Raw genomic sequence first — 131,398 nt, 5'->3', positions numbered from 1 at the left:
CAGGCCAGCATCCTCGAGCCAGCCTGGAGGGTGAGGGCATCCCCACTGGGGGCCCAGCAGCTGCCCTCCCCAAACCCTCCCTATGCCATCGTGCCTCCTGGGCCCTCCCGCTTCCACCACTGGGGTGGGGCCTCAGCCCTGCGTGTGGGCAGAGATGGGAGGCACCTTGCTGTCCTGTCCGTCCTCTGATTACATGCAAGGGGCTGGTGGGTGTCCTGCCTACTCCAGCGGGGCTGGGCTGGGGTGAGGGGTGCAGTGGGGCAGTAGAGTGGGGTGGGGGGTTGCTGGGTAGACATGGGCCGCCAGCTCCACAGGAAGGGCCAGGGAGGCCGAGCAGAGAATCTTATTACCTAGCAGAATTCCTAGCAGCCTCCCTGAGCTCCTGAGGACCTTCCTGTTCCAGTGCCCACCCTGTGCGTGCCCTGCCTATGGGGCTGGGTCTCCCAGCAGGTGGGACCAGGGCCTCCAACAGGCCCCCAGGGGTCTCACAGCTGAGAAGGATGCTGCTCTGGGTCTGTTCCTGCCCAGAGGGAGCGGGAGGGGCAGGCAGGAGTCCTGGGACAGCGCCCCAGACTCTGGGAGCCCTGGGATGGAGCTGGGTTCAGCTGTAAGCAAGGGCTCCTCCCATTGCTGCGGAGCTGGCCTTCCCTGGGCAGTGTGGTCCAGACCCTCTGCCAATCACGTCCCTGACACACTAGTCTGCTGCAGGCCCCTGCTCCGAGACCCGGGCTGCCCACCCCAGGGAGCCCCCTGTCTGGAAGGACCCCCTGGGCCAGGGTGCCAATTCTGCCCTCAGGCAGTGCAGTCCAGTAGCCCTGAGCCTCAGTTTCCCCATCTGTAAAATGGAAGTCACCAGCAGTAAGAGAGAGCTCCTCGCCTCTGGGCAGTGAGCCCTGAGCCACAGCAGCCACTGTCACCCTGGAGGGGCCCAGCCCATCCTCCCTTCTCCCCCAACCCCGGGCCAAGCACAGAGCAGCCATCATTCGGGTCCCCATCTGGAAACGATTGTGCTCATGGCCCTCAAAGATATAATTAAAATATATTGGGTTTTTATGCTCTTTTCTCGGCTGGGGTGGAATCCAGGCTGGTTATGAAACAGGATTGCGCTGACTTTGGGCACGGGAGCTGCCCGTCTCCATGGCCTCCTGTGTCTAGGCACCAGCAGGCAGGCAGGCTCTGAGGCCTGTGCCCGCTGCCCCTTGTCTCTGACCTGTTTTGGAGGAGGCATCTCCAGCCTGACTTCCACTGGGAGGTGGTGAGACCGCCCAGCCTCATCCTGCTCCTCCTCTTTGGGAGCTCCTCCCTTCCTGCTCCCAGGTCCTTATCCTCCAGGCCTTGACTCCCCCAGGAAGCCTCCCTAGCTGGCAGCCATGTTGTGGAATGGCCCCCCCTTTCCCCACAAGGTCCTGTCCATGAGATGGGAGGGTCATCCTGGCCACAAGTGCCTACGAAGGGTTTGGGGCTTGACAGGGACGAGGATGGGTGCCTGCCTGGTGGAGGCCAGCCCCTCCCCCCAGCCCAGCCCCTCCGCCAAACCGCTGGTTCCCTGAACTGATGAGAACCGCCAGCTGAAGCCTCTGAAACTGGCTGCCAAGGGGCAGGGCACTGGGGGGGCCACCGCCTACTTCAGAAAGCCCTCAGGCTGCTGCTCGGGGCCACTCACCCCTCCCCGGGCTCAGGTTCCCCCGAGGGACCCAGTGTAGCCACAGGCCCTGTCCCCCTCCTACCTCCGGCCTGCCAGCTTTTTCTGGACTGAGGGCATGGCCGGGGGCTGCCTGGGAACGCCAGGAGGGTCCTGCTCAAAGCGACGGCTGTCCAGTTGCTGTGCTGGGCTCTGGCCTCCCAGCTCCTCTGGGACCGGGTGTCCTCAGAGAGGGCCCTACAGAGACAGCAGCCAGGCCCTGGCCGCCAGCCTGCCTCTCCAACCTCAGAATGGGTGACCAGCCGACCTGGTCACGCACCCCCGCTGCCCCCGCAGCCTGCCTCCAGCAGGTTTGGGGTGGGGGCACCTGGCCAGCTCTGCTGTGGCCACATGGCCCCATACCCTGCCTCAGAGCCCTGGCCACTTGGAAAATCCCTCCCTCATGGCCCCAGTGGCTGCTGGCCCTTGGGGCCCCCACCAGGTCTCCCCCAGGTGTCCCCACTTCCTCCCCACAGGTCACCATCTGGGCCATCCACCCTCTGAAAACCCCTCTCCCTCGCTGGGCCCTCCCCGTGGCCTGCCACTCCTAGCTCCCTGAGGCCAGGGCACCAGCCTCCATGCTCCACACTCCCTGCCCAAGTCCCTGCACTGTGGGACACCGTCCCTGAGCCTCTGGGCTGCTGGGGGAGCCCAGGGTCTGTGAGCAGAAGTTCTTAGGGGGTACGTTAGCATTCTGGGAGATTTTCTTGGGAGGGGCTCCTTTGAGAAGCCCCCCAGTCCCCCGCAGGTGAGGCCCTGGCCAAGTTTGCCAAGTGGGGCTCCATGACAGAGTGGCTCCAAGTGGACAGGCGGGAGGCAGACGGTGCCACACTGGCATGACCAGCAGAATGGCATGGCCTCACTGCTTACTGTCCCCATCCCCTCCTGCAGGGGTAGCACAGTGGCCCAGGTCTTAGAATCTGGGGACCCTAGTGTGAAGAGAGTGTTCACAGCCTGCCCTGGTCTGGATCCCCTTCTGCTTCCTCCTTCGCCTGACCTAAGCCCCTGTCCAGAGTCCTTGCCTACCAGCCTCCCCCTGGGCTGGTGTCCAGCAAGGCCCAGGGCACCTCTTCCAGGAAGCTGACCTTCCTCAGCTGTCCCTGGCAGGAGGGAGGGGCACCTTGGGCTAGACAAGCCTGGGCTCAGGGCAAGAGCTTTCTGAGAATGTGGGGAGGGGGTTCCCAGAAGCGTCCAGAAGGCCTGGCCTGTGGCCCACAGGAGAGCCCCAGCATTTCCTGCTTGGTGGGAGGAGCCTGGGGGAAACGGGAGAGAAATGTGTCAACAGCAACAACCATGCCTGCCTGCCCTCCCCTTCCAGGGATCCGGACCAGACAGCGCCCAGCCCTGGGTGTCTCGAGCCTGGGGGTTCCTGAGCCACTCTCCAGCCAGCGCTCCTGTCCACAAGGCCTGCCAGGTGCCAGGCTGTCCTGGGCTCCGTCTGGGCCCTTGCTCATAGCGGTTATGGTCCCTGTGAGAGCAAAGAGACCTGGGAACCCCCGGGCTATTCCAGGAAGCCACTGTTGGGGCAGGGTGGGGAGTGGCCATGATGGCTGTGGGACCTCGGGCAAGTCACGTGGCCTGTGGGGTGGGGTAAGGCCCGCCCTGCCGAGGGAGAGTGGAGTGAGCTCATGCTCCTGGCAGGCGAGCCAGCACCTGGTGTGTAGGGTGCGCTCCCGGAGGGAAGCAGTACATGGTGGGCACGTCAGGGCGGGCATAGATCCGGCTGGTGCCTGCCTGGCCCGGGTGGCCCTGGGGCTGGGTGGGGCCTCCCCAGGGTGACACGGTGACCCCCTGGGCAGCAGAGAGGATGGCTGTGTCGGGCACTGACCAACATTCAGCCTTTTCTTGGAGAGAGGCCCTCTGCTGGCCATGCCCACCCCCCGTCCAGAGCCCCTTCCTCCAGGTAGCCCCTCAGTGCTGCGCTGGCCCATAGTGCTGCACCCCACGAAGAGAAACAGGGAGCAGCATGGCAGGGTCCCCAGTCCTGGGCCTTGTCAGCAGCATGAAGTGCCCAGGGCCTGGATGCCAAGCCCATGGCTCTCAGCTTCCTTTGCCATCCTCCACAGTGACAGTAGCCCCAGAGCCCCCTACCCCACTGCGACTCCCCCCAGGCGGTCTGCTGCCTCATTCAGGTCTGGATGCTCACCAGGATCTGGGGAAGCCTGGAGGCCCAGGCCACGGGGGCGGGAGGGCCTCTCCCCTGGGAACAAGCCTGGTCTACAGCTTTGAGGGCCCACCTCATGCGGTCAAGGCCAGGCTGGAGGCATGAGCCTCGGAGTGGAGCAGACCTGCACACCGAGCTGGGCAATGGAGGGGCTGAGCTGGTGCAGCCTGTCCTGTTGCTGAAAGGGGGGTGGGGGCAGGAAGGCGCGTGGTGGGGGCAGGGGGAATCCCGGCCTCAACTCTGCTCTGTGGGTGAGCTGCCTGAGGCCTGGATGCTGGGACATGGGGACACTGGGCCGGCCTGGCCATGTGTTTCTGATTCCTTGAGGCCTCCCCAGTGTGGGGCTTGTGCAAGAGGAGCCCCCCATCTCGGGCCTGCCCCATGTCTGGATGGCTTTTGCTGCTGGGCCTAGTGCAGAGTGACACCCCCCAGGCCCAGCCCAGCTGAGGAGGGTTGGGCCTGCACCCTGGTGGGCGGCTACCTTCCAAGTTTGGAGGACCCCAAGGGTTGCTGGCCCATGACCTCTGCAGCCCAGAGAGGATGAGGGAGGGCGCTGCCTGGGGTCCCAAGAGCCAGCTCAGCCCAATCTTCAGCTGCCCCACCCACCTGTCCACTGGTGAGCAGCAGGGGATGGGGGTCACCTGCATGGTGTGGGAATCTGAGGTCTTGGCAGGACACGGGGGCCAGCCCACGCTGGTCCCCCTCCCATGCTCCCTGCTGCTCTGGGTCGCTGGAGCTCCTGCCTGGCTGGTGTGGAGGTAGTGAGGCCCCTGCCCAGGAAGCTCCATGGAAGTGGCTCAGTATCTGTGGTGTGTGGGGGGTGGGGCAGAAGAGGCCGTGAAGCAGCCTTGGGATTTTCCTGGCTAGAGGGGGTGCTTGGGAGCCCCCCAGGGGCACTTCTGCCTCTCAGGCCCCTGCTCTCTGCCCCCTTACCCACAGTGCTGCCACCTTCCTCCCACCCTGTTCTTGCTTATTCCTGCACTCTCTGCCCCTCACCCTGCCAGAAGGTGGACTCCATCAGGGCCGGGGCTGGACCCCGAAGGCTGGGCATGGTGCTTGGAACTGAGAAAGCCCTTTGTTCATGTTTGTGTGTGCGGACGACGTGTAGGGCTCCAGAGCTCTGTGCCCTGGTCTGGATCCCCCTCTGCTTCCTGTAACTTAGGGTATGAGGTCCCACACCCTAAGGGCGTTGTTGGGGTTGTTAGGGGTCCACCCGCAGCTGCCAGCCCTCCCCCCATCCTCAGCATCAACTTCTGGTCAGCCCTGCCGTCAGAGCTTATAGCCATGGGCCCCCAAGAGGGCCATGTGTAGCTTCAGCAACTAGCTCTGAGCCAGGGCAAGGGGCAGGCAGGCTCTGGGCAGTCCTGAGGTTGGGGGACACCCCAGGCAGAAGCGCTAGGGCCTGTCAGGCTCCCCGGCATGCCATGGGGCAGGGACACTGCCTGTGTGGGACACCCGTGGTTCAGCCCCAGGCCCGGGCCTTGGCAGCTCTCCAGGCCCCACCCGCTAACCGCCCTGCCAGCCTGGCACGCCAGGGGAAGACCGCCCTCTGGTGGGACCCCTTGGGCTGGCTTTAACACCAGCTCTCCCCCGCCTGTATAGCTTCCAAAGCCATTCCACAGGGCCCAGGGATGCTGCCTGTGCAGCCAGTCCTGCTGGAGACGGCCCCCAAGGTGGGCCCAGTCCCATCCCATGAGTGGACGGACACTATGCCTTTGGAAACCCACGGGTAGACCGCAGGTCTAGGCCGGAATCGCACAGGCCACTCACCCCTCTGCTGCCCAGCAGAACCCCCTCCTCCTCAGAAGCTGAGTGTCACAGGCTACCTGGTCAAGAGAAGCATGTTCCCTCCCCCACAGCCCTGCCCACCCCATCTTTGCCCCTGCAGAGTAGACACCTGGGTCAGAGGATGCCAGCCCATCCTCTGATGGCGTGTGTCTGTAGGGGGTATGGGGGGACACCTGGGAGGGGGAAACAGGCCAGGACTCCGAGGTTAGAGGTCCCCGCCTCTGGGAACCTGGCCCCCAGTGGGCTGGGTATAGCCCCTCACTCTGTCCCTCTGTTCCCACCTGTTGTCTGCAGGAGGTATGGTCCCCTCACCTCAAGCCCTGTTCCAGAGCAGGGGGTGCTGGGGGAGCGCTCACTCCCTCACCTCACTCTGCCCTCGTGAGGTCTGTCTACAGACACCTGTGAGCCGGACAGCCTGGAGCCCAGGGCCAGGTGGGGGCTGGGCGTGTTTCTCTGAGTCCGGCCTACTACTAAAAGACTGAGGAGGGGGCCAAGAGCCCAGCACACCCTGGGGCCTGGCTGGTGGTGCCAGGGGGCAGGGGACCTTTGCCTCGGCCCCTGGAGCCCCGCTGGACAAGGACGGGGCCAGGGAGGGAAGGGCCAAGTCCCCACCACAAGCCTCTGCTGGCAGGCCCATTTCAGGCTCATCCAGACCCTCAGTGGTTGGTGATGGGCCCCCCAGCTGCTCTGGGCCCAGGTGTGCCTCCTAAGTACCCCCACTGTGGCTGGGCCTGCTCTGCAGTTTGTGGGGGCCTAGGTTGGTACCTGGGGGTCTGCAGGGCAGAGGGTACGTGCAGGGGGCAGGACTGGTGCCCCTGATGGCTGGACAGGGACGACAGGGAGATAACCCCTTGATGCCCCAGGGTAGGGGTCTGGGAGACCCAGCGTGGAGGCCCCGGCCCCTGGGACCCGTCGCAGCTCAGCTGCCGGACGCTGAGGCCAGCCCAATGGCACCCCCTGCAGGCCGCTGGGCACAATGGCTCTCTCGCAACCTTAACAGGGGTGGGTGGAAAGGGTGAGGGCAGCCCAGGGCTCCTGGGGTCTGGGGTCCTGGGAAGGGAGGCCTCTAGGAACCAGGGCCAGGGTGCGTGGGGCTGTCCCCCACGTGCAGCCCTACAGGCAGGTTCTCCACCTCAGGGACACGCCCCACACCCCAGCAGGGCCCCCAAGGCAGCCTCCGCTGAGTCAGGACTCCCTTCTCTGGCCTCAGGCAGCCCTGCTGGCCCTGGGGAGAGCCGTCTACTCTCCAGCGTGTGGTGGCTTGCTGACCTCCACCCTGCCAGGACCTCTCTGAGAGGCCGCAGGCGACAGGGGCCTGGGTGTGCACACCCCGATCCTACGGGCCCAGGCAGCATCTACACTATCTGGCTTTCTCAGAGTGCAGAGCGGCACAGTGGGGAGGGGGTCAGCCCAAGAAAGGACCTTCTGAGCACCCGCTTGGCCATGTGGAAATCCTCCTTCCCACTGAGGGGCCAAGGAGAGTTTGGGGTTTAGCCTGGGCTGGGGGTAGCTGGGAGTGGAGGCAGCACCTGACTCCAGGGGGAGGCCATGGCTGAAGAGAGCTACAGTGGCCTGCCAGTGTGGAGGTAGGGGGGACATCGAGGAAGGCCGGTCCCCCTGCACCCCCATTCTGCTCCTCCCCCATGGGCCCTCTCAGTGCGGTGTGGATGGCCACAGCTCTAGGGAGGACAGGTGGGGCGGGGGGCGGGCCTCCTGCCCGGCAGTCCTGGTCACGGTGAGGGTCGCAGTCCTTGGGCTGCCCTCACAAGATCCTGCGGGCCTGCCTTCGGCGACAGGTCATTAGGTCTCTTGGTTCTGGAGGCTGAAGTTGAGCTGCGGTGGCAGCCCGCAGACCTTCTCGCAGTGGCCTCACTTGGAGGCAAGGTCTCTCCCCTCTACTCCCCACCCTCATGACCACCCTTACCTCACCCCTCACCTGAGGTCCCTCCTCCTGATGACATCTCACTGGGGGTAAAAGAGGGAGTCTCTGCAGACTTGGGGGGCCCTCCTCTCCTGTGCTCTAAGAAGGTAGGGGCAGCCATGGATCTGGGAGGCAGCCATGGGGTGCCCCATCCACGAGGCCTCAGTGGGCATGCTGCCAGCCTGTGGACACTACTTCCCTCCTGCTCAGCACTAGGGATCCGAGGCAGCGTCCCAGGCCAGCCCCCGGGTCCTCATGCCCCCATCCTGGCAGGAGGCCCCAGGATACTGCTGGTGTCCCAAGCAGGGAAGGCAAGGGTGTGGAAGTTCAGTCCTGCGGCTGTGTGCCTGGCTTGGCCATGTTTACCCGGGGAAGCCCAGTGCCAGGCCTACCCAGCCTTGCCGCCCTGAGTTAGCTCGGGCTCCAGTATAAACACCCATTCAGCTGCACAAGGCCCCTTTGTCCCGAAGAGAGGCTCCTGGCCCAGGATGCTGACCAGCGGCCCGTGTCCTCAGCACGGCCGGCTGCCCCCAGTGGCCTTCTCTGGGCAGACTCCTGGCCAGGCTCCGAGAGGCTCCGTGGGGGACAGGGCCTTGGTGGCCAGCAGGCCAGTTGAGCCTGGTGAGGAGCTAGCTACAACAGAGCCTTCGGGGCAGCCCTGACCCTACGAGGAGGAGTGGGAGCCCTGCGGCTGCACGGCCCCTTGCCCCGCGGCTGGAAGGGCCTGTACGTGGGTGAGGCCCCAGATGAGCTGCAGTCCTGAGCCCCAGGTGCCGCGGAGCCTGGAGCAGTGGCAGGAACTCTAGCCCAGGACAGCCAGGCATGCTCTTGAGGACATGCCTTCCAGGCCCAAGTGCCCCAGCCTGAACCTTGAGCTGCGGAGCCAGATTGGGGGGTGGCGGCAAGCTGCTTGGAGGCATCACAGGCTCTGAGGGGAGGAAGCTGCTGGCCGGTGTGGCGGGTCAGGCCTGCCTGCCAGGGGCAGCGACGGGTGGCCTCTGCGTGGAAGGGACACTTCTGTGTGAGCATTGTTTCTAGGGTCCCTGGGTAGAGCTAGTGAGGGTGGTTCCCAGATGCCAGGGCCCCCAGACACACCAGGTTTGGGACTGTGTGGGGGGAAAGCCGTTAGAAGTGGTTTTAGAGCAGAGAGCTGGTGGCTGGACAGTGGTATCCTGGGGGCCCGCCCCAGGGCCTGGGCTCCAGCTCAAGGGCCCAGAGCAGGTTCTTGAGCCCAGGAACACCCTGGTGGCCATCTAGAGAAGAGGCCCTATGAGAGGTCCTCAGGGTTGGGAGACATCGTGGGACAGGAGACAGGAGAGTGGTGCAGGCAGCAGGGGGGCTCCCCAGTTCCTGCTCCCAGCACTGGGCACTTTCCTTCAGACACTCTGAGAGCAAACATATCTTCCACCTGTGGGGTCCTGGGTGCCCTGGTGGCTGGCCCCATAGTCCCCTCCCACTCTACACTGAATTGTGGCTTTGGGCCAGCAGCGCCCCCTGGTGGTGGCTGGGAGGGCCCACTGCCCACCCTGAGGTCCTTCTTGGGGAGGCCAGCTGACAGCAGGAGTCCCAGTGTGGGGTGGTGGCACTGGGGAACTCAGAGGCCTCCTACCTGGGCAGGCCTTGGCTTGGGTCTCTGTGCCAGGTCCCCTGCTCCCTTTTGCTAGCTGTTCCTCCTCAGACCTTGGTGCCAGCCACTCCTAACCCCTGTCCAGGTACTATTTCCCTCACCTGTGCCTTTTGCCTGCTCCTTGAGGAGGTTCTGCCTGGTTCGGAAACCACCTGTCCCAGAGGTTCACCTTCACCCAGCCATGCCCTTAGTCCCATCCCCAGTGCCATGCCATATCCTCTGGATATGGTCCTGACAGCCACCGAGGGGTCACCAACTCAGACATCCACCTTGACACCTGGCTCAGGAGATGCTGGGCCTTTGTGCCGAGTCACAAATGCCCACTGTGGTTGGCAGGATCTATAGCCCAATGGTCAGTAGAGGCATCCAAGTCCACTTCTGGGAACTCCATCTCAGACTCGGCCCAGGAGGCGTGGGGCCCAGCTGGAGAACCCCGCCTTCCAGATCGTGTCAGGCTCACCCTGGCATCAAGCTGGGCGCCCAAAATGATTGCAGTTGTTCATTCACCACGACCACAAAGGACCTGAGAGCAATGGATGCGGGAACCACAGCCCTGTCGAGGGCCAACCACCCCAGGCCAGTGGCAGCACGGCCGTGCAAAGGCAGGGCTGGTGCCCCTTGGGCAACCACGAGGGGCACGGGCCAACAGCTGCAGTGGCCAGGTCAGCCTCTGGCCCAAGCCAGAAACCCACACCGGAGTCAAAATGAGAGCACCTTCAACACTTGAACCAAAGGCAATCTTTATTTACTCTTCTTTTTAAAGCAGTCTAGTTTAAAAACGAGAGATCAAGAGAGAAGAACAGGAAAACTTCCATAGACAGACAGGCATGCGCGCGCGCGCACACACACACACACACACACACACACACACACACACAGACAGATAGATGGGGCGGGGGTGTGTCAGATCTTCTCCATCTTGGAGATGAGGTCATCACAGATCCGGGTCAGTTCCTCATTTTCCTTAGTCTGAAGGAGAAAAATAAAATCCTCATTTGTTTTTCTGAAGATTTTATTTTGAATCCTCCCTACATCTCACGTGGGGCTTGAACTCACAACCCCAAGTTGTTCAAAGAGTTGCATGCTCTTTTGACTGTGTCAGCTGGGGCGCAGAATCCCTGGGTCTGGAGCAATTCTCAGAAGTGGCAGCCCTGGAGTGGGCCATGGGCTGCCTACAAGTTATTGGCTGAAGCCCCTGCCCCAGGGTGGATCCCCAAGCCGGTCCCGAGCAGGCAGGGCTCCTCCCCTCCCCCCAGCACCAGGGGTCCCATGTGCTCACCTTTTGCTCCACTGTCTTCTCCAGTGAGTGGATGCGCATCTGCTCCTTCCTCAGGCTGGCCTGGAAGGCCAAGGACTCTGCTTGGGCCTTGCTGCGCACCTGGGCAATCTCCTCGCTAGCCCTGGGGATGCCAAGGAGGGGGCTGATCTGTCAAGGCCAGGGGGGTCCCTGACCCGAGGGTTGCTAGGTCTTGCCCCGCCCACTCCCAAACTCACAGTTGGAGCTTCTCCTCCGCATGGGCCTTCAGGGCCTGGTACCGCTGGCCCTCCTTTTCTATCCTTGCAATGTAACCCTCCACACACTTCTTCAGCGACTCTTCATTCTTTAGAGATGCAGATGTGAACTGTGCGGTATGTCCTCTGTTGGAGCCCCCCAGGCCTCGCTTTTTGGACAGGTGTGGACGGCCCACCATCAAGGGTTTCTGGGGGTGTTAAGCAGCAGCTCCGACAAGGAGGGCCACGGGGACATAGCTGGACACCTACCTGCCCCCCCCCCATGCCAGATGTGAGAACGGACCCCTGGCCCCTCACAGCTTCTGGCAGGTACTGCTGACCACAGGAGGGCATATCTGGACATGGGGCTGGGGCCATCCACCTCAGGGCTGTGTGGCCCCAGCTTTGCAGCTGAGTCTGGGTCTGGTTTCAGACCATGACAAAGCCAATAGTTGAGGGGCAGGGAGAAGGCTGGAGATTGAGGCCCCGATGCGGCACCCCCACCACCCCTGGGCCTTCCAGGGCCCCCTGAGCCCTCTTCCTTCATGGCAACAGGCCCCACCTTTGAGCTTTGCCCCTGTGCTTTCTTCTTTCACACATCAGGTGACACTTTCTAGGCCCCCTGCCCCCACCCCTAACATAGGCCTGTCTCAGCAGCTGTGCGTGTGGTCACCACATGCCATGCATGCATGTCTCGATGCTCTCTGGAAGGGGACCAGCTCCTTCAGGTGACTCCTCTTGCACAGGAAGAAAGGGTCGGCCATGGGGGAGCCCTGCCCAGCTGTGTGCCCAGAATGCCGGGCAGCCCGCAGGCCTCATGCAGTGGGGCCACGGAGGTCCAAGGGGCCCAGGCCCTCCTCCAGGGCATCCTAGGCACCCAGAGCCTGCCAGGGCTCTGTCTCCAGCCCAGGCCCCATGGCCCCTCTGCTCAAGTCCCTGGACAAATAGTAACCTCCGCCAACACTGGGTCCACTGGCAAGGGAAGGGCACAGCCAGGGGCTGCCCGGGTGGTCTGCCTGGCGAGTGAGCAGCTTCTGCCCTCAGCAAGGTGAGGTCATGGGGCAGGCTGGCCCCAGGTACTCGTGTGGGAGACAGGCACAGGCCCACCTGGTACCACCTACCTTGCGGTAACCCTCAATCACCTCCTTCTGTTTCTCAAACCGTTTGAAGAGGTCAGAGAAAGACTTTTCCATGGAGCTCAGGTCTGCAGTCAGCTGCTCTTTTTCCTTTAGGATCTTCTGGATCTCTGCTTTTGCAAGTTCCTTCTGCTTCTGAGCCTCCTCTTGAGCAAAGAGAAACAAGCACCAGGGTGAGAGCAGCCCTCACATGCTGGTACCACAGGTGAGGGCCCGGGATGTGGGACACATGCGGCAGGGGAGGGGTGGGCAGCCGGCTGTGGTCCCACTGAGGGCCAGGCGAAAGATACCCCCTCCAATGTGATCTTCCAGAGCAGAGCCTAGGGGGCCCACAAGCCAGCCCTGGAGGGGTGGGTGGACAGGAACCTAGGGCCCCAAGGGATACCGGGCCAGGTCCCCAAGCCAGGAGCCTCCGGGAGCTTGAGGCTTTGCCCAGGGTGAGGACTGGTACTCACTCCAAGCCCCACCTGACACGTCCAGAGCCTGACACCCTGGGATTCCCCTGGGGACGTGGGGGGCACACCATGGCTACAGTGACCATGGAAGGGACTCCAGATGCCCACCTGGGGCCTGGCCAGCTTTGGGGCCAGCAAGTACCAGTCCCCCAGCACCACCCAGCTCTGACCACCAGACGTTCCCTCACTGGCCTTGGTGGCTCCACCACAGTTGAGACCTGGGGCTGCCAGCACTCACCCATCGCCTGGTACACGATTCCCTCAAAGCCATCCATGATCTTCCTGTGGGGAGAATGGAGGTGCCCATGGCCGCCTGTGCCGCCCGCGGCAGATGCACCCAAGCCGCCCGGTGAGCACTGCAAGCCTTACCCCATCTCCAGGTTCCTGGCGCGCAGCGTCTCACACTGGCTCCTCAGCAGCACGTTCTCCTCGCGTGTGGTCTCCACCTGCACACGGCACATAGCACGTAGCTGCTGGGCACCCCTCACACCCAGGGTCCAGGGGACAATGTGTCAGAGTCGGGGGAGTGGCTGTGAGGAGCCCCAGTCAGCCCAAGGACCTTGTGGCTCCCAGGTGGTAGCAGGGCCAGCCAGTGTCCAGGGAGAGAACTGCCTGTTGGACACGAAGGGGTCCCATCAGCCCCCAGGAATTGTGTCTGTGTGCGGGTGGAGAGGGGGGACACCTCCTGCCATGGACAAGGCTGGGAGAGCAGCTGCAGAGGGGGAGGGGCCCAACCACGGGAGCTCCTGGCCAGCTCTGGGCAGGACAGGGGGCCACAGGCACTGAGGCTGGGAAAGGACTTAGCAGCTAGCAGACGTGGCCAGCCTGTGCCTGTGGGGGATGCCTGAGCCCTTCTGTATGTAAGCAGCTACTCTGGGAGATGCTGGGGGAAGACACTGGGGTGCGAAACCAGTGAGTGGACATCTTTGGAGGAGAGCTGGTGCTCAGGGCTATGTACTGCAGCACCTGATGGGAACCCAGCTGCCCTCCACCCTGGTCTCACCGCTGCGTCCAGGTCCTTCTGGCTGTACTGCAACACGTCCACGATGGAGCCCATGGACAGTGGTGGCCCCCCAGGCCCAAAGACACAGGGAGGGGGATCCAGCATCTGTGGGGGGGGACGACAAGCTGGGCCATATGTTCTTTTGGGAGCCACCCCCACCTCTACCCTACTGTCGGGAGGACAGGTCCTCAGAGGCCATGGGCTCCCAGGGCAGCAGGGAGTCCCCCACCCCATGCCAAGGAGGGGTGCTGCACCCACTCGTGTCATCAGGCCCGTAACCAGAGTCTTCTCTCTGCATCACAAGGGGGAAGAGCACTTACGGGAGCATCTGGGGGTCCCAGGAAGTCAAGTTCCACGAGCTTCGCCTCTGGCAAGTTTCCTGAGGAAGGCACGGCCACATCCTGTGCACTGAGACCCCGGAATAGAAGGTAAATGTGCCCATTTCCCCCAAAGGCCAGAGAACAGCCTCTGTTACATCCCTTCAACTCCACTTCGAGTCTCCGCTCCTGTGGCATGAGCTATCACCCAGCCACAGGGGTCCACTCATGAGGACAGGCAAGTGTGGGATTGGACCCACAATCCCTTCTCCCGTACCCGAGGGGTCCAGAGAGCCCTGAAGTCTACCTTTCCAAGGCAGAGTCATGAATGTCCCCATTTAGTCTAGAAATCTTGGGTAGATGCCTGCCCATCTGCCCGCCCTAAGCCCCAGGGGATAGAGGGGAGGTATACCTGCTGGTCTCTGGAGCCACAGGCCCTGGTCTCTGAGGGCTGTCCTTTAGGAGTGGGTCAAACTTGAGGTACAAAGACTGTTTTCTCAGGGCTGACTCCTTAAACTGGAGGAATGGGCGAGTATGCAGGTTCACCAGCCTCCCTCATGGAGGATGGCCCCAAGGCAGACCCCAGCATGCAGCAGCGTGTGCTCAAGCTCCCCTCTCCATGAGAGCTCCAGAAAGGCACCACGAGGCCCCGGGTGCAGCTTGGGAGGGGGTCCCGGGGAGCTGCTGATGCCCATCACGGAGCAGACACCATTGGCATGTGTGAGCCAGCCCATCGTGATTTTGGAGGTGGGTCAGTGGCTCAGGGTTGTTCTAGAAAGCACCCTCTTTGCAGAGGTATACTCTGGAAAAGGCTGTCATGACGGTGCGGTACTCACCGAGGAACCCCCAAACTGCTCCAGATAATCCACCTCAGCTCCAGAGCCTAGAACTGAGGAGGGGGGAGGCATTAGTGCTGCTGTCACCCACCACACAGGCACTGTGAATAGCAGTCCCCTGCTTCTGGCCCTGTGGCCCTCAGGCGGGGCTGCCCAGAGCTGTGATTTGCTCCCTCCACCCCTCTCCCCTGGGGGCCACCAATCCTGGCTCACACTAAGGACCCCTGGGGCCAAGACACCTGGTGGGATTGTCCCGTGTGTTGCCGGGAGCCAAGCAGCATCTCTCCAGGTACGACAACCGAAACTGTTCCAAGGGACCCAAGTGCCAGGGCTAAGAGCTATTATTTAAAACTACTCTAGGGGTGCCTGGGTGGCTCAGTTGGTTAAGTTACTGCCTTCAGCTCATGTTATGGTCCTGGAGTCCCGGGAACGAATCCTGCATCGGGCACTCAGCTCTGCAGGGAATCTGCTTCTCCCTCTGACCTTCTTCCCTCTTGTGCTCTCGCTCTCACACTCTCAAATAAATAAAATCTTAAAAAAAAAAAAAAAAAAAAAAAAAAAGTAAAACTTCCCCTAAAACCATTTTTGAATTCTGGACAATGGAACTTTCACTTAAAAAAACCTGAGGATGGCCCCCATCATACACAAAAATTTACTCAAAATGAATAAAAATCCCAAATATAAGAGCTACAACGGTAATGTTTTTAGAAAATGTAAGGGCAGACCCTTGCAGTATCACATCTGGCATGGATTCCTTAGATTTCATACTAAAAGCACAAAGAGCAAAAGAAAAAGAGGGAAACAAGACTTCGGGGTTAACATCTGTGCTTCAAAGGACGCCACTGGGAGACAGAAAGCCCATAGAACAGGAAACGATTCCTTCCATGTCACCTATATGGTAAAAAAATCCTTACCTAGGATAGATAGGAAATCATTACAACTCAATAATAAAAAGCCAATCTGAGGGGCACCTGGGTGGCTCAGTTAAAGCGTCTGCCTTCGGCTCAGGTCATGATCCCAGGGTTCTGGGATTAAGCCCCACAACAGGCTCCCTGCTCAGTGGGGAGCCTGCTTCTCCCTCTTCCACTTCCTCTGCTTGTATTCCTTTCTCGATGTGTCTCTATCAAATAAATAAAATCTTTAAAAAAAAAAAATGCCAATTTGAATCCAACAGCAGGGCAAAGTACACAAGCAGACATTCCAAGAAGGTGTGAAAGGCACATGAAGACTCTTATCAGCAGGGGGATGCAGATCAGATCCTCGGAGGGGGCGCTCCCCATGGCTGTAGGCTGGAACTGAAGTCCCAGAGGCCCCCAGGGGGCTGCTGAGGCCAAGGAGAGTTGGGGACCTTAAACACAGCTGCTGCTTTGGAAAGTTAAGCTGGTGTCTCCTCAGTGTCACCCAGAGCTACCACATGACCCGGAGTTCCCCTCCAGGGTTCGTGCCCAAGACCAACAGACACTCACGTCCAACACACATGCATGCGAAAGTTTGCGGCAGTCTCACTGAGCAGACAACCCAGACGACCCTCAACTGGTGAACAGAAATGCTAGTTGTGGTCCCTCCGCACGGCGGCACACCCTTTGGCTGGGACAGGAAACAAGCAGTGACACAGAGGACCCTTGAACACCTGATGCTCAGGGAGAGAAACCAGACCCAAGAACTCCCTTGGGACTCAGGGGTCCCTGGGATCGTCCGGTCACGGACCAACCCTGCAATCCGGTCTCCTCTCTACCTGTAAGTTAAGCCTCATCAAGACCCCTGCCTTCTCTCTCGTGAGATAAGTCCATCCTAGATTCTCACCTCAAGAGTCCAGACCCGCCCTCCACCCCCATGGAAGGGCAGTTCTCTGTGTGGACTTGCCATTCCAACAGGATTTCTCCACCAACAATGCGCCCGCCGCCTGTGTGTGTGCACAGAGCCTCTTTCCGGATCTGATTTCCAGTCCTGAAATCCCTTACGGCAGGGGTATGTCCTGGAAGGATCCAGAGCATCTGTACACATCGCTTCAAGTCAGGGAATAGCTGCCTGTAGGGCGATCTCTGGAAAAATGTCCCTGAACTCGGGCATTTCTGGAACAGCAACCGCCGGCAGGAACAGACAAGTGACCTGGGGACAACGTACCCTCAGTGGGGTCTCGGAACTGCTCCTCAGCCAGCTCTGCGGTGGGCTCCAGGTCCTGTGGAGTGGGGGGTGCTGGCTCACCGCCCAGGCCACCCCTGGAGGTTGGTGCACCTGCAGGGTCCGCAGCTCCCTCCTGGAAGAAGGGCAGCTTGGTCTGGGCATCTCATGAGGCCCAAGGTCCTGTGCGCAGCTGTACCTCCCCCAGTCTCGTCAGGATGGGAGCGCTGGGGGGGGGGGGTGATTGGGGTGCCACGCCATGTCCCACCTGGTCTCTCCCCACCGCCCTCTGCCCACATGCACGGAGGAGGACGGATGGCCTGGGCTGAGCTCATGTCCCTACCTTGACTGCTGCACCTGGGGTCCTGGCTGCGGTCTGCACCCCAGGCGTGTCATCCGAGAATGAAGGCACCTGCCTGAAGAGATGGTGTCAACAGGGCATGTGCCCCGGGATTGAGCTGCCTCCCACCCTGTGAACCCTCACCTTGAAGGCCAAGGGCTATGCAGAAGTTCCCAGCAGAGCCGTCCCCACCCACCTCAACTGCCCAAGAAGCATGGGCTTCCCAGGGGGACCCGGCTCATAGAGCAAATCCCAAGGGTTTACTTGTCTGATTTCACCAGGAAGCTGGCAAATGTGCCAGAGTAAGGGTCCCAGGGGGCCGGGCCGGTGCAAGGAGATGGCCTACAGGACTGTCAGGGTGCACTCCTGGCTGGGGGGAAGCCGGCATGCATCCCACCAGAATGCTGCCTGGATGAGTGCTGGGGGGCCAGGCCCTGGCTAAGTGCTGGGAGAGCACAGTGGGAGAGCCGGAGGCAAGGGGGCAAGCACGGGGAGCTGCTCCACCGGCCCTGGACTGGCAGACAAGGTCCCCTCAAGCTCCAGGGTGCTTCCAGATCATGCTCTTAGAAAGCATAAGCTGCGTGGAGGGGACAGAACCAGGCACTACTGTGTGTTCTCCCGCACAATCTCTCAGGAGTCCCCTGCAGTGGAGGAGCACACCCTCTGTGGTCTCGGGATCCAGGCTGGGTAGCTGCCTCCCACAACCCATGTGTGACCAAGCCCCTTCTCTGGCCTGGGTCCTCCAGCACGCACACTGCTGGGCACGCACTATCCCCCCACCACCAAGTACTCACAGGCTTGGAGAGGAGGGCCCCGTGGCCTCGGGACTAGCAGACACCTCCTTGGCCACAGGCCCGGCTGGCCTGCTCTGTGGGCATTCTGAGGGCTGGGCCTCTCCTCCTTCAAATGGGTTAAAGATTGGGTCATCCAGATTGTTCCAGTCCAGGCTGGAAGACCTCCGGGGCAGGGGAAGGGGCCCCTCACTGGCCTCCTCAGGGGCCTTTTCTTGCCGTGGTTCTGACATCCTAGGGGAAGGTTTAGGGCTAGGTCTCGTCCCCAATTCCCTCAGTGCAGGCAATGTTTTGCTGGTAGTATTGTCAGATAAATCAAATTCTAGCTCTATGGGCCTGCCATTCCACGAGGTGGCTCTCTGGCCATCAGCTTCTTTCTTCTGAGGACTTGGGGGTGTGGCCCCTCCAGCCTTCAGATGGCTGGCCAGTGTGGCATCTCCAGGACCTGAGGGCTCTTCAGGGCCGGCCGGGGCCTCACCAGGCAGGTCTACAGGGGACCCTTCTCCACCTGCTCCTGCAGGGTGAGTCATAGGGGACAAAGCAGCCACCCAGTTTGGGCTTTCTCTGGTGGCTTCAGGAGGGTCTTCTGTTTGGTCTGGGGTAGCCATCTGGGAAGGGTCTTCTGTGATTTCCAAGGTGGAGGGAATACTCTTTTCTGAGAAATAAGAATGAACACTTTCCTCCAAGGCTTGCTCGGGGCTCACAGTCATTTGTCCTAGAGAAGCCACTTGATTTTCAAGACGTTTTGGCATCTGGGGAGAGCTTGAGGGATCCAGACTGGCCAGGTGAGCTGAGGTGGGCCCACTGGAATGCTGCCAATCTTCAGGGGTTGCTCTCACATCTGCTGGAGCGGGGATGGCATTGGCCATCATTGGTTTGTGGAGAATTCCATTGGTCATTTTGGTGTCCACTTCCTTGGTGAACTGTTGGCTTTTTAGAAACAAGCTTAGTTAACACTAAAGAATCTGTTAATTTTTAAATTAGAACTTAATCCATGAGAAAACATTAGCTAAAAACAGTAAAAAAAGAACATTCAGTTAATTCTCTTCTTAGGATTAACTTTCACAAGTATAACCTCATAAATCAAAGCTCGTGGACCAACGAGAGCACGCAGGTTTCTGGGAGACCCGAAACGGGAGAAGTCACAGTCAAGGTTTTCTCTGCTTGCCTATCTCCCCCTTTCATTTGGTGACCACCAGCTACACAGATTTTCACTGAAGAGAAAGAGAAGATCGAGAGCTCTTGACAACATCCAAGGCTGACTCGCAAACAGAAAGGAGAACCCAGTGGGTATAAAAAGAAAGAAACCTATCCACATAGCACTGGAGATGTGCGCAGACATTCCATGAAATGAGACAAACCAAAGCCAGGCTGGTGTGCTGGTAAAGGCACAGTAAAGGAGTACGACATAAAACTTTTCTTTCTTTTTTTTAAAAAAGATTTTATTTATTTGACAGACAAATCACAAGTAGGCAGAGAGGCAGGCAGAGAGAGATGAGGAAGCAGGCTCCTCGCTGAGCAGAGAGCCCAATGCGGGGCTCGATCCCAGGACCCTGGAATCATGACCCAAGCCGAAGGCAGAGAGTTTAACCCACTGAGCCACCCAGGCACCCCACACAACATAAAACCTAAACTTATTTGGGGCACCTGGGTGGCTCAGTTAGTTGGGCGTCTGACTTGGTTTTGGCGCAGGTCATGATCTTAGGGTCATGAGATCAAGATTCTTGCTCTTTCTCTCTGCCCCTCCCTATTTGTGCTCTCTCTTTACAAATAAACCAAAAAAAGCTTAAACAAAAAAACCTTGAACTTCTACAAATTTCATCATCCACTTTTCTTTTCTTTTAAAATTTTATTTATTTATTTGACAGACCGAGATCACAAGTAGGCAGAGAGGCAGGCAGAGAGAAAGAGGAGGAAGCAGGCTCCATGCCAAGCAGAGAGCCCGATGTGGGGCTCGATCCCAGGACCCCGGGATCACGACTTGAGCCGAAGGCAGAGGCTTTAACCCACTGAGGCACCCAGGTGCCCCCATCATCCACTTTTCTACTAACAAGTGGCTTCTAGTGTGAGCCACTTATCATGCTGGGCAATGCCCTGCACAAGTTCACAGCAGAAACCACGAGGAACTTGACCAGATGCAACTAACGACAAAGTTGAATTTTCCTGCACTGTCTGCTGGAAAGATTAGGAATTGCAGTACATTAAGCAGCATCAACACTTACTTCTCTTTCTGGGTCTGGTTTTGAGGAGAATTTTCTAAGCCAACAGTATCCTCCAGAGCAAAAGGAGCCTCGAGCTTGCTGCTCATGCTAGGACTCAATATCCGGTGTGTCTGTGGGTCCCGCAGAGGAGTCTGGAAAGTCACCTATTGGGGGAGGAGGAGATCTGTTCAAGAATTCCAGTTTTCACCCACTATTGTGGCAGTGCCCTGCCCTCTTCCACAAGTCCCCAGGTAAGCAAGTCCCAGAGGGACCTAATGCATGACACACAGTATATTTACACAGGCGAAATGTGCTTACTTTCATAGTTTTGAGTACGCTCTTGGGTGGCACATTTTCTTTCTGTGACAGACGAAGAACAGATAGTCTTCCGGTAAGTTCCGGCGGTGAAAACAGGAACTCACAGTTCTCTGCACTTTTGTCACCAGTGACGTTTTCATCATTGTAGATCTGCAGACTCATTCTGGGAAAGCAGACAATTGGCGTCAGCATGAGGGCTGTATAGGCAGGGCAAGGAGTTGGCCCGGCAGGGCAGATGTCCCCATCCTGCACTGGTGGGTCCCATCTCAGCATGTCTTCTGCCAGGCAGTCCTTGTTTTAGGGCAGCTGCCGCCGCCCAGGACAAAGAGCCACAAAGGCCTTCAGCCCACAGAACAAGGAAGGAGAATCGGGTCCTCAAAACAATTTGGACTTAGTGAGGAAAGGTCAGGAGACCTGGGTGTGGGCCTGTTAGAAAGCCTGGGTCTCCCCTCAGGCCTCTACTGCAGGCGCTGAGGTCACAGCAACAGCTGAGCTGGCTGCCATGTTAGCTGAGAGCAAGAAAGCAGGCTTGCTCTTTCGTCACAGGCTGGGAGATGGGGGGCACACTGTGGCACCATGAGGGTCCAGGCCCAGAAGAGAGCGGGGCAAGGTGGAGACCAATAAAATGGAGGATTACTTTGGTGGGGACTGGAGGAATTTCAACACTGAGGCTTGGAGTCTAGAAATATACACCAGCGACCTCCACAGAGGCCCAGAAGTCCTCACTCCCCCTTCCCAAGGTCCTCATGACAGTCACTAGCATGACATTCCCAACCCAGGAGTCGCTAGAGGGCCTGTCCATGGGAATGTCTCAGGTATTTGCTGGTGGCGGGGGTGCTGGAGGCTGCAGCTTGAAGAGCAAGGCTGGGCTTGGCAGGGGCAGAGGGAGCAAAGCTGCCCTGAAAAGAGGGGAGTCAAGGTTACAAGATGCCCTGGAAGGTATGGGGGTGGGGCCCTGTGTGTGAGCCCAGGAAAGGGCAGGAGGGAAGTGGGGGGTCAGAGGTTCCTGCGTCCAGACGGGGTGGTGTGAGCAGCCCCAGCTTGGCCAGCAGGCCCACATCTGGGAGTGGGATGGCTGTGGGATACTCCAGGGAGGGGGCCTAGAGGACACTTTCCGACAGTGCCTCGCCTGAGGAAGGTGGGAGAACAGCCGGGGCATTCTCTGTCAGGCCTAGCTTTCTTTTTTTTTTTTTTTTTAAAGATTTTATTTATTCATTTGACAGAGAGAGATCACAAGCAGGCAGAGAGGCAGGCAGAGAGAGAGGAGGAAGCAGGCTCCCCGCTGAGCAGAGAGCCCGACGCGGGACTCGATCCCAGCACCCTGAGATCATGACCTGAGCTGAAGGCAGCGGCCCAACCCACTGAGCCACCCAGGCACCCAGGCCTAGCTTTCACTGACAAAGAGGAGAAGGCTCCCAGCAGAGCCGGCCAGGCCAGACCTCCCATTGAACCGAGGTCCAGGTCCGTGGGCGGAACCCAGAGGAGCTGCGCGCAGCAGCTGGGAACAATCAGCAGGAACCGGAGGACCGGTGCAGCTGTTGTCCGCGAGGGCTCACAGATGGGAGCTCGCAGGTGGGGCGTGGATAAAGCAGCACGAAGGTGCCCCCAGAGGTGGGAGGGGCGGAGGATCGGGTCCAAGAGGGGAGGGCGTTGAGCCGGGGGCGCAGAGGATAGGAAGTGTACACTCGCAAGGCGCGGATACAGGTAGGGTTCGAGGCTGGAAGAGGTCAAAAGGTGACGGCGAGGGGAGGCCGACTTAGGAGACCGAGGGGGAACCGTAAGGCAGGAAACCCTCAGGCGTCTCCGCCCAAGGGCTGCAGACGGAAACCAGCGGACCCGCGGGGTGCCGGGGACTCTGGCAGGAGGGCGCCCCTGGGAGGGCGGCTGCAAACACCGGCGGGGTGGGTCCCAGGGGGCGGGGGTGCCGAGCGGACGGCGCACCCCGAAAGCGCGGGAGGAGCCGCGGACGGAGGAGGGCCCGTTGGGGGTGGGCGCCGCCCAGCTGCCGCGGGCGTCAGGGTGCGGGGACCGGAGGCTGGGGGGGACGAGGTGGGGATTGAACCCCGAGCCGGGGACTCCGCCGCCGCCATCGCCTACCTGCTGGCGGCCACACGAAACCGAGGGAGCGGGAGGCGCGGAATCCGGGAGCCCGTTCGCCCGCCACGGATTCAAATACCGACGGTTGGCGCGCGCGGCCAATCAGCTCGCGACGGGGGCGGGACGCACGCCGCGCCGCGGCCACGCCTCCCGGACGCCGGCAGTCCGCTTCCGGGGGAGGGGCGTGTTGGGCGTGGCGGCGCCGGAAGGCGTCGGGAACCCGGCTCGCTGCGCCTGCGGAGGGGCGGGGCCGCTGGCGGGCTGAGGGTGGCTGCGGGGGGCCGGGGTGAGATCTGCCGCGGACGCGACAGGGCTGCGCGGAAGGGCCAGGGCCTAAGAGCCACTGGCCCGGGTCTCGGCTTCCCCAGTTGTGAAATGGGACCGGCTGCAGCTCCGCCCCAAAGCGGATTGTGAGATGGAGCCGAACTCTCACGAGGACCGTCGCGGTCCCAACGCTTCTGGCTGAGCCAGACGCGGCAACTCCGTTTCCCAGGGTGCCCCGCGTAGATGTGACGTCTCCCAGCGCTCCTCACGCCAGCCTGCAGACGGGACCCCATCTCCCAGAATGCCCCGCGGGCGGCGACACAGTCTCCCAGAGCGCCCCGCGCCGGTGGCGCTCGCCTGCTGCGGCCCACCGGCTCGGAGTTCTCGGGGCTGTTTCCAGTCGCGGGCTGCGGGGCTCTCCCTGACGGCTTCCTGGGGGCCGCGGCAGCGCGATGGACAGCCCGGAGGTCACCTTCACGCTGGCCTACCTGGTGTTCGCCGTGTGTTTCGTGTTCACGCCCACCGAGTTCCACTCGGCCGGGCTCACGGTGCAGAACCTGCTGTCGGGCTGGCTGGGCAGCGAGGACGCCGCCTTTGTATCCTACCACCTGCGCCGCACCTCCGCCACGCTGCTGTGCCACTCGCTGCTGCCGCTCGGTGAGCAGGCCGGACCCTCCCCAGAGGGTCCTCGGGGCGGGGCACCGGCCTGTGTCCTCCTTGGTGGGCGGAAGTGGCCCCTCGGGCTGCGGCCGAGTTCCGGGACCCCAGAGGTCGGGGAGAGTCGGGGGAAGGCGAGCGGGTCCCGGGTCGCTCGGAGCAGAGGAGAGACGCTGATCCTGAGAACCGCGGCGGTGAACTAACAGCCCGTGCGCTCTGAGTTGGGCTTCTCGGGTCCCCGGCTCCCGAGAGCGGAGAGGAAGGTGCTCGCTGGCGGCAGGTGGCTGTTTGCAGGTGGTGGAAATGAAGGCTTAGAATATTGAGGGGCGGGCAAAGGGGATGATGCTTCGCCCAGCTGGGGCAGGTCCGGAGTCATTTTGTGGAGGCAGTTCCCAGGAGAGGGACACGAGTTAACTGATCGTAACAGGAAGGTGGAGAGACCTGGGAGAGCAGGTGGTCTTTTCCCAGGCTTTGGAAGGTGGGTGTGGGAAAGGAGGCAGAGATGGGTAACCCCATAGGGGCGTCACAGGTGCAGAGGATGGCGGGGCGTGTTTGTGTGGCTGGCGCAGGATGCCCACAGGTGGTACAGGGGTTGGCCCTGGGCGGAGACTCAGGTGCTCTCTGGCCTCTGAGAGGCTGGTTTGTCAGCTGGTTGGACAGGGGACTGGCTGGAAGGCGCGGTACTAGATATGTGTATGTGGTTCTCTGGAGCATACAGAGCAGAAGCAGGTCTGGAAGGGCAGGTAGCTGCTGGGGGCCGTGTCTATGGCTCCGTGGGCACAGGAGTTTCCAGCTGTCAGCAGGGCGCAGCAGCCTGGGCCAGGTGTGGAGAGCCTCCTGGAGGGGACTGGGTTGAGGCCAGACATGAGCAGGAGGGCTGCCTGCCCACGCCAAGGACACAGGGCCTTGGTGGCAGTCTGGTGGTCTCCTTTGCCACTGGTTCTGTCTGCCTGCTGTTGGGGTAACTGTGTGGCTTTCTCAACCTGAGGCCCCAGCAGCTCTGTGAGGCAGGGATGAGGAATGTGTGGCTCGGAACCTGGGCCCCCAAGAGGGTCGTGGGTTGGGTTTCTGTCCTGGGAACTAAGGGTTCCCACAGCTTTCTGAAGTCCCTTTAGCCACACCCTTTCTGTAAGCCTGTGTGTGGCAGGGCTGTCCGCAGGCTGCACCAGGACTGAGAAGCCGGAGCTTAGGGAGCTCAGTGACTCATGCAGGTGGGAAGAATTTAGCCTTGTGGCCAGTCTCAGGGTCTTTTTTTTTCCTTTTGACCTTGTTTTGTAAAAGCTTTGAAACTTTGTATGCATGTTTTCTACTGCTGCAGGATAAATTACCTTAAATGAAGTAACTTGATAGACAGCAAATGTTTACTATTATTTTGTGCTCTTAAAAGTGCTCTGGCGGGTACCCATTATCTACTTCGTTATCTACTTCAGTCAGTAGAATATGCAAATCGGCCCAGAACTAACCAGCAGGGGCCTGGGAGCTGTGGTGTTCCCCCGTTGTTTTCTGCTTTCTGTTTGGAGCACAAATCTGAGTTCTTGGGAAGGGCCACACACTGATTTGCCTTTTCAGTGGGGTTGGGGTTGAGAGGCCAAGATCCCGCCCCTGGGAGGCCAATGTGCAGCTTGGCTTTGGGTGACACCAGATCTTTGTGTTTGTTTTTGCGTTTTTCAGGCTTTCCTATTTCTGTAATCATGTATTACTCTTGTATGGCTAAAGTAGTACATTAGAAATGTCTTTTTCTCCTTTATTATATTACTGTCGTGGGCAAGGGTTGAGCTGGGCCAGTGTGGAGGCAGGTAAGGTGCACCTGCCCTGGGGTACCATGGCCTAGCCCTGAGAGCTGACCAAGACGGCCTTTGGTAGGCACTTTGGAGGGATAACAATGGCCTGGCAGCCCCAATTCCTGCTGAGGCCCTTCTTATCCTTGTAGGTTACTACGTGGGCATGTGCTTTGCGGCCTCAGAAAAGCAGCTCTACTCCCTCGGCCAGGCCCCAGAGGCCTGGCGGCTCTTCCTTCTGCTGGCAGTGACCTTGCCCACCATCGCCAGCACCCTAATCTACTACTGGTCCTGTGATCAGTGGGCCCGCCACCCGCTGGCCCGCACCTTGGCCCTCTATGCCCTCCCACAGTCAGGCTGGAGGGCCGTGGCCTCCTCAGTCAACACGGAATTCCGGCGGATCGATAAGTTTGCCACGGGGGCACCAGGGGCACGTGTGATTGTGACAGACACGTGGGTGATGAAGGTGACCACATACCGTGTGCACGTGGCTCAGCAGCAGGATGTGCACCTGACCGTGACAGAGTCCCAGCAGCATGAGCTCTCCCCAGACTCGAACCTGCCTGTGCAGCTCCTTACCATCCACGTGGCCAGTGCCAGCCCTGGCGTGCAGGCCTTCGACATCCGGTAGGTGTGTGTGTGGCCAGGGCAAGAGTAAGGCTGGGGCATGTCAGAGGCAGCCAGCCACCAGGTTCTAGTCTTGGGCTCCTCTGGGAGGCAATGATGCATTGGAGCAGGCTCCTCTGTCCACCCCACCAGTGGAACTCTCCCTCAAGGCCTGTTGTCCCCTCATGCCCCTGTAGGTACTCCCTGCTGCTGCTCTTTCCATGGCAGCTCTTTTCAGGGGAGCACGTTAGGCATGTTTGGGGGGATGGTACAGGACTGAGGCTTGATGGCTGCTTTGGCTCTGGGGCCCAACCAATGTCTTCCCACCCCATTCAAACTTTGGACAGTGCATTGTTCCTCTCCTGTGACCCTCTTTGTGCCTGAACTTGTTGAGAGCCAGGCATTCTGTGTCCCACCTGCAATCCACCCACTTTTTTTGCCCCTCTCTGCATCCCTTGGGGGCAGGGAGTTGGTGCTGATTCTGTGGGCTCTGGTCTCAGGGTTATCTTTACTGGCTGGTCTACTTCAGGTGACTGGGCTGTGCCTGGGCTCCCATGTTGTGTGTGGTTGTGGGTGTCTGTCACTGTAGAGGCACCTTGGCATCCCCAGCAGGAATGATGGCCCTGCCCTGCAGAGGGGCCTTGGTTCAGTGGCCCCAGCCCAGCAGACCTCACCTTGTGCAGGCTGAATTCCACGGAGTATGGTGAGCTGTGTGAGAAGCTCCGCGCACCCATCCGCAGTGCGGCCAATGTGGTCATCCATCAGAGCCTGGGCGACCTGTTCCTGGAGACGTTTGCTTCTCTGGTGGAGGTCAACCCAGCCTACTCAGTCCCCAGCAGCCAGGTGAGGGCTGGGTGGGGGCAGGTGGGTTCCCACAGGCCAAGCCCCCTGGGTAGAATGGAGGGGCACAGGGGTATCTGGCCAGGCTCCCTATGACACCCTTGGCCCACCCGCAGGAGCTGGAGGCATGCATTGGCTGCATGCAGACACGTGCCAGTGTGAAGCTGGTGAAGACCTGCCAAGAGACAGCTGAAGGCGAGTGCCAGCAGTGCTACTGTCGCCCCATGTGGTGTCTCACCTGCATGGGCAAGTGGTTCGCCAGCCGCCAGGACCCACAGCGCCCTGACACCTGGCTCGCCAGCCGTGTGCCCTGCCCCACCTGCCGTGCACGCTTCTGCATCCTGGATGTGTGTGCTGTGCGCTGAGCCTGCTGGCCGGAGCAAAAAGTGGCCTTGGTGGCCCCGGCGAGCCCTGCTAAGGACCCCACAGTTACCATGAGGAGCAGCCAGGGCTCCAGGCCCTCACTTGTGTTGTCAGCCAGGGGCTCTTTCCCCAGCATGATGAAGGACAGCAGTTTTTGTTTAAAAAGGAAGTTTTCTTCTGTAGCAGTGGCAGTGGGATGGGACTTCAGTGCCTCCGCTTCCTTTCTTCTTGTTTCTCCAGGTGGGGGTAGGTGCTGGACTCGGAATATGGTATGGTGTGGGGCCTGTTTCCAGAGCATTCTGAGGCTGCCTGAACTGTCTTCTGGAGACCAGGGTTCTGCCCGCAAGGCCCTACCCTGAACCACTTGCCTTAATTTTATGTAGCATACCTGCCTTTCAGTTACATACCAAACCCAGGTTCATCCAAACTGGTTGCAGTTTGTCCTCCAGACTCCTGTCTCCAAGCTGGCTGGTGGCCCTGTGTGCCCTCTGCATCCCTCCAGGCTTCTTAGCGTCTGGGGAGAGTCCGGCGGTGCAGAGAGACTGGGGTGCCACTCCAGGGTGAGAGCACTACCTGGGACTTCCTGGGTGGGGTGGCCGCTACCTGCCATCTGCCCCAGGGAGATCCCGGACTTCCTTTTAGAGGCTGGCTTCTCTCAATTCCTGTTCTAAAGCTGCATGCTTGTGGAGGTTGCTTGTCTCCTGGAGGTCATGCACCTTCATGCCTACTGCCGCCCCATGAGTCCAGAGGAAGGCCAAGCCTGACTCCCAGCCAGACGGGATACTGAGCCGAAGACAACAGCGCTGTCCTTACAGACAAGCTTGTTGGGACACAGCACAGGGCTGGCCACAGCTCTGTAAGGCCACCTGGATCAGAAAGTGCCCTGCCTCTTCCCAACTCCTGGTGGCACACCTAGGAGGGCAGGAGCAGCCAGGCCATCAGGCCCAGCTCTGACTGATGCGGTTGCTGGAGGGAGCCCTCGTGTTTGTAGCCCTAAGCCTCCTAAACCTGGATGTTTGAAGCGGGGGTGATGGACCAAGCCGGCTTGCCTTGGCTAAGGCCACACTGAAGCCCAGGGATTTGGGAGCGGAGGTGGCTTATCCTCGTGGGTCGCCGGGGTACCCGGCCAACTGAGGCTATAAGAGGGGACGATGAGCCTAGTGTCAGCCGAGGGTTTCAGATGCTGTCGAAGGACTGGGTCGGGTTATTTTTATTACAAAATAAAGTTACTTAGTTTTATAAATTTACTGTTAGCTGAGCAATACAGTATCTAATAAAGCGTTAGTCCGATGTACATACTGGAATATTGTGCTTTTCCTGATACTCGAACTGGTAACCCGCGAAGCCGACTGGGAAGTGGTAGTGCTTTGCCCATTTCTGTCTAAAATGAGGCGGGAGGCGGGAGGCGGGAGGCGGGCGCTGTAGGAGCCGCAGCCTCCGTTTTCCCAGCTGCCCGTTCCCGGGGCTCCAGCCGGGCTGGGCCAGGGGTTCCACAGAAGGGGTGGCGGCCCTCATGGCGCTTGGGTCAGAGGGGCGTGGAGGATTCGCGAAGCGTAGCCACGAGCCACGGGCCAGGGGCGGGAGGGCGGCGGAAGTGAGCACCCCGCAGCGGGGAGAACCGGCGAAGGCTGGCGGCCCAGACTGCGGCCTCCCCTTCCGGGTTCCCGATTCCCGCCTGCCCAGAGGCCGCCCCCGTGGGGTCGACCAATCAGAGGCCGCCTTGCCGGGCCAGCCAATCAGAGGCGCGTCTTCTCCCAGGTCCTGGCCACTCCGAGCTCCTGGGCCGTGCGCGCGTCCGAATCTCCCGCCAAAAGCCCCCCTCGCCCCGCCCCGCCCGCTGCGCGGAGGCTTGGTAGCCCAGGCCGTCCCAAGCTGGGACGTGGGGCAGCGTTTTCTCGGGCCTGTCCCCGTCTGGCCGCACGGCGTCGGTCCGTCGCCTCCCGGAAGGCGGCGTCAGGGTTGCGGTCCCGCGTTCCCTCGCCCAGGCCCGGGACGCCTGCGAAGCGCGAGCAGCCGCCGGGGCTCCCCCGCCGGCCTGGGCGCAATGGTCTCTCCCGCCGCGGCGCGCGCGCGGGAGCTCCGGGGGCGGGGCCGGCGCCACATAAAGGCGGTTGGGGGCGGGGCGCGCGCAGAACCTGTCAGCGCCGGAGCGGGTGAGGCTGCGGTCTCCGCCTCCATCCTCGGACCCCTGCAGCGGACCCCGCCGCCGCCGCCGCCGCGCTTGCCATGGCCTGCCGGCCGCGCAGCCCCTCCGCTTATGGGAGCCGCCGCGACGGCGGCAGCAGGTGAGGCGGGCCGCGCGCCCTGGGCATTCTGGGCCGGCCGGGCGGGGGTCCGCGGCGGGCGCCCGGGGCCTCCCCTTGACGCAGTGTGTTACCTGCAGTCCGCCGCCCCCCGCGAGATGGAGCCTCGGGCGGAAGCGCAGAGCCGACGGGAGGCGCAGGAGGCCCGACGACGCCGAGGGCCCCGCGAAGCCGGCGGGCGAGGGCCGCCCGGACAGGTGGGCCCGGAGTGCGGCGCGGGCGTGGGGCGCCCGGGGGTCCCGGCCGGCTGGGGGGGTCCCGCGCGCTGGCGGTGCCCGTGCCCCAGCTCAGCCGGCCGGAGGGGGCCGTGCCGCCGGCGGGTTGTGTCGCGTGTGTCCTGCTCTGGCGGTGGCGCAGCCTGGGCGGGGGCCTGCGGGGCAGGTGCGCTTCGTGCAGAGCCTTTCCGCCGCACTCTCGCCGCGGGTGGTTCCGGGCCCCGGAGAGGCCGCTGGGAGCCGGGGGGCAGCGGGGAGGCCGGGAGCTCCTGGGGCGTGGGCGGGTCAGGCCCTGTGGGCGGCCCTTGTGTGGGGAGCTGCTGACCGGGACGCGGGCACTGTGGGGGGAACGTGCGGGCACTGGACTTCCCGCGGTTCTGCACTCGTTGGCGGGCCCTGGGTTCGGACGGGAGTCTGGGGAGACTCAAGGCGCAGGGGTGGCTTCGAACACCCTTGCTGTCCGCGGAGCCGTTTGCTGTGAAGGAGAGGGTGGGGGTAGAGCTGACCCGGCCGGGGAGGGAGGCGGCGACTGGAGCGGGCAGTGTGGACGCTCAGAGCGCCGGGTACTGCCGAGTGTGGCCTGTGCGGAGTGGAGCCTTTTAAAGACGCGCTGCTGGGAAAGCTGCTCGGGCAGAGACGCTGATGTGCGGGCGCCTGGACGCTGCTGCAGCCGGACGTGAAGAGAAGCGATGGAACCCCGTGGGGATCAAGATCTGATCTTGACGGTCTCCCGTTTAGCGGAGGAGACGTTAGGTCCTTATACGCTGCCTCCAAAGTCCTCTGTATCCCCGTGGGTGGGCCTCTGGCTCGGGAGTCAGCCACCCGGGCCTTACTCCTCTAACACGGCGGCGGGAGTGCCCTTGGCTCCTCTTGGCTCTGTGGGGGCTGCTTGTCCGCTGTCTGCTGTGGTGATGCCTGGGGGGCGCACACGGTGCCTGTAGTAGGGCCCGTAGTTCATGGTACAAGGTAGGCTTTGTTTTCCATTGGAGCACTTTCCCCTAAAAGTACTTTTGTCCTAGAATAGGATAGGTTGAATACTCTCCCTTGATCTAGAAAGGTGGCCTTAGTTCTACCAAAGGTATTTTCTATTTTACCAAACTATGCAATGTAGTGGATGATCGTTTGTAAGTGCCTTTTAAGTGTTCAGCAGTCTGTCATGGCCCAGACCTGAGCCTCTTGGTCCACCAGTACGGACACTGAGGTCCAGCTGTCGACAACCTTCCACGTGGTTCCTTTCTGTGTCTGGATGCAGTTACTGAGTCACTTTAAGTTTTGATTCTTTAAGTTGACTTCAGACCCTGCCAACCATTTTTAGGCTCTGGAAACTTAGTTTTAGAAATCTTAGTTTTTCTGGGTGAGATAGCTGTAAGAAAAGAAATGGTAATTGCACACAGGGATCATTCATCTATTGCTGCAGTGGCATGTGGTTTGCAGCTAGGATGCATCTGGTCTCTTAGAGTGGCACCTGGAGTTGTGTCTTTCTTTGTTGTGTCAGTGGTGGCTAATAGAAAATTGAGGAAAAATAAAGATGTCGGTTTGCATCTAATCTACAAATAATAGATATACCAACAATTCTGACTGCCAGAATTCTTGGTATTAAGCCTTTTTCAAATTGCTCTTTTTTTTTTTTTTTTTAACAATTTTTTATTTGAGAGAGCATGCGTGCAGAGGCTGAGGGACAAGCAAGACTCCCCACTGCTCAGGGAGCCTGATGTGGGGCTCAATCCCAGGATCCCAGGATTATGACCTGAGCTAAAGGCAGGCACTTAATGGACTGAGCCACCCAGGCACCTCTCCTCCTTTTTTTTTTTTTTTTTTTTTTTAAGATTTTATCTATTTAACAGATCACAGGCAGGCAGAGAGGCAGGGGTGGGGGGGGAGGCAGGCTCCCTGCTGAGGCGAGAGCCCTATGTGGGGCTCAATCGCAGGACCCTGATATCATGACCTGAGCTGAAGGCAGAGGCTCAATGAGTCACCGAGTCGCCCCATAAGTTGGTCTTTTTTTTTCTTTTTTTCTTTTAAGATTTTATTTATTTATTTGACAGAGAGGAAGAGATCACAAGTAGGCAGAGAGTTAGGCAGAAAGAGCCAGGGAAGGGGGTTCTCCACTGAGCAGAGAGCCCAGTGCTCCCTGAGATCAAGACCTGAGCTCAAGGCAGAGGCTTAAAACCCAATTAGCCACCCAGATGCCCCTTGATGAAAGGTTTCCTTGATCTCTGGATTGAACTGAGCTCCTCGTTTACACTTGACCAACTCTAAGGGGTGCTGTTTCCGGTACGCTAAGTCCTAATTTGGCAGGGACTCCTATGTATATTCCTATCCTGCTATTCTAATTAGGTGATACATTTTGAATAGTTAATTAGGTACATTTAAAAGTAAACAGTATGCACCATTTATTTAATTTTTTTTTTTTTTTTTTTAGATTTTATTTATTTATTTGACAGAGAGAGATTACAAGTAGACAGAGAGGCAGGCAGAGAGAGAGAGAGGGAAGCAGGCTCCCTGCTAAGCAGAGAGCCTGATACGGGACTCGATCCCAGGACCCTGAGATCATGACTTGAGCCGAAGGCAGCGGCTTAACCCACTGAGCCACCCAGGCGCCCCAGTATGCACCATTTATTAAGTGCCTTTTATGTGGTGGTCACTTTTCGTAGTATGAAGTGTTATCTAGTTCCTTTTTAAAATACTGAAAAGTAGTTTCTCATTTTGTAAATGAAAGAACAGGTTGTGTTCTTTTTTTTTTTTTTTTAAGATTTTATTTAACAGACAGAGATCACAGGTAGGCAGAGAGGCAGGCAGAGAGAAAGGAGAAAGCAGGCTCCCTGAAGAGCAGAGAGCCCAATGTGGGGCTCGATCCCAAGACCCTGGGATCACAACCTGAGCTGAAGGCAGAGGCTTTAACCCACTGAGCCACCCAGGTGCCCCGAACAGGTTGTGTTCTTGCCTGTGCTGAAGGTGGCTTGTTCATGTGGCCTTCCCCCCAGTGGACTGTTTCCTCATGATCCAGCCAACACCAGTAGACGATGGGTGCCCGCATGTTCAACAGATAAACCTCCGAGAGGCTTGAAGTGAATTGCCCAAACTCAGTGAGCTAATAAGCGATGGAGCAGAGAGTATCCTGGAGCCCATTCCCTCGACACTCTGCAGACAGCATGGGAGCATCTCCTAGTGTGCTGTTTGAAAGGATACTGAACAGAGGTGTCCTGGTTCAAACGTGCATTTTCGTTGTATTGCAGTTTTACCACTCCTGAAGGCCCGAAGCCCCGTTCTAGATGTTCAGACTGGGCAAGTGCAGTTGAAGAGGATGAAATGAGGACCAGAGTTAACAAAGAAATTGCAAGGTATACCTCCCAGACCCTTGTGAAGTGTGATCCGTGGGGTTGCTGATTATATGTTAGTTTTTTTTTTTTTAAAGATTTTATTTATTATTTATTTGAGAGAGAGAGACAGTGAGAGAGAGCATGAGCGAGGAGAAGGTCAGAGGGAGAAGCAGACTCCCCATGGAGCTGGGAGCCCGATGCGGGACTCGATCCCGGGACTCCGGGATCGTGACCTGAGCCGAAGGCAGTCGTCCAACCAACTGAGCCACCCAGGCGTCCCTTATATGTTAGTTTTGAGGTGTGTGTTAGAAGAATAATTCTTCAGAGGCTGGTTCCCATTCCAGCAGCATTAGCAGTGCCTGACCACTTGTTGGAAGAGCCCATTCTCAGACTTCACCTGGCCTGCTGGATGGGAAACTCGGGTGGGGTCCAGCCGTGCCTTAATTGAGTGGTGCAGATGCATCTGCTCACTGAAGGACTGTTGTCTTAGTGGCTGTCCTTCCACCGTGGCAGTAGGTGGGAGGTGGTGCTACCATGATGTCTCTAACCTACCATGATGCCTCTAACCTACCACATTGAGTTCCGCCACCCCAGCCAACTGTGTGGCTCTCTATTTATTTATTTTTAATTTACTTTATTTTATTATCTCTTTTTAAGATTTTATTTATTTATTTCACAGAGATCACAAGCAGGCAGAGAGGCAGACAGAGAGAGGAGAAGCAGGCTCCCCGCAGAGCAGAGAGCCCATTGTGGGGGTCGATCCCAGAACCCGGGATCATGACCTGAGCCGAAGGCAGGGGCTTTGACCCACTGAGCCACCCAGGTGCCCCTATTTATTTATTTTTTTTAAAGATTATTATTATTTATTTGACAGGTTACAAGTAGGTGGAGAGGCAGGCAGAGAGAGAGGAGGAAGCAGGCTCCCCGCCGAGCAGAGAGCCCAATTCGGGGTTTGATCCCAGTATCCTGGAATCATGACCTGAGCCGAAGGCAGAGTTTTTAACCCACTGAGCCCCCAGGCGCCCCTGGCTCTCTCTTTAGGTAGGGAGTGCACTTTTGTCTGACACCTGGTTCAGGTAACAGCTCGGAAGTGGGAGAGCACAGGAAGGGGTCTCTGGCTTGGGGCCTAGGAGCCCCTTGCAGTTGTACCCCAAATTGTTGTGTATATCCAAGTTCTCACAAACTCCAAGCCTTTGCCTCAACTCATTATGGTTCAGACGATGCATCCTAATGCACTGCTTCTCTCTCAATTATAGTTTGGTATTTTTGGGTCTTCCCTTTTGTTTGAAATATGCCATCCAACCCAGCTGATTGAGCTTTGAATTGAAATGCTGTGGCTCATAATCAGTTCTAGTATTGAACTGAGTCTCTTGGCCCTTAAATCTTCGGAGAATATGCATCGTCTGAGCAGGGAAGTTGGGCCAGCCTGCCTGTGCCACCTCTGCAGTGCTTGATGGTGCTTACAGCTATGTCAGGAAAGGCCCAGGCCACACGCGCGTTAGTTAGGGCCTCTCAGAGGGCTGCTTGAATTTCTTTTAGGTATCAAAATGTATGTGTGTGGGTGGGCGGTATGCATGGTTAGAAATGGGCTCCAGCGTTTGGAATTAGTTGTTTTATTTATATAGATCTCATTTTTCCCAACTGTAAATCTAGGATGTTTGATTTGGTCTCTTGTAGTTTCTGTGTTCCACTCCCAAGTCTCGTAACAGCTTTCTGCACATAGCCTATCTCTCCTGACCCTTGCCAGGGACTATTAGCGGCTCTTGTTGATGAAGACCCCTGTCTCTTTTGACCCTCCTTTGGTGGGCCCCGCTTTGTTCTGCAGTTGTCTCATAGGCCTGTCTCCAAAGATTGTTCTACTTTGCAAAATAGGCCTGCTCTATTTTGGGCCATCTTGGTCGATCACACCCTTCCTGATGGAAAGCTGCTGCTCTAGTAGTACCCTGGTGGTTTGACCTACTGCTGATGGTAGTCTGCCTTTTTTACCAGAATTTAGTTCACTGTACTTCAAGAAGGATAATATGCACTACACACCACCTGTCTGGAAATTGGAAAATGGGTTTTAGTCATATTTCAAGACAGTCTGTTTTATCTGGAGTCCCTGAGAGAATGAATCACATAAAGTGATACCGAGGACATGTTTTCTCAGTTCTCACAGGCTGGTATAGAATCAGAGCTTTTTTAGGTACACAGGAAGTAAACTCGTTCGTTACTTCCTGGTTTCCAAACTGTACTTGGTGTCTCAGCAAACTGGGGGGCCTGGCACTTTTGGAAAAGGAGACAGTAAGATATGACATATTTCAGACATACGAACTTCAGAGCTTGAGGTGGTTCTTGGCTTTAGTGTTAGATTGAGCTACACTCCTTTGGCTGACATACCTTGGCAAAGCGGGGTTCCGGTAGTTGCAGTGATAGAAATCAAATGCCTCCTGAAATCCATGAGGAACAAGACTGGGGTATGTTCAGTCTCTTTCGCAGATGGGAGAAGGCGAGCAGAACCCAGTAGGCATACATGTAAGGACTTGTGGTATTAGAAATAAAAAAGTGTTTATCTCAATTTGGGTTTTGTTTGTTTGTTTTTGTTTTTGTTTTTTCTTCCCCAAAAGGTGGATCTCACTACTTAACCTGAAGCTGTTAGGGGCTTTTTTTGGCTTAGGGAATCTCTCTATTACATATGGTGGTGCCCAGGGTTATTGAGGTAAGTCGTTTGCTCCCAGAGCCTGGCTGCTCTAAGCTCTTCGTGCGAGCTTGGTCTATAACTGACCTTATGAGAGAAGGTGACTGAGGGAGATTGAAATAAAATGGAACCACTGTGCCGTTACCCTGATTTACTTACCAGACCACACTGCTCAAGGAAATGCCTGACCTCTGGGGACTCCCTGAAAAGCACTGTGTTAACTTGTATACCTTTCTAAAAGAGTAATGTTTATTTTGTTCTCAGATATAAAAGAAAACTACTCATAAATGACTTTGGGAGAGAGAGAAAATCCTCATCGGGAAGGTAAATGCCATGTAAATGTTTCTTCTCTTAATTCAATAGGCCTGTCACTTGCTGGTGGGAAGAACTGCACATGGGATGCTGGTTTCCCAGCAGCTTGTTCTGCTTAGTCCTTTTCTCCCTGCTTTGGAATTTGTGCCTGTTATGTACTACATTCCCATGGAGACAGTTCTGGACTGTTCTGGGATTAACGTGGTTTAGAATCCAGAGGACAGATGTTCTTTCATTGTTTTGTTTTAGCATTGTCTTATGTCTTAATCTTTTTTTTTTTTTTAAAGATTTTATTTATTTATTTGACAGACAGAGATCGCGAGTAGGCAGAGAGGCAGGCAGAGAGAGAGAGGGAAGCAGGCTCCCTGTGGAGCAGAGAGCCCGATGCGGGGCTCGATCCCAGGACCCTGGGATCATGACCTGAGCCGAAGGCAGCGGCTTAACCCACTGAGCCACCCAGGTGCCCCTGTAATGGTCTTAATCTTGAGGCTCGTTTTGTCCATCTCATCTTTAGTTCTGACTCCAAGGAGGCGGGGTCCACGGTGCCAGCTGACTTAGAGACAGACGAGAGCGTCCTGATGAGAAGGCAGAAGCAGATCAACTACGGGAAGAACACCATCGCCTACGACCGCTATATTAAAGAAGTCCCCAGGTAGTCTTGTCACTGGCATCTCCTGATGGGACTGTGGGGCACTGCAGTCTAGTCTCTGCTCTGCTTCTGTGGCAAATCTTATTTGGTGTACTTCATGGCTGCTGAGGACCACTGAACCACTTTGAGGCGCTATGTGACAGATGAGGAAGGGAGGGGACTGAAAACCCAGGGATAGGAAGCTAAGAAACTAACATGGTACAGTTCAGAGTGTTAGGTAACATTTCAAGTCCCAGGAATGCTGGGTTTCAGACACGTAAAGCCATTAACATTCGTGATAGAAGAGTAAAGTTCAGGTTGTAGGTTGTAAAGATGGTGTTGGAGAAAAACATGAACTTTGTCCCCTCTTTCCCGGCAGCATGCTCTTCCTACCCTGCTCCTCATGCACAGGTTTGCAAAGAAAGCTCAGAGAGGGTATCCATTTCATGGTAGGACTAGGGGTCATATATGCTTTTCTGGAGCACAGATGGCAAAGGGAGAGTAGAGTCAAAGGGGTAGTGCTTTTTCGTACACAACTTTTACTCATTTTATGATCTCAGTTGATCTACAATTTTTGATAACTCTAATCTCAAGAGTTTTGTTAATCTTAGAGCTGACGTACAGAGGTGAATGGTATGTTCTAGAACAACCTCCCTCTTTCCTGTAGACACCTCCGACAGCCTGGCATCCATCCCAAGACCCCCAACAAATTCAAGAAGTATAGTCGACGATCGTGGGACCAGCAGATCAAACTCTGGAAAGTGGCTTTGCATTTTTGGGATCCTCCAGCTGAAGAAGGATGTGATTTACAAGAAATGTATGTCTTCGTTGCATTCTTGTCCTCTGTTTCTGCAATTGGTGCAGTGATTGAAATCACGTGATTGTTTCTGTGCAGGTTATCATGGTATGGAGGGCCCCTGGGAGTTCTGAGAGCAGAGCAGCCAGCGGCCTTGGCTTTGTGTGTGTTTGCCTCATGTGCAAGTGCTGCATATGGGGAGGGTGGTGGAGGGAGGAATCTGCTTCCTGGATTTAATTGCCTTTGCATAGCTAGAGAAAATGGAGATCAGTAAACCTAGTGATATGAGGGCTGTTATTTGTTCTTTAAATTTTAATAATTTAAAAAAAATTTTTTAAAAGATTTTATTTATTTATTTGATAGAGAGAGAGAGAGATCACAAGTAGGCAGAGAGGCAGGCAGAGAGGGAGGGGGAAGCAGGCTCACTGCTGAGCCGAGAGCCCAATGCGGGGCTCGATCCCAGGACCCTGAGATCATGACCTGAGCTGAAGGCAGAGGCTTTAACCCACTGAGCCACTCAGGTGCCCTGAGAATTAAAATTAAAATTAAAATAAACATTCTGAAAGGTATTTGAGTAACCTACTGAAGGTAGCCCCTTCACCGACTTAGCGCCCAGGTGCCCCTCCCTGTTTGTTTTTCAACTCAAGCCCAGTTGGAAAGGTCTTGGGCTGGATTTTTGCCCCAGGGTGAGGACACCTGTTGAATAAGGAGGTGGAAAGGACTGTCTTGCATGTGACCCCTCCTTGGGCACCAATTGTCAGCTCCCTCCTGACCTGGGCCTCTGCCTTCCTCAGAGACAGGTTTATTCATTCAGCAAATACTTGAGTTCCTGCTTTGTGCTGGGGAAATTTATTAGAAACTGTCATTTTTGAAATGAGTTATAACATGGCTTTATAGATTTGGCCTCACAGATGTTGTAACATCGTACCGATTTTTTTTCCCATTATGACACTGTTGTCTGTTCTCTAGGAGTAGAAAATTGGAAAATTAGCAATTGCAGTATTCACTTCCTCCTGCATTGAGCCTGTATTGATGCTTCTGTGTAGAAGGATGCTTGTGGGTGTGTAAACAGCCGCACCACCGTTGAGAATAGGCAGGTGGTGGTATTCTCTGAGCCAGGTGGACGTTTCCCCTTGTGGTCACTGTGCCAACCCTATCTGTGCAGGGCGGGGAGGTGGGAGTTCACCGGAAACTTCGCATTGCTTTGGGAGCAAAGGAGATACTTGGCAGTCGGTGTTTGCACTGGGCAGCTTGCTCATCGTGCTTATATTTTGTGAACGGGCTGGGAGCACCTCCTTTAAGTGGTGGCTGATGTACCTGTTTGCTTTCACTTGGCAGACATCCTGTGGACCTTGGGGAGATGGAGACAGAGTCTGCGGAAAGCAGCTGCGAGTCCCAGACGAGCTCTCAGGATAACTTCGTAAGTGCCTTTTCTTAGTTTCGTCTCTCACCATGGTATTTTGGGTTAGTTGTTGACTGCATCTTCCCCTGGATGAACTGGCATTGAAGATGGAGTTCACTTCTGCTGTTTATGAAGGGGCTCTTTTATCTCTTCTCACATCACTGAGATGTCGACTTGATGGCATTCCTAGGTAGTAGCCTTAATTGAAGTTTTTGGTTCAATCCACCTACTCAGTCCTGCCATTTTCATTTTAAAAGTGAAAGGCCTTTTTTCCTGGATTCCAGTGTCTGTGTAGGTCTTGTCCCTGACATGAATTTTAGGCTGTATGCGGTTTGTGGTGGTGATTTGCTAGTGCAAGATTATTTGTTAGTTACTTCTTTTTTTTTTTTTTTTAAGATTTTATTTATTTACTTAACAGACAGAGATCACAAGTGGCAGAGAGGCAGGCAGAGAGAGAGAGGAGGAAGCAGGCTTCCTGCTGAGCAGAGAGCCCGATGTGGGGCTCGATCCCAGGACCCTGGGATCATGACCTGAGCTGAAGGCAGAGGCCTTAACCCACTGAGCCACCCAGGCACCCTTGTTAGTTACTTCTAAATAAAGGTATGCTTTGAGCCTAAGGGTTTCCCCCACATTTGCCGATTTTTAAAAATTACATGTCTTTGAGGGGGGAATAAAGCTATAAAGATTAAGAACAATATACAAGGGGCGCCTAGGTGGCCCAGTGGGTTAAAGCCTCTGCCTCCGGCTCAGGTCATGATCCCAGGGTTCTGGGATTGAGCCCGCATTGGGCTCTCTGCTCATCGGGGAACCTGCTTCCTCTCTCTCTCTACCTGCCTCTCTGCCTACTTATGATCTCTGTCTGTCAAATAAATAAATAAAATCTTTAAAAAAAAAAAAACAATATACAGAATTAGCTCATCTAACCTGCTGATTGGGTGCATGTTCCTTCAGACTTTTCTGCATGTGTACAAGCAAATATACGGGAGCAGTTTATAATAAGAGCCCTTTATTACCTGAAACTAGGAAAAAGCAAATATTTGTTGTGAGGTACTTGGGCTTTCTGTGGGATCATGCTATACTGTATTTGGACACTTGAGAAGCTGGTAAAATAAAGGTGCATAGTTGCCTTTTTCTTTCTCCTTTTTTTTTTTTGCCTTCCATCTGTGTCCCACCCATGGCAAGCCTGACATGTGTCCTTCTAGTTTTGTGGCCCATCTGCATACCTTGCCCTCTGTGTGACTGTCCCACAGGAGAGGAATAGCAAAGTTAGATCATGAGGCATAGAGCTTAAAGGGTTATTTTTGAAGACTAATGACGTGGAAAAATTTTGGAGATAAATAAAAGTGGAATATTTAGTGATGAAATGATTCCAGTTTTGTGGATATTTATGTGTATGTAGAACTAAAAGGGACCTGTGAAAATCTCAACTGGTCCATCCTTAGTTTGGATCAAGGGTAACTCTTGTCCCTGCTCAAGAAACAGATTCTGGGGGTGCCTGGGTGGCTCAGTGGATTAAGCCTCTGCCTTCAGCTCAGGTCATGGTCTCAGGGTCCTGGGATAGAGCCCCACATCAGGCTCTCTGCTCAGCAGGGAGCCTGTTTCCCCCTCTCTCTCTGACTGCCTCTCTACCTACTTGTGATCTCTGTCAAATAAATAAATAAAATCTTTTAAAAAAAGAAAAAGAAACAGATTCTGAACATCCCACCTGCAGAATCAGGAGTTAGAGGGAGATGCTCAGGCCCAGGGGGCAAGGAGCTGGACAGTGAAGATTAGAGGTAGGAGCCCTGGGGGTCAAGAGGAGATGGTTCAGAGATGGCAGGATATGCTGAAGGGAGGTGAAGCTCGGGACTAAGCCCTTTATTTAGGATTACGCACACCCAGGTAACTGGGTCCGTCAACCATCCCAGTAGACATGGACACAGCCATGATGTCATTGTGCTCCAGAAATGTCATGTTGACAGAGCACTCCTGTCTAATCAGCTGTCCGTGTTCAGGCCTCCTGGTTGCCCTAAAAATGTTCTTTTTACAAGTCTTTTTTTTCTTTTTTGATCCACAGTTAGATCAAGGATAACTTGTTTAAATTGCCATTTCTTACCTCTTAGAATAGTCTTCCTCCCTTTTTCCTCCCATTACATTAGCTTTTTGGGAAGGCTTCAGGCTAGTTTTGTAGTACAGAGTTCCTCATTTGGAAGTTCTATTGTTTCTTGCAGAACCAGATTCAGAGTGAACACTTAAGGCAAGACCATGGTGGGAGTGTATGGCCTGTTGTCCCATTATTGGGGATGTTAAGTTTATAATATGGGGGTGCCTGGGTGGCTCAGTGGGTTAACCCTCTGCCTTTGGCTCAGGTCATGACCTCAGGGTCCTGGGATCGAGCCCCACATCAGGCTCTCTGTGCTCAGCAGGGAGCCTGCTTCCTCCTCTCTGCCTGCTTCTCTGCCTACTTGTGATCTTTGTCTGTCAAAGAAGTAAATAAAATCTTTAAAAAAAAAAAAGTTTATAAAATATGATTCAAGTGGTATCAACCAGATTTCTTCCTTGCAAAAATAACTTTTTTTTTAAAGATTTTATTTATGTACTTGAGAGAGAGAGAGAGCAAGAGAGAGCACAAGCCGGGGACGGGGGCTACAGAGGGAGAGGGAGAAGCAGGCTCCCCACAGAGTGGGGAGCCACATGTGGGATTTGATCCCAGGACCTCAGGATCATGACCTGAGTGGAAGGCAGACATTTAACCTATTGAGCCACCCAGGCGTCCCTAAAAATAACTTTATTTTTAACATTCATTTAAAATTTTGGTTTTAGTTGGTATAAACATTGGGTTTCCCTGGGTCTAAATGTCCTAAATCATAAACTCTCTTAACCTTTGATAGTATGAACTTGTAATTAAGCTTTTGCTTTTTTTAAAAAGATTTTATTTGATGAGAGAGCGAGAACATGAGAGGGGAGGTCAGAGGGAGAAGCAGACTCCCCACAGAGCAGGGATCCCGATGCAGGACTCCATTCTGGGACTCTGGGATCATGACCTGAGCTGAAGGCAGTGCCTTAACCAGCTGAGCCCCCCAGGCGCCCCGTAATTAAGCTTTTTTAATGAAAAAGCAAAACCTCTTTAGTAAGGCACTTTAGTAAGTGCTTAATCAAACACTGCTCTCTCCTGGCCTGAGAGCCACTGTTCAGTTTTGTCCCGTCTTTCAGCAGTATTTTGTGCTCACAGAAGGTGCACATGGGCATGCACATCTGTCTTAGCTGCTTACTTTACACAGTGCTTTGGATCTATCTAGCACCTATGCTCCCTTTGGTAGTGTAGTTATTGGGGATTGTGAGTGAGTGCATACGCTTGACATACGCTGTCACGTGATTCCCACAAGTTGTGGGGTGCAGGATGGGCAGGGGCTCTGTCCTCTGCTCGGTGCTAGAGTAGCTCAGCCAGGTCCTCCTCGGCTGGCAAGCGCATGCTCCGCGGTTTGGGGGGACTCTGCTTCACAAGTCACAGGGAGCCGGTGGTGGTGCCCCCAGTCCCCAATGCAGCCCCCTGAGGGTCAAAGGGCTGGGGCTCAGAAGCTGTGAAGGGTCTGTGAGTTTCTTTTGGGTTGGCTGGTGGGTAGGGATTTGACCTATCCACCGTGTGGAAGTAACTAGGAGATGGATTTGAATTCTCTCTCAGTAGCATTCCAGCACACACAGACCTTTGCTGGCCATGCTCTGTCTGGGTCCTGTAGAGCTGTGGGCGTGGGAGGCGGTGGTCATAGCCTGTGCTTAGTGCCTGCAGCACCAGGCTCCATGTGCCTTGGGAGCTCGCCTTGACTGTGCTCCTGTCTTCTAGGACATGTACTCTGGCACACCCACTAAAGTCAGGCACGTGGACTGCCGAGTGGAGGACGAATTTGATCTGGAAGCTTGTTTAACTGAGCCCTTGAAAGATTTCTCAGCCATGAGCTAACTGATGCCACCTGGAGGCTACTGGGAGCAAGAGTTGCCTCCACCTGGCAGGTTGGGGGCCGGCCAAGCATGTGTCCTGCGTTGGTAACTGGAGGGTTTTTGTTCCTAGTTCATTACTGCATTATCTCATGGTGAATTGTTACTCTTGCCTTATTTTCTTAAGAAACGTTAATTTTATGTATAGTGAGTATATTTTGCATGTTTTAAATTGTAAATGGAACTAAATCCAAGGAAAACTGAACTTGAAGCAGTCTTGGAAACTTAGTTGCTTAATGTGTACCATCCAAGTTAATCTGACAAGCTGATTTTGACTGGTTTTCCCCCAGTATGTTAGACATTAAGTTTTTACTTGTCAGATGGCTGGTTTGGGGTTAGCCACACATTCATGGGGCCAGTTGTGCATCAGCTTTCTTTACTGGTATCTGAGTATTCTCATAATTGGGTAAATTTAATATCTTTATGGAAATTTAATATGGGGCCTTTTGTCAGTATGTCAGGGTGTGGTTTTTTGGTTTTTTTTTTTCCCTCATACAGAGCACTGGATAGTCAAAGATAGTAAATTAAGCTGTTAAGGGATTTTATGTAAGTTATACAGTCTTAATTTGGTACTTGTAAATAGCAGTAGGTAGGCCTTCTACCTGTAATACTCCAAGAGTTAAGGCAGCGGAGGGGTTTAGAAAGAACATTTTTTTTACCGTCCGTTAATTTACCATGTAAAATTGCTGTAAATGATGTGTACAGATTTTCTGTTCAAATATTCAATTGTAAACTTCTTGTTAAGACTGTTATGTTTCTATTGCTTTTGTATGGAATGATACTGCAAAAATAAAAAGAAAAGAACCTTCTCTAGCTGATTTATTATGTTGCCCAAATAGGCTGACTGCCAAGTGAATTCCTGTGTTTGGAGGACCTTACCATGTGGTGCTGGGGAGAACAGTGCATGGTGGTGAAGAAAGCTTGGCCCTGGCTCACTGAATTCTGCCCAGTGAGGAGGACCTTATTTTATGTTTGGAGCTCTGATGGCAGATCTTGGTTTGGGCCAGAGTCCCATCCAGATCTCCTGTCACTTCAGAGCCTGGCCATACTTGGTGGCGTGTGCCCAGTAGACTTAGGGTGGAAGCCAGGGGATCTAGGCTTGATACTCATTCAGCAGCGGAAGTGGGTGGCAGGGCTTTCCCTGTTTCCTGAGACAGACCAGGGCTGTGCAGTCTGCCTTGGAGCAGGGTAAGCATCAGGTTTCGAAGGGCCACCTTGACCACTGCGTATCTTCCATAATTACACCTGTGAACCCTGGAAACTTGGCCCACAGATGGTCTCTCAGACATGATGCAAAGGATGGGTTTTGGCAGCTTTGTTCAAGGTCTTTCAAAAAGGCAGGAGCCCTTCCTTGTTCACTTTGTTGAGCCCATACTGTTGTGTCAGACACAGTTCTGGTAGGTCTCGGAGACCTGCAGGAGACCGGGTGCTCCCTTTAAAGTGTGCACTCACACTCTGCTGGGTACAGAAGACTATAAGTACAGTGTAAGCATAAGGGGTAAGAACAGAGATGGGTAGGGGGATTGGGGAGGACTGGGAAGTGGGAAGTTGTCATTTTTTATAGGTTGATTGAGAGATACCTGATGAGGTGGCCTTTGGACAGACATGATCTCAGGGAGGAACAACCACCTCAGAAGGCAGCAAGTGTAGAGGCCCTGGGGTAGGCAGGTGTATAGACTGCTGGCAAATGGTTCATGTGTAGGAGAGATTTTGTAGCTGGGCAGGAGCTGGCAGGACTTAGAGGAGGAAAGTGCCAGCAGTGCCTCTGTGGCTTTGAGGAGACCTGGGGTCAGGGACTTGGTGGGAAGGTGTGCAAATACTAGGAACTAGAGCAACATGGTCCTGGCCATGTGGCGACGGAGTTGAGCAGCACTGTTGCGTGTAGGGTGGGGGTGGAGGAGGACAGGCTAGATGGGCTGCCCGGGTGTTCCAGGCGGTGCCTTGGGCGCCCCCGCTTCCTGTTGGAGCTCTGGCTGAAAGGCCTGAGGAGAGTGGGAGCCCTGGGAAGGGCTTGTGGGCAAAGGAGCAGTGCTCACTGGTCTCCCGTGCCTTCCGCCTACCTGGGGACAAGCAGGGCTCTTGTTGAGACCCAGGGTCCTGATGGCCAGGAAGGTGTGTGCTGGGATGAAGCCGCAGCTGTGGTCTTGGCTCATTATGACCTTAAAAAATCGGGACCCCTTTCTAGGTTTCCCAGAAACTCTAGGGCCTTCCCCAGTGGAAGCTCAAGACAGAGGGGCTTCTTCCAAGGAGACCTGTACGAAGGCCAGGACATTTCACAGGAGGCTCAGAAAGCTTTGGAGAGAATCCCATTGTCAGAAACACTGCTCATTTGCACTTGAAGGGACAGTCAGGAGGAAGTAGAGAGGGGCCCTGGACCCTCTGGATTCCACTGGCAGGACCCATGGGGAGGAAGCTTCAGGGCTGCAAACACCACCTGCCTTTTTTTCCCTCCCTTTGGAGGTGAGAGCAGGGTGGGGAGAATCTCAGACTCCATGCTTGGTGCATAGCCCAACCTGAGGCCTGACTGGGGCTCGATCTCACAACCCAGAGATGACCTGAGCTGAGATCATAAATCTGCTGCTTTACTGATGGAACCACCCAGGCGCCCCAAACATAGGCTGCCTTTTGTGGAAAAAGAATAATTCAGAGGGTGGACCCAGGAGCCCAGAGGCAGAGCCAGGAAGCCTGGAGGCCCTGATGGAGCAGGACCAGGCCCAGGGGCTCCTGTATGCTGGACCCTCAACTCTGAATAGCAGTGTCTGGAGCAGTTGGCCCAGGTGGGGCCCATTGTGCATTGTGTATATATGTGTGTCGGGGGGGATGGGGTCTGGGGTTAGAGCAGGCACGATGTCTCTAGCTCACAGGTCTTCAGACTGAGACGATGTCCACACCAGAAGAGTCCTTCTTGGGGGATAGATTCTGGTCTTGGGGCTGGTGTTGTAGGATGAGACTTGGAGGCCTTGAGGGGCTTGTCTCTAACCCGTGGCCAAAGGGTGGACTGGAGTGGTCTTAAAGGAGGGTGAGGAGGCAGGGTTGGCTGGAGTGGGGGTGTTTCACACGTAGACAGGCTGAATGAGGTGGGCAGTAGCAAATGTGAGATCTGATTTAGGTTCTAGAGGAATCATTCTGGCTTTTAGCTTCATATTTAAATTCTTGGAATGCTGTTAAACAACAAGGAAATCAATCTTCAGACTTCAGTTCTTGCCTTTTGATGCCGTTAGCATAATCTAGTATTTTCTATATGAGTGTTACAAATAACCAATAGGCTAGGATCCAGTCCTCTTTATTCTTGGCTCTTGTACATCAAATGAAGAAGTGTCAGAACTAAAGTTTGTCCTGCATGATTAATTCTTCACACTTTCAGGCTGATTGCTCTCTCTTCCATTGGTGATTCATTTTCGTATCTCCCCATGTGTAGACATGGTCAGCTTATCAGGATTGTCATCCTGTGTCCCCCAACGTTTTTTCGTGTGTTAGAAAGCTGCTCTTGTTTCTTCCTGCTCTATCAGGAACCTCTCCCTTTGTAGGAAGACATCAGTGGATCCTCAGGTGAGTCAACAGTCTCTGCCTGAACCAAAACCCTGCACTTTTGGCTTTCTGGATCATGTGGGTGGCTTTTCTGTTTAACAGAGGTCTTTTTATTCCGTGTAGGCAAAGTCCCATCACGGTGCTATCGCTTGCATGTTAACAGGTGAGCAGTTGTCTTTGAACCTGGGCTGGCGAGTCGGAGGAAATGTACCTTTTGATCATCAGTTCTGCTTATTTTATTTAAGGGTGGTTCTAATATGTTTTTTCTGTTTGTGTGCATGCGTGTGTGTAGACGTGTGTTCTTTGCTTTACTGTCACTGTTTCCTTTGCTTTCCAGTGTGCAGGCTTTACTTGAATCTTATGCCACTTTGTAAAACTCACATTTCAAAGATGCATGTTGTTTTCCAGAAAAATGATTCCCTCTGTGCAGCATACGAACCCAAGTCTCCAAATATCGGCACTAAGGACCTTGATGACTGGCTTTCCAACAAAGGCACCAACTGTAGGTGTCCTCAGCTCTCTGCCTGGCCGCATGCGCATTAGGGGCCACTGAGTGTGGACAGTGGGATACAGACCTGTCCTGTCTCTAAGAGCAGGATAATAGCATCTAACCCGTAGGATGTCGGGAGTTCAGGGAGACCCTGAGTGCCACGTGAGCAGCCGTGGTTGCCAGGAGACCCATGTACTGCATCACCACAGCCCTGCACAGTGCTACACGGCGCTTCATCCTTCACCACCACTCAGGGCAGGGATGGTCTTCGGGCAGAATAACCGGCCCTTGGGAAGCAGGAAGCCAATGACAGAGGTGTCCTAGCCATTTCATGGAGGCTGAGATGTGGGTGGGTGTGCCTGGGGAGGGATCCCAGGGCTCAGTAAGGTGTAGGTGTGTGCTGCTCCCTCAAGTCTGTGCCAGGCCATGTGTGGGGCATGTGGCATGTCCCCATGTGGCTCTGAAGGTGATTCTGAGAGTGCTTTCCAGTGTGACAGCTTTTCGTGTCCTTGGCATGCACTCTGGGTAAAAGGCAGAATTTTAGTTTCTTTTTCTTTTTTTTAAGATTTCATTTATTTGACAGAGAGATAGCACAAGTAGGCAGAGCAGCAGGCAGAGGGAGAGGGAAATGCAGGCTCTCCACTGAGCAGGGAGTCTGATGTGGGATTTGATCCCAGGACCTTGGGATCATGACCTGAGCTGAAGGCAACCGCTTAACTGACTGAGCCATGCAGGTGCCCCAGAATTTTAGTTTTCAGAGGAACTTTTTTCCTATCCTCGGGCAAAATTGGGCCTCTCCTTGGGCCTGTGGTTGACGCAGGCAGGCGAGATGAGGCTGTACGAGTTCTCTCTTGATGCACAACAGGTTTCCCCCAAACTTAGTGGCTCATAAGAAGGATATTCTCCAAAAAAAAAAAAAAGATATTCTCTCTGTTTCTGTGGCTTAGTGGGGTCCTCTCTTTTGGGCTCTCACACGACTGCAGTGGAGAAGTTGGCTGGGGCTGGGGTCCCATCTGAAGGCTTGACTGGGGAAGGACCCATGTCCAGCCACACTCACGGATATTGGCCATGGATTGCCCTCTGTTCCTCAGTGGGTGGCTTCTCCATATAGCAGCTAGCGTAGAACATGCAAGCAGGGAGGGAGCCAGCCGCATGGAAGGCTGGTGTAGCTCAGTTTCGGAAGGGATGGCCTGTCACTTCTGTTGCTGAACACCTGGTTGCTGGCCAGCTGACACCCAAGGAGGGAATCAGCCAGGAGTGTGAAACTGGGTGGGGATTGCTGGAGCCACTTTAGAAGTTAGCCTATGGCAGGGGCGCTCTTGGATGGTTGGGCATCCATGGCCGTGGGCCGCAACCGCAACCTCAACCTCATTGTTGTACAGAAGTGAACTTAGAATGGGCCACAGACTTAAATGTAAAGTGTAACACTGGTAGAAAATCACTGCACTTCAGAGCTAGGCACAGTTCTTAGTCTTGACCCCAAAAGCATGATCTGTGAAAGGAAGCATTACTGAAACAGACCTTGTCATAGGTAAAAGCTTTTGTTCTGTGAAGGAGCTTGTTAGGAGGATGGAAAGACAAAATGCACAGGAGGAGAAAAACCTTTGTAAACGGCACACCTCACAGGACCTGTATCCAGAATATATCAAAAGTCTCAAAATTCAAAATAACTCCAGTTGAAAAGTGAGTGAAAGAGGGGGTGTCTGGGTGGCTCCATCAATGAAACATCCTTTTGGTAGTGATCTCAGGGTCCTGGGATCGAGCCCTCTGTTGGGCTCCATGCTCAGCGGGGAGTCTGCCTCTCCCTCTCCTCACTCGTTTTCTCTTGAATATATAAATAAAACCTTTAAAAAAAATTAAAGAAAGGGAGCCAGAGGGTGTGAAGGGGGCATGGCAGAGGAGCTGGAGGAGGGGACTGTCCCTGGACGCTCCTGCTTGTCCAAGTGGCTGGCGTACACCAGTGCCGACACTGAGTGCTGCTGAGAACAAGGTCGGGGGTCTGGAGGCCTCCCGCAGCGCTGGTGGGAGGTCCACCACTCTGGAGACAAGCTTGACTACTTCTTAAAAACCGAACATGCAGCCCCCATAAGCCCTGTACTTGTGTTCCAGGCTTTAATCCCAGAGGGAAAACACGCATTCACACAAAAACCCATACCTGAATGTTCACTGGGCTTGTGATCGGAGCTTCCCCAAACTGGAGACAACCCAGATGCCCTTGGACAGGCGAACAGGAAACTGGTGTGCTGCGCAGGCGGGATCCCCACAGGGACGGATGGTGTCGCCGGTGCTGTCGTGGATGTGAGAGTGTACTCTTATTTTGCAAGACCTTATCCTACAGGGAAAGGACCATTCACAGAGACTTCTCTGAAGTACAAAAGATTTGTAACCACACGTTGAAAGCACACCGCATTTCTGAACACATTGACCCAGAATGACCAATGCCAGACATGTTCTAGCAAAATTATTGGACTTGAAAGAAAAAGAAAATTCATTTGGACATTTTTTTTGTTTTTTTTTTAGATTTTACTTATCAGAGAGAGAGGGCGAGAGAGCAAGCACAGGCAGACAGAATGGCAGGCAGAGGCAGAGGGAGAAGCAGGCTCCCTGCCAAGCAAGGAGCCCGATGCAGGACTCAATCCCAGGACGCTGGGATCATGACCTGAGCCGAAGGCAGCTGCTTAACCAACTGAGCCACCCAGGCGTCCCTCATTTGGACATCTTATTAAAAAAATACAACCTACAGAAAAGCAGTAGATTATCAGACTTATTGACGGAAGTATTTTATCCTAGGAGATGGCAAGTGGTAGCATGTTTACAAGATGGGAAGAGTGAAAACGTGCATCGAGGAATTTATGCCCAGAAAACACAACTTGCAAGTATAAAGGGCACAGGGCATTGTTACCCACATGGGAGAACTCCAAACAACCTGCTCCTGGGAGCCCTTCCTGAGGAATCTGCTGGAAAATGAGCTCTGATGGCCAACAAGATCAGGAAACAATTTTTGCAGTGATTGTGGTGGTGCTGCTGCTGGCTCGGGCTGCTGCTGACGTGGAGAGGGGTGTCCCTCTGCCTGCCGCTGCCTCTGTTTGTGTGTGCGTGCCCTCCCTCTCTGACAAAATCATAAAAAAAAAAAGGGGGGGGCAAGGGAGGACAGGCAGACACAAGGCTTGTGTTTGTAGTGATCACATTGTGGGTGCTAGCCTTGGTACCCCGACACTGTATCCTCTGTGTGGGACAAAGGACACATACTTGCACCCGGTGAAGAGCTTCCAGAAGAGCTGTGTGGTCCAGGGTCAGCCAAAGTCAGCGGGTGAGCAGCTGCCAGACCGCAGAGTCTGATTCAGCAGTAGAGAGGGGTGAGCTGTGCAGACGCCCAGCCCCAGCGAGTCTGAAGGAATCCTCCAGTCCAAGAGGCTGTGTACTGCATGGGTCCTTGTACAGAGTGGATGGGAAGGGAGAATGACAGAAGTGGAGGGCAGATCAGCGGCCAGCAGGGATTCTGTGGGTATCGTGCACATCCATCTGTAGCTGAGCATTTGGTCTGAATCTTATCTGTAATCTATACTTTATACTTAATATCTGTATCTAATCTGTATCATCTTTACCTGCCCTCATGCTCTTGCTGCTGAAAAGCTTTAGAAACAGTGACCATCCTTTGCCCTCATATTGTGATCTTTTTTTTTTTTTTTTTTTTTTAAGATTTTTTATTTATTTATTGAGAGAGAGACAGTGAGAGAGAGCATGAGCGAGAAGAAGGTCAGAGAGCGAAGCAGACTCCCCATGAGCTGGGAGCCCGATGTGGGACTCGATCCCGGGACTCCGGGATCATGACCTGAGCCGAAGGCAGTCGTCCAACCAACTGAGCCACCCAGGCGTCCCGCCCTCATATTGTGATCTTGAAATCACGTTAGTCACCTCTCGACAGAATGGCCAGTCCAAGGTGTTGGGATGTTGGTGATGAGCCTGGGCGAGGAATGTCTGGGAGGGTCACACCCAGAGGACTTGGCAGTGACCTGGAGAAGCCTCCTTGCTGGCCAAAGCTGGGACAGTTTGATCTTCAGTGGGGACAAGAAATGTAACAGATGAAAACCCATGAAAATGTTTTACATTCACAACTTGATAATGCTATTTTGGAAAAAGCATGAAATGGGCCACTTTTGGGAGATGTTGAGAGCCACTGGAGAGTGGAGGGGACAGTGTGTTTGGTCTGACCTGAATGAGCTGTGCCATGGGGCCGGCAGGCTTGCTGACAATACCCACTCCCTCTCTGGCCCTCTGCCTTGTCCACTGGAACGATGTGTTCTGGGCCCCTTAGAGACTGACAGATGTACTCAGACGTGCCGCCAAGGCCAAGAGACTTGGAGGCATGCTTCTGCCTCCTGTGAATCTGCCTGAGAGAACAGCCTTACCCCTCCTGCTGCGCAGGTGGGGCTGTGAGATCTGCTTAAAGGTCTGGTGCTGGGTTGATCTGCACTGCTCCTCTGTGTGTCCCTGGTGCTCTACGAAATTGGGGACTTTCAGAGAAGAACCTCAGCGGCTGTGGATCGTCCTCTGCATGGGGTCCTATCTGTTACCCTGCATGAACCTGAGATGGCCTGGACTGACTTGCCTCCTTCTGGTCTTCAAGAGCCTTCTCAGTGTGGGGACGCTTTCCCGTCCCTCCCGCACCAAATCACAGGGTCCCCATGTGGGGCAGTGCCACACCAGGATTTTAGTAGATAAGTGCAGACACAGCTACCTGAATAAGGGCACATCTGCATGCACAGCTCAACTGCACCAGGTGTCAGTGGCCACTTGGACCTCACAGTGAGTGGCAGCGCCTGGCATCCCCGCCGCCCCTGACCTTGTCTGCCAGCATCGGTGGTGTGACTTGTGTGGTCAGAGCGGAGTCGGATCCAGGCCCTGGATCAGTCCGCCACCAGCAGGAAGTCAAGAGGAAGGAGACTGTTGGCTTTGCCAGAGGACACAGCAGCCACATCCAGGCCTTGGGCACCTCTGTGGCTCCGAGTCACTGAGGGGACATCAAGTACAGACACAGGCAGTGTTGGGGCAGTCGCCTCGGGGCTCCAGCAGTTCTTATTTTTATCTTTTTTATTTAAAAAAAAATTTATTGCATGATGTTTTCTCTTTTATTTTCTGTTCCTTTTTAAGATTTTTTTTTCCTTTAATTTGAGAGAGGGTGAGCCAGTGTGAGAGCACCAAGACAAGGGAGGGTCAGAGGGAGGAGCAGGCTCCCCGCTGAGCAGAGAGCCCAGTGTGGGACTCCATCTCGGGACCCGAGGATCATGACCTGAACCGAAGACAGACCAACTGAGCCACCCGGGCGCCCCATCCAGCAATTTTTAAAGGCAAGGAAGTGAGGATTTTCAAGTCAGGCTGACAGCGGCGACCTAGTGAACCAGGGGCATGTCAGGGGGAGTGAGCACTTCCTGGGGAGCCTTGTGATAAATAGCTTTGAGCTATCATGCACATACTATATAGTTTGCTCATTTAAAGTACACAGTTCAGTGGCTTCTAGTACACTCAAAAGAATGGGGCATGCACTGCGCAGGCTGGCTCCTTCCTCGGCCACTATTGCCTGCATCCCCTGTCCCTGCTGCTCAGGACACTGCAGGCTGGTGGCCTCCCCCGCCTGCTTGCTGTCTGCTGAATGCCCGGTCTGGTCCCATGTCAGGCCTGGGGGCACTGGCCGAGCCCTCTGGCTGGCCCACACTGCTTGTTTGCCAGGTACCAGGCCACCAGGAAAAGCCACTGGGTGCAGATAAGGAGAATGGAGGTGATGGAGGTGCCTGCCCTACACGAGGGGTTCAAGTGGGAGTGGTACACGACCCCCGGGGGGTTGGCCAGCCCTCGGAAGCCTCTCATGTGTTATGGATATAAATGTAAACAAAACTTTAGAAGATGATTTTGGAAAAAGTATGTATAACTTTTGGGATGGGAAAAGGAGACCATCCAAAGCAAGGAGAATGAATTTAAATAAAAAGTTTTTGAGGAAGATGGCCTTGGGTCTGGCTGGAGGGGCCACCACCACCCCTTTCCTTCCTCTGCCTTGGCACAGCCGAATCCACCAAACTGGCCCAGCGGAAGGCAAGCAGAGGCAGTGGGTGACTGGAGGACTCTGGAACCCTGAGCCCGAGGCAGAGAAAGGTGAGCTGGTGGAAGTTGAGCTGTGGGATCTAGGACTCACTGCAGACCTTCTTCCTAGGGTCTGATACACATCTGTCCCTGAGGCCAATGCCCTGTGCCTCCTGTTCCTAATTCAGTAATCAGAAAGCAAACAAATAGAAGCCAGAGGTGAAAAAGCTGCATCATTTCTTTACTACGTAAATATCAAAAAATGAGTGAGCGTCCAACTGTGGGACATCCCGGGAAAGGCAGAACCACGGGGGCAGTGACAAGACTTGTGGTTGTGGGGGCTGGGGGGTCGGGGGAGGAGGGCGAACAGGGAGCATGGGGCATGTGGGGGCCGGGAAGCAACTAAGTGATACTGCGGTGGTGGGTTCCTGTCCTGCTGCCCTTGTCCAGACCCACAGAGCATGCCCCATCAGGGGGACCCTAATGTCATCTGTGGACTCTGGGAGATGAAGCTCCAGAGCTGCTCTCATCCTGGGTAGGTGTCCGGGGCAGTGCTCTGAAATTGGCACCATCCTGGTCATCCATTATGTTTGGCATCTGTAGTCGGGTTCTGGAGAAAGAAGCAACAGGAAGCAGAGTGATACATCAATACGTTACAGTACTATGGTACTTGTTCTTTTTCATACAATAAGACAGACACATATCAGACAAGTCCTTCTGTGTCTGGCTTATTTCACCAAGCAAAGTGCCTGCAAGTTTCATCCCTCTTGTAACAGGTGTCAAAACGTCCTTCCTTTTGAAGGGCGTGCCATATTCCACCGGAGTGATGGGCGCCATTTTGTTTTTCCATCAACGGGGCATTTGGGTCACTTTGTCCCTCTGACTTGTGACTAAAGCTACTGTGAATGGCTTACAAATTCCTCTTTAAGACCCAATCTTCAGTTCTTTAGTGTGTATACCCCCAGAGGTGCAGTTGCTGGGTCATATGGTAATTCTGTTTTTAGGGTTTTGAAGAACCTCTGTTCTGTTCCTTGTGGCCACCTCTTTGTTTTAAAAGCAGTGTTTCTTGAAGAGCAAATATTTTCAATGTTGATAAAGTTCAATTTGTCAGTTTTTAAAAACTTTATGATTTGTGCCTTTTGTGTATTTTTTTTAAAGATTTTATTTATTTGACACAGAGAGAGATCATAAGTAGGCAGAGAGGCAGGCAGCCGGCGGGGAAGGATGCTCCCTGCTAAGCACAGAGCCTGATGCGGGGCTCAATCCCAGGACCCTGAGGTCATGACCTGAGCCCAAGGCAGAGGCTTAACCCACTGAGCCACCCAGGCACCCCAACCTTTTGTGTATTTTTGACTATATTTCTGTTACTGAGTAATTGTTTAATTCTGTTGTAGTCATGGGATGTGCTCTGTAGGATTTCTGTCCTTGCAGGTGTGTTCAGCAGATGGTAACTGGGCATGCAGCTGCTCATGGAGAATGTTCCAGGCACGCTGCAGAATGCATTCCACTGTGGATGAGCTGGAACTGGTGGGTAGTGGTGTTCACATTCGAGGCATCCTTCCTGAGTTTCCAGATTCTTCGCTCTGTGAGCCACTGTCTACAGGCCGAGAGGAGAGTTGAAACCTCCACATGTAGTTGTGGGTCTGCCTCTTCCTCCCCTTAGTTCTTTTGGCTTCTTCACGTATTTGTGAACTCAGCTGTTAGGGTCCTTGCATCCTTTTTTTTTTTTTTTTTTTTTAAGATTTTGTTTACTTATTTGACAGACCACAAGTAGGCAGAGAGGCAGACAGAGAGAGATGGGGAAGCAGACTCCCTGCTGAGCAGCGATCCTGATGCGGGGCTCAATTCCAGGACCCTGGGATCATGACCTGAGCTGAAGGCAGGGTTTTTTTTTGTTTTGTTTTGTTTTTTTTTAAAGAGACATATTTTTTTTTAAGATTTTTTATTTATTTGTCAGAGAGAAAGCGAGCGAGAGCGAGCACAGGCAGACAGAGTGGAAGGCAGAGTCAGAGGGAGAAGCAGGCCCCCCGCGGAGCAAGGAGCCCGATGTGGGACTCGATCCCAGGACGCTGGGATCATGACCTGAGCCAAAGGCAGCCGTTTAACCAACTGAGCCACCCAGGCGTCCCATGCAGGGGTTTTAACCCACTGAGCCACTCAGGCGCCCCAGGGTCCTTGCATCTTTCTGAAGAAATGACCCTCTTCTCCTTAGAAAATGTCTTTCTTACTGCCAGGTAACTCTCCCTGATATACCCATGCCAGCCTTTGTCCCCCCATGGTAAACAATTTTTGCTCACAGGGTGAGAAAGTAAGATGTCCTTAGGGAGAAGCACAGACAAGCTATTTACAGAGATGAAGAAAATTCACAATGGCAAGCACGTTTGTGAGGCAGGCAGACTGGGCAAGCTCACCAAAGCTGATGACAGAACAGAATCAAGGCAAGAGCCCTATGGATTTGTTTTTTTAAAAAAAAAAAAAAAAAAAAAAGGCACTTCTGAAAAAGCCTGCAGGAAGATAAAAGGAAACAAACCAGTTACTTCAGGCCTCTTTAATGCGAACAGCAAAACCACCCAGGTTGGGTGTCAAGGACATGGACATTCAAACGACGGCTCTGCTCCCGACACTGGTGAAGTTGGCTGGTTCTGTCCTCTGAGGAACATTTCACGGGGGTGGCATTGGGAGTTCTTGCAGCTGCCTGAGGGGCCTTGGCTCCTGTGTGCCTCTGTGTCTGAGCCCTACGCCCCATGGGCCCCCCAAATCCAAGCCCCACAGTGATCTGAGCAGAGTGGCACCCCCTCCCGCCCGGCTCCTCCCCATCTCCCCGTCTCGCTGTGGAGCGAGGGCCGTGCCTGCAACACTCTTTTGACTGGAGTTAATGTGGGGGTCTCTTTTTCTAGCCTTTTACTTGATGCACATGCATCTGTGTGTGTTCTGGGACGGTTCCCATGTGTGGGTGTGTGACCAGTGAGCCCTCTGGGGCTGTGTGAGGTGAGGGTTGCAGCTGGGCCCCCTCCCCCCAGGGGATCACAGCACCGCCACAGGGCAGTGGGCTCTTTGTCCCTGCCAGGACCCTGCAGTTGTGGGTGTGGGGAGGGGCACAGAGCCCTGTGGGTGTGCTGCTTGCCAATACAATAGCAGTTTGTTTGGAGACCCGATTGCCCTTCACAAAAAGCTGCTCTGCCCCTGCTGCCCCTTCCACTCTGAGCCCCAGAGCCCTGAGCTTTACCTGCCTCAGGGCCTTTGTCTGGCTCTTGTCCTGAGGGCTCCCTGCTGGGCATCCAGACCACATAAGGACTCCTGCTGTTTCCTGGAAGCCCCTGCTTTCATTACCTGTGCCGGGTGATGGTCCTTCTCTCCTGCTCTGGAGAAGAGCCTTTCCCCAGAGGATCATCCCATAGTCCCCATCCCGGTTCCTCAGATACTGTGCCTACTTCCTTCCAGAACACAGGACACATTATGTGAACCAAGGTCATAGAAATGGCCCAGAGCCCAGAACTCTGAGTGTGGCAGGCCCGGGAGTGAGTCCCAGGATCTGCACAGGGCGCGGGGCATGCACGGTGCCCTGGAGTCATGGCTGAGCCCTTGCTCGGTCCAGACATATGTTCTCTTGGCCACCCCAGGGGTTGCCAGGCTGGTGCTGGTTTCTGACCCCTCCTCTGGGCCCCAGTTTTCTCATCCGTAAAATGGGAAACGAGCACACCCAGGACTGACTGGATGCAAGGACACTCTGGCCAGGGGACGTGGCTGCATGCATGGCAGAAGAATTACTGTGGATACTGCCAGCTGCTCCTGTGATTCCTGGGGACAGCAATGGAGCGAGGGCGGGCCAGGGCATCCCAGATTGGCACTCAGCTCCTGAGTCATGAGCTCTCCTGTCAGAAAACTGTTTAGTTTAGTGCACCACCCTCTCCCCACCCTGGTGGCATTTATAAAAAGCTTCCTTCAAAGTCTAGCCTGAGAGATGCTCTAGGATCAGAAGTTCACTCAACTCCGACAAAGCAGCATTCCACATCTCCTTAGAACTGTCCAGTGACAACAATGAAAATACAGAAAAGGAAATTAGAGAATCTATTCCATTTACTATAGCACCATAAGATACCTGGGAATAAACCTAACCAAAGAGGTAAAGATCTGTACTCAAGGAACTGCAAACACTCATGAAAGAAATTGAAGAAGACACAAAAAGATGGAAGACCATTCCATGCTCTTGGATTGGAAGAATAAACATTGTTAAAATGTCTATACTGCCTAGAGCAATCTATACTTTTAATGCCATTCTGATCAAAATTCCACCGGTATTCTTCAAAGAGCTGGAGCAAATAATCCAAAAATTTGTATGGAATCAGAAGAGATCCTGAATCACTAAGGAAATGTTGAAAAACAAAAATAAAACTGGGGGCATCACGTTACCCGACTTCAAGCTTTATTACAAAGCTGTGATCACCAAGACAGCATGGTACTGGCATAAAAACAGACACATAGACCAGTGGAACAGAGTAGAGAGCCCAGATATGGACCCTCAACTCTATGGTCAATTAATCTTCGACAAAACAGGAAAAAATATACAGTGGAAAAAAGACAGTCTCTTCAATAAATGGTGCTGGGAAAACTGGACAGCTATATGTAGAAGAATGAAACTCGACCATTCTCTTACACTGTACACAAAGATAAACTCAAAATGGATAAAAGACCTCAACGTGAGACAGGAATCCATCAGAATCCTAGAGGAGAATATAGGCAGTAATCTCTTCGATATCAGCCACAGCAACTTCTTTCAAGATATGTCTCCAAAGGCAAAGGAAACAAAAGCGAAAATAAACTTTCGGGACTTCATCAAAATTAAAAGCTTTTGCACAGCAAAGGAAACAGTCAAAAAAAAAAAAAAAAACCAAAAAACAAAGAGGCAACCCATGGAATGGGAGAAGATATTTGTAAATGACAGTACAGACAAAAGGTTGATATCCAGGATCTATAATGAATTCCTCAAACTCAACACACATGAAACAGGCAAACATATCAAAAAATGGGCAGAAGATATGAACAGACACTTCTCCAATCAACACATACAAATGGCTATCAGACACATGAAAAAATGTTCATCATCACTAGCCCTCAGGGAGATTCAAATTAAAACCACATTGAGATATCACCTTACACCAGTTAGAATGGCCAAAATTAACAAAACAGGAAACAACATGTGTTGGAGAGGATGTGGAGAAAGGGGAACCCTCTTCCACTGTTGGTGGGAATGCAAGTTGGTGCAGCCTCTTTGGAGAACAGTGTGGAGATTCCTCAAGAAATTAAAAATAGAACTTCCCTATGACCCTGCAATTGCACTCCTGGGTATTTACCCCAAAGATACAGATGTCATGAAAAGAAGGGCCATCTGTATCCCAATGTTTATAGCAGCAATGGCCACGGTCGCCAAACTATGGAAAGAACCAAGATGCCCTTCAATGGACGAATGGATAAGGAAGATGTGGTCCATATACACTATGGAGTATTATGCCTCCATCAGAAAGAATGAATACCCAACTTTTGTAGCAACGTGGACGGAACTGGAAGAGATTATGCTGAGTGAAATAAGTGAAGCAGAGAGAGTCAATTATCATATGGTTTCACTTATTTGTGGAGCATAACAAATATCATGGAGGACAAGGGGTGTTAGAGAGGAGAAGGGAGTTGGGGTAAATTGGAAGGGGGAGTGAATCATGAGAGACTATGGACTCTGAAAAACAATCTGAGGGGTTTGAAGTGGCGGGGGGTGGGAGGTTGGGGTACCAGGTGGTGGGTATTACAGAGGGCACGGATTGCATGGAGCACTGGGTGTGGTGAAAAAATAATGAATACTGTTTTTCTGAAAATAAATAAATTAATTAAAAACAAAACAAAACAAAAGAACTGTCCAGTGACATCAGCACATTAAAGGCTCTGATGTGTCCTGCAAGGAAGCTGGAATAACATGGAGTTGCCAAGTGAACACCTATGGTCAGCACACTGAACGAATGGCTGAAAATACTGTATTGTGGCTCCTTCTGGGATAAGACAGGGCAAGTCACTTGAAAGCATACTCGGCCTCATGTCCCCATTTGCACCTCCCTCTATCCCAGACTTGCCAGTTAGAAGCAAGGTGCAGCAAAGCTAAGTGACCGGACTCTTGCTTCCTGCTGAGTCATGGCCTTGGCAGTTTTGGCCGGTCGTGGAGTCAGATGATGGCCACTGGCAGGCTGGGCCATCTCTCCCTTTGCCTAGTGATGCCTCAGTGGGTCTGCTTGTGTTCCCCAGTGAGGGCTGGTGAGCAGTGGGGGGACCATTTTCCCTGTGGGGGCTGGCAACTGAATGCCAGGACGCATTGAGGGCTGAGGGAAGGGAGCAAGGGGGACTGTAGGAACTGTCCTTGTGGCAGCAGGATGTGCAGGCTGTGTGGAGGGAGCTGCACACAGGGGCTGTGGCCCCACACCATCGTTCTGGGGGCTATGACCCCAGCCTGCAGGGCCCTGGCTTCCTCTTTTCAAATGGGGCTTTTAATTCCTATGTCAAAGGTCAAGCGAGTTGACTCCCTTAAGCATGGAGAGAACTACAAAACCATGTAAAATAAAAACATAAGGATGTTTATCTCCCTGGAGAATGTCAACAGCCTCCCCTCAGTAGGGTCTGTCAGTGACATCTCAGCTTCTCCCCGACCAGGGGCAGAGGCAGGCAGCAAGGAGCTGCAGAGTGCTGAGTGCGGGTTCATTCCTAGAGCCTTGCTCGCTGGGAGCTCGTGGTCCAGATTCTGTCCACTCTGCAAAACTGTAAGCGCTCTAGTTTCTAGGCTGGGTGATGGCTGTAGCCACGGGTCGTGGCAAAAATGTGTTCCAGGAAGCCCCCAGGGGTGAGGGGAGCTGTAGTACCTTGGTCTCCCTGCTTCAGGCCCTCATTATTCAAGGGCCCTTCCTCCAAAAAACAAAACAAAAATCGCATTTTATGGTAGCATTGGTCTAAAGACAGATTAATATTGTGTTCTTTGACCTCAAGTTTCACTTTTTTTTCTGACTTCCCTTTACTCTAAGGACAGTTCCTAATTTGAATCCCTCCCCCTGGCTGAGGCTCAGCATGGGCCTGACAGATGACACTGTGGTAACTGGGCTCCCAGCCAACATGGGCCGAGCCCCTGACACAAAGCCATGGCAGGCTGGAACACATTCCATCGTGCTGGACAAGAAACTTGGGTCTCCTGGTCTGACCTTCCCACATGTGAGCACTGAGCCCCGGTGGTGACCTCTGGTCTATTCTGTCCCTAAAGCTTCACCTCTGGCTGCAGGAGGGTTTGGAATGATCTCACACCATCTCACAACCAGCTTGATCAAAGACGTTACTGAAATGTGGCAGACGGTATCTCTTCCACTGGAAGCCTTCGGGAACTGTCCCAATCAAGGCTGAGAGAGGCAAGTGGATAAAATTTACCAGTCACAAGCCTTTTGATAAGCACAAAGGTGCCCTTGGTGACTTGAGGCTGTCACTGGTTCAGGTAGGCTAGGAAAGAAAACCCAGCTCCCCTTTCCTGGAACAGGTGCTCCCAGGTATCAGGTCCTGCTCCAGCCTGGATCACAGAGCCACTCGTCTTGGCTAGTATGGATGGACTCTTGGAGGGCCTAGAGGGATGGCAGTAAAGACTTCTGTGGCTTTGGGGGCCTGCCTGTGGAAATGACCTGAGCACCTGCCCTCATGCCCATGTGTGGCTGGCTGGGTTCCTGCACCAGACCCGCAGGGACTCCTGCTCATCCAGACTGCCACAGGCTGCATCCTTCCCTCCAGTCCTGGCCACAGCTGGCTTGGCTCCAGAGTCCTCCTCAGACCCTGGGGGGGCCCCGCCTGGTGCCTGGGAAACCTCGCCTTACCCTACCCTGCTGTCCCATCCTCTGGTGTCTTCCTAAGTGCCACTCCCTTTTCTACCTAAAAATAGGCCGCCTCCCCACTTCATGCCCTATCCCCAGGCCGCCGTGAGCACACATCTGACCCCTCTCACTTCCCCCGGCAAAGCTCAGGACCTCCCATTGCAGAGCGCAGGGCCACATAGTCCCCAATGAACTCTCCAGGCCCAGAGTGTAGTGCAGCCAGCCAGGAAAGCGCGTGGTTGAGCCAGCAGGGCGGCGTCTGCGGCAGGGACAGGGACCAATCCCCACCCCGGAGGTCCGGTCACAGCGGGCCAGGACCGCTCAGGAGGGCCAGGGGCAGGCCTCCACTCTCCCTGCCTGGGAGGAGCCCTAGACCACCACGGTCCTCGGGCACCGGCGCGCGCAGCCGGCTCCCACCGCCCTGCCGGACACACCAGGCCAATCTGGAGGGAGACCCGAGAGGACAAGCGCCTTGCCCAAGGTCACACAGCGGGTCGCAGGCCGGCCGCAGCCGCCCCTGCCAAGGTCACCGCCTGCATGCCCGACCAGCCCGGCGTACGGCCCGGAAGTGGGGACCCTAAATGACCCTTCACGCCAGCCGTGGCCAGGCACCCCCACTCCCGCCGCATCCGCAGGTCATGGTCTCTGCCAGCTTTTACCGCGAGGTACCAGGACGTCACTTCCCCTGCAAGCCAGCGTGCGCGGTGGGCGGAGCTCCGACTGGGGGGGGTGGTGGTGGTCAGGCGGCGCACGCGCCCTCCGGTAGCCCGCCGTGGATGCGCGCTCCCGACAGGGCCGACGGTGGGCGGAGTTGCGGGCGGGACGCCGAGAGGCCGCGCCCACGCACCGGCGCAGGGCCCGCCCCCGTGCGCGCGGCGCAGCTGAGGGGAAGGCTCGGCGAGGGCCGGCTGACGGGCGCGGTGGCGGTCGCGGCGGCCGCGGCGGCCAATGAGCGGGGCCGGAGGGGGCGGGGCGCAGGCCGCGGTTGTGTTCTGACGCTGCTGAGGCGCCCGGCTCCTCGCTGGAGGGACGCGGCCTGCGGGGCGCCCGCGCCTCCCGCGCCTCCCGCGCTCCGCCGGTCCAGCCGTGGTCGCGGCCGCTCGGCCGCCCTCAGGTACGCCGCCCGGCGTCGGCCCGTGATGCCCCGACCGGGTGCGCGTGCCCGCGCGCCCCGTGCGCGCCCTGCACGGGGCCGCGCGGGAACTGGGGCCGGACGGTCCCAGCGTCTGTCTGCGCGCGCATGAGCGCTTTCGCGGCTGGACTTGGGGGGCGCGGCGGGCGGGCGCCGCGGAGCTCGGGACTCAGCTTGGGGTGTTCCGGCCATGCCGGCTGCAGGGGCCGTGTCAGCGGGGGCTCCTGTTCTCCGGCGCGCGGCTGTCGTCCCGTGGCGGGAGCGGGCTGCCGGGCGGCCGGGCCGGACAGCCGGCGGGTCCGGGGGAGGCCGGACTTTCGCGGCTTCGGCGGGCGCGGCGCTTCTGCCGGGGTTAGGGCCGGGCTCGCGGGCTCCAGGGTGCCCTTTGTGGCTCATGTGGAGCCGGCTGTAGGGCGGTCTCCGAGCGCTGCGAGCTGCGGACGGGGGTTCATCGGGCCGTGGGCTCCGTGCACGACGCTGGACACGGCGTAGATTCTGCCGTTGCCCCAGCGCTCCCGCGCCGCGCGTGTCCGGCGTGTCCCCAGGGGAGCAAGTCCGGGATTGCGTGTCCGGTCGGTGGAGGAGCAGGAGAGTGGACATATAGACGCCCTGGCTTCTCCCTCAGCTGCGTCCGTGGGTGCGGGGTCCAGACCACGGTTCGCGGAGGCAGCCCCACCTGCAGCCCCTCGTCTGGCTCTTCGTGGCTGGGCCCTGGCACCTGAGCCTGCCCCGCGGTTGTGCGGCTCGGGCCCTCTGTTGGGTTCTGGGGTGACCCCAGGAGGGTGCCACGATGGTGGTGGGAGCGAACGGTGTCAACGGGCCGTCCTAACATTCTGCCCGGGGTTCTCTCGACTGAGGTTGAGTGCGCGGGCCTTAGAAAAGAGAGCCGTTGGGATGGCTCCTGCAAGTATCGGATGGAGGAAACACCAAAGTTATCGTCGTTTTTTTTTCTTATTATTTTTTAAACGTTTACTTATTTGACAGACAAGTAGGCAGAGAGGCATGCAGAGACAGAGAGAGGAGGAAACAGGCTCCCCGCTGAGCAGAGAGCCCCGTGTGGGGCTCCATCTCAGGACCCTGGGATCATGACCTGAGCTGAAGGCAGAGGCTTCAACCCACTGAGCCACCCAGGCACCCCGAAACAAACTTTTAAAAAAGTTATTTTATTTTTGTGAAAGATTTTATTTATTTATTTGAGAGAGAGCCCAGGAGAGAGTAAGCACAAGTTGGGGGGAGCAGCAGCAGGAGAGGGAGAAGCAGACTCCCCACTCAGTAGGGAGCCCCACGCGGAGCTGGATCCCAGGACCCCGGGATCACCACCACCTCCCCCCCAACCCCCGCCTAACGGCAGTTGCCCAACTGACAGAGCCACCCAAGGGCCCTCAAACGATTTTTTTAAAAAAGCAAGTTGAAATTTTTATAGAAATTCCTTTGGCTTTTTCTGCAATAATGTTTCTCGAAGGAAAGTTGACTCACAATCTTTTGAGCCTCTGTTACGAGTGGCCACCATTTTAAACGTGTCCCAGGGACCTGGGCATATTCATGTATGTTATGGTATTTGATTCCTTGTGGCCTCATGAAGTGTGTGAATCTTTACTGTTTTCAGTGTAGGAAGATAGGCCCAGGGAGGTGTGGTCCCCTGCTTGGGGGAGCCCAGCAGGGCTGAAGTCAGGCTTCCTTCCCGCCCACCAGAGCCCGCCATACATCCCTCCTCTCAGAATGAAGTTTGTTTTTCTTCAGTGTGCTATACTTTCCCCATAGTAGTTGGGGGAACAAAGATGATCTAGTTTACAATGTGAGTCTTCTTTGTTGACTTGCGGACGTGGTTTTGTTGCACCTATTTATTTATTTGAGGGGGAGAGAGAGAGAGAGGGAGTGCAAGCAATGGGGAGCGGGCCGGAGAGGGAGAGAGAGAAGCCCAAGCAGACTGCATGCTTGGCGAGGATCCGGAGGCAGGGCTTGACTTCACGACCCTGAGATCCTGACCTGAGCCAAAGCCAGGAGCCCAACACCCAACTGACTGAGCCTCCCAGGTACCCCTTCTTTGCACCTTTAAACCTCACGTGTGGCTCTCCAAACTATCTAGTTGCAGGTGTTAATATTAGCTATTGGTTCATCAGGATGGGTGATGCTGGTCTTTTTGTTTTGAAGTCTCTTCAAAAAGATGTCATGTGTTTCAGTAGCACCAGTTTTGTGGGGCCAGCACAGGGTTTTGCCTTAGGGTTTTCCAGGAGCTACTGAGTATGGCCCCTAAGCGTGCCCTGTTAGGAAAGGTATGGACCCCTCCAGTGGAGCTGGACCCCAGACTCCACCAAAGGAAAACAGTTGAGTGATTTTGGTGGTCTGCTTGTGGCTATCCCTTGTGGCTTGTACCCAGGAGTGTGCATGTAAGGACGTGGCCCCTTCCCCTTGGTCCCCAGCCTCTGTGTGTTGCAGGAATAGTGCTGAGGCCTGCCTCCTGCATGCCAGAGGAGTGTTTGGCCCCGTCTGGCTTTGTTAGTTGTGTGGCAGCATTAATGGAGCCTCCAGAAGTGGTGGCTTCAAACCACAGGAACCACTTACTGTTGCTCACAGGCTCAGAGGTCCAGAATTCTCAACAGCTGGTCTGACTGTCTTTGCTGGGGGAAAGGGGGCTTGTGCAGGTTGGTCCAGTGCTGGCTGGGGCCCGAGCGTCTCCTTGCGGGCATCCCCCTCTTTGCCTCCAGTACCTGGGCTGGGAAGGCTTGAGCAGAGGGGCCCCTGGGGCTCTTGGTCTCCATGAGTGCAGCAGCCTTGGGACGCATCCTGCAAGAGCCGGGAGGTGGGAGGGCTTCTCCCACCCAAATCTCAGAAGTCCCCGTTGAAGGGGAAGTTGAAGTCGGCCTTCTTGTGGGAGCTGTGCCAAAGAATCTGCAGTCTCGTGCTCAGACCCGCACGGTACTGAGGGCTGGTTCATAACGAATGTCCAGCCAGACCATGTGGTTGCCTGGGTGCTCCTTGAGAGCTGTGTGGTGGGGAGTCCACATGGTACTCCTGGAGTCTGGAATGTGCTCTGTCTCACAGTGTTGGTGGGCCTACTTCCTATGGTTTTCTGTGGAAACCACCTTGGGCACTTGGTGGTTCTGGGCTGGGAATAGGGCCCAGCTCTGGCCTTTCATTCCTGGGGACGCTTCCTGTGACTGAGGACACCCACTGAGCGTGTGCTGTGTGGCAAGCTCTGGGCACAGCACACTGACTGGGAACTTAGAGCTGTTCTCCCGGTTCATGCTCCGGAAAGCAGCATGGAGAAGCTGGCCTGTCTTGTCCAGGACCCAGATTTGAGCTCAGGGGTCTGACTCACGGCCAAGGCAGGGCTCCAGGTTGCGGGCCAGCCAGTCCTCTGCCTGGGACTCGGGAGGCTGAGAGGCTGCGTGTGGATCCAGCTGGATCCACACACCAGGCTCCTGGGGCTCTGGCGTCTGTCAATGCAAGCTCCTGGGTTTGCTTATTTTATACATATTGTTAAAGATTTTACTAGATAAATTTATTGGAGGGAGAGAAAGTGTAAACACCAGCGGGCGAGGGGCAGAGGGAGAGTCAAGCTGACTCCCTGCTGAGCACAGACCAGGACTTAGGGTTTGACTTCAAGGCCCTGAGGCCATAACCTGAGCCGAATCCAAGAATTGTTCGCTCATCAGACTAAGCCCCCAGGCGGCCTGTAGATTCCTTTATTCTGCAAGTTTCTGTGTGGGACAGCCTGCTGCTGCTGGCCTTCTGAGGGGGCATGGCCCTGGTCATCCCTCTGCCGTGAGACCAGGTCATGCAGAGCCCCTCTCAGCGTGAGCTGGAAGGCAGAGATGACAGGCATGGAGGAAGCCACCAGCCTGAAAGCAGAAGCCAGGATGGGCAGAGAGGACTGAGGGAGAAAGATGGTCCAGTGCAGGGAGCGGAGAAGCTGGGGCTGGGTAGCCGCAGAGGCCAGGGAGCCAGGGGAGGCTGGCACAGGCAACTCATACAGATGCGGTAGGTCCTTGTGGGTCCTCGGTGGGCACACTCCCAGGGCTTTTGAGATAAAGCATGTCCCCGGAAGGCTTGCAACATGAGGTTGGGGGCCACTCCTGGAAGCCAGTCAGTAGCAGCAGAGCGGCAGAGACTGAAGGCAAGGGAGGGTCAGCCTCGGTGTCCTGCGTCCAACCACCAGCTGGTCTAGAAACAGACCAGGGGATGTGGGTGGGCAGCCCTCCACAGTGACACCAGCAAATCCTATTAGGAAGACCCCGCCCCATGTGCCCCTGCGAGTTTTCTGACCCCTGACTTGGGGAAAAACAAAACCCTGTGAGCCCCGCAGGCATCTAGGGAGGGGGACGGGTTGTGGGCACCCCCCCAGGCAACCCCCCACACCGAAAGCTGCCAGATCAGTGCAGTTCCGGGCTGGGGGGTGGCCCCCCCTCACCTGAGTGGAGGCCGGGGGTATGGAAGGGCTGAGTTGTTTTTTGAGTTTTGTTCTTCTGGGGAGGAGTTTGTATTGGGCAGGGACATGGCATGTGAGAAAAGGCGGGTTGTTAACTTTGGGGAGCGACTCTGTGCAAGCTCATCCAGGAGTGTTATTTATGGGGACATGATAGTGTCCGTGGTGGCTCGATAGAGTGTTCAGACAGCTGTTATGGGAGGTTTGGAGGTGGAAGGTGGGGGGACTCTGGCCCTCACTGTGTTGGTTAGGGGAGGAGGGCATCCTGGGCTTGGGCGGGTCGGGTCACATAGGACTGGGTCGTGTGCAGGAGCTATAGGAAAGGTCTAGTCATTTGTGCTCCCAGAGGTGCCCGTGAGCCCAGACACATGTCCTCTGTCAGACCTCCTGGTGGCTCCTGCGGAGTCCCCATCCCCCACCTTTCACCTCTCTGTCCCTGGGGCTGACCGGTCTTCTCACCTGGTCCCCAGCTTCTGGCCTGCCTGTGTCTGGGATCGGTGCCCAGAGTCCTGGCTTTGCCTGTTTCCTAGCGGCACCTGCTCAGTCTGTCTTGGCTTTCTTCTCTGAGCCCCCACACCGGCTGCCCTACCACTTGCACCTGCCCCCACCTGGCTTTGTTTTGCTTGTCTCTTGCCTTTGCTGCAGGCCGTGCATTCCCTCAGGGCCAGGGCACTGTCCTGAGTGGCTCCATCTCTGGCTCTCTCTGCTGTGACTGTGTGCTAGGCTTTGTGACCATGACGTTCTATCCTGATGGTTCCATGAGGAACTGGCATGGCGTTGTGGATTGAATTGTGTCCCCCAAAAGAAAGATTCAATAGGACCTGTGCATATAACCTTATTTAGAACTAGGTCTTTGCAGATATAACTAAGATATAAATTAAGGTGAGGCCACCTACTACTTTGGAGTTGGGGTGTCCTTAAAAGAAGGGATGTGGGTACAGGACAGACAGGAAGAGGGCCGTGGGAACATGTGGGGCAGCTGCAAGCCGAGGGCACCAGGCATTACTGGCCACAACCAGGAGCTGGGGGAGAGACAGGGAACCCGTCTCCTGTGGGGTGCCCAGAGGAGCCAACCCTGCCCGTATCTCGACTTCCCACCTCTGGCCTCCAGTTCCCGGCAGCCCCAGGAAGCTACTACACTCAGATTTCAGTGAATACCCAGTGGTCCCCCGAGCCGTGGCTTTGTCTTCATGGTTTCAATCGCTCACTGTCAGCGCTGTCCAGAGGGTGGTGATCCTCCTCCTGACTGGCCAGAAGGTCAACGGTAGCCTGACACTAGGTCACGACACCCATGTCATGCTCTTTCTCCATCTCACATGGGCAACTACATTAGTTCTTATTTTTTACATTTTTTAGAGAGTGGGGGGGAAGGGCAGAGAAAGAGACACTGGCGCGGACCCTCGGCTAAGCGTGGAGCCCCATGCAGCTCGATCTCAGACCCTGAGATCATGATCTGAGCTGAAACCAGGAGTCAGCTGCTCAACCGACCGAGCCCCCCAGACGCCCCTCATGATAAAATGTGGGCACTTTATCACCTCACGTTGTCACAAGAAGAAGGGTGAGTGCAGGACATTTTGAGAGAGAGAGAGAGAGAGACCACACTCACACTTGTAGCACAAGGGTATACATTACCCTTGTGCTAGTATATTGTTATTCTTTTTTTAAAAAAATATTTTGTTTATTTATTTGACAGAGAGAGAGATCACAAGTGGGCAGAGAGGCAGGAAGAGAGAGAAGGGGAAGCAGGCTCCCTGCTGAGCAGAGAGCCCAATGTGGGGCTTGATCCCAGGACCCTGAGATCATGACCTGAGCCGAAGGCAGAGGCTCAACTCACTGAGCCACCCAGGCACCCCATATTGTTATTCTTGTTAATCTCTTGCTGTGGCAATGTGTGAATTAACTTCATCACAGGTACACATGCGTAGGAGAAAACATAGTACAATTAGCCCTTGAACAATACAGGGGCTGAGGGGTCGAAAATCCATGTAGAACTTAGGAACCTCCCCAAAACTTGCCTGCTGATGAACTCCTGGTGTCTGCAAGTGTTACTGATGGCATGAACCGTTCGGGAACACCCGTCTGTGTGTTCCCATGTCTCGCGGGCTGTGTTTTTGCAATCAAGTAAGCTGGGGAAAAGGAAATGCTACTAAAATTGTAAGGAAGAGACATTTCCAGTGCTGTCCTGTGTTTATGGATGAAAAGTCCCCCGTAAGTGGGCTTGTGCTGTTCAGACCATATTGTTCAGGGGTTGACGGCATCTGTAGGGTTTGATACCGTCTGTGGTTTCAGGCATCTCAGGGGGGCCTTGGTATCCCCTGTGGGTGCGGGGCACGCCCAAATGGCCACCCGATACTATGCATTTCTTCTCACAGGAAATGAAACTTGCATGCACAGCACTCCTTCCCCATCTCGGTGGCCTCTGGAAGGTGCCGCCAGCTGCCCGGTGCCATCCCTTCCACACGCAGGTGCACCCTGTGCCCCACTTTGGCCTCCACTCGCCAAGGTCATGCTGGCCCGCCCTTGCATTTGGACACCGTGCACTTTGTTTTATTCTGTTCTTTTGAACCTCTGTTGAGAGTTGTGATAGAGCCGTGTTTGCTGCTCCCCTGGCCTGTGCCGGCCGGGGCCCCTGCTCCTGTCTGACAGGTGCCTGAGCATGTATGGGAGCGTGTGCTGGTCTCCCCTCTGTGGGGCTCCTTCACATTGCGGTGTCTGCCCTGGAGTCCGCTCTCTGACCGGGGCAGGAGTTGGGGGAGGTCATTAGGTCCCTTCTGTCCCCTCCAGGCTGGCCCCTGCCCCACACCTGTGTTTCGTGCCCCTGACACTGTGGGAGAACAGTGACCAGTTCTTTCGTGCCCTCTATCTCGTGTGGGTCTGTCGGGCATTTCCTCAGTCCGGGTAGAACCCCTGGGTGTAGGCAGCAGCTGTGTCCCACCTGCATGCCACACGCGGTCACCTCCATGGGACTGCCTGTTCCACTGTTCCAGGTGCCGTCTGCCATCTCTGCAGACACAAGACCAATTCCCTCTGTGTCATTAGTCAGTATCTTGTTGGGGGAGGCTTGGACACCATGTGAGGACACCAGGGTGGCGTTCACGATGACTCTTGCCTGAAGCAGCATGAGGTGTTGGTTATACGCTGACCTGAGTAAAGACAATCCCTCCTTCCCTCTGCACTCCTTGGTCTGCACCCTGCCTGTAGGACCAGCTTCCCTCCCCTACTTACGGATCTTTCCTAGCTGTTCATGTCAGATTCCTGGGCTCTCATTTTATTCTGTAGAGCAGAGCACTCACATCTGGGAGCCCTGGCCCCATTCTCTGCACATATCCTGGCTTCCTGGTGCCCCAAGACCCCCGGGGCCTCTGTCCGTGCCCTAGCCCTGGAAACCAGTGGTCTTCCCAAGGGATGCGCGACCTGGTTTTCCAGTGAAAAGTTGGTCATGTTATAGTTTCTTCAAATTTTGCTGTGGCTGCTGTAGTTTTTCCAGGGTTGCACATGCCTTGTGCTGCTCAGAGGGTCAGATAGGAGGCTGGGAGAGCCCCTGAGTGCTGGGCATGGCGGGCACAGGAGTTGGAGGGTAGGGTCTTGGCCCTTGTGGGTGGGTGTAATTGCAGCAGAGTTGGTCGGCCTGGAGGGCCCCTGGTAGTGCCCCTGTCCTGTGAGGGAGGTTCTGAGTTGGGGCTCCAGGAGAATTTGTGGGGAGAGGTAGAGAGAGCCAGGCCAGCTTGCAGGCTCGGTAGGTCCTGCCCAGGGGACTGTGGGTGAGTGGTGCAGGTGTGAGGATGGGGCAGGATCTGAACTGGCTCCCTGGAGATTACCTTCTGTCACTGTTCTCATTTCTTAATTTCTTTTCATTTTTCATTTTTTAAAAATACTCTTTTCATTTTTCTTTAAATACTTAAAAAAAATTTTTTTTTAAATTTTATTTATTTGACAGAGATCACAAGTAGGCAGAGAGGCAGGCAGAGAGAGGGGGGAAGCAGGCTCTCCACTGAGCAGAGAGCCCTATGCTGGGCTAGATCCCAGGACCCTGGGATCATGACCTGAGCCGAAGGCAGAGGCTTTAACCCACTGAGCCACACAGGCGTCCCTGAATACTTGTTTTTAAGGGCATTCTGATCTTATTCTGTGGACTGGGTGCCTTCTCCCTCTGAGGGCAGGCCTGATGCTGTTTCTCCTGGGTGGCTGGGGCCCTCCTGTTAGGCTGGCGCTCTCCATGGCTTCCAAGGCAGGTGGTCCTACTCACACTAAGCAGCAGGCCGTTGAGAAGGGTGAAAGCTGGGGTTCTCGAGTGGGTGGCAGGCTGCACGGGTGCTCAGGAGTCTCCTCCTGCTGGTGTCTGTGGGCAGCCATGTCCCAGGTGCAAGCTTGAGTGCCCACTCCTGGGCTTGGAGGCCCCCTCAGCTGCCCCTACAGCCTCCTCACTGTGGGCCTGGGGCGGGCCCTGCACCCCCTGTGGCCTCCCACATGGGGCCAGCTGGATGGACTGGGGGAGGACTGTGTAGTCGCTGGGGGGACCGTGGTGTGCAGGGGTTCAGTAGTTAGTTCTCATGTAGCTGGTTCTTGGGGTAGGCTGTGGCTTCCTGCTCCTGCCCAGCTTCCCCATGTCTCCCCTCCATCACCGTCTGCTCTGTCTGATGTGGTGGTTGGGGGAGGTGGGTTGGCCTTCAGGGCTGCTTCCTTGGGGCTTCAGGAGCACTGGACCTCAGCTGTGCATGTAACTTACCGTCCTTCGACCAGAACGGCGCTTTTAGTGGTTTCTGGGCACTTGTATGGTGGTTGTGAAGCAAGAGGGTTTTTATCAACCGGAGATAACAGAAATATTCTGCACACAAAGTACTCAGCGTAGAGTAGGAGCACCGACCCAGTGGTTCTGCACATAATTACTTCTCTTTCTTCCCCACAAACACAGAGTCCTGAAGACTACCTGGAAATGGATCACTCCTCTGTAAAGCGGAAATCCATCTGGAGGGTCAGCTCTGACCCAGCAGTGGCCCAGGCCTCCTGAAGCTTGCTGTTGTGCCCCCCAGGGCCCCGTGGTACCGACACAGGCCCCTGACCATGGTCACACTCATTACTGAGAAGCTGCAGAACCAGAGCCTGGATGACCTTGCCCACAAGAGCTACGATGCCAGCCCGGTAAGCTGGCTGTGACGGCCATAGGCAGGACCCTGTGCCTCGCCAGTGGTCTGGGGGTGACTGGCCGGGCTGGACTGTGCAGCCAAGGTCTATGGGGACGTGGTAGGAGGAGGCTGGAGGGGTCTGTGTCCTGGGGCCATGCTGTGCACATGCAGCCCTACATCTCAGCGCCCTCATGGTGGGTTTTTTAGCCTCATTAAAAATAAATCCCAGCTTTTAGTGAATGTCCACTCAAGTCCTGGAGGTGTACCAGTCCTGAGTGTGCAGCATGCAGCTCTCCGTACCCATCACACATCTCTGAGCACGCGGTGCCCACACCCTGACACTCCTTGTGCCAGTGCCATCCCTTCCGATGTCCTCTCTCTCGATCTGCCCCACAGCTTCCTTACCTGGCTTGAGGTTCGCATAGGTGGAGCCGGTTTTCCAGGGTCGCATGAGCGCGACCTTCAGGACTATCTGGGTTGGGCTGTAGGTGCCGGTGGAGGTGGCTGGGTGTGCAGCCCACACGGTGCTCACAGGCCTTGAACAGTCTTGCTGATGCCAGGTGCCCAGAGTGCTGTTGGTGCGGCTGGGCTGAGAGTCAGGGCTCCCTGTGGTGGCAGGAATCTGGATCTCCAGGCCTCTGCTCATGGCCCACCATCACCATCACCATCACTGTCACTGTGGGTGGTTGTGAGGTTCCGAGTCTCAGTGCTGCAGACGGGACTGCCGGGGCCGGGGGCGTTGGCCTGTGTCTGCAGCCTGGGGGTTTAGGGGCACCCAGGGGCCTTTGTGGGGTGTGACTCTCCTGCCTGGAGCTTGGGGCCCTATGGGATTCTGGCGGCATGCCGTGTGCGTGTTCTCACCCTCCCCTGTGCTCAGTGCAGTGACTGTTTCCTGGACAGTGACTGAAACCCAGGCTATAGCACATCACGCATGGTATCCAATGGCCACGTGTCCTTCAGATGGTGTGGCTGGGAGCTGGCGACCAGGTGCTATGTGGCTTTGCTGGGGAGAAGGGTGACAGATCGGGCCTGCAGGGCCCCCGTGGAGGAGTGGACATGGCTGGTCCTACCACGTTTGGGGAACATGTCACCCCTCTGGGGGAGAGAAGGGCCACTGGGAGCACCCTGCCCAGGAGGAAGGCCCACATGGTCTGCCCGTGGCGCTCCTGGCCCCGTTCTCTGCCCTTGGGGGCGATCTGTGTGTTTCCTCAAGATGTGTGTGTTTATTTTTTTTTAAAGATTTTATTTATTTATTTGACAGACAGAGATCACAGGTAGGCAGAGAGGCAAGCAGAAAGAAAGGAGGAAGCAGGCTCCCAGCTGAGCAGAGAGCCCAATGTGGGGCTCTATCCCAGGACCCTGAGATCATGACCTGAGTCGAAGGCAGAGGCTTTAACCCACTGAGCCACCCAGGTGCCCCAAGACCTGTGGTTTTGATGAGATAGCCTGTTAATTACGTGGTAGGTCTTTCTTCCTGAAACAGGAGCACAGGCCTTTCCTGTCCCCAAGACGAAATCTACAGCAGCCGTTTTGCTGTTGGAAATGGAGGTTTGGTGTGTGTGGAGTGAACTGTGGCCCAGTCAGGGCCACTGTGGGGTTGGGGCTACGAGCTGTGGGTCCCCGGGGCCCGCACGCAGGTGTTCATTTAGAGAGAGGGTGACGGCAAAACAAATTTTACCTGTGAGTCTTCCCATCATGACGCAAATAGATTTACTTGGTGTCAGTTCCCAATGGAAGAGAATTGCCTCATTACCAGTGGGCCTTTGGCCGACCTCCTGGGGAGGCTGGTCCCTGCGTTTGCAGGGTTTCTGCCCACATCTGCTGACGCTTTATTTATAGAAACCTGCTGTTTTAAACTGTTCACTTTTAAAAAACCAGATGTAATTTATAGGCAGGGAAAGGCATGAGTGGTCCTGTCTTTTCGAGCCAGAAGTCTGTTGTCTCTGTCACGTTTGACGTTGGGCTTTAGTAAGGCTGGTGCGGTCAACTCTGCAGAACTTGTCAGGGTCCCTGGAGGTCAGCGACTTACCTGGGGACCATCCCCTCATGCTGCCTGCGTGCATCTCAGTACATGGTACTTCTAACGTTCACGGAAACAAATCGACAGTTTTAAAAGCCAATTTGTTGTCTAGGAATAGAAATCCAAGTTTTTGAAGGTGACTAACGTTCGTATTTTCATGGCAAAATCAGAACACAGGTAAGAGTAGAGCGTTAGAGACCTTGAGGTTGTCACTGTCAGGCCCTGGCCTCTTGTCCTGTCTGTGCCGTCCCCTAATAGCCCACCTGCAGTTGTCTCACAGTGAGTTCTAGACTGTTCTTCTCGGACTGTTTCTGTGTGTGTCTCTATAGACGTCTTTTTGGGTGTCTCCTGTCCCTGGTGTGTTGCACAGATGGCTGGTAAGAGCCAGGCTGCCCCATGTGACAGCCCCTAACCTGTGTGGCTTTTTAAATTGAAATTAAAGCTAATTAAAATTAAACACAACATGCTATTTTTTTTTTTTAAAGATTTTATTTATTTACTTGAGAGAGAGACAGTGAGAGAGAGCATGAATGAGGAGAAGGTCAGAGAGAGAAGCAGACTCCCCATGGAGCTGGGAGCCCGATGCGGGACTCGATCCTGGGACTCCAGGATCATGACTTGAACCGAAGGCAGTCGTCCAACCAACTAAGCCACCCAGGTGTCCCCCCCAACATGCTATTTTTTGTTTGCACTAGACACATGTCAGGTGCCCTGTGTCTTGATGTGGCCAGTGGCTCCCACAGCAGGCAGTGCATTGGCGGCCCCTCCTTCCAGGAGGACCTCCAGGACAGCGCTGCCGGGTGTGGCCAGAGACCTGTTGGATAGACTGCATTCTGTCTGTCCGTTTGTCGGTTGGTGGACATCTGGGTTGCTTCTGCCTGGCAGCAGTTACCAGCACCACTGCCTTAAATGTTTGTGTACAGACGTCTTTGTTTCTCTTGGGCGTACGTCCAGGAGTGGGACTTGTGGGATGTGTTGTGACTCTGTTTACCCTGAGAAACCGAGCTCTTTCCTGCAGTGATCACACCATTGTGCACCAAGAGTCCTCAATCTCCTCATACTCCTTAACACCTGCAGCCATCCCGCTGTCTGACTCCAGCCGCCCTGACAGCTGCTGTCTCCTTGTGGTTTGATCTGCACTTCCCTCCCAAGTAATGATGCTCATCCTTTTCTCATGCCCTCTGGCCATCGGTGGCTCGTCTTTGAAGAAATAGGTCTTCAAGTCTTTTCCCCATTGAAAAACTGGGTTGACTGTTTTTTAATTTTTGAGTTGTTAGGATTCTTTATATATTCTGATCCATAATCAGATATGTGATTTGAAAAAACATTGCTCTGTTCTGTGGATGTCTTTCTTGATAGTGTTCTCTGAAGCACAAAAGCTTTATTTCATCGAAGTCCAACTGATCTCTTTTTCCTTTTGTTGCCTGTGCTTTTCGTGTTGTATCTAAGAATCCTTGGCTAAATCCAAGGTCATGAAGATTTACTCTTCTGTTTTCCTCTCTCAGTTGTATATTTTTAGCTCTTACATTCAGGTGTTTGATCCCTTTGAGCTACTTGTAGTGTGTGGTGTGTGGTGTGAGGTAGGGGTCCAGCTTCGTTCTCTTGTGTGTGGATCCTAGTTGTCCCAGTATCATCTCTTCACAGGACTCTTCCTTCCCCCTGACTGGTCCTTGGCGCCCTTGCCAAAAGTTTACATTTTTAAAAACAAAGTCCCTGAAACCTACTGTGTACTTTACACTTAAAACAGATCTCAGTTTGGACACCAGGTTCTCATTACAGAAATGTCTGATCTGTGTTTAGGTCTCATGGAATTTATCGTTGAAGAAGTAGATTTCACACACTCCAGTTGTTCTAAGGGCACTGAAAAGTTTTCCAAAAGTTGAATCATTTGTTTTAAAACTAAAATTCAAGATACTTGTAAACAAAATTGGAAATCACTAAACACTCGGTGCCTTTGTCTCTCCAGCCATGTGCTGCTCTGGTCACTCACTCATCCCTCCCCAAGTACTGCCATCTGCTGCGTGGTCAGAAGTAGGTAGTGGGAGTGGAAGGCCTAGTGGGGGCACCTTGTCCAGTCTCGAGGGCTTGATCCATTTGAGGGTCTCTGCCCTGTCAGAGAGCTGACATGTATCTCGAGGGTCAGTGCCCCTGTGTAGCATGGTTCATTCAACACAGATGTGCTGAGTGCTCTGTGTGCCTGGCCATGCTCTGCTTAGTGCCTCCTCGTGGGTGTTCTGGTCAACCCCATGGCCACTCTGTCCTCACCCATTCAGTGGGGATAGTTCCTTTGTTTTATATTCCTTTTTCTCTGGCCTCAGATGCATTCCCACTTCCCGCCAAGGCCCCTAGTCTCTTACAAAGCCTTCTGATCATGGGGGTGGGGTCAGCTCTTCTTGCTTTGCCTCTGGGACTCTTGGGGGACAGAGGCTAGTCTAACTGTGACCAAAAAGGCCTAGAAATACATGAGTTTGTGTCCGATTCCCACTGTCCCATCCCTTGCCCAGACAGGACTGTGTCTCAGGTTTCTGGTGTTTTCCGTAGTTGGTGCTCTGGGTCATGTCAGCAAATGCTGTCTGTCCCCATGAGTGTGGATGGGGGGCCTGGGGCAGTCCATCCAGGGCCACAGTCTGTGGTGATAGAATGCTCCCTGCTGGCCCAGTATGTGGCTACTTAAAGCATGGGGTTACTGAGCCCACGATGTGGCTGGGGTAATGGGGAGCTGGGAATGTTTTGTGTAATTGAAGTTCGGATTTCAGTCGCAGCCCGTGGCTGCTGGCTGTTGTGTGGGGCAGCGCAGACAGAGTGCGAACTCCATTCCCTGAGGGTCCACCGCTCTCTCCTGTGGACTCGCTGTGGATACACCTGTTCCCTCCAGCCAGGCTCTTCCACCTCTGTGGCTTGTCGTTCAAGGATGGTCTGCACCAAGTCCATGACCTTTGGGGAGACGCTTGTTTTGCTCCTCATGGTGCCCAGAGTTGTGTCTGGGTGGTTTTGGGGTCCATGGGAATGAGGGGCACTCACATGAGGGTGCAGTTTGCCTGCTGTAGGGTGGTCGCAGCTCTGGTAAAAACCCCATGGTGCTTGTGGAGCCGGACCCTGCGGCTCTTGGGTGAGCTGTAGATTCTGGGCTTCATTCGTGGATGGCCTGTGGCCACGGTGGGGTCTGGGAGTACAGGGTGCTGTGTGAGGCTGCAGGGGCAGCGAGGGGGGTTGGGGGTGTGTGTTGTGGGGGATCGGGGCCAAGGAAGAGGGTCGCAAGCTGGGGTGCTGGGGGGGTGGGCATTCAGCCTTCTAGTACTGCCAGCTGTGGTGTGGGCTGTCCACAAGCCATGTGCCCAGCTGCACAGGTACGGGCTTGGATGGTGGGGAGTTTGGCTTTCAAAAACCTTTCGTGGAAAATTCATTTTTTTAGTGAGGCAGACTTTGCACATGGTGGACCGTGACTCGGGCTCTGCTGTCCTGTTGGGTGAGGTTTGCTGGCTGTGCACACGGGTAATGCCACCTCCACCACCCAGATGGGTTTCGACCTTCTGGGGGCCCATATGGTCTAGCCCGTCCTGGGTTGTCTGGGCTGTGTAGCCTGTCCTTTTGGAGTCCGGCTTCTTTCCCTGGTGGGAACTTGGGAGACTCGTCATGTGGATGGTCGTTGGTGCTTCTGTCCTTCCTCTGCAGTGCGGTCTCTGTCCTGCTGTCAGTGGACCTTTGGGCCTTTCCCAGGCTCTGGACGCTGAGACAGACATTGCTGAACAGCCCACGTGTGGTCCCCAGGGGCTTGTTTTGTCTGCAGTGCCCTGGTCACGCACGGCACCGTGTCCCCAGGCTCTGCCTGCTTTCCCCAGATGACAAGGGAGATCATGCCTCTTGTTCTGCTCAGTGGCCAGTTGTGAGTGACTTAGGTCTTTGGCCATTTTCCTGTTGGGTCGTGTGCCTTTTTTTTAACTGGTCTGTGGGGGGCACCTGGGTGGCTCAGTGGGTTAAGGCCTCTGCCTTCGGCTCAGGTCATGATCCCAGGGTCCTGGGATCGAGCCCCATATCGGGCTCTCTGCTCAGCGGGGAGCCTGCTTCCTCCTCTCTCTCTCTCTGCCTGCCTCTCTGCCTACTTGTGATCTCTGTCTGTCAAATAAAATAAATAAAATCTTTAACTGGTCTGTGGGAAGTCATTGATACATTCTGCTATGAGCCTTTTCTTGGATTCCTGTTTGCAAATATTTTCTCCTGTCTTGTGGTTTGCTTTGTCTGATTTCAGTGTAGATGGAAGCATCCGTTTAAGTTAGTGTGTTTGTATCTCACTTAAGAAATCTTTGCTACCCTGAGGCTTGAAGATATCCTCGTTTTTTTCTAGAAGCATCTGTTTTCCTTTAGCTTGAAAACTGCACTCTCCCTGGAGCTGAGTAGTGTGTGCGATGAGGCCAGGCTAAGGGTGGGTTTTCTTTCTTGCACCCTTTCTGGAAATGGTAGTCCTCTCTCCACCGTCAGCTGGTAGGTTCTGTGCTCTCACATAGCCCAGGAGCTGCCCCATGTGTGCGTCCCACTCTCACCCTGGCCCAGCTGGGGAGACCAAGGCTTACACAGAGGAGCTGTCCTGCCTCTGTCAAGGATGCTCAGGGGAGTGGACTGCAGGCCACGGGCTGCATGGGCCGACCCCGGGCTCTGGTAGATGGTGTCGTGGCAGGTGTGGTGGGGCTGGGCCTGCCTCGGTGCCAGCCTGTGGTCTCGTGGCCCCTGGCGTCCTGGGAACATGTTCGGAGGTGGCCTTGTCTGGTCGAAAACATCATGAAGTAGGGTGTACAGACCCATTCTGGACGTGTAGGCCCATGCTGCTGCAGCTGTCCTGCCACAGAAAGGCCCTAGGCCAGCCCTGCCCCCCTCCCCAGCACACGCGCAACCCACAAAGCCCATGCCCTCTGGCTGCCCCATGTGGTTGCTGCACCTTCACATTGGGCTGGAGCCTGGGCACCTTGTGTGAGAGCCACTGGAATCTTTCCTTGACAGACGGTGCTTCTGTTCAGGTTTCCTGTTTGTGGGGATTACAGCCCTTGGAAAGTGCTTGTGCCTGGTGCTCACCTGGGGGACAGCAGATGGCCAATCCAGCTTGTGTGGGGGTGGCATGGTGGATGGGAGCTCTGGGAGGGCCATGGAGGGTGCTGTAGGGCACAGGGGGATCTAGAATGGCCATGAGGGTAGCTGTGGGGGTGCTGGGGTGCTGGGAGGGCCTTGGAGGTGCTGGGGGACTGGGAAGGCCTTGGGGGCCACTGTGGGGGTGCTGGGGTGCTGGGAGAGCCTTGGGGGACTCTGTGGGGGTACTGGATGCTGGGAGGGCCTTGGGGGTGCTATGGGGGTCTGGGGTGCTGGGAGGGCCTTAGAGGCACTGCGGAGGTGTTGAGGTGCTGGGAGGGCCTTGGGGGATACTTTGGGGGTGCTGGGGTGCTGGGAGGGCCTTGGAGGTGCTGGGGGACTGGGAGGGCCTTGGGGGCCACTGTGGGGTGCTGGGGTGCTGGGAGAGCCTTGGGGGGCACTGTGGGGGTGCTAGGGTGCTGGGAGGGCCTTGGGGTGCTGTGTGGGTGCTGGGGAACTGGGAGGGCCTTGAGGGGCACTGTGGGGGTCCTGGGGGACTGGGAGAGCCTTAGGGGACTCTGGGGATCTGGGGTGCTGGGAGGGCCTTGGAAGCGCTGTGGGGGTGTTGAGGTGCTGGGAGGGCCTTAAGGGGATACTTTGGGGGTGCTGGGAAGGCCTTGGGGGATACTTTGGGGGTGCTGGGTGCTGGGAGAGCCTTGGGGGTACTGTGGGGTTCTGGGGTACTGGGAGGGCCTTGGGAGCACTCTGTGGGGACCGCAGGTCCCTGGGGAGGATTTGTAGTCATAGAGAGGTATGATTCCTGATGGTGTTAATGACTGGCTTCTGTGTTGACCATTTCCTGGAAGTTAGAGAGCTGCTTCCTCCTTGTGTTGCCTGACCTGGGTCTCAGGTCTGTAGAACTGCTGGTCCCCTGGTCCTCCTCTGGTTGGCCAAGTCTCTCCAGGTCTTTAGCCCTGCCGGGTGATGGAGGCCTGGCTCCAGAACAGCCATGTGTCTTTGCCATGGCTGGCTGTTGATGAGCACTTTTTCTGGGTTCTGAATGACCTCTATCCCTTTATGAGAATCAGCAAGGATCTCCTTCTAATTTAGCACCAGTAAAAAGGTCGCAGGGCCTGACCCCTTAGGAAGCTGGCCTCAGGAGAGGTTTCCTGCTCGTGGAGGTGGAAAGGCAGAAACCGTTGAGCAGCTCTGGGACCCCACAGGATGGTTCTGTGTCCCCACAGCACCGGGGGCTTGCCCTGGGGACCCAGCCAGACGATGATGATGCCTCTGGGCCAGGTGGGGAGAGCCCAGAAGAGCAGACAGACCCAGGCGAGCATTACTGACCTGCCAGGCAGCCCCTTGGGTGCCACAGGGAAGATTGCAGCCGAGACACAGAGCTTTGCGGGTTCTAGGGTGACCCCACTGCCTTTAGGGCCTGCCCTGTGGGCTGGTATGCGTGGGAGAGGGCCTGCATGGGGAGGCCTTGAGGATGGCCCTGGCTGTGGGAGGTTGCACTATCTGCTAGAGCACATGGGGGCATGCATGTAGCTTTTGATCTTCCTCCCTCAGCTGAGTGTTGTTCGGCTTTTAAGAATCTTGATTAAGAAAAAAAGGTATTCTGGGATCCATGCTTTTCTTTTTTCTTTCTTTCTTTCTTTTTTTTTTAAAGATTTTATTTATTTATTTGACAGAGAAATCACAAGTAGGCAGAGAGGCAGGCAGAGGGAGGGGGAGGAAGACTCCCCGCTGAGCAGAGAGCCTGATGCGGGGCTTGATCTCAGGACCCTGAGATCATGACCTGATCCAAAGGCCGAGGCCCAACCCACCCAGGCACCCCTGCTTTTCTTTTTCATTGCCCAAAAGAGTGTTGGGGAAAGATAGAAGGGGTTTCCAAGATGAGATCATCACATTAGCTTTGACTTGGTGTTGCTGTGTACTCAGTGTCTGTGTCCACGGTGTTCATACTGGTTTTTCTTGTTATTTTCAGCGTTCTGCTGGGGCACTAAGCAACTGTGGTCATTTGTTCCCTTTTGAGAGCGATGGTAAGTGTTCCAAAGCCCAGACCCGTCTTCCTGGGCTTCTGTGGCCACGGGAGGGGGACGTAGAGGGCCTACACAGGGGGCATGAGACGTGGAGCTGGGGTGTGGTGCTGACTTCCGCAGCAAAAGCCGGAGGTCACCAGCAGCAGGCCTCTCCCCGCTGGGCTGTAGGTCAGGGCGCAGCCGGGTCTCTCCCTCTGCCAGGCCAGGCCCTCCTGGAGAGGCCCGCCCTCTGGGGCCCTGTGGCCACTGAAGGGAGAATAGGGCGGGATCGGGTACACCTCAGAGGGCGTGTGCATCTCCCATGTGGCCCATGCTGGGCCATCAGTGTGCGTTGGGGCTCAGCCCCCTGCAAGTGCATGCGCCCCCCGACCATCTAAAATCCACCCCATGTGACTGTGTAAGTGAGTGTGTGCAGAGCCTGTTGCCCTCTTCTCTCACTAACCTCGGCTCTGGGCTGCAGGCTGTTGCAAAGCCTGTTAGCTGGGCTCTGACTTGAGTGCCTGTCCTCCCTCGGCCGGCCCTGCTCATCATGGGTGCTGGGTGGCACTCAGAGGCCACCAGCAAGGGCGCTGTGTTATGTGGCTCTCTAGACTACTGAAGTGAAGGTTATTTACCAAATTCTTTTGTGATCTGGTAGAGGTAGGAGTGTGAGCCCAGCACCAGGCCCTTGGCTCCGTGTCCTCAGTGGGAGTCCATCCTGCACATGGGGCCAGTCCTCAACAGGCATTCCCGGGGGTCTGACCTTGCCTCTTTGCTGCCAAGGGTCACTCCAGGGCTTTGGCCCCTGCTTTTCCCTGCAAGGGTCCTGGCCTACTCTCTTGGGCCCCACTGCCTCCATGTCCAGGTCCCTAGCTGGTAGTGACTGTGAGTGGACGCAGTAGTGGGGGCTGCCGAACTGACTATTGGTCAGGTCAGTGGGAGTCAGGGTGTTGTGGTGAACCTTGCCTCCGCATGAGGAGTCCCAGGAGACCACTCACCTGACTCTGCCCCCAGTGGGGCTCAGGGAGATGCAAAGCTTGCGACTGCTGCCCTGGTGGGTGCATCTGGGCTCTGGGCCCTCAGGGTGTGTGAAGGAGAGTCTGAAGAAGGGCTGGGGTGGGTGGGCTCCTCCTGGGGCATTGGGGGCGGGTGGGCGGAGGGAGCCCCTGTGCTCGCATGGTGGGTGCTCACTTGTGGGTCTGCCAGGTGTGGCGCGCAGACCGTGGACACTCGTGTCTTGTGGGAGGCTGGTAGCTGTGGGACGTGAGCATGTGGAGGCTAGGGGTGGGGGTCTCTGGCGCCGTACGTGGTCCCTGCTGCTGTGTGCTGTGGCCATGCCTTGAGGTCCTGGAAGCTGAGAGCTGCCTCCCGGAGAGGAGGGGAGGGGCCCGAGCTGCCAGGAAGCAGTGGCCTGGTGGATCTTGCAGGTGAGGTTGCACACAGGAGGAAGATGTTGCTGCAGAAAGGGAAGGTGACACGGGGCAAGTCTTTCCATGAAATGAAAGGACAAAAGCGTGCTCTAGTCATTTTCAGGGAATGACTAGCTGGCCTCATTGACAGGTGTCTTCCTTGGAAAAGTGAGGCCGGCTCCTGGGCTGAGCTGCCTGGGGAATGCAGGTGGGTCTGGGCCCAAGATGCCATGTCCCCTGGCGTCCACATGGCGTGAGGCTTCATGTCTCGCCACGTCCCGAACTGGGCTGGGGCCTCAAGGCCTGGCATAGACCGTGCCTGGTCCCCTGCTCACCCATCTCTTCTCTTTTGTGTTTCCTCAGAAGACAGGTGCCCCTGGAAGGTCTTAGGTGGCAGACAGCCCGTCGGGAGTCAGACGGTCACGGGCACACGGGGCCCCGACGCAGGCCTGGGAGCCGTGAGCACCACAGACCTCAGGGAGAGCACAGGGCCCCCTTTGGCCCCACCAACCAAGCGCCACTGCCGCTCGCTGTCAGAGCCGGATGGGCTGGCCCGCTGCCGCTCCCCCTGGCGCCCTGGAGGCTCCAAGGTCTGGACGCCGGTGTCCAAGAGGCGGTGCCACAGCGGCGGGAGCGCCACCCCGCAGGAAAGCCTGGGGCCTGGCCCCACCGTGCCCCCCGCACCCCAGCTGCCCTGGGCCAGCAGCGGCCACACAAACGGCTGTGAGAGCGGCCCGTGCCCCCCCTGGTGGCGCCGCCTGTCCCTGTCCCAGGAGCACCTGGCGGGACTGGGCACAGCCCTGGCGTCCACCAGCAGCAGCCGCTCGTCCACACCCGAGCTGGGCCGGCAGCTGGGCCTGCTCCGGTGTCGCTCACAGCCATGTGTGCTTGTTGGGAGGAGATGGCGGCGCCGGCGAGAGGAGCGCACTCGCTGGCCGCGCCCGTCCTTGGACTTTCTGAAAATGACCCGGGTGAGGCTCATCTTGTTTCCTGTGTGCTTGGCCGGTGGCACTGGTCCTGTAGTCTCCACCCCTCTGCGGGAGCCCAGCGGCCTGGGGACGCGCTCTGGGCCTGGTAGGGCCTGAGGCTGCTGTGTCCCCTGCATCAGCTCCTGTGGCCATGCCATCTACCTGCCTGTGCTCAACCTGTGTGCATGTGTGTGCTTGTGTGTGCATCTGTGCATGTGTGTGTACGTGTGTGTGTGCTTGTGCGTGTAGCTGTGTCAGGATCCTGGCCTCACCCTGTGTGCATGTGTGTGCTTGTGCGTGCGTGTGTGCATGTGTGTGTACGTGTGTGTGTGCTTGTGTGTGTGCTTGTGCGTGTAGCTGTGTCAGGATCCTGGCCTCACGTGTGCCCATGGCTCTCGGGGCCCCTGCCCTCCCTGGAGCGGGATGGCCATGACCACCTTTCGGTGTGGGGAGCCGCGGAGCAGAGCGGTGAGCTGGGGGGCAGGACGGGGCAGACCTAAGTGGGGTTCAGCAGGCAGGGGGGCAGGGCGGCTAGAAGCAGGAGGGCAGGGTACAGCATCAGGTGGGGAGCTAAATCCAGCAGCCCCAAGGAAACAAAGCCCAGGAGATGTGAAGCCTGCTTGTCTGTCCTTTTTAGAGAGCAAGCAAGATAGCATGAGCACATGAGGGGTATGAGGGCGGGTGTGGGGGGCACAGAGGGAAAAGAAGAGAGATTCTCCAGCAGATGCCCCTGCTGAGCTCAGAGCCTGACTCAGGGCTCAATCTCACACCCTGAGATCCTGACTTGATCCAAAACTGAGAGTCAGACGCTCAACCAATGAGCCCCAGTTGCCCTGCTTGTCTTTCTAAAATATTTTCTGTCATTTTTGGTAGATTGCTGGGTGTCCCCTGCCCCCCGCATCCTCGAGGGCCCCTGTGTTGGCCCCTGGTTTGGAGAGCCCCTCTGCCTGAGTCCCCAGCCTCACCATCCTGTTGCCTTGCTTTACCTGTGTAGCAGCCCTCAAGGAGTCCATACGGCTTCATGCTCAGCGGGGCGGCTCTGTTCTGTCCCCCATTTGCTCTCGCTCCGCGGGGCTGTGTCTCCCGCCGGCTCAACGCGCCAGATGAGCCACTTCCCAGCCATCACATGCTGTTTGCTGGGGGCTCACTGGGACGCCATCTGGGCCTGGGGTGTGTGTGGAGGTGAGCGGACCCGCATATGCCATGTCTCTGGGGCAGTCTGCTGGGGCTTCCTGAATTGATGTGTTTCTGGGAAGTGGCATTGCATTTAAGGTGTCCATTTGGGGCACAAAGTTGCTCATTGTATCTTTTAGGGCTTTTAAAATGTTTGGTGCATTGGTAGCTTTTTTATTTCTGATGTTTTGAATAATTAAACGTAAACAGATAGAGGCGTCGTGAGCTGTTGTGGTAGCTGATGGACATGTCCCATGGTGACCTGGGGGATGGAGGCCAGCTCTGAGCCCAGCCCTCGGTCCTCCTGCAGCCCCATCCCTCCCCAGCTCCTGGCCGCCCCTGGTTATGGTCTCTCAGTGTGCTGTTCATGGTCAGGGCACGCTGTCAGCCCGTGTTTCCACTTACACTGCCTCTGTGCCGGGCATGCAGCCTCCCGCCCATAGGTCTCTGGTCTGCAGATGCTGACAGGGGTCTGACAGTTGGTGCCCCTCTGACACTGGCTGCCATCAGTGCAGACCTTGCAGGCTGAGGGCTCAGCCTCACAAGACCAGCCCTCCTTCAGATGCCTCCTGTACCTCCCACCCACTGTCTACAAATCAGGGTTCCCACGACCTCCTGCTCAAGCTCGCAGAACTGCGGGAAGCACCCGAACTAACTCATGACCCATTTATCATGAAGGACACAGCTCAAGATCATCCAGACCAAAGAGACTCACCCTCAAAGAGGTGAGGGTCAGGAGGTGCAGAGCTCCCACCCGCCCAGTCCCCATACGTGCTCCCCAACCTGGGAGCCCTCCCGTTTCCCCCCATCCCCTGTGCGGGGGTGTTTTATGGAGGCTCCACTGCCCAGATGCGACTTTTGAGATCGCTGGCCTCTGAGATGGACCACCTCTCTATCCCCTCTCTGTCCCTGGGGGTGGGGGTGGGGGACTTGAAGTCCAACCCACTAAGCCTCCCGTGGTCATTCTGTCCACTGCCCCATCCCAAAGATGGCTAGGAGTCCCCAGGGGTTATGTTAGTGTAAACCCAGTGTAGTTGAATGGGGCTCGTTACGAATCACAAAAGACACCGCTCACCCCATCACTCAGGAAGTTCTAAGGGTTTAGGTGGTAGGAACCAGGAATGGCCAAAGGCTAAACCCATACCTCTTGCTGTGTCAGCAGGAATCTGGGAAGGTCAGTTGTCTTAACCGGACAAAGAGGTAGAAGCAGCAGCTGAGCTGTTAAGGGCTAAGTGGCCAGGTTTGGTGATGTTTTGGACGAGACCTATGGGTTTCTCTCGGGTGCAGTGTTCACCTAGATGTCTCTTACAAGTGGGATGGACACTCATTTGTGGTCAACATATAACAGAAGGGAGCAGAAAACTTAAAAACACTTTTGGAAGTGTGAATGTGACCCTTGAGCACTGGAGGACAGGAAGTGTGTAGGTGGCTGGGGGTGGGCTACTGGGGGCTTGCGTGAAGGTGGGTAGGGGCCGCCAGGTTCTGGGGGTGGCTGGGGTTATGTGTGGGAGCAGGTGGGGGCCGCCAGGCTCTGGGGGTGCAAGTGCAGGGCAGGCAGGGGCTGCTGGGGTCTGGGGGCACAGATGGGTGGACAGGGGCCGCCAGGCTCTGTGAGGTGCATGTGGGGCGGACAGGGGCTGCTGGGTTGTGGGGGGCGTGCATGGGAGGTGGGCATAGGCCGCCGGCCTCTAGCTGCTGCTGGGGGTGCAGAGGCCCCAAGCGTTGCCGGGGGCTGCATGTGTGCCCTGACATCTTGTGCACCCTGATGTGCTTTGCTGCTGGGGGCAGGGGTCCCCTCTAAGAAGCATGTTGCCAGTTGTGGGAAGTGGGCACTTCCTGTCAGGTTCGTGGCTGGAGACCCTGAATGTTCCCTTCTCTTGAGGTTTTGCAGGTACACAAGGCTTCTCAGAACCGGCCTGGGCAAAGCGCCATGGGGGAAACTGAGGCAGGACATGGCAGGGTTTGGATGGCTGTCCCCGGGGCCCGCCTTCGGACACGTCTGTTGTCCACATGAAGGTGCGGCTATGAGCAGGGACAGGAGCTTCTCGGTGGCTCTCACATCCTTCCTGTGTGTGTGTGCCATGGTCTGATGCTCCTGACATCAGCAGGCCACTTTTGTGCGCTTGAAGCCGGGGGGCGGAAGGGTTGGGGGCGGGTAAGAACGTGGGACCTTTGACTGCAGGCCGACACTGAGCAGCCCACTGCACTGCCCCCTACAGTGGCCACATGGCAGGGTCACCCAGCAGCCCCTGAGGCTTGGCTCTGGGCCACCCTCCTCTCGGCCCAGCAGGGCCTGAGGCTTGGCTTTGGTCAGCGAGGAGGGGACGCTGGCTAATCCTTGTTCTGGATAAGCGACCGTTTCCACAGGAAAACATAAAGAGTTTTTAATTTTTACCGGCAAAGTTAGGTTTCAAAGTTGAAATTAAAACATCATTATAGAAAATGTGCAGATAGTCATGATTCCAACCGAGTATAGGAACAGGTGCTGTTTTTTTTTGTTTGTTTTTGTTTTTATGAAATTGTGTGTTTTCAGGGTTTTCAGAAGCCTTTTTGATGTGTAGGACATTCTGAGCCATCTATGGCGTGATTGCAGAACTGCTCCAGCCTGTAATTCGGACATGTGGCTCCCTGCCTCTGGGTCAGCGTGGCCTCCATGGCAGACTCAGCCCCCGAGGAGGGCAGGTGTAGTCAGGGTGGGGCAGATGGAAGAATGCACACACTTCTGCTGCCTGGAGCCATGTGCCAGTCTGTGGTACGTGGCATGTGTGGCACGTGCCGTAGCTTATTGGTCACCTGTGGCTTTCTGTTACTTTGTCATCTATGATGTTGGTTCCTGTCTTTATTTTTGTTATACCTAGTACTTTAGGGGTTTTGGCAGGGACTCTAGCTGTGACTTCGTGAGGGTCCCCTCATGAGGACAAGGGAACCAACTCGCGGCCTAAGTGGACAGCTGGGTGGTGACTCATGGCATCTCGTCTTAAAGTCCCTGGATAGGTTGTTGAACGAGACAGCTGTGAAAGAGAAAACAGCTGGCAAGCAGTGGGTGGCCTGGGTTTGAACACGCGGGGGTGTTCCCGAACTTTCCATGCCCGCCTAGACAAGGGTGGGCAGAGACCAGAGCCCCTGCAGGGCGGAGGAGGGACACCCCATCCTCCGGATCAGGCAGTGTAGGGGTGGCTGGTGGGGGGCTGCCCAGGGACACGTGGGTGAGTGGGTCCTGCAGGCGGAGTGACCCCTGGTTCTTCAGGCTGTTGTGGTTACTGGAGACCTGGAACTTATTGAACAGACCGTGGCATCCACGGCCCAAGAGTCAGGGACTCAGTTGCCATCCTGTGGCTGGGGTCACATCTTGTCTGCTCCAGCAGGCTTACTGCGGCACTCCCTGGGGACTCGCAGCAGAAGGGGCGCTGGAGAATGTGCGGGTCTGCAACTGTCACCACTCTCCACGAGGCACAGCCAGCGAGGTGTGTCGGCGCATGTGTGTGCACGGGGGCAGGGGGTCCTTCCTCTGCCACCCACTGGCATTTGGGGTGGGCAGGCCGGGCTGTGTCGGGACGCCTGCAGTGTGGGGCTTGTCTTCCATCTGCTTAGGGGCTGTTCCTGCCCCATGTGCGAGTCTCAGTTTGAAAACTTGATCCTTTCATTTACGCATTAGTATCGGGGTGTCACATCTGCTGTCCTTTAACTTTTCTCCTTTCCTTGCTCCGTTAGCAGGTTATTTTGTTAATTACAGTTAGGTGGGAGGCGAGGCTATGAGCACTGCACCGCTCTATGGGCAGAGGGATGTTGTTACCCTTGTGGTGACAGCAGGCCCAGGGTCACACTCTGGTCCCGACTTTACAGTCAGTGCTGGGGTCAGAGGTGGGCGCCGGGGTTAGGTGTCAGGTGTGGGTACTGGAGTTAGGTGTGGGTGCCGGGGTCAGGTGTGGGCGCCAGGGTCATGTGTCAGGTGTGGGCTGTGGGCTCAAGGGTCAGATGTCAATGGTGGGGTCAGGTGTGGGCACCAGGGTCCAGAGCAGACGCTAGGGTCAGGCATGGGTGCCAGGTCAGGCACAGTGTGGGACACACAGGCCCAATGGCTGGGGCACTGGGAGTGTGCAGCTCCTGGGCATGAGGTGGGGGGAAGGTTGTGGGAGTGGGTGCCCATCAGGCCACTGCAGGCTTCTCCTGTGGGCTCAGCACAGATCTTTGAGTGGTGACGGGAACATCCCCAGAGGCCCCAGGCAGCCCAGTTCGTGCTCTCTTGGTGGTGTGGGTGGGAGGTGTCCAGGTGTGTGTGTCGTCCAGCTCTGCACTGGCCCTCTCCACACATGTGGACACCTTTCCTTGCTGTGGTGTTATTTGGGGAAGCAGCTTCTTGGGTGGAGCCTGCCAGTGGGGGAGGTTTGGGAGACTGAGTGAATCCAAAAGTATTTCTATCCTACTCTCCGTGGAGCAGTTCCTTTGGGCTCAGGGGGCACTGCTGGCTGCCTTCTGGGCCAGTGCTGCTGTGAGGCAGGTGGTGCGGCTTGGACTTCCTCTCTGCCCTTCGCACTCTGGGGCTTCTGGGTGACAGACCTGGTGTGTCTGTTTTATGGACGGTGCCATGTGTGGGGCTGCATCAGTTAGTTTCCTGGATTGTGGGGTGGAGGATTGGGTCGGCGTGCACATTCACCGGCCCTCCCTGCCTTGGTGCCTGCAGCCTCCAGGACCCCAGCTGTCCAGACGTCGGGGCTCCTGCAGGCCATGGGTTCCCTGCTTGTCCCGCTTCAGGGCTAGAGCCCTGTCTCCGGGGATGCTGGCAGTGGACTTGGGTTTGGGGCTGTTTCTCACCCTTGTACTGCCTGCTCCTCCATACTGTCCTCTCTGGTTTCCAGCCTCACTTGTCTTCCCTGTTAGAGGCCATGGATGTTCTGTGACACTTCATGTCAGTTGGGTTTTGGACCACAGTCTCTGTCTTGTGGGTGTGGCCCTCTGGCCTGAGGTTTTTGGGGGTGACCTGAGTCTCCCACATGCTGGGAGCGCCCATGTCCCCATCTCTCTGAGTTTGCTGTGGGGTCAGGTTCCATGGAGAACACATCTGGTCCCCACCAGGGCAGGCTGGGAGCTGAGGGGACCGGGCTCTGTGCTCAGGGTGTAGATGTCCGCCGGGCATCTGTTTGCCCATGTTGTCCCTCCCCCAGGCTGAGACCCACCAGTCCTTGGTGTCCTGGACTGTCCTCACCCCTGTGCTGGCCCGTAAATGGGGGCAGGATCGAGGGATCCCATTGCTTCCCAGCCAGCTTCCTCATTCCAGCCCTCTCATCCAACACACTCAGACACACTCAGCACCCCGCACACACATACACCTGCTGGTGTACACCCCATGTGTGATGTGGACCTTCAAAGCCCTGCAGGCCTCGGTGGCTTGAGCCAGGCCAGCCTCCTCCCTCAGCTGGCCGAGGCCGGCACTCGGGTTTGCCACGTGGGTCCACGTGGGGCGTCTTGTTGCTGGGCGTCTGTATCTCTCTCCACAGCCGGAGCCCTGGTTGGACCAGTGCTCATGGGTGCTGGGCTCCGGGTGCCTGCAGGCAGCTGGGCCCCCCCAACTGGGGCTCTTCTTCAGCCCTGGCCTTCAGGATGGCTGGGGCTCTGTGGGGCTCATGGACAGGGTCTGGTCTGGCTGAGCAGAGGTGCGAGGAGCTCCCACCCGTGGCTGAGGCTGTGCCGTCCAGGAGTGCAGGTCTGCATACTGTGGTTTGGAGATGGCTTGACATCTCAGTGGGTGCCCATGGGGCTGGCTGTTTCCCGGAAAGTCCTTGAAGGGAACTTGGGATGGCTTACGGGCGCCTCTCTGTTCCTCTTCAGAGTCTCACTGCTTAGCGGGTGCTGGGACGTTGGCTTGGGGTGGTGGAGGCACTGGGCGCCGGCTCGTACCCCCAGGAGGTCAGGGCCTGGCTCTGGGGCTGCAGCATCCCTGCAGATGGCACACAAACTGGGGGACCCTTTCAAATAGAGAATCCCTCATTTATTATTAAAGTCTTGACCTTTGACTTTGGAAAAAACATAGTTTATGTTCATCTGCTTCCGTGGGTGACCTGAAACTAGAGTGACGATAGCAGTGGCGGGACTGTCCAGGCAGAGGGTCACATGTGGCCCCAGCCACCCCGAGGGGGCCTTATAGCCTGGCTTCCCGTCGTCCCCAGTTAAGTTATGTGGGGGTGCACCCCGGGCACGCGGCTGATGCCGAATATGGGTCATAGCTCTGCGTGTGTGGCTTCATCAGCGGCCGCTATGTCTTCCAGGCAGCCTGAGTGGTCATGCACAGAGCCTGCCGCTTTCCAGCTGCCACCCGTGGGTGGGCTCCCAGCGCAGCAACAGAGGACCTCTCTGCAGCGGTCCTCCCGCCAATGTCCAGCCACTGCTGGCTCGTGTGTGTGCCATGGGGTTGGGGGCCAGGCAAGGGCCCAGCCAGGCTGCAGAGACAGGCTGTGTCCTCAAGGAGTGACCCTCATGGTCACATCCACCTCAATTTGAATAAAGAAGTTATTTCATGAGCCCTTGTTCTGTGAGCAGAGTGTATGAACAGTTGCATCTTTAAGGATTGAATCGTTAGAATTTTACTTTTCTGTGGCTTAAATATTATAGAACAACAAGGAAAGTCTGACTGTTTCCTAGAGCCAAATAGTTTCCTTTTTTTTCTTAAAGATTTTATTTATTTATTTGACAGACAGAGAGGCAGGCAGAGGGGGAGAGAGGAGGATGCAGGCTCGCCGCTGAGCAGAGAGCCCAATGCGGGGCTTGATCTCAGGACCCTGAGATCATGACCTGAGCTGAAGGCAGAGGCTTTAATCCACTGGGCCACCCAGGAACCCCCAAATAGTTTCCTTAAAAGTGCTGATTTCAAAGAGGATTTCTACTCTCCTAAGGGGAAAGTGTTTATTTACTTGAATTCATGGTGGGACTGTTTCTAGGAAATTTTCTAGCCAAGGAGATGGTCTGTTAGGAGGCAGGTCCCGGCTCTGGAAGGTTTGGGACTTGGCTGCGTGGCATTGTTTCGGCTTCTGCTCTGGGCTCCCAGAAGTAGGTGCCAGGGCCCCGGTGAGAGTGCGGGAACAGCTGTGTCCCCAGGACCCACCCCCCTCTGTGTCCTGAGGTGACCTTCAGGGACCCTGAACCACGTGCTGACCCCTGTGTGGGGGCGGCCCAGAGGGGAGCCTGACTCCAGAGTCGCTGAGGTTACAGCTGGGCAGATGGGAGGCTTCTCCAGCCTAGGGGTTGGCACACGGTAGACCCCATACAGGTTCTGCAGGGCTGGGAGTTCGGGGCGAGGCCAGGGAGTGGTGGTGGTGTTGGGGAGACGGGGGCTTGACTGGACCAAGGGGGCTGCTGTTGTGTGTGGTCTGGAGGTGGGCCGTGGCTAGGTGTGAAGGGGAGGAGGCCAGTACATGCTCCCAGTTCCTGGGTCAGAAACCCTTAGCAGGGCTGGGTGGCCTGCTGGATCTTAGGGCCCTTGTGGAGTAGCTGAGGTGTGTGTGTGGGGTGTGCCACTTGAGTGGCAGGGCTCTATTTGCAGCTGGGGGAGAGTGCTGATGTTGGACAGGATGGCTCTGGGTGCCTCCATCTCTAACAGCATGGGGAAGATTTGGTTGGAGATTCGAGGCAGTGCCGGCCCATCTGGGGAGTGGGTCTCAGTGGTGCAGCTTCCTGGGTCAGCGCTTGAGGCCTGTCACTCTGGGCAGGCTTGAATGTGGTGTGTGGGTGACATGCAGGGAACCCAAGATGCTTTATGTGAATGGGGGGATCTGTTCCTGGGTCACTGGGACACTGCCTCCTGTGTAACCCTGTGGAAATGCTTTTAAGCCTGTATCTTTTCTGTTGCAGACTTTAAAAAATTCAAAAAGCCTTTGCTCCCTTGATTATGAAGATGAAGAGGAGGATGACAGCCAGGGGAAGCTGGCCCCGTATGACCCACATGGCCTCATGGGTGTCGTCACGCCTGGCTCCAGCCCATGGAGCGTGCACCCCAGCCCCCACTGCACTGGCCCTGGCCCTTGGGCCTCTTGGGAGCCCGTGGCCGCTGAGGGTGAGGGCGGCAGCGGCGGGGACCCCAGTGATGGGGATAGCGCGGGGGAGGAGGGCGCCTTTCCTCCTGGCCGCGGTGAGCTGGACCTGGGGCAGATTGAGAGCAACTGACCCCAGGTGGGCGGGCGGGGGTCTGGGCTGGCAACGGACAGGAGCTGGGCTACGCAGAACTTTGAACAATAGGTTTAATTTTTATCTAGTCTTTCCTAAAGAAGTATTTTGGATTTTTATGGCTATTACAGTTCCGGAGAAAGCTGCTCTATTTTGAATGAGTTTTTGGAAGGGCGTTCTATGAAATCGGAGCTGCGGGCTGATGGTAGAGTGGGCGGGTGTCCCTTTTCTGAAACCCCTGCCATGCAGGGCACGGGGGGCCGTGGGTGCTGCCTGGCCCACCACGGCCAGATTCCTGCCGGCTCTTCAGAGCTTGGACGGTAGTCTGATTTCAATAAAAGGAGTTTGCTTCCCCACGTTTGTTTCTGGCTGAAAGCCGTCGGGCCTCGAGCCTGTGGGTCTCACACAGCACAGGGATTTCATTTAATGAAATGGGGGATTTCTGCCCAAGACACTGACCTCAGGAGGTTTGAGTAGGAGGGTATGGTTTGTGGTAGTGAAAGAAAACACTGATAACCTTTGGAGACATTTTCTTGATTTATTCACGCCAAAGAACATTCACAGCGGCCACCATCCCTGGTGCAGATGTAGATGGAAGGTGCCGGTCTGCAGGACGCTGAGCTTTCTGGGGCCTGCCCGCCAGCCCATTTTCTGCAGGATGGGGGGACCTTTGGCCCACTGACCTGGCTGCGTGGATATGTCCCACCGTACCGGGGCTGACACGTGCATTCGCGGAAGTTGGAAGTGGCCATTATGGCTTCTCCAATGACTGTGGAAGAACTCTTTTCCTCCCACCCTGGGTTGCAGTCTGAGGGTCCCTGAGACTCTGGGAGTGCTCAGTTCATCCTGTTTGCTCCCTGGAGGGCCTCCTGAGGGAGCAGGCACTCTGAGTCTCAGCAGTTGTGCTCTGGGTGCAGAAAGCTGCCCGTGTTTTGTTCTAGAACAGTCCACTTGTCCAGTTAGTGGCTCTCAACCATGGGGGAGTTTAGAAAACACTAGCACCTGGGCTCCTCTGGGGTGTTGCCTGCACGGGATGGGGACGGGAGCTGTTGGGAGGTATCCAGGTTTAACCCAAAGAGGAGAGAGATGATGCAGATGTGGCAGAGCTGTCCCCCCTGCCCTGGGACAACGAGTCACCCTTGGTCCTCAGTGGTCTCTGGGGCTGGCAGACCTTTGGCCACGTGTGGTCTGGAGTGGGATCAGAGCCAGCAGGACACCTGCAATGCCAAGTAACTTTTGGGGTCATGCTGGTGCCCACGGGTGTCATTGGCATCCCTAGAGCCAGCACCTCGCCAGGCAGGAGGGGGAGGGGCCCAGAGAGCCCCCGGGACCCGTAGGCAGGCCCTTGGTGGGCATGTGGGCACTGGATTCCCAGCACAGCTGCCAGATTCTACCCTGGGAGGTTGTGTTTGGGTTGAGTTTCTGGAGATGGGCTCTGTGTACTTACCTGCTTAGAGCCAGCAGTCCCCACTCAGAACTTTGCTCCAGGGTTGACCCATGGATCTGGTGGGGCAGGGTCCCTGTGCTGGCAGAGCCTGGCCACAGGGATATGGGGAGCAATGGGTGGGGGGAGATGGGAGGGGGCCTCCGGGGACAGCATGGAAGGGTACTGGGCTGCTAGAGGGGCCTCCCAGATGAGTCCTTGGCTGCTGCTGGCTGGGGGTCCTGGGCTGGGAAAGGACAAGAGAGCATCAGAGACAGAAGGTATGGACTGTGGGTGGGAGCAGGTCCAGGTGGCCCCCAAACTGGGGACTTTTGGGACAGGCAGGGCGGGGGTGGAGGGCTCCTCACATCTAGCAGGCTGGGAGCGTGCCAACCGCTTGTCAGTGTCTAACTCTGTGGAGGGGCAGTTGGGATTGAGTGGGCAGGGGAGGGCTGGATCAGGTAAGGTCCTGCAGTGGCATGAGTGTGGACATGGCAGGGCCATTCATCCCCTGCGCTATGGAGAAAGCTTGCTATCCCTGATGCTGACCCAGAGTACAACTCTGGATCAGCCCAGTGTCCCCTCCTGTGGGGAGGTGGGCTGGCTTGGAGGGGCTCCCCAGCTCATTACCCCTGGAAGCAGCCCCTCATCTGGGGTTGCCCCCACCCCGGGGCTCCTGCTCTTCCCCTGAACCCTGTTCCCTCTCCTGGGCCCTCCCCCACTCCAGGCCTCCTAGGGCAGGGGGTGTTGGCTTCTAATAGGGTGCTAAGGCTGGAAGATGGGAGATGGGGCCTCTTGGCTGAGAAGCTGGACAGCAGCCCCCCTCCACTTGCCCTCACAGCCCAGGCTCCCTGTACCCTCTGTCCAAGGCCTCATCCATCACCCTCCACACTCCCCCAGAGACCCCCCCCCCAACCTTGAGGGTTGGCCTCACTCTTGGGGCCAGTGCCTGCCCCCTCCCATTGGCCTCAGTATGTCCCTGCTGAGCGACCTCCAGAAACCAGGCCAGGGAAGGCAGCCATTGGGGATGGGTGGGCCCTGAGCCCCCTGTCCACAGCCTCAGCCACCTGTCTGCTGGCCTGTGCACGGGGCCCTCATGGCCGTGGTCCTGGCCAACTATGCACCTGCCCACCAGGCATCTCAGGGGGCTCTGAGGGAGGAGGCATGGCCAGGAGCCTTGGCCATGATGGGCAGTGCTGGGGCCAATGGGGGCAGCGCTCTCATCCCTTGTTCTGGGTTTTCCCTGGCCACCTCTGCCTGAGTGCCAGTGCCCAGAACCTGCAGACCTTCTGCCTCCCTGCTGGCTGGAGCCAGGTGACAGAGGGCAGTGGTGGCTGGGGGCGGTGTCTGCAGCACTTGCCTTTCTACCCAGCGGGAGAGATGATGCTTTCACCTTCTGTGAAGGCATGGGTTGTGACCCCTTGCCTGTCTGACCTCTGGGTGGAAGAGGACCCCCCCCAGAGGACCCTACATCCCATGCTGGTCCCAATGGCCTCCTGACACCTGGCCAGGGACACAAATGCAGACCGCTCTGTGGAAACATCAGAGAACCAGGTCTCGGGGCCCCCGTCTTGCTTGTTTGGCAGATGTTGCTAAATGACTGCTGGGCGCCAATACAGGCCTGGGGAGGCAAGGGACAGGTGCTGGTGTGGGCCTGGGGAGGAGGGATGGGTGCTGGCATGGGCCTGGAGAGATGAGGAATGGGCGCTGGCGCGGACCTGGGGAGGCAAAGGACCAGCACTGTCAGGAAGTCGGTTCCACCGCACGCACAGCTCTGGGAGGGGAGCAGCCTCGGGGCTCCAGGGTGGCCAGGGACTTGGGGGGAACAAGGGTCCAGATGCCCTGCCTAATGCACTATCTGAAGGTGGACAAAGACAGCCCATGAGCCGAAGGGAAACCTACAAACTATTTCCAGAAGTTATATGCTACAACAAAACCTGACAAAATTCCAAGCAGAAATCCACAAATCTGACCTAGCTGGAGGGTTTTATTCATCCCCTTGTAGCAATTAAGGGGACCCCAGAGGAAACAGTATGGACATACAGGATTTGATTACCCAGTGGGTGAGCCCCAGCCCATCAGCGGAGCCTCTAGCAAGGAGGTGGGTGCTGCCGGGACTCGGCCCTGGGGAGGCCAGAAAAAAAATATCTGTAGTTCCAGGCACCGGTATCACACAGACTGTGTTTTCTTGCCCCAACAACAAAAAGCAAACAAAACCTTGTGTGTTTGGGAAATTTAAAAATGCACTTTATATAACTCATTGACCAAAGAAGGAATCAACGTATGGGTTAGACAATACTTAGAACTGAATGATCTTGAAAATGGTACACATACCAAAACTTGTTAAATATATCTTAGGTTGTAGAAGGAAGAACATCTAAAGCCTACATGATTATATTAGAAAAAATAAGAGTGGGAAGTGAGCCAGCCTAGCTTCCAACTGAAGAACGAGGCAGAGGTCAGCAAATGTCCTTGAAGGAAGTAAGTATTTTGGATTTTGAGGAGCGCAGGTGGTGTCTGTCCTTACCCCACTCCCTGGTTTCATCCCTGCACTGTCATCTGCTGACCCCCAGTTGTGGGGAATGAAAGAGAAAAGCCAAAGGGAAAAGCGGGAGTGCGATCCTGAGAGCAGGCGATGAGAAGGCAGCTTGAGGAGACTGCTTTGCCAGACCGGATGCGGGGAGCTGCACCAGGAAGGGCTGGGGGCCAGATAGGTAGTCCTCGGTAGGTGGAGGAGCTGCTCAGGCCATGAGGAGAATGGGGCTGGTATGAGTGACGTGGAAGGAATGGACATGTTCCTAGAAGAAGGGCATCAACAGGTGAGTGGAGAAGAGAGGGACGCCAGGGCTGGTCCCGGGCCATGCTGTGTGATGAGAAGCTGTGCTTCAACACCTTCCTGTGTGGAAAAGCACCAGCACAGGCTGACTTTTAAGGCCAGTCTCGAGAAATATGCAAGTGTGACCCTGACATGGAATTGGACACGGGCAGGGATGCGGGTGGTGGGGCTGCTGATGGCTGACCACTGACCACTGTGGCCACAATGGTGGAGAAGCCCCGGGGTGGGCCTCTGAGAGCCTCCTCTCCCTGCTCCCCTGCCGGCCCTTCTAGGTGGCTGGAGGGGACTGGGGCACCAGGAATGGAGCCCACAGGGCCCTGGGGAGCCTCAGCTGGGCCCGCCTAGGTAGTGGGCCCTGAGGGCACCCTTCCCACTTGCTCTCCTGCCGCTGCACAGCCTCCCTTGTGTGTGAAGAAGTTCAGGGCACTCCCACTGTGCCCCAAGTTCAAGGTCATGGGCAAGCAGGGTCTGGCTCCTGCAGCCTTGATCCCCACCCTCCAGACAGTGGGGGAGGAGGCCCTGGTCCACTCACAGGGGTGTCAGCCCGTGGAGCCAAGCTCCTCACTCCCTCTCCCTGTGCCTGTGACCTTGGACCCCAGCAGGGGCCAAGTCCTCTTGATTTCAGCTCTGGCGTCATGTCAGACAGGAAGCCTGACCCAATCCCCCAACGTCCAGTCACATGTTTTTTCTAATTGTCTGCAGCTGTGGATATGGTTTATTTAAGCCTTGTTAAGTTACTTTTGTTAATTTATATTGCCCTAGAAAATGGTCCATTTCATCGAGATCTGACGTGTTGGCTTGTCACTCTGCGCCTCTGCCCCCCTCCCCCTCCCTGTGCGTGGCCCTCGAGGCCCCACTTCTCCCACTCTGTGGCTGTAGGTTGCTTTATTTTGTTTCTTTATTTTGAGGACCGGCTCTTAGATTTACTGATGAGTTCTTCCATTTTTCTTGTTTCCAATTCATTAATTCGCCTTTATCTTTACCCCTCCTGCTCCCGTGGATTTACTTTATTGTTCTGTTTTCCCTCCTCATGTCGAATGTTTACGGTGTTTATTATCAGTCTTGCTTGCTCAGTAGTAAAAGCATTTAGGGTTGTGAATTCTCCACCAGGCCCTCCCGAAGCCAGCTCCACGGGTGTGTGGCCTCTCTCTCCTGGACGGCTGTAAATCCCACCCCAGCGACTTCTACTTACTCTCTGACCTGGGAGTTATTTAGGGGAGTGCTTCTGAATTCCCAGCTCCTCCTGCTTCTTTCTTAGCTCCTTGGATTAATTTTTGGGCTGGTGGCATTGGTTTAGGTAGCGAGGGCTGCAGACCTTCTGATGGTTTGGGTTGTAGTGAGGCACACCCAGGCACGTGCACACACGCCCGGCCTGCTGCTCTGCCCTTGTGACCGCACACACGCGCGTGTGCATGTAGCCTGTAGCGTGTTCTGTGGTTCCCGACCAGGCTGCTGCTCCCCGGTCAAGGGTGTTCATGGGTGGACCGCAGGCCCTTGTCCTCACTCCAGTTTTGCCCTCGCTCCTGGGTCTCCAGTGTGGTCTGGGCCGCGCATGGTGGTCTGGCAGGCCGGCATCCTCATGGTGGAGCTGGGATCTTTGCTGTGCTCACTACAGACACTGCTGACCCCATACAGCAAGCTCGGGGCCGGATGGCCAGGTCCACTGCGGATAGGGCCCTGTGGCATCTGAAAGGCCTGGCACCCGCAGGCCCGTCCGGGGCTCACATCGTCCCTCCCACCTTGAGGAGTGGCCAGAACAGGTGCGAGGAGTGCTGGAGAGGCCCCAGGCAGTTTTCATAAGAAAGTTCCATTTAATTCCTAGTTTGCTAATTACACGAAATTGTGAGTAGATGCTAACTTTATTATTATTATTAAATATATCGTTTTTTTTTTTAAAGATTTTATTTATTTATTTGTCAGAGAGCAAGCGAGAGTGAGCACAGGCAGACAGAGTGGAAGGCAGAGTCAGAGGGAGAAGCAGGCTCCCTGCAGAGCAAGGAGCCCGATGTGGGACTCGATCCCAGGACGCTGGGATCATGACCTGAGCCGAAGGCAGCTGCTTAACCAACTGAGCCACCCAGGCGTCCCTAACTTTATTATTTTTATCCATCTCTTGAGATGATCATATGATAGTTCCTCTTCAGTCTGTATATGAGTTTTCTAGGACTGCTGAAACAATGGCCATGGCCACAGGGGACATGGGTTCTCTCAGAGCCCTGGGGGCTGGGGGGTCTGAGATCCAGGTATGGGTAGATGGGTTCCCTCTGAGGCCTCTCCCTGTGCTGTGGAGACAGCCATCCTCTCCGGTGTCCTTAGGTGGTCATCTTTCTGTGTGTGTGTGTAATCTTTTCTTAAAAGGACAGCAGTCAGATTGGATTAGCGCCCACCCCAGTGTCCTCATTTTACCTGAACCACTGCTTTAAAGACCCTACCTCCAATGTTTACATTGTAGCAACATACACACAATATGAAATTTACCGCTGTGACCTTTTTAAGTGAGCAATTCAGCTGCATCAGGATGTTCACAATGTTGTGAACAGCCTCCCCCACCTCCAGAACTTTTTCCTCTTCCCAAACTGCCCCCAAGAAATACGAGCTCCCCATCTCTTCCCGTCCCCCAGCCTGACATCCACCATCCACACTGTCTCTATCATCTGACTCCTCTGGGGACTCACACAAGTGGGGTCACATAGTGTTGTCCCTTTGTGGTTGCTCATGGCACTGAGCACAAGTGTCCTCGGGGTCTATCCCGGTTGGGGCAGGTGTCAATGTCCCTCTTGTTTAAGGCTGGAGAATGTTCTATTGTGTGGGTTGTGTGTCTGTTTTGTTTATCCATCTGTCCTTCTATCCTTTTATCTGTCCAACTGTCTGTCTTCCATCTGTCCATCTCTCCATCCTTCCATCCATCCATCCATCCTTTTTTTTTTAAAGATTTTAAAAAAGATTTAAAAAAAGATTTTATTCATTTATTTGACAGAGATCACAAGTAGGCAGAGAAGCAGGCAGAGAGAGAGAGAGAGGGAAGCAGGCTCCCTGCTGAGCAGATCCCGATGTGGGGCTCGATCCCAGGACTCTGGGATCATAACCTGAGCCAAAGGCAGAGACTAACCCACTGAGCCGCTCAGGCGCTCCCACCCATCCGTCCTTCTATCTCTCTATCCATCCACCCATCTGTCCATCCACCCATCTGTCCATCCATTTGTCTCTCTATCCATCCTTCCATATGTCCATAATCCATCCATCCATCTACTGTCCATCTGTCTGTCCATCCATCCATCCAGCCATCCTTCTATCTCTCTATCCATCCACCCATCCATCCTTCCATATGTCCATCATTTATCCATCCATCCATCTACTGTCCATCCATCCATCCATCTGCCCGTGGACACTCAGGTGCCTCCCTGTCTCAGCTGTGGGGCCTAACACTGCCATGATCGTGGGGGTGCCAGCATCTCATTGAGACCTGCTCTCCGTTCTCCAGGGAACATGCCCAGATATGGAACAGCTGGACCATGGACTCATCCTGGATCCTCCATACTGTTTTCCATGGCGGCCGCAGCCCACAGTGCACGGGGCTCCTGTCTGCCCACATCCTCGCCACGGCTTGTTGGTGTTTGCTCCTCCGAGAGCAGCCGTCCTGCAGGCTGTGACGTGGGGGTCTGTGGAGTTTTTTTACTGTTTATACTGAACACCTGTGTTATAGTAAGAAATTTATTGAGACTTTGTGTCCTAACGTGACCAATTTTTATAGATATTCCACTTGTGCTCAAAAAGAAAGTATATTCTGGAAATGTGTGCAGCATTGCGCATGTGTCTGTTAGGTCTGGATTTACCATGCAGATCTACACCCTTACAGAATGTTCTGTCTACCGGACGCATCGAGTCCTCATGCCTGGTAGGCTCTGGGGGCTGATTCGTCTGTCTCTCTTGGCGGTTCGTGCTTGCGCTTGAGTTTAGAATTATTACACGTCTCTCCTGCATCGAGCTTTCATAAGTACATGCTGACGCTGTGTGTCTGTAGCTGTACTTCGGCTCACATTCTCCTCGGCCTTGTGGTGTAGATGCCCCACCTATCTTTTGGCCCCTTATTTGCCAGCCCTTCCTTCCTGCCAGTGGCTCTGAGTTTCCTTCAGGCATCATTTGTCTTCAGCCTGGAAATTTTTCTTTTTTTTCCTTTCTTAAAGATGTTTTTAAGTCTTCTCTACACCCAGTATGGGGCTCATACTTAACGACTCTGAGACCATAAGTCTCATGCTCCACCAACTGAGCCAGCCAGGTGCCCCTGAAAATTTTTCTTTACCATTTGTTGTAATCAGGAATGCTGTCTCAGCCTTCACATACCTGAAAATACATTCCTTTCCCCCTAATTTTTGAAGGCTCGTTCTCCCAGATCTAGGATTCTGGCTTGTCTCTTCCTTCCTGTCCTTTGAAGAAACCATCCATTGCCTCCTGGCTTGGCTGGCTTTCCACGAGAAATCAGAGTGGTTTCGCTGTTTTCCCTGTCTGTAACCTGTCCTGTTTTGTTTTGTTTTTCCTGGAATCTTTTGAGATTTTCTCTTTATTTTTGGTTTCCAGCAAGTTGGCCCCGACATATGTAAAAACGACCTTCTTGTGTCAGTTCAGGTAGCTTCTGCCGCAGCCGCTTTTGCCCTCTGAGCTCCAGCTTCACGTGTATCCCTCCGTGGGGTAGTTCATCCCGGGCCCAAGCCTGGTCAGCTCCCCAGTCCCTGCAGGTGGGACCCCTGCTGGAGGAGCTCCCCAACTGCCTCGTCGCACACTCAGGGAGCAGAAAGCCACGATGCTAAGTGGCAGGTGAGACCCCATGGCCCTGTCCCTGACCTGCAGAGGATGTAGTCATGTCGCTGGTGCCTGGGGTGAACTCGAAGGCTTGGGCATCAGGTGTCACCTGTGGGCAGGGATGATGGCCACACTTGCCGTGGGCCGCAGGGGTGTGGCCATGCAGGGAGGCTCCTGCTGCGGGCACATGGGCACCACTGGTCAGCCGGCTGAGGACAGCGGGCCAGGGTGGATGTGGCAGCCTCGGGACACAAGCCATCCTGTCTGTTACATTATTGTGATTTTATTTTATTTTAAATTTTTCTTTTTTTGAAAGATTTTATTTATTTGACAGACAGAGATCACAAGTAGGCAGCAAGGCAGGCAGAGAGAGAGAGTCCGATGTGGGGCTCAATCCCAGGACCCTGGAATCACGACCTGAGCTGAAGACAGAGGCTTTAACCCGCTGAGCCACCCAGGCACCCCCATTATCGTGGTTTTAAAGTGATGCGATCTTTCACTGGAGATGGGTACTTCCAAACTCGTTGTCTTCTTCTAACCTCTGAGGTGCTGCTCTCACAGTAAGAGCAGCTGTGGCTGTTTGAAGGTGGCCTGTAGTGCGCTTGCCTGGCCTGCGGGCACCCCCGTGTCCCCCTGCCCTTGGCGGTCACACCGGCCCCCCTCAGTGTGCCCCGACAGCGAGGTCGGTGTGGATTTGCGTGTTCTGGACACTTTACAGGAAGGGATTCTTGAGCGTGGCCCCCTGGGTCTGGAGAGTCAGCGGAGATGGGGAGCCTCGGGGCAGCGGCCTGGTGCCAGTGCCGGTTCTGGCCCGAGCTTGGCCCGCGGTGTGTGTTCCTAAAGCTCGTTCCTGCGGTGTGCACACATGCTCCAGGTGGGGGGCTGTGGCCCAGGGGCCAAACCCAGCCCACTAGTGTTGAAGATGGAGACCTCTGTGGGACATGCCTGTCTGGGGCTCGTGACAGAGACCATCTGACCCAGGAAATGGAAGTAGTGGTTCTGCCCTTTACCAACCCTGCAGTCCGCACTGTGCCCTTTAGGCGCCCAGCCTCTGTTGCCAACAGGCCCAACTGCTTCCCCAGACGCGCGTCCCTGAGGCTGCATGTTCAGGACCGGAGCCACTGTGGCATCATGGCTGGGCCTGTACTAGCTGAGGCTTGGGGCCTGAGAGCCTACTGCTATGTCAGGGTTTGCCAGCTAACAGTGCCAAGGGCACGCCGTCACGGTGGCGCCTGCGTGGTGCTGGAGGCTCTCTAGGGACTCTTGGGGTTTCCTGTGCTCCAGGGCTGGCCAGAACCCCCCCTGCAGGAGCTGGATGGTGACACCTGGGATGGCGGGAGGCTCCCCTTCTCTTGCTGGACCTGGTGGAGCCAGCATGGCCCCAGGCAGTCCCGGGAGGGTGCTGTCCTGTTCTGCCCAGAACTGGCTGACCCCCAGCCCCCACCGTCCCCAGTTGCCCTTGGGCATGGCCCGAGGTGCACAGTCCAGCCAGGGGCGACTATCGAGGTCCAGTGCTCTGTCCCCCCGCAGGCTGGTCCCTGGAGGCCTCCGTTGTCTCCCACCCTGTGGCTGGGTGGCCCTGCGGTGGCCTGCAGCCCCAGCCGTGCTGCCCCTGGCAGCCGCTGGGTGGCAGCAAAGATCACCCCTGGCTGGGCCTGCTCCCTCAGTCTGCTGGGGGTGGGAGGTGGGGGGGTGCTGGAGCCCAGAGGCTGGGGGTGCAGATCCTCTGGGGCCCCAGGAAAGGTGGCAGTGGGGATCTTGGTCAGTCCCGCCAGCCCCACTACCCCAGGCCCTCTGGTGGCTCCTTCTACATCCTAGCCAGTGCTAGTCCAAGAAGGGACTACAGTGCTGTCCCCAAGGAGTGTTTGGCATCTAGGGGGACATAGATGGGGAAGAGACAGCCCTCCCCACCGCCCCCAGTGAAGCCCAGCCTTCCAAGGGGATTGTTGAGTGCACCAGCTCTGGGTGGGGGTGAGCTGTGGCTGTGGGTGTGGACCCAGGTGAGTGTGTCGTTCCAGGTGGGTTGTGAGTGTCGTCCTATGTGGTTGTGTAGAATTTATGGAGGGGACCCTGAGCCCAGAAAGTTGGGGTGACTTGCCTGAGGCCACATAGCTCCTAGTGGAGCTGGACTCTTCCAGGGATCACTCCATGGTTGGGGGGGAGGCTCGTGGGTTCTGGGGAAATTGAGTTTCAAGCCCTAGGCCCCCACTGACTTGCCCTGTGACCTTGGGAAGAGTCCCTCACTGAGGGGAGACCCTGGGAGGACCTGCTCCTGGGACCACAGGGGAGGATACCAGTAAGGGTGCGAGAGCCCCCTCCCCTGGGTTCCCTCCCCACTCCATGCTGGCCTCAGCTGCAGGTCCAGGCCCCCTGGGCTAGCGTGCACACTGGTTCTGGTCATGGGGGAGCACAAGTAGGGTCAGACCCAGGCTGCACGGTGGTTGGGCTCAGAGGGTAGTAGGCTGGGCACCCCCAGTCTCCCTGGTCCTGAGGCTGTTGGAGAAGTGGTCATGACACCTAAGGGTCCTGGGAAGTGTGCCCTACATGAGGGATCCCAGCTGTCACTAAAGGGTCAGAGCCACCGGCCAATCAGTCCCTGTGGCTCGGGCATGGTCAGGTCTGGCCAGACCAGATGCAGCACTGTGTGGGGGATACCCCTCTGCCTTCTGGACCAGGTGGGGTCCTACGTCCCCTGTGCAGGGAAGCCGTGGGGACTCAAGGCCAGGTGGGGGTAGGGGCAGGTGGGCACTAGGCAAGGAAGACCTGGTGGGAGCCAGAGGCAATGCCCAGTTCATGTGCACATGTGACCCCCAAGTCCCCCTGGCCTAGCACCAGATACCAAGCCCTCATGTGTCCTTCGATGACCCTCTCTGGAGCCTCTGGGGTCGCCCTCAGGCCCTGGGTCCCGCAAAAGCAGCAGGCCTTTCCTTTGGAAGATGGGCTGTGTGTGTGTGTGCAGGGGGTACTGCCCAAGGCCCACCTGGGACCCCAGCCCCAACCACAACAGTAGTGCCAGTGCTGACTTGAATCCCCAGCTGAGCCTGAATGCCAGCCACAACCCCCACCCATCCTAAATCCCACGGCCACCCTGATGCCTTACCCTGACCCCACGCCACCCTCCATTTAACTCACTGGAACTTGCCACTGCTGGGATCAGGCACCCAGGGCCCTCCTGCCCTCCCCAAGCCTTCCAAATGGAGGCAGCCCACACCCAACTGGCTGCAGCCCGTGGAGATGGAGCGAGACAGGTTGGGTGGGCTGGTGGGCTGGGTGGGGGGCTGGGTAGGTGCTGCCCCAACTCCCTCTCCTGTTCCTGTTCCTCCAGCTCTTCTCTCAGTGGGGGCCTCGCTCTGTTCTCTGGGGCCACTCCATGCCAAGCCTGGATACCGGTCCTATCCCATAGCCCTGCCCACCTAGGGGCCTGGTGGGGGGGCTGGTTCCTCTCTCTTGGACAGGTGCACAGGGACCCCATCCCAGCCCCTGTGACCAGGACATTGTCTCTGGGTCTCTGGGGGACCCCCTCCCCAATCCTGTGGCAGGGTTTTCCTGCTGGGTCCGCCCAGGAGCCCAGGAGGCTTCTCTGGATGGGTCAGGTTTCTGTCCTGCTGCTGCTGAGGGGCTAGTGGCATTGATCTCTCACGGAAGCACAGGCCCGGCCCATGTGGCTTCTCCTGGGCCAGTGCGTCATGGCCCCTTGTGTCCTGTGGGTCAAGTCAGCTGTGATGGCCGGACCCAGGGCCAGCGGGTCTCTGGTACTGAAAGGCTGTGGCTGTGGGGTCCTGGATCAGGGATGGGCATTGGGAGTGTGGCTCCCTGGATTTCCCCTGGCCACCCGGACTTGCCCCTCTGGCCACGGCCACTCTGTACAGGCCATGCCGGCACTGAGCACGCCGGCTAGAGCCTGGGCTAAGCTGCCTCCCATGCCATGGCTGACGTCCATGAGTGACCCCTTCAGGACGGCGCTGCCTGCCTCTGACCCGAGGGGCAGCTCCATTCAGACAGAGTTCTTGGCCGGCTTTCTTGGAAAGATCCAGCAGCTGGCCTGTGCCCTGCAGGGGTGTGGGGGGCCGGGGCTGCCTGGCTGCCATCATCTCTCCCCTTTGGTTCTTGTGGAGGAGGGCTTCTGAGGGCGGGAAGCATCTCCTGGAGGGCCCTGGGTGGGAATCTGTTGGTGGGCTTTCCTGGGTCCCCCTCGGGCCCCCTGGGCTGTCACATCTGGGACTCAGAGTGGGTGGTCTCGCTGCCTCGTGAGCTCCGTGTCCTCCTTGGGCAGTGGGGGGCCTGGACCTGCCTGGTACCCTGCTCTCCTGTCACCCGGGGCTCATGGAGAGTTTTCCCAGTGCCACGTGGCTGCAGGGGACGCCGGCTACCCACAGGCTCCTGGCGTTGCTGTATTGAGGCTGTGCTCTGGGGCCCCGCCCTCCCTCTCTGCATGTTGAAGACCATCTCTGGACCCTCCCAAGGGGACCCTGGAGTGCCCAACCTTGGAAGTCCCTGCAGGAGCCCTCCCATGGCCTCCTGCCCACCCCCTGCCAGGCCCTGGGGGTGGAGCCCACTGTCCCCTCTGCGGACAAGGAGCTGAGGCCTGGCTGGGGTGGGCAGGCCTCCTTGAGGGGACCAGTGTCCTGCCAGCCCCTGCCAGTCCTGCGGGCTAAGTGGCTTTTCCACTGCGTGGCTTTGGGAGGGGACTTGGCAGGAGGCAGCTGGCTCTCCCCACGGATGCGGGGAGCTGGATTGTGGGACAGACCACCGGAACTCTGCCTGGAGCTGCCGAGGCGGGACGCAGGGCCCCATGCCTGTGCATCTGCTGGGGTCTCTGCAGAGGGGATGCCCTGTTCCCCGGCCCAGGGGCTGTGCCCGGCCAGGCATCGAGCTTCTCGCCGCCTGCCCGAGACGCAGCCCGTCAACGCTACCCCCTCGACTTTTTTCTCCTCCCCAATTAATTAATTTAAATTGACCATTAAGTCAGCCGAGTTTTTGATTGATATTTTCATTAGCAGCCCTGTCCGACGCCCCAGGAATGTATGGTAATGTCCAATCTGCGGGCGGGCCGCGCTCCTCCTGCCGTGCTGAGTTATGGCAGGCTCCGGCGCGCGGCTCCCGGGGTAATTTGAATTCAGATGAGCTGCCGCAGTGTTCCGGAGCCTGGCGGCCGGCCGCTGACGGATGGCACTCGGGTTATCACAAGGTCACGGGCGCAGCCGCCACCCGCCGCGGGAGGGGCTGGCCGGGCCTCCAGCGCCAGGGAAGGTGCGTGGCTGAGTGGACTCCCGAAGCGGCCCGGCCAGTGGCAGATGGAACGGAGCTGTCCCCGGCAAACATGGCGAGTAAGCCCTGGGGCCCGTAGAGCCTGCAGCCGTGGCCAAGCCTCACGAGGGATTAGAACTGGGCTGGGCTTCTGCTGATGGCTGCTCCTCTGTAGAAGTGGCTGGGGCAGGACAGGGGAGCTTTGTCCCTGGGGAAGGGCTGACTGGCACGGAGCAGCTGTCCCCACAGGGGCATAGCAGTGATGGAGGCTGGGATCTGGCTATAGCCAAGTGACTCTGTCCTGGGAGGGGAGCTCCGGGGACCTGGGCATGGCCAGGGTGCCAGTTCTCAGCATGGAGACTGGCCAGGCAGATGGCCACCATGGGGGGGCTGCCCACCTGAGTGACCATGCAAGTAGCTTTTGTGTTCTCTGTCTCAGTTTCCCCACGTGTATGATGGAAGAACATGGTGCCTCCCCTTTGTAGGAGGTCAGCACGGGCAAAGCATGAGGTTGTCTCTGGACACTCCTGAGCCCCTACAGGGGACCTCTCCTTTGGCCTTGTACTATCCAGACCCCTCCCACTGCATGCTGATTGGTGGGGGCAGATGGCTGCTCCTGTCCCACCCCTGCCCTGGGACCGTTGAGGGGCAGGTGTGCTGCCCCCCGACCTCAGGCCGGAGGCAGAGTTCCTAGAGATTCTCAGCCTGTTTAGAAATGTGGAACCCTGAGGCCTGGTCTTGTGTGGGTGGCCCTGGGGGCTCAGTGGGGGGAAGGGCAGAGCTCGGAGGTGGGGGAAGCCCAGGGGAAGAGGCATTGGGGTGCCAGCCCTTGAGGGCCCAGCTGGGGGCCATGGGCCTGGAGGGTGTTAGTCCAGGCATCTAGGCCCGAGCTTTGACTGCCCCATGGCTGAGCAGGGTGACTCAAGAGTGGGCCTGTGTCCTGAGCTGACTGCAGGGTCCCAAACCGTGGAGCTGGGGGGACATCAGCCCTGAGTGCCATGTCAAGGATGGTGCAAGCCCAGATGTTTGCCCAATTGGTGGGCCCTCCTGGGGTCTCAGACCTGGAGCCGGGGTGGGGGCGTGGGTCAGTGAGGGAGAGGGCATGGGGGGTGATCAAGTTCCACAGGGTGGGGCTGGTGCCAGCCCTATGTCCTTGGCAGGGACCCTGTCCTTGCTCCTACAGCTGGCGGGACAGACTTGTGCCTCGGGACCCCCAATCCCCAGCTGCTGGGGCCCTTGCTTGTCAGGATCAAGCCAGGTACCCTCACAGGACTGCATTCCCAAGTCTTCCTTAAAGCTGAAGGTGGGGTCCTTTGACTCTTCTGGCCCATGGGAGTATAAGTGCTGGGCAGAACTTCGGGGAAAGCCCCATACAAGTGGCTGACCTGGCTGGGAAAAGCCCCCCTACCCTTTGTATTTCATTTTTCCTGCTTCTTTTTCTTTTTCTTTTTTTTTTTTTAAGATTTTATTTATTTATCTGATAGAGAAAGATCACAAGTAGGCAAAGAGGCAGGCAGAGAGAGAGGGGGGGAAGCAGGCCTCCTGCTGAGCAGAGAGCCCGATTCGGGACTTGATCCCAGGACGCTGAGATCATGACCTGAGCCAAAGGCAGAGGCTTTAACCTACTGAGCCATCCAGGCAGCCTTTCCTGCTTCTTGAACAGAGGTGTGATGGCTGGGGCTCTGGCAGCTGTTTGCACCAAGAGGTGACCTCGAGGCAAGAGGCCACGTGCAAGGTGATAGAGCAGAAAGACTGAGGCTCCTGGCTCTCTGATGCCCATGGGACCTAAACCAACCCTGGTTTGGCCACCCCCAGCTCTGGTCTCCTCCATGATAAATGAACTCCTAACTTACTAAACCTACTTTTGTTGGTGGTGTTTCTGGGGTTGGTGTTTTGGTGGGTAGGTCAGTCAGCACCATCGTCGACCAAAGCAGGAATCTGTCCCACATGGACACAGCTCCCTGGAGCCTGACAAGCCTGACTTGTCGGGCTCAGAGGGAAAGGAATGTGCTTGGGGTGGGTCCTCTTGTTCAGTGGCAGTGGCCAAAGATGCTTGGACTGCTCTCCCTTGAGAAAATGAAACCACGTGTATGAGGCATTACTGGGTTTTTAACTTATTGTTAGGAAATGTGGAGATGAGACAAAACATGGAGATAAGGTGGCTGCATGAGACATTGGAGGGGAGCCACTCGGGTCCCAGGGATTCCATGCGCTTTGGGACCCGTGGGACCACTGAGGCCCCCCTCCCTTGTCTGTCTGCACTCCTGGCTCAGGGCCCTTTGCTGCCTCCTGGCCCCCAGTGGACACGTGGCTTTCCTGGCCTGTGGGCGGTCCCAGGGCCCTCCTGCCTGAGCCCCAGAGATGGTGGTGCGTGAGGGGTGGGCGGTAGAGGAAGGGGTGACTGCTGCAGCTTTAGGAAAGGGGGGTCTAGGAGGCCTGGAGGAGAGCAGGGTTTCAGAGGTGGGCAGGGCTGACGGCAGGTGATGGAAGAAGCAGAGGTGGCAAGTGGTGGCCCAGAAGAGGACCGTGTCCTGGAGGGCACAGCACCTGTGTGCACAGGCCAGAGGGCACACGAAGGTCAAGAGCAGCCTCCCCCTAACCTGCACTCGGCTGGACCCTGGGGTCCTGCAGGCACCACATGCCCTCCAGTGGTTACAGGGGCCTGGGGCAGCCAGGGTCGGGGGTAGGCAGTGGCCACTGCACAGCGGTCTCAGCCCCCCACCTCATTCCACATGCTGGGAGGGGCGAGGGGGGCCACCCGCTCGGGGAGGGTGCCACAGCTGAACAGCACCCTGGCTAGTCCCTCACTGGCACTTATTTGTGAGGTGGGGGGGAATAGCCCCCCCACCATGTGCTAGGACCGCTGAGCTGTTCTGTGTAGAAGGTGCCAGAGCCCAGGAGGGCGGTCGTGCACCCCTGAAGCCTCGAGGGAGGATGAGGACACAGGCCCCCCGAGTAGCTGCTCTGATGCTGTGTCTACCTACAGGCTAGGCGTGGCTGGGGGGTCCCCAGAGGCACCCCTGAAGCCTCCCACGTGTCTGCAGCTCAGGTCGGGGCGTCCTGAGTTTGAATAACCTGCTTATGTATTGGGTTAATTCATGGTGCACTTCACAGCTGCTGTGGACAGCCCCTGAGGCCTCGGGGCCCCCACGAGTCTGGGCTTGTTTCTCCTCTCGGCATGCCTAGGGATGGGGTTCCTTCCATTGCCAATAGGAGACTCCTAAGGTCCTGCCCGAGGGGGACACAGGGAGGTGTGCACAGCTGGTCCTGGGGCTGGATCAGTGGTCCTGGGATATTCCCCTGTTCACACCCAATGGCAAGTGTCGCTCTGTGCGGGGGGCAAGGGAAGGACGGGGTGACCGCTTAGCTGCTGGCTGGTCTACCGTGAAGCCATCTTGGTGCACACCAGGCCCCGCTCCCTGCCAGCACTGGGCAGATCCCCAGCCGGGCTCACTGGTCGGGGTTGCCTCTGGTGGGCAGCAGGGGACACTGGGGTGCAGAGCTGGGGCTCACATGGTCAGCGGTTTGCACCCTGGGGCCCCACCTTGGCCCAGTGCTCCCTTGCCACCAAGCCCATCTGCACACATGCCCATAGCAGCCACCGCTTTGAGGCCCCAGTCAGGTGGGAGGCACCCCTGGCATGTGCTTCTTGAGGGGCTGGGGCTGCAAGCCTGCAGGGCTCCTGGGCCTCCCTCCCCACCTCCAGTCCTGAGCCAGCCACGCTCCCTCCTGCAGCTGCCTGCCGCTGAGCCACAATGCGGTCCTGTGATTCTGGATGGGGAAGCTGGTGCGGTGTAGACGCAAGCAAACTGAGGAGCCACCACTAAATGAAAACCTCAAAAGCCCTACAGATAAACCCCCAAATGACCCCGCCCGAAGACATGAAGATATTCTCTGGTGACTTTTTCCTGGAAGATTAATAGTTTTGCTTATAGATTTGGATCTGCACTCTATCGTGACTTAATTTGGGGAGTGTGTGAGGGAGCGGACATATTCACCTGCTGTCCCAGCACTGTTTTCGGAGAAGACCTGCTTTGCACCATTAACGAGCATCAGTGTCTCGTCGGAGTAAATTGGCCATGTGCATTCATAGGCCTGTTTTGTTGCCTTGACCTATGGTCGAAGATGGTGCTGGCCTGTCTCAATGCCCTGTCACATCGCCAGGACTCCTGTGGCTTTAGAGTAAGCCTTGAATCTGATGGGGCCGTCCTCCAGTCTTTTCCTTTCTTTCAAAAATTTTGGGCCGTTTTCGTCTTTCTGTGTTTCCAGATGACTCAGCAAGTTTTACCAAAAAAGGCTATTGGTAGTTTGATGGGGATTGTGTTAAATCTATGTGCCAGTTTAGGGAAGGATTTCTGTCCCAACCTGACTGAGTTTTCCGGACACAGTTTGTGTCTCTGTGTATTTGTCTCTGATTTGTCAGTTATCCACATGAGATCTTTCACACATTCTGTTGGGTTTATTCTCATGCATTTCATTTTTGGTGCTGATTTAAACAGATTTTTAAAAAAAATATATTATTTATTTTAGAGAGAGAGCACAAGTTGTGGGGAGGGCAGAGGGAGATGGAGAATCTCTAGCAGACTCCCCACTGAGGACAGAGCCCAACATGGGGCTCAATCCCATGACCCTGAGATGGTGACCTGATCTATAACCAAGAGTCAGAGGCTTAACCAATTGAGCGCCCCAGGTGCCCCTAAATAAATTTTTAAAAATTCATTTTTCTGATTGTTAACTATCAACTTTCAGAAATTAAACTGAATTTTGTGCATTGACCTTGAGCTTGTGATCTCACTAGAGCTGTTTGTCAGTAGTCGTTTTGTGGATTCCTCGGGGTATTAGTTATCATTCCCAGAAGTTATTTGCTTAAAACAATAGCTATTTACAATTTCAGTTTCTAAGGGTCAGTAGTGGGTGTGGCTTAATTGGGGGCCTCGGGTTCATGGTCTCCCAAGTCACGCTGTTGGCTGGGGTCGTGGTCTTATCCAATGGCTTCCTGGGGTGGGTGGGGATCCACTTGAAACTCACCCACCTGAGGCCCATCCCCGGCTGTCCCTTGATGTGGCTGCTGTTCCCCCAGGTGAGTGGCCCAAGAGAGGGGAGGGAGGGGATGTGCGCAGAAAGGAAGCCACAGCCTTTCATGGCTAAATCCCAGAAGCGACACCCATCCCCGCATAATTCCACGCATTACATGCGAGTCACTGGGTCCAGGGCACATGGAGGGAGGCAGGTGAGGTGTGAGCACCATGACGTCCTCCAGTCCGCCCGCCAGGTCAGGGGTTCCCACGTGAACAATAGTGTCATCAGTGAATAAGTGATAAGATTTTGAAACAAGATTATGATCTAATCATTTCCATAATGTGTAAAGATATTGAAATACACTCTCCAAGATGAAAGGACTCAGAATATCCCATCATGTAGCCTTCCTTTAAAAATTACTAAAGATGTTCTCCTAGAAGATGAATCTAAATAAGGGTAACGGTAAACTGAGAAATGGAGTTCAAGTTCGTGGTTTTGATACAAACATAACCATAGGTAAATTTTACACTTGATCTTAGCCAAAAGGCCGAGAAGCAATTCCATATGTAAATTTTAAAACACAGAATGCATGTTTACTCTTAAAATCACTAATGGGAAAAAAGCAACGAAAACATAAGTCTTCAGCTGATGGCAGAAGTGGAGGGAGCGGGAAGCATGAAGACCAGCCTTGCAAGAACCCTGCGGTTGTGGGACAAACATGGGGAAGTGGGACGCCATGTGACCACATGATGACTGTGTCTGTGTCCAGGCAGCAGGTGTCTGCCCCTGGGCAGGGTGCTGCATGCTGGTGTCCGCTCGTCTGTCCGCTCGCCCTGCCACTCCTTGTGCTTGCGCATGTGCCCTTCCACCTTAGCCTGCAACTTCCTCGTTGAGGCTGGTTGTCTCTCCTCCTGCCAGGACCCCACCACCTGCGCCCAACACAGAATCGAGCCACCGAGCTGTAGAGGGAAATGAGGTATGAGTGTCACCAAACTGGGTCAGTTATCCTTTGCTGTGCGGTAAATTAACCCAAAACCTAGCAGCTCAAACAGTAAACACGCTTGTCTCACAGTTTCTTCAGGGCAGGAATTGGGGGGCAGTGTGGCTGGGGGGCTTTGGTTGGGGGTCTTTCACTGGGTGATGGGTGAGTGGTCGGCTGTGTCATCCAAAGCCTCAGCTGGGACTTGGGCCGGTTCGGGTCCTCTGAGTGCAGCCTTGCTGGAGGGGAAACTGCGATGCCTTTGTGACCTCTAAAGTCACACACACGCTTGTCCTTCGCTCTGTGAGAAGCTGGTCACTGTGTCCCATTCGCCTGCCCTTGGGGGACAGGAATTATCCGCCTTGTCCTGAGTGGAAGAGTGCTGAGACATCTATGGGCATTTAAGACCAAGCATAGTTCAAGGTAGGAAGCATTAAAATAGAGACAAAGTCTGTTCATACTGATAAGAGGTAAACTCCACAGTGAGGACACAGGAGGTGTAAACTCTGTGATGCACAACATAGCATTTTAAAGAACAACTAACTGCAGGGAGAGTGCCAGAAGGGACCCGGGGGGAGCGGCCAGATGAAAATGCGTTCGTGTGGATGTCTCAAGCCTCATACTGTACCCTCGGATTACCTTTATTTTAAGCATTTAGGGAACAATAATTAAAAAGAAGGATCGGTGGGCTCCTGGGTGGCTCAGTGGGTTAAGCCTCTGCCTTCTGCTCGGGTCATGATCTCAGGGTCCTGTGATTGAGCCCCGTGTCGGGCTCTCTGCTCAGCAGGGAGCCTGCTTCCTCCTCTCACTCTGCCTGTCTGCCTACTTGTGATCTTTGTCAAATAAACAAATAAAAAAAAAATCTAAAAAAAAAAAAAAAGAGGGATCGGGGCACATGAGTGGCTCTGTCTGTTCAGAGTCCGACTCTGGGTTTTGGCTCAGGTCCCGATCTCAGGGTGGCGCGATGGAGTCCCGCTTGGGGCTCTGTGCCCAGTGGGGAGTCCGCTAGAGAGTCTCTCTTCCCCTCTCCCATCCCGCACACGTGTGCTCTCTCAAATACATTAATGAAATCTTTTAAAAATTAAAAAAAGAGGTATCTAATGGTCCACAAAGAAAATCTGAATCAATTTCTCAAACAGAAGTGACCCCATTTATATTCTCCGGCTACAATATAATAACACTCAGAATCAATAACAAAAGCCGGACCAACTAAGCATCCTCACAGCCTGCTAAAAATGTAATCTCTTTCTTTATTCCCTAAATAACAATTGATTCAAAGGGGAAACAAAAGCTCAGCCATTAAGGGCAATTTAGAAACTAGTGATACCGAGAACATCACACATCAAAACTCACGTGCTCTGGGGTTAAGTCTGGATATGAAATGAAACGAACAAGGACTATCGTGAATGGTCTTTGAACCACAGCCTGGGCAGGCGCCCTCCTGGCCGCATGCCCCGGGCACACGTTCCCATGCCTTGTTCTATGTTACGTTTTGTTTCACTGTGGCTCACTGTCCTCTGCGTCTGCGCTCCCCTTGCCTTTCAAAATGGAACCCCCCAGGTTGGCCTGGGGTGCGTTTCGTGGTCTGCGACCGAGTATGGGCAGGAGGCATTTGGTGGGGGTTCTCCCTCCCAGGGAGGGGGGATGACTGGTGCGGGCAAGGCCAGCTGTCCTCTGTCAAAACGACCAACCGGTATCCCCACAGCATTTGCACCCACGGCTCCTCTCCTGCCCCCACCGACTGCAGACATAGTGCCTTCACTGTGTGCGTGGCTCTCTGGAACGGTGCATGTGCTGTTTCTGTAGCCAATATTCAGTATTCACAGATCCTGGAATCGCGAATTCACCTGCTTGCTAAATCCTGTTTGTAAGCCCATGGTGTCCACAGTCGTTCGGGGACATGGCCAGAGCATCGAGGACGGAGCGGGACCCGACATCCCTGGCAGAGACAGGAGGAGGCAGCGCCCAGCCTTCTTGGTTTGGCTCGCCCTCGAAGTCAGTGTCCTGTCTGTTGTCTGTCTAGTGCCCCATGTCCTGCATTTTCGTGATTTTGGCTGTGACTCCATGGCTGAAAACGTGCCCTCCCCCCTCCATGGTGCTGGGGTCCCATCCGGGGCTCCACACACCAGAGGCTGTGAAGGGCCCACGGAGGAAACTGCAAGCGGGGTGGGTTTGCCAGGTGCGGTGCAGCGATGCCAGCAGCTGGTTCCTTGATGAGCCAACAGCAAAGTCAATAAGGTGCCTTCAGACAGAAGCCGCATGGCACACAGTTCTATTGTGACCAGAGGCTCCCAGGAAGCCGACCTTGCCTTCCCCCAGGAGCCTGGGCTGTGTGTTCGTGGCTCCAGCAGCCCTGGATGGCGAGAACAGACTGCAGCCTTGGAGCTTATGTTGGCACCAGGCCTCCCTTGCTCCCTCCCACGTGACCTTCCAGTTAAGATCCACGTGTGGACGTGTCTTCCGCCCCCCTCTTCCCTCTCTTGATGGCCGATGCCGGGTGGCCTGGCCACGTGGGCCTGGTGTGGGGTCTGCGCACATCCTGTCTCCCTGGGGCTTGGGGCGGTACCAGTTCTTGGGCAACACGTATCTGGTGTTGAATCCGGTTCCTGTCGGGGCGACCACATCACTGATGGGTTCTCCTCCCTCTGTGAGTTCCTGGCTCACTTAGTCTGTTCAGTCTTTCAGCTTCTCCGTATCCACTTCCAGAACTTGCTGGCGTGGACTCCATCTGTGTGCATGGCCCGAGCTCAGAGGACAGCTCCATGTTCTCCGTGTAATGATCCCATCTCCCTTCGCCCCTGGTGTGGGAGAGATTAAAAAACTAGAAAGCTATGTTTACCAAGTGTCCTTTCTGCATGGTTTTGAGCTGATGGTGTGTTTTCCTGGTAGAGCCGAGTCACACGGATGAACTTTCTGAGGCTCGTCCTGCTGGTCACGAGGAGCACATCACTGCTCAGAAGTCAGAAGTTAGAGTATTTCACTTAAAATGCGTGCGTCTGTACCTGTGAGCACACACGCGTGGATACACACACATCCACACACATCTCCTCTGGGTTCTGCTGTTCCGTCCTGTGCTGCCTGCCTGGGCTTTGTTTTGGCATCAGGGTTGCCCCAACTGGGGAGCTGCCGTGGAAGTCCCCCTTGTTTTTGGGAGCCGCTCAATCTGGGCAGGGAGATGGGAGGCCCCGGAGAAGCCGAGGGACCAGCCGGCTCTGGCTCTGGCGTGGGGGAGGGTGGACGTTTCAAACCCCTGCTTTGATGCATTTCTGGGTGGCCTTTTGCGTACGTGCTCTGGGCACCGTGCAGCAGACCTGGATAGAGGGCTGGGACAAGAGGCTGAGGTGAGTGGTGAGGAGTGTGAGCTGGTGAGCTCTGGGTGTGAGGACACCAGAGCTGGGGTCTGAGGGGGCTGGGCTCAGCCTAGGGGCTCGGGGCAGAGGATCAGCCTGGGCTGGGGGCACAGGTTTGGGGTGCTAGCTAGACATGGTGGGGGTTCTGGGCCCCCTGGGTGTACGCAGCTGAGCCTGGGAGTGGGAGGCCCAGGCGCTGGGGGGACCCTGAGTCTGTAGGGGGGACTGGGTGGAGGGGCTCAGGAGACAGAAGGACAGATGCTCCTGCTCTCTGCCCCCAAGCCAAGGTGGGGAGACCACTCACGCTCAGTGTTGGCATCACCTCCCCCAGGAAGCTTTCCTGGGTGTCCAGCTGGCATCTCTAATGATTTGATGGTTCCTGGTCTGGCCTCGCTCTTCCCAGAGGACTTGTGCAAGGGTGGGTCCCACAGGCAGCTGGGGGACACGTGTGTGTAGGTCCCACCTGGCATGAGCAGTGGGGCAGCTTGGTACTGGGGTGGTGGGGCTCCTTCTGGCCCCTAGGAGCCCAGGCAGGTGGGGGTGGAGCCCATGGCACAGAGAAGGGGCCGTGCGCAAGGGGAGGCTCGCTTAGTGGAGGGAGTGCCCATGGGGCCTGGTTTCTGCGGAGAGCTGGGTGTGTGTGCACATGTATGCACCTGGCCATCTGCTGTGTGTGTGTGTCAATGAGTGTACACAGGAGGGCACGCTTGTATGACCTACACGTGTACACACGTTTGTACAAATTGGAGCACCGTGACGTGCACGTCTGCAGGTCCGTGTGGGCACGCGTGTGCCTGTGTGTGCACACAGAAGCTATGGGAGTGTGCATGCGTGTGCACACACAAGCGTGTGTGTAGTATGTGCTCACAAGGGGGGACCCAGCTGGGGGCCCATCTGGACGCCCAGGCTTGGCCTCACCTGGCCCCTGCGGGTTTCTCGGCAGGGTCTTGAGGGTGGGATCCCACAGGCATGGCCACTGTCCCCTTCCCCAGGCAGCACCTGCAGAGTTCCCCATGGGACCTGGTGTAAATACAGCAATCCCAACTTCAGATAAATACAAGATGCATCAAAAGATTTAAGGCACCTGTTGTGTATTAAAAGAATTATATCTTGTTTATGGTTCGGTATAAAACGCAGGGCTGATTTATATAGCGGCTGGCCCATCACAGAGGAAATCTCATTTCAATCATAAATGGCAGGGTTTGATTTAAGAATTCATTCTTTAATGGGTCTGCAATGTTCAAATTTAAACCCATTCAATTCATCAGCCAAATATTCAATATGGGGCACAGGGAACTCATTTAGGCAAACAGAGACTTTTAATATAAATTTTCCGGGAGATTTCTCCATCGATTCCGCAGTTTAGTGCAAAATGATTTGTGCGATACATTCTGGGGGATCAATGCTGCCGGTCAATGGCTCCTGTACAGCCATTCCCCCGCCCGGCGCGGGTCAAGGCACTTTGGCTCTCGGGGAGCTGCGGGCCCAGGCGGGGATCACCGGCCTCTGCGTGTGCAGCAGCCCACTGTGGGAGGGTGGGGGTACTGCTGCCCTGGCCCGCGGAGCATCTCGGGCTTAGGGACCTCTTTGTGTTGGCATGTTGTCTGCTGAGTGGATGAGACCCTGGGGCTCCCCAGCCAGGCTGACACTGCAGGGCCAGGCACGGTGTCTGGCTGTGTGTCGGGGCCATCTTGGGGACACTCCCGACTGTTTAGTCTGGAGCCACCTGTCTTCCCTGGAGCTGGAGGTAGCCCAGGAGGGGCCCTGTCAGCTGCGCTCTCCCGGCCCGGAGGTGTCGGGGAGCTGGTAGACAGCATTTGGGGCCAGGCCAGAGCTGTCCCTGACGGCTGGGGCCTGCGTGGAGGGCTGGTCTCTAGACAGGTGGGGAGTCGGATGACTGCAGACATCCAGGCATCAGACTGGGGTCTTTTGGCAGGAGGGTCTCCAGGGTCCCGGGCACTGGAGCCCACAGCCTCCTGTACCCCAGCCGGAGCAGAGGAAGTGATGTGGGGAGGGGGAGCTGCTGCCCAAGTGAGGACAGAAATGTCTGCCCCCACCATGCCCTCCCTGCCCCTGGGCTGGGGTGAAACCCATCAGCAGGGCAGCCTGAGGCCTCTGTCCTGAGCCCCTGGTTCCCAGGCCTGGTGGCTGGGGCCTCAGGGACCTACCCAAGGTCACCAGGCAGGTGAAAGTCATGAGGTCTAGACTAACACCGTGCAGCTGGAACACACGGGGGAGGCTGGGCTGTGGAAGCAGCCCCAGCGCCTAAAGCCCCAGCAGCCCCAGCGGAGGCCCACACCTCCAACATAGCGCTTTGGAGAGGGGCCAGCTGGACACTTGCTGCCACAGGGGGATGGCCCCAGGGCTGGGGTACAGGGCTTACCTGCCCCAGGCGGCTGGGGGGACATGACCAGGAGGGACTCTGGGGCATATGGTGCGGTGGCCTTGGGAACTGTGAACCCCAAAGGGCCCTCTCTCTGGAGCAGGTGCAGTGGCCCCAGCATCCCAGCCCTGGAGTAGGGGGTGGGGTGACCTTCACGCTGGTGCTCCCTTCTTCATCCCAGGACCTGCCCCACCTTCCTCTGGGCCCCACCTCCCACGTCCTCTGTATTCTCAGCCTCGGGGTGGGTTTGTTTTCTCATTAGTCCATTCATTCATTCATTCGTTTGTCCGTTCATTCACACACCCGTCCTCTGCTCCCACTAAGATGAACCTGCAGGTTTTCTCTCATGCAGCTGTGGGTCTGGGGGCTGGATCTACAGGAGTTGAGTGTGAGCAGGAGGATCGAGGTGTGGGGGCTCCAGCCCTGTGGGCCCTAGTGGGGTGAGTGCAGTGGGAGGGGGTGCGGTGGCCCTGCAGGCGGGTCCTGGAGTGGGGGAGGAGCTAGTGCCACCATGAGGAGGGCAGGGGGCTCTGCAGCGACCCTCCAGGGTCACAGACGACCTCAGGGAACCAGGCTGAGCCACCATCTCCCGGGCCTCCATGGAAGCCCAGGTTTTGAGAGATTCCCATGGAGGTAACCTTGGGGCTTCCCCATGACTTGAGGGACACAGCGGGGAGGAGGGAATGCAGGTGGAGGCTCGAGGTTACCAAAGCTGCCCACTGCAGTCTGGACAGCCACCCTTTCCCAAGGCCAGGTGCTGGGCTCTGCAGTGGAGAAAAGGCAACCATGAGTTTGGCCGGCAGATCTTGGCCACCCAGCCCTGCCTGGTGGCCCCTGTCTGAGCACGCCAGCTGGCTTGGCAGTGTCCCTGTGCACGAGGATACTCCAGGAATGGAAAGCAGAGCCCATATTGATTTCATTTCCAAATTATTAATCAAGTTCACAGCTCAACAGAAATATTGTATTGTTCAGCTTGGGCAGGTCCAAACGGCTCTCCCTCAGGCGAGGAGCAGGGGGCCAGTGAAGGACAGTGGGTGATAAACGTCCCAACCTCCATAGAGGCCAATGGGCGCCCAAGGGGTGCTCAGAGCACCAGGCCTTGCCCCCCCGCAGTGCTCCCACCTGGCCAGCTGAGCACCAGGAGGGGCCTAGGGTCCAGATCCCTTGTGGGTGGTGGCCCTGCTGACTAGGCAGGGACTTCGGGTGTGGGACCACAGCTAGGGACTTCTGCTGGCCCCTGGGAGGCTGGGAGAGCAATTGGGGGGAGCAGAGTGCCGCTCAAGGCTGCATCAAACGCTGGGGCCCGGCCCCGAGGTGCTCCCGCTCCCGGTGGACCAGGCCTTCTGGCACCACCTGTTTGCCCAGCCACCTTCTGCCGCCTGCCCTGGGTTCAAGGGCCTCCCCGTTTACCTGTCCATCTGTCCAGGGAGCTGACCCCCTCCACACACACACCCCACCAGCAGACTGGCTGCATCTGAGCCTGGTGCTCAGAGGTTTGGAACTTTTCAAGGCACCGTGGGGGCCTTCACTGAGCACCTACTGTGTGTTGCTCTGAGGCCAGAGCACCCTTGGGGTTTTGGTGGGTTCTGACCTGCAGTATTGAGTCTCCCCCTGACCCTGCCCTTGAGGTCAGATGGGCAGATGGATGGATGTATGGATGGATGGACGGGTGGACAGATGGACAGACGGATGGCTGAATGGAAGAATGGATAGATGGATGGACAGATAGAAGAATGGATGGACAGATAGAAGGATGAATGGATGGATGGATGGACAGACAGATAGACAGACAGAGAGATAAACAAAACGGACACATGATCCACACAATGGAATGTTTTCCAGGAGGACATTCTGACTCTTGCCCCCACCAGGATGGACCCCAAGAGCACTGTGCTCAGTGCCATGAGCAGCCACAAAGGGACAACACTGTGTGACCCCAGAGGAGTCAGAACATAGAGACAGAATGTGGACAGTGGGTGTCAGGCTGGGGGATGGGAAGAGATGGGGAGCCAGTGTTTCTTGGGGGCAGTTTGGGAAGAGGAGAAAGTTCTGAAGGTGGGGGAGGCTGTTCACAACATTGTGAACGTGCCTGATGCTGCTGAATGTTCACTTAAAAATGGTTACATTTTATGTAAAATATATATGTATTATTTTTATTATTAAAAAAATTTTTTATTATAAAATGTTTTTATTATTAAAAAATATTACATATATTTTACCACAATTAAAAAATATAATTTACCAAAACCCAATGGTTGATGTATTTTTATTTTTTTTTAAGATTTTATTTATTTATTTGACAGAGAGAGGGAACACAGGCAGGGAGAGTGGGAGAGGGAGATGCAGGCTCCCCACTGAGCAGGGAGCCTGATGCGGGACTCGATCCCACGACCCTGGGATAATGACCTGAGCTAAAGGCAGATGCTCAATGACTGAACCACCCAGGCACCTAATGATGTACTTTTAGTGGGAGAATTGCACGGTATGTGAATTACATCACATGCGTGAATGTTTGTGCGCTTGTTAACACGTGTGCCCGGGTTCCGTGCCAATGGTCCTAGGGTGGTGCTAGTGTCCCCCAGCCCTGGGAACTCAGGAGGGGACAGGACCTGGGGCTCCTGATGGAGGGGGCTGAGGGACTTGCTTTGGGAGGAGGCTGGGAGCAGTGGTCTGGGTCACTGGGACCGGGAGCCCAAATACCCAGCAAAGCGGCTCAGACACGATAAAGCTCTTTCTTTCAGTTTGGAGCGAAAGGGGCAGAGATGGCACAGAATGAAGACTGTTGTGGCCCTTGAACCCTTTAGTAGCCAACTTGGGTTATGATTTAGGAAATAGGAGGGCCACTCGGAGGCTGACCAAGAGCCTGAGAGCCAAGAAGGAGTGGGTCCCAGGAAGCCATGTGCCCACCATGTGCCACCATGTGCCATTCAGCCATCCGTCTGTCCATCTCTGTCTAGATGTGCCTGCCAGGTGGCCATCTTGTCAGGAAGGACTTGAGCTCACGGAGGAACCACTGCAGGGAGCCCCACTCCTACCTGGACACCATGAGTTGAGGTGCTGTGGGCTGGAGCCTGGCCTGTGGGGGCAGTGGGGTGAGCCGTTGGGGGGAGCTGAGACCTGAGGGGGAGGCCATGGGCTGAGGGGAGCTCTCCGCCCCACATGCAATCTTTCCATGGGCCTGACCCCCTCCTCCGGGTCAGGGAAGGCAAGACCACTCTTCCTCCTTCTCTTGAGACAGGGCTCCCGGGATGCGGCCCATGCTAGGGGACACCCTGGTGCCCTGAGACAGTGTTGGGAGTGGTGACTGGCCCTGCCCGAGGCCCCAGCCGCAGCCGCAGCCGTGGTGGGGATGTGATTTGGGCTTGTCCAGACGCTAAGCTTCCCCAGGTGAGGCTCAGACATGGTTGGGGGAGGCCAGCCCCGCTGGGTCTCATCCAGGCTCCCAACCATGCGCTGCCAGGCGCCAGAGTGGTTTGTTGGCTCCAGCAGAGCAGGGAAGGGGACAGGATGGAGTCTGGTCTACACCTGCGGGGGACAGGAAAGAAGGATCTGGCGCCACTATAGCTGAGAGGAGGGGATCCACTGAGGTGGCTGCAGCCCACGCTGTAGGGAGGCCACCAGGCCGTGTAAACAGGACACAGTGGGGGTGAGCTGTCTGGGGCAGGGCTGGAGGCTGCAGGTTCTGGAGCCCGTCACAGCCAGCTCTGTCTAGGGGGAGGTAGCAGCCCCAGGGGGGAGGGTCCCTGGAGGAGGACAGCCAATGTGCCAGAGTTCAGCTGCCAGTGCGTGGCCTTCTGGGGGCTCCAGGGCGAGGGGTCCGTGATGGGGGCACTCTCTGGAATCTAGGGGGGACTTGCTGACCACTGCAGGCTGTCGCCCCTGCCCTACGGCCCCGAGCTCACTCACTCCTCCCGCCCTTTCCCAAGCCCTGCAGTGACCTCCACGCCCTTGTCTGTGTGGCTTTGGGCCCCCTCCCCGCAGGAAGCCTGTGACAATGCGGGGCCCTGTCCCCTGCGGGAATCCTCAGTGCATGGCAGCCCTGCATACCTCTTTCCCTTTGCAAGGAGCCCAACCTGGTGCCCTCTTCTGACAGCCCCTCTTGGTCACGTTTTGAAGTGGCCAGAAGTGTCTGCCAAGCCCACTGGACACCAGCCATGTGGGCCCTGCTGATGGACAGCGGGGCTGAGGAGATACCCGCCTGGCATCCTGGGAGCTGGGCATCCCGAGCTGGCCCCAGGACCACTGCTGTGGGGTGGGGGGCCCACCATCAGGACTCCCGAAGCCACACCTGGGACCTGGGTCGGGGGCTCTGAGTGTGGGCCCTGCTGTGGGGCTGCTCAGGCCTCACAGTGGGGAGCTCCAAGGGTCTCTTGGGTGGAGGACAGACACACCCTGCGGGTCTGGCCACAAGGCCGGTGGCCATGGAACTATGTTGGTGGGCGGCTGCTCATCCTGGTCCTGGCTCTCGGGGTCTCAGAGGGCCGCTGGCAGTGGTCTCACGTTCATATAGGCCCCGGGTTGTAGCCACTGCCCACAGGAGCCCTGCCCTCGGCCAGGGAAGGTTGGGCAACCAGCCATGTGCTGAGTGGCTGCGCAGGGGAGGCCTGTCCATGGAGAGGGCCCCAAGAGCCACTGGTGGGATTAAGCCCTGCAGGGCAGAGGGGCGCAGAGGTCCTGTGGGCAGAGATCACTTGGGCGGGCCCATCTCTGTCTAGCAGGGTAGATGGAGGGCCTGGGGGCTGCCAATTCTGCAGAGCCCGCCAGATAGGTATGGGATGACCTCAGGGCATCCAAAGGCTCTGGGGGAGCATTTCCCCACACTGAGCCACCACAGGCCTCCCTCCACACTGAGGCCTAGTTGGGAGTGGGGGCTCCCTTGGCAGGCCCATCAGGACTGGGGTATCAGGTCAGAACCAGTTCGCTGAGAGTAGGGGGCCTACAGGGGGAATGTCAGCAGTCATGGGTAGATGACATGGGCTGCAAGGGTTGGAGGGCTGTACCACTAGGATCAGAGACCTCGGGAGGTGGGGGGCTACCTGCATCAGAGCAGCCAGATGGGACCTGTCTGGGGCCAGATCTGGGGCTGACGTGGGGAACCAGGTTCTTTCCAGGAAGGTATGGGCCAGGGGATGCCCTGAGGGCACCTGAGGCAGAAGGGTACTGAGCTGTGCTCTGGCCTGGGTCCCTCTCGGTGCCTGGGGGGCCTCAGGTGGACACCTGGCTAGCCCACCGTCAGGGCCCCAGCACCTGCCTTGGCCTTCCCTGCTCTGACCATATGCTTGGTCAACGCAGCTCTGCCTCCCTCCCCCGTGCCGAGGGCACCTGACCTCGTGGAGGCCTTTGCTCACCTGGGAGGGCTGTCCTCACCCCAATTGCTGGCCTGCAGGGTGCCCATAGGCAGGCCTGGGTTCCAGCTGGTTCTGCCTCCAGGTGTGTGACCGGCGGCTGAGCTCTCTGCTCTGAGTCGTTCCACTTGCCCACGCCTGTGTCTTAGTCATGGACAGGGCCGCACACAGGGTCTCCTTGCCTCCTCGGCTTCCCCCGAGGAGAGACTCGGGGGGCTGGGCTGTGACCTGCGCAGGAGAAGCCAGTGCCAGCTCCCAGGGGTCCTCTGCCCTCAGAGTCTCTGCCTGTGACTGGGAGCCTGTCCAGGAAGGTGTCTCCCCAGGATCCATGGCTGCCTGTAAGCCCGGCCCTCTGACCCCTCCTTCCCATGCAGGGCTGGCCAATGCCTTGGGGCCCGGGGGGCCGGGGCCCAGTAGGGTCTCTGGCCAGCCAGCCTAGCTGCTGCCTGGAGGGGAGGTCCCAGCTGCGGGCTCTGAGCCGCGGCTGAAGTCATTCACTAGCCAGCTCCCCCTGCCCCCCACCCCGTGTTGGAGTGAGTCAATTCTTTCCAACCACATTTGCTGTCTTATTGTTTATTTTCGGGCCGCAGTGGCAATTTTCGATACCCACCTCAGATATGGCTCGGGTCACCTGTCATTCCAGAAAGGTCAGCGACTCATTTAAAGTTTCATCACTGCACATAAGCAGGCGAACACCATTTCATTTGTGGCCTTTGTGTGGGCCAGAGGCCCGGCCTGTCATCTCCTTCCCGGCCTCGACGCCGACAGCGAGGCCGTCACCCCCGGAGGTGGGCTGCAACCCCCCGCCCACCCTGGCTCCCCCGGCCCCCCCCTTGGCCCTTCCTGTGCCTGGACTCTAAAGATGGAATTCTCCGGTTATGCACCTGGCCCTGGGCCAGCCCATTCTCCCCTTGGCCCAGGTGTGTTGGGAGGCTGGAGGTTCTGAGGGATGGGGGAGCTCTGGCTGCCATGCTTGGTTGGGGTCGTGACTCTGTGTGACTGGTGCGAGGCTGGGCAGACAGCCCCGCAAGCAAACCATGGAGAGGGAAGAGTCTTGGGTCCCAGAGGATGGCCAGCCCCAAGACCAGGTGACCCTTGTTTTGCAAACCCCAAGCGGGGCACTGGGGGGTATCTGGGGCATTTGGGGTTTGCACTTGCTGGTGTGGGAGCGTCACAGCCCCTTCCCACCTCCCTCTGGACATGGGCTCTCAAGGGCAGGGCTGGGTCCTGGAGTTCCCGATGTCCAATGTTCTGCATGGCCTGAATGCAATGGGTCTATCTGTCTTTACAGCACCTCTGCTCTGGAGAGGACTTACAGCAGCTTGTACAGATGCTTCTGAGACAGCTTCTGAGACAGGAAGATGGCATGGGTGTGGTGGCCCCAGGCAAGATCGCTGACTGGCCACGTGTGGTGGGGCCACGGGGCACCATGGTCCCCATGCTCCAAGAGCAGGACAGTAGGCTGCTCACCTGCCCGGCCCAACGGACTGGTCCCTGAGGGTTACTGGCTGATGGGAGGGGCAGTGGGTGGGAAGGGCAGTGGGCGGGGGAGCATCGGGTGGGAAGGGTAGTGGGCGGGGATCCCTGGGGATGGGGAGTACGGGGCTGGACGTCCCCAGGAAGAAGGTTGGAGTTGGATAGAGCCATCGAGCTTTGTTCCTCTCTGCCCCACCTGCCAGCAGATGTGGTGTTTCTAGCTCCTTCTGGCCTTGTTGGCTGCCGTGCCCACCTGTTCCCCCAGAGGTCTGCTTCCACGGGCTCCTGGGTGCACACAGGGCTCCTGCCTGCTCCACTGGGGCCACAGTCTTTCCCTGCAGAGATCCCCCTCCCAGACTCCCACCCCTCACCCCTGGGTAGCATGCCCTGCCCGTCCCCTCCTGTCTGTCCTACCCCTGAACACCCTAGCAGTGTGCGGCTCCCCGGGCCCCAGCTCAGAGGCTTTCTGCCATCAGGGAACCAGCCTGCCCCCCAACCCTGTGGGGTGACCCCCGCTGTGTTGTCCCTACATGGTCCCCGCAGTCTCAGCCACCACACCAGGCCCGTTGATGTCAGCCAGAGAGGTAATGACTGGGCCTGGTCCCCTGGGGCAAGGAGAGTCCCTCTCCGCCACCTGGACTGCCTGGTGCCTGGGAGTCTACCATCTGTCCCTGGAGGTCAGCCCTGAGGAGAGCCTGCTCTAAGATGTGGGTTCTACCTACAGTTCCTGGGTGACCCCGGGTGGTGAACAGCCCTCTCAGCCATGGCCTTGTCCTTGCATGGCCTCCCCAACCTGGGCCCCCACCTGCCAGGCGCACGAAGGGCTGGCCGGGCCAGAGCCCCCTGCTTCTTTAAACCTGGAGGGACCCTGCCCACCTGCCCTGCGACCTGAAGTGATGTTAGCAAGCCTTGCTCGGTGCTGGCCTGCCTCTGCCTCGTGCACACATGTACACACACACAGAGACGCACATGTGCGCACACAGTCACACACACACATGCACATACATGCACAGACACATGCACGCGCGCACACACACACACATGTGCACGCACACACAAGGGCAGCAGTAGGTCTCATGCATCTCCAGAGCTGGAGGGCTGGGCTGGGGTTCTGGGTGCACTGTGTGCCTCCCGTGCCCGCTGGCCTGGGTTAAAGAGGCCGAGGGGGCCCCCAGCGGTGCCCAGGTTGGCTCTCTGCCTGCTGTCCTCCCAGTCTGGCCCCACTCAGCTCCTTCTGCCCCAGGGACCCTAGGACGCTTCTCCTGGGGGAAACTGTCGGAGGCCACGGGGCTCCATGTTGGCTAAAGAAGAGGGCGTGAGGCACCAGTCCCCAGGGGTGGGGTGTGAATGTTTGCGTGGGAGGTGGGCCTGGGTGCTGTGGGGGCTGTGTGTGTGGGGGTGGGGAGGCCCAGGTGAGAGTTGCTGGGTGTGCGTGGTGGGGTGGAGCCACTGCCTGCTGTGAGGGGGCAGTGTGCGTGTGTGCATCTGTCTGTCTGTGGGGTAGGGTGTGCCAGGGAAGGAGTGTGGCCTCCTGGCCGGCTAGGCTGCATGCATTGCTCTGGCTCTTGCCGAGATGCAGTGGGGTCGCGGGGCCCTAGGTCACCCAGGTGGAGGCCAGCGTTCACCTTTTTCAGCCCGTTCTGCCATCTGCATGGTAGTTTTTCATTCAGAGCCCGTCTGCTGCTGGGTGAGCTGGCAGCTCCGGGGGCCTGCGTGGCCCTCACGCAGAGCTCACTCACTTGGCCTCGCCTCCTTGTCTGTGAAAGAGGCCAAACATGTGGACCGTGTGTTTTCCTCTGTGGCCCAGGGAACAGTCCAGGCAGTGGGCTCCCAGCTGCCTGCCTCGCCTCTGAGGGCTGCAGCTTCTAGAACATTCCAAATGCCTTCAAGGGGCCAGGGTTGAGCTGGTCTCTGCTGGTCTCCGCTGGGGGAGCGTGGCCCTTTCTCTCTCCAGGGGCCCCTTCTCCACCAAGCTGGCTCTGAGACCCTGGTCTCTTGCGGGTGCCCAAGCTGGTCTTGCCAGTCTCTACCCCATCTTGGGGCTCCCATGTCTGCTTCCTCAGAGACGGGAGGACAGGGGGTCTGCTGGGAGCAAGACCAGAGCAGAAACAGGGAGGGAGTGAGCTGGGAACATTGGCTTCAGGGACCGGGCTGCTGGGGGGCAGGGTGGAACCCCTTCTGGTCTGAATCAAGGCCCCTCACACTCTCTGGCCTCCACAGAGGAGCTCCTGATCTCACCCACGGCTCTGCATTGACACTAGGGGCTTCATAGCACTGCGTGATAGGCACCCATAGTCCCTCCCTCCACCACCACTGCCTACCTACCCACTCAAATAGCCGTCCACCCATTTCCCGCCATTCCTTCTTCCCTCCCTCCATCATTCATCTGTCCATCCATCCATCCGTCTGTCCATCTATTAATTCATCTACCCATCTGTCCACCCATTCCCCCACCATTCCTTCTTCCCTCCCTCCATCATCCATCTGTCCATCTATCCATCTGTCCATCCATCCGTCCATCTGTCTGTCCATCTATTAATCCATCCACCCATCTGCCCAGCCATTCATTTGTCCATCCATCCCCCCACCATTCTTTCCCCCTCCATCATCTGTCCATCCATCCATTCATCTGTCTATTAATCTATTAATCCATCTACCTATCTGTCCATCCATCCCTCCAACATTCCTTCTTCCCTTCCTCCATCATCCACTAGCCACCCATCTGTCTGCCCATCCAGCCATCTGATCAGGGAGTCCACAGACATGCACAGGACCCTGCTGGGGCCAGGCCGTGGTCTGGGCACTGGGAATCCCGAGGGTGAGTTCCAGGGTCTCAGCTACCAAGGAGAACACACTGCTGTTTCATGACTCCACCTCTGCCAGCAGAAACAGGTGACAAGTGGGGTGAAAGGGCCAGGCTGCCCCTGGTGGTCCCACAATGGGGCCACTGGGGTCCATCCTGGGGTCCCATCTGAGCCCCTCAATTCAGCTTCAATGTGTCTCCCTTAACCCCTGCTCAGTGCAGAGCCCAGTCCTCCCAAGCATGGGGCCTTGCTCCTGCCCAGGCTGCCCCTCAGAGCAGAGATGAAAGGCCCCTTGCTCCCTGCCCTGCCTGCCACTCCTGCCTTGCCAGGTCTCCAGCCGGGTCCCACCTCTTGACAGCCCAGTGTTGGGGCTGGGTGAGGAAGGCCCGGTTCTGAGACCTCACAGCCCATGAGCAGGGTATTTACCACAAGTCTGGGGGTCACGGGGAGGGCACCCTGCTCTCCCACCTGAGGACAGCAGGTCCATGAGTCCTGTTGTGCGGCAGCTCCCACTGAGGGCCCGGCCTGGCTTGGGGCACGCCTCTGCCCTCCAGCACCCCTGGATGGCCTCACCACGGCATCAGAGGGCCTGCCAGGCAGGGATGGGTGGAGGGACGCAGGAGGGAAACAGGACAGGGGTGGGACGGAGCGGCGCCCACACGCACCCCTGCGCATGCCACAGAGAGGAGAAAGAAAGGTAACTGATGGGCAGTATTTTAAGGCATATTAACTCAATTACAAGTATATTTTTACAATCGTGGCTCCAACATTTATCACGCAGCGTTTATTAGCCCCCGGAGCTGGGCTGTGTCAAATGAAGACTGCGAAGCAGGAGCATTTCATTACGCTCTGCCCGCGCCGGGCGCTCCTTCCCGAGTCTCTTAAACCGCACGATTTTATCAAAATCTTCGGAAATTGAAGCAATCACTAAAAGGTGTCGGGGAATTAAAATGTTCTGTCTCGGTGAAAGAGATACACTTCTTGTAACATATATCAGTGGTTCTTGTTTTTTTAAAGACACATTACTATGCAGAGAAAAGTCCCCCGCACGGGAAGGGGGCCTTCCAGAAGGATCCGGCAGCGGTAATTCTTCACGCTTAAAAATTGTCTCCGGGAGACGTGCTGCCCGTGAGGGCGCCTTCTGCGCCTCCCTCCCTCCCTCTCTCTGTGTGTTTTCTGGTTTTGTTCTTACCCTCGTGGTTTGGGGTCTCCACACTCCAGACCAGTCTCAGGTCTGGGGACAGAGTGAAGCCCATGGGAAGGGCCGTGTCCGGAGTCGGCCCCCCGACTTCTCCGGGTGTCGCCTTCCTGCCGCTGCCTGTGGGCATGCAGTGATGGTCTCAGCGCCTATGGGGAGTGCTTCCCTTGGCCCCCTCGCTCTGTGGCCCCAGCTTGGTGGGCTCCTAGGGCCCAGGCTGTGGGGCTGCCTGTAGTTTCCCCTTTCACTAAGACCCTCACTGTTTTGGGGGACCACCAGCTGCACCTGGCCCCCAGTCACCTCTGAAGCCTTGAGGGGCTGCGTGGGGTCTCGCCTGAAGGCTTTGGAGGCTGACAACCCCCAAGGAGGTTTGACCATTTCTGCCACGTCACCTGACCTGCCCGCCGTTTGTGTGCGGTTGTTCTGAGGGAGAGGCAGGGCTCAGGGTCGGCAGGGGGACAGGTGTACCATGGGGCCCCATGGTCAGCACAGGGCCAGTCCCCACTGGGGAGTGGGGACCACAGGGCGGGGCGCAGTGCTGCATGCTGTGGGGGCTGTGCTGGGGCCAGGCAGGCGGTGGTGCAGGGGCGTGTGGGGGTGGGTGGTGCTGGCCGAGGACACTGGCCAGGCCTGTGGGGTTGGCCTTGCTGCAGCCAGCCTGGTTCAGCCGAGGCTGGATTGGAGTCTGGAAGCCCCTCCCCCCCCAGGGCAGTGGTGGGGAGACCCCCGCAGAGGGCAGAAGGCTGGCCAGGCATGGCTCCTGGCTCCCAGCCATGAGGCCTCTGCCACTCTGCATGGAAGGAGCATGATTCCGGAAGCCCTGCAACTGCAAAGCTGGGAGCAGTGTCATATCCTTCAGTGAATGACAGTGAAGCACAGGGTGGATGTCCACACGCCTGATGCTACCAGCGAGAGGGGGAGCCCTACTTGGGGTTGACTGATCCCCCGGGGACCAGGTGACAAGAGCCAGTCCCAAAGACATGTCGGCCGGATTCCACCTGTGTGGCCTCCTGCAGAGGACAGGCCGGCCACTGCCAGCTGAGGGGCGGCCCCTGTGACCCCAAGGGACCCCCCCCTGGGGCCTTCTGCGTCTCCATCTTCCTTGGGATTGGTAGTTTCCGGGAACAGTGGGCAAAGGGGTACATTGGATCTCTTTATATAGTTTCTTATAACGTCATGTAAATCTGTACTTTTCTTTCAAAATAAAAAGTTAACTAACAGCTGGTTATAGAAAGCGAGAAACAGGGGCACCTGGGTGGCTCAGTGGGTTAAAGCCTCTGCTTTCGGCTCAGGTCATGATTCCAGGGTCCTGGGATCGAGCCCCACATCGGGCTCTCCGCTCAGCAGGAGCCTGCTTCCCCCTCTCTCTCTCTGCCTGCCTCTCTGCCTCCTTGTGAACTCTGTCTGTCAAATAAATAAATAAAATCTTTAAAAAAAACAAAAAAAAAAAAAAAAGAAAGAAAGCGAGAAACAAGCTGTGCTACCCCAGCAGGAATGAGAACTGAGCCTGGAGAAATGTGGGTGGAGCCTCTGGCCTACCCAGTGCACCATACTCCTCTGCCCCCTTCCAGGCCCCTGAGCAAGGGTGTGCATCCCGGGGAGGGGGAGCTCCCTCTCAGCCACCCCACTGTGTCACACTCCACGCTTCTGGGGAGCCCAGGGCTCTGGGGAGCTCCTGCACTACCATGGTCCCCAGGGAAGGGACTCTGGGACTCTCCACCTTCCCCAGTGGTGTCTGCCTCTCCCATGTGTCAGGGGCTCCTGGACCCTTTTCCCAGGGGCAGTGCAGGCTGCCCAGAGTGGGGGTAGGCAGACCAGCTGTGGGGGCAACTGGCCTGGGGCACACAGCATGGAGAGGGCTCAGCCCCACATGGCCTCCCCTTAGGGGGGATGCGAGGATGCACAGTGCAAATGTGTGGAGCATGGAGAGCCTGGCCGCCACGTGGATGCACCGGCAGGAGGACCTGGGTGGTGGGGGAGGACTCTGGGAGGTGTATGTGGGGACCGTTAGGCCCCTCCAGCCCTGCCCTATGGGCTCGGCCATGTCCCTCACCAAGTAGCCCAAGGTACCTCTGTGGTGCAGCCTGGGGGTGGCCCTGGGGGGCCCTGAGCCCCTGATGTCTTCCTCCCCTTGTCGGTCACTCAGCCTGGCTCAGGAGACCCCACACGGGCAGGGACAGACCAAGACAGGCAGGACTGCCACCCTTTTCTGTCCCCCATCTGCCCCGACTCAGCTCGGTCTGACAGTGACCCAGGAGCCGCACCCAGGGTTGGGGCTCCCATCAGCATCTGGGAGGCCAGCAGGAGCGGCCTGGCTGCTGGGTTGGGACTGTTCTTTGATGGGTCAGAGGAGAGGCCGCAAAGGGCCTGAGTGGAACCTGGATGGGCCCGACTGCGGTTTTACAGCTTCTTCCTGTCCAGCTGGGTTGGGTGGGCCCTGCTGGGTCCTGAGCAGCCCTGTGAGTTCCCCTCCCTTGCCCCATAGCCAGTTAAGCCATCCATCGTTCAGAAGGCCCCGGAGAGGGGCAGTGGTGTGGTGGTCGTGTGGAGAGAGCCTCAGGGCGGACCGGGCAGAGGAGGGACAGACCCATAGTCCCCCCTGGGTCCCGGAGTCCTGCTGCCCCTGCACATCCCTTCCTCAGCCTTCAGTGATTCTGTCCCCTGGAC

The 131,398-nt window shown here is 56.4% G+C and overlaps 4 protein-coding genes and 1 long non-coding RNA gene across 12 annotated transcripts; 3 read left to right on the top strand and 2 right to left on the bottom strand.

Annotated features, from left to right (window-relative positions):
* Nucleotides 1-9,904: 9,904 nt before the first annotated feature.
* On the bottom strand, nucleotides 9,905-22,422 carry TACC3 (transforming acidic coiled-coil containing protein 3). 2 transcript variants are annotated; one of them, XM_045074626.1, is made up of 16 exons: nucleotides 22,288-22,422; nucleotides 20,191-20,353; nucleotides 19,894-20,036; nucleotides 17,675-18,601; nucleotides 16,884-16,956; nucleotides 16,544-16,676; nucleotides 14,420-14,472; nucleotides 13,996-14,099; nucleotides 13,587-13,674; nucleotides 13,267-13,371; nucleotides 12,633-12,709; nucleotides 12,502-12,545; nucleotides 11,794-11,954; nucleotides 10,676-10,881; nucleotides 10,461-10,581; nucleotides 9,905-10,150 (listed from the first exon to the last, which is right to left on the bottom strand). In XM_045074626.1, exons 2-16 carry the CDS (start codon nucleotides 20,350-20,352, stop codon nucleotides 10,085-10,087), a joined length of 2,463 nt encoding a protein of 820 aa, XP_044930561.1. In that variant the 5' UTR covers nucleotide 20,353; nucleotides 22,288-22,422; the 3' UTR covers nucleotides 9,905-10,084. The 2 variants fall into 2 exon arrangements, with proteins under 2 accessions (XP_044930561.1, XP_044930562.1); XM_045074627.1 differs by having other exon boundaries at nucleotides 10,676-10,782.
* Nucleotides 22,423-22,860: 438 nt separating this feature from the next.
* On the top strand, nucleotides 22,861-28,089 carry TMEM129 (transmembrane protein 129, E3 ubiquitin ligase). 3 transcript variants are annotated; one of them, XM_004772301.3, is made up of 4 exons: nucleotides 22,861-23,208; nucleotides 25,139-25,613; nucleotides 26,276-26,435; nucleotides 26,549-28,089. In XM_004772301.3, exons 1-4 carry the CDS (start codon nucleotides 23,004-23,006, stop codon nucleotides 26,795-26,797), a joined length of 1,089 nt encoding a protein of 362 aa, XP_004772358.1. In that variant the 5' UTR covers nucleotides 22,861-23,003; the 3' UTR covers nucleotides 26,798-28,089. The 3 variants fall into 3 exon arrangements, with proteins under 3 accessions (XP_004772358.1, XP_044930566.1, XP_004772360.1); XM_045074631.1 differs by lacking the exon at nucleotides 26,549-28,089 and having other exon boundaries at nucleotides 26,182-26,432; XM_004772303.3 differs by lacking the exon at nucleotides 26,549-28,089 and having other exon boundaries at nucleotides 26,202-26,418.
* An 818-nt stretch (nucleotides 28,090-28,907) lies between these two features.
* On the top strand, nucleotides 28,908-43,229 carry LOC101688638 (stem-loop binding protein). Of its 2 annotated transcripts, XM_045074634.1 has the most exons (8): nucleotides 28,909-29,080; nucleotides 29,179-29,295; nucleotides 32,550-32,654; nucleotides 35,575-35,634; nucleotides 36,137-36,274; nucleotides 36,918-37,067; nucleotides 38,385-38,466; nucleotides 42,269-43,229. In XM_045074634.1, exons 1-8 carry the CDS (start codon nucleotides 29,022-29,024, stop codon nucleotides 42,383-42,385), a joined length of 828 nt encoding a protein of 275 aa, XP_044930569.1. In that variant the 5' UTR covers nucleotides 28,909-29,021; the 3' UTR covers nucleotides 42,386-43,229. The 2 variants fall into 2 exon arrangements, with proteins under 2 accessions (XP_044930570.1, XP_044930569.1); XM_045074635.1 differs by lacking the exon at nucleotides 32,550-32,654 and having other exon boundaries at nucleotides 28,908-29,080.
* A 9,504-nt stretch (nucleotides 43,230-52,733) lies between these two features.
* LOC123390514 lies at nucleotides 52,734-61,247 on the bottom strand. The gene is made up of 2 exons (XR_006605076.1): nucleotides 61,050-61,247; nucleotides 52,734-53,123 (listed from the first exon to the last, which is right to left on the bottom strand). It is a non-coding gene; the product is annotated as an uncharacterized LOC123390514 (long non-coding RNA).
* Nucleotides 60,682-110,750, top strand: FAM53A (family with sequence similarity 53 member A). 4 transcript variants are annotated; one of them, XM_004772308.3, is made up of 5 exons: nucleotides 60,682-61,055; nucleotides 70,861-71,087; nucleotides 80,137-80,191; nucleotides 81,943-82,550; nucleotides 91,563-92,230. In XM_004772308.3, exons 2-5 carry the CDS (start codon nucleotides 71,010-71,012, stop codon nucleotides 91,872-91,874), a joined length of 1,053 nt encoding a protein of 350 aa, XP_004772365.1. In that variant the 5' UTR covers nucleotides 60,682-61,055; nucleotides 70,861-71,009; the 3' UTR covers nucleotides 91,875-92,230. The 4 variants fall into 4 exon arrangements, with proteins under 4 accessions (XP_004772365.1, XP_044930553.1, XP_044930542.1 ...); XM_045074618.1 differs by lacking the exons at nucleotides 60,682-61,055; nucleotides 91,563-92,230 and adding exons at nucleotides 61,360-61,504; nucleotides 109,913-110,750; XM_045074607.1 differs by lacking the exon at nucleotides 60,682-61,055 and adding an exon at nucleotides 61,360-61,504.
* Nucleotides 110,751-131,398: the final 20,648 nt, after the last annotated feature.

This window comes from Mustela putorius, unplaced genomic scaffold, assembly GCF_011764305.1.
Source record: "Mustela putorius furo isolate JIRA1106 unplaced genomic scaffold, ASM1176430v1.1 tig00000083_pilon_pilon_pilon, whole genome shotgun sequence".
NCBI lineage: Eukaryota > Metazoa > Chordata > Mammalia > Carnivora > Mustelidae > Mustela > Mustela putorius.
Note: the sequence above shows the minus strand (reverse complement) of the source record. Positions and strands in the feature narration are given on the sequence as shown.

Bases quoted from the DNA above. Each gene is read 5' to 3' on its own strand.
- TACC3 (XM_045074626.1), bottom strand. From the start codon at position 20,352: ATGAGTCTGCAGATCTACAATGATGAAAACGTCACTGGTGACAAAAGT. The intron at 14,100-14,419 runs GTGAGTACCGCA...CCATTCCTCCAG, and splicing joins AGCAGTTTGGGGGTTCCTCG to TTTAAGGAGTCAGCCCTGAG. The intron at 12,710-13,266 runs GTGAGACCAGGG...TGCCGTGTGCAG, and splicing joins AGAAGGACCTGGACGCAGCG to GTGGAGACCACACGCGAGGA.
- TMEM129 (XM_004772301.3), top strand. From the start codon at position 23,004: ATGGACAGCCCGGAGGTCACCTTCACGCTGGCCTACCTGGTGTTCGCC. The intron at 23,209-25,138 runs GTGAGCAGGCCG...TTATCCTTGTAG, and splicing joins CCACTCGCTGCTGCCGCTCG to GTTACTACGTGGGCATGTGC. The intron at 25,614-26,275 runs GTAGGTGTGTGT...CACCTTGTGCAG, and splicing joins GTGCAGGCCTTCGACATCCG to GCTGAATTCCACGGAGTATG.
- LOC101688638 (XM_045074634.1), top strand. From the start codon at position 29,022: ATGGCCTGCCGGCCGCGCAGCCCCTCCGCTTATGGGAGCCGCCGCGAC. The intron at 29,081-29,178 runs GTGAGGCGGGCC...TGTTACCTGCAG, and splicing joins CGCCGCGACGGCGGCAGCAG to TCCGCCGCCCCCCGCGAGAT. The intron at 38,467-42,268 runs GTAAGTGCCTTT...CCTGTCTTCTAG, and splicing joins CGAGCTCTCAGGATAACTTC to GACATGTACTCTGGCACACC.
- FAM53A (XM_004772308.3), top strand. From the start codon at position 71,010: ATGGTCACACTCATTACTGAGAAGCTGCAGAACCAGAGCCTGGATGAC. The intron at 71,088-80,136 runs GTAAGCTGGCTG...TGTTATTTTCAG, and splicing joins AGAGCTACGATGCCAGCCCG to CGTTCTGCTGGGGCACTAAG. The intron at 80,192-81,942 runs GTAAGTGTTCCA...GTGTTTCCTCAG, and splicing joins GTTCCCTTTTGAGAGCGATG to AAGACAGGTGCCCCTGGAAG.